At 37.1% G+C, this 141,263-nt stretch overlaps 13 protein-coding genes and 3 long non-coding RNA genes across 42 annotated transcripts; 6 read left to right on the top strand and 10 right to left on the bottom strand.

The window, feature by feature from the left end:
• Nucleotides 1–3,302: 3,302 nt before the first annotated feature.
• PlexB (plexin B) lies at nt 3,303–11,784 on the bottom strand. Its single transcript, XM_002059686.4, has 5 exons — nt 10,901–11,784; nt 5,701–10,437; nt 5,054–5,643; nt 4,806–4,988; nt 3,303–4,730 (listed from the first exon to the last, which is right to left on the bottom strand). Exons 1-5 carry the CDS (start codon nt 11,490–11,492, stop codon nt 4,623–4,625), a joined length of 6,210 nt encoding a protein of 2,069 aa, XP_002059722.1. The 5' UTR covers nt 11,493–11,784; the 3' UTR covers nt 3,303–4,622.
• A 600-nt stretch (nt 11,785–12,384) lies between these two features.
• ci (cubitus interruptus) lies at nt 12,385–23,119 on the bottom strand. Of its 4 annotated transcripts, none has more exons than XM_015168528.3 (7): nt 22,899–23,119; nt 22,286–22,350; nt 17,663–18,048; nt 16,929–17,602; nt 16,165–16,653; nt 15,650–15,814; nt 12,385–15,576 (listed from the first exon to the last, which is right to left on the bottom strand). In XM_015168528.3, the coding sequence occupies exons 1-7, from the start codon at nt 22,914–22,916 to the stop codon at nt 13,030–13,032; spliced, it is 4,344 nt and encodes a 1,447-aa protein (XP_015024014.1). In that variant the 5' UTR covers nt 22,917–23,119; the 3' UTR covers nt 12,385–13,029. The 4 variants fall into 4 exon arrangements, with proteins under 4 accessions (XP_015024014.1, XP_015024013.1, XP_032290089.1 ...); XM_015168527.3 differs by having other exon boundaries at nt 22,909–23,114; XM_032434198.2 differs by having other exon boundaries at nt 22,913–23,114.
• Nucleotides 23,120–26,839: 3,720 nt separating this feature from the next.
• Nucleotides 26,840–28,929, top strand: LOC26531148 (uncharacterized). Of its 4 annotated transcripts, none has more exons than XR_011417073.1 (4): nt 26,840–26,921; nt 27,161–27,715; nt 27,770–27,970; nt 28,146–28,929. It is a non-coding gene; the product is annotated as an uncharacterized lncRNA (long non-coding RNA). The 4 variants fall into 4 exon arrangements; XR_004303468.2 differs by lacking the exon at nt 26,840–26,921 and having other exon boundaries at nt 27,057–27,374; nt 27,519–27,715; XR_004303469.2 differs by lacking the exon at nt 26,840–26,921 and having other exon boundaries at nt 27,060–27,374; nt 27,556–27,715.
• Nucleotides 28,930–34,458: 5,529 nt separating this feature from the next.
• On the bottom strand, nt 34,459–35,913 carry LOC6636219 (uncharacterized). The gene is made up of 3 exons (XM_002059684.4): nt 35,614–35,913; nt 34,845–34,965; nt 34,459–34,773 (listed from the first exon to the last, which is right to left on the bottom strand). The coding sequence occupies exons 1-3, from the start codon at nt 35,786–35,788 to the stop codon at nt 34,587–34,589; spliced, it is 483 nt and encodes a 160-aa protein (XP_002059720.1). The 5' UTR covers nt 35,789–35,913; the 3' UTR covers nt 34,459–34,586.
• A 1,211-nt stretch (nt 35,914–37,124) lies between these two features.
• Arf4 (ADP-ribosylation factor 2) lies at nt 37,125–38,235 on the top strand. Its single transcript, XM_002059683.4, has 4 exons — nt 37,125–37,288; nt 37,515–37,777; nt 37,849–37,974; nt 38,042–38,235. The coding sequence occupies exons 1-4, from the start codon at nt 37,222–37,224 to the stop codon at nt 38,126–38,128; spliced, it is 543 nt and encodes a 180-aa protein (XP_002059719.1). The 5' UTR covers nt 37,125–37,221; the 3' UTR covers nt 38,129–38,235.
• Nucleotides 37,507–48,148, bottom strand: LOC6636217 (transcription factor Mitf). 4 transcript variants are annotated; one of them, XM_002059682.4, is made up of 9 exons: nt 47,571–48,148; nt 46,775–47,108; nt 46,591–46,710; nt 46,114–46,530; nt 41,768–41,788; nt 40,124–40,283; nt 39,819–40,060; nt 39,575–39,751; nt 37,507–39,507 (listed from the first exon to the last, which is right to left on the bottom strand). In XM_002059682.4, exons 1-9 carry the CDS (start codon nt 48,131–48,133, stop codon nt 38,959–38,961), a joined length of 2,583 nt encoding a protein of 860 aa, XP_002059718.2. In that variant the 5' UTR covers nt 48,134–48,148; the 3' UTR covers nt 37,507–38,958. The 4 variants fall into 4 exon arrangements, with proteins under 4 accessions (XP_002059718.2, XP_015024011.1, XP_015024012.1 ...); XM_015168525.3 differs by lacking the exon at nt 41,768–41,788; XM_015168526.3 differs by lacking the exons at nt 46,114–46,530; nt 46,591–46,710; nt 46,775–47,108; nt 47,571–48,148 and adding an exon at nt 44,852–45,544.
• Nucleotides 48,149–50,719: 2,571 nt separating this feature from the next.
• PIP4K (phosphatidylinositol 5-phosphate 4-kinase) lies at nt 50,720–53,853 on the top strand. 3 transcript variants are annotated; one of them, XM_015168621.3, is made up of 10 exons: nt 50,720–50,860; nt 51,741–51,899; nt 51,957–52,054; nt 52,125–52,374; nt 52,437–52,567; nt 52,635–52,803; nt 53,197–53,348; nt 53,406–53,500; nt 53,558–53,622; nt 53,685–53,853. In XM_015168621.3, exons 2-10 carry the CDS (start codon nt 51,762–51,764, stop codon nt 53,799–53,801), a joined length of 1,215 nt encoding a protein of 404 aa, XP_015024107.1. In that variant the 5' UTR covers nt 50,720–50,860; nt 51,741–51,761; the 3' UTR covers nt 53,802–53,853. The 3 variants fall into 3 exon arrangements, with proteins under 3 accessions (XP_015024107.1, XP_015024108.1, XP_002059717.1); XM_015168622.3 differs by lacking the exon at nt 50,720–50,860 and adding an exon at nt 51,131–51,271; XM_002059681.4 differs by lacking the exon at nt 50,720–50,860 and adding an exon at nt 51,152–51,342.
• A 472-nt stretch (nt 53,854–54,325) lies between these two features.
• LOC6636215 (uncharacterized) lies at nt 54,326–60,053 on the bottom strand. Of its 2 annotated transcripts, none has more exons than XM_002059680.4 (13): nt 59,898–60,053; nt 59,174–59,217; nt 58,491–58,820; nt 58,298–58,390; nt 57,972–58,117; nt 57,841–57,897; nt 57,659–57,768; nt 56,474–57,115; nt 55,458–55,594; nt 54,885–55,391; nt 54,675–54,820; nt 54,527–54,608; nt 54,326–54,455 (listed from the first exon to the last, which is right to left on the bottom strand). In XM_002059680.4, the coding sequence occupies exons 2-13, from the start codon at nt 59,186–59,188 to the stop codon at nt 54,453–54,455; spliced, it is 2,268 nt and encodes a 755-aa protein (XP_002059716.2). In that variant the 5' UTR covers nt 59,189–59,217; nt 59,898–60,053; the 3' UTR covers nt 54,326–54,452. The 2 variants fall into 2 exon arrangements, with proteins under 2 accessions (XP_002059716.2, XP_015024008.1); XM_015168522.3 differs by having other exon boundaries at nt 58,340–58,390.
• A 1,223-nt stretch (nt 60,054–61,276) lies between these two features.
• Nucleotides 61,277–65,920, bottom strand: LOC6636214 (putative dual specificity tyrosine-phosphorylation-regulated kinase 3 homolog). The gene is made up of 5 exons (XM_002059679.4): nt 63,886–65,920; nt 62,966–63,825; nt 62,276–62,903; nt 61,854–62,207; nt 61,277–61,795 (listed from the first exon to the last, which is right to left on the bottom strand). Exons 1-5 carry the CDS (start codon nt 65,669–65,671, stop codon nt 61,539–61,541), a joined length of 3,885 nt encoding a protein of 1,294 aa, XP_002059715.2. The 5' UTR covers nt 65,672–65,920; the 3' UTR covers nt 61,277–61,538.
• A 3,725-nt stretch (nt 65,921–69,645) lies between these two features.
• gw (trinucleotide repeat containing adaptor protein gawky) lies at nt 69,646–78,296 on the bottom strand. Of its 3 annotated transcripts, none has more exons than XM_032434274.2 (10): nt 78,211–78,296; nt 75,928–76,655; nt 73,585–75,119; nt 73,163–73,513; nt 72,809–73,093; nt 72,382–72,563; nt 72,183–72,324; nt 71,927–72,123; nt 71,157–71,418; nt 69,646–70,749 (listed from the first exon to the last, which is right to left on the bottom strand). In XM_032434274.2, the coding sequence occupies exons 2-10, from the start codon at nt 76,409–76,411 to the stop codon at nt 70,006–70,008; spliced, it is 4,182 nt and encodes a 1,393-aa protein (XP_032290165.1). In that variant the 5' UTR covers nt 76,412–76,655; nt 78,211–78,296; the 3' UTR covers nt 69,646–70,005. The 3 variants fall into 3 exon arrangements, with proteins under 3 accessions (XP_032290165.1, XP_032290164.1, XP_070066794.1); XM_032434273.2 differs by having other exon boundaries at nt 71,927–72,114; XM_070210693.1 differs by lacking the exon at nt 78,211–78,296 and adding an exon at nt 77,708–77,854.
• Nucleotides 78,297–78,326: 30 nt separating this feature from the next.
• Nucleotides 78,327–80,820, top strand: LOC26531656 (uncharacterized). 4 transcript variants are annotated; one of them, XR_011417068.1, is made up of 4 exons: nt 78,419–78,433; nt 78,491–78,513; nt 78,668–78,919; nt 78,977–80,820. It is a non-coding gene; the product is annotated as an uncharacterized lncRNA (long non-coding RNA). The 4 variants fall into 4 exon arrangements; XR_001449684.3 differs by lacking the exon at nt 78,491–78,513 and having other exon boundaries at nt 78,327–78,437; XR_004303476.2 differs by lacking the exon at nt 78,491–78,513 and having other exon boundaries at nt 78,398–78,433.
• Nucleotides 80,821–81,477: 657 nt separating this feature from the next.
• Nucleotides 81,478–92,240, bottom strand: Eph (Eph receptor tyrosine kinase). Of its 4 annotated transcripts, none has more exons than XM_032434259.2 (14): nt 92,047–92,240; nt 90,625–91,063; nt 90,460–90,539; nt 89,312–89,492; nt 88,770–89,255; nt 87,807–88,697; nt 87,550–87,726; nt 86,164–86,181; nt 85,399–85,527; nt 85,234–85,329; nt 83,674–84,044; nt 83,149–83,295; nt 82,758–83,087; nt 81,478–82,689 (listed from the first exon to the last, which is right to left on the bottom strand). In XM_032434259.2, the coding sequence occupies exons 2-14, from the start codon at nt 90,869–90,871 to the stop codon at nt 82,585–82,587; spliced, it is 3,258 nt and encodes a 1,085-aa protein (XP_032290150.1). In that variant the 5' UTR covers nt 90,872–91,063; nt 92,047–92,240; the 3' UTR covers nt 81,478–82,584. The 4 variants fall into 4 exon arrangements, with proteins under 4 accessions (XP_032290150.1, XP_015024004.1, XP_002059713.2 ...); XM_015168518.3 differs by lacking the exon at nt 86,164–86,181 and adding an exon at nt 85,785–85,832; XM_002059677.4 differs by lacking the exons at nt 86,164–86,181; nt 92,047–92,240 and adding exons at nt 85,785–85,832; nt 91,784–92,020.
• Nucleotides 84,484–85,828, top strand: LOC116650496 (uncharacterized). 2 transcript variants are annotated; one of them, XR_011417069.1, is made up of 3 exons: nt 84,484–84,498; nt 85,211–85,606; nt 85,703–85,828. It is a non-coding gene; the product is annotated as an uncharacterized lncRNA (long non-coding RNA). The 2 variants fall into 2 exon arrangements; XR_004303470.2 differs by lacking the exon at nt 84,484–84,498 and adding an exon at nt 84,565–85,147.
• A 751-nt stretch (nt 92,241–92,991) lies between the features above and the next one.
• On the top strand, nt 92,992–99,017 carry CaMKI (Calcium/calmodulin-dependent protein kinase I). 4 transcript variants are annotated; one of them, XM_015168623.3, is made up of 10 exons: nt 92,996–93,208; nt 95,495–95,704; nt 95,769–95,903; nt 96,756–96,800; nt 97,090–97,164; nt 97,238–97,376; nt 97,435–97,699; nt 97,956–98,082; nt 98,151–98,238; nt 98,298–99,017. In XM_015168623.3, the coding sequence occupies exons 2-10, from the start codon at nt 95,589–95,591 to the stop codon at nt 98,592–98,594; spliced, it is 1,287 nt and encodes a 428-aa protein (XP_015024109.1). In that variant the 5' UTR covers nt 92,996–93,208; nt 95,495–95,588; the 3' UTR covers nt 98,595–99,017. The 4 variants fall into 4 exon arrangements, with proteins under 4 accessions (XP_015024110.1, XP_015024109.1, XP_015024111.1 ...); XM_015168625.3 differs by having other exon boundaries at nt 92,996–93,230; XM_002059676.4 differs by having other exon boundaries at nt 92,996–93,265.
• Nucleotides 99,018–99,451: 434 nt separating this feature from the next.
• On the bottom strand, nt 99,452–105,250 carry Taf3 (TBP-associated factor 3). The gene is made up of 7 exons (XM_002059675.4): nt 105,027–105,250; nt 104,349–104,927; nt 102,275–104,242; nt 101,136–102,211; nt 100,212–100,563; nt 99,681–100,146; nt 99,452–99,617 (listed from the first exon to the last, which is right to left on the bottom strand). The coding sequence occupies exons 1-7, from the start codon at nt 105,193–105,195 to the stop codon at nt 99,497–99,499; spliced, it is 4,731 nt and encodes a 1,576-aa protein (XP_002059711.1). The 5' UTR covers nt 105,196–105,250; the 3' UTR covers nt 99,452–99,496.
• A 1,086-nt stretch (nt 105,251–106,336) lies between these two features.
• Nucleotides 106,337–117,959, bottom strand: Asator (tau-tubulin kinase asator). 3 transcript variants are annotated; one of them, XM_015168517.3, is made up of 14 exons: nt 117,841–117,959; nt 115,444–115,936; nt 114,596–114,961; nt 113,707–114,096; nt 113,428–113,634; nt 113,291–113,359; nt 112,298–112,627; nt 111,493–112,242; nt 110,550–110,668; nt 109,174–109,318; nt 108,239–108,716; nt 107,048–107,680; nt 106,773–106,872; nt 106,337–106,709 (listed from the first exon to the last, which is right to left on the bottom strand). In XM_015168517.3, exons 1-14 carry the CDS (start codon nt 117,861–117,863, stop codon nt 106,421–106,423), a joined length of 4,392 nt encoding a protein of 1,463 aa, XP_015024003.1. In that variant the 5' UTR covers nt 117,864–117,959; the 3' UTR covers nt 106,337–106,420. The 3 variants fall into 3 exon arrangements, with proteins under 3 accessions (XP_015024003.1, XP_002059710.2, XP_015024002.1); XM_002059674.4 differs by having other exon boundaries at nt 107,048–107,602; XM_015168516.3 differs by lacking the exons at nt 109,174–109,318; nt 110,550–110,668.
• Between the last annotated feature and the right edge of the window lie 23,304 nt (nt 117,960–141,263).

Raw genomic sequence — 141,263 nt, 5'->3', positions numbered from 1 at the left:
TGGATGGATATTCAGATAACCTCTACTTCCGTCGTGCTTCTCGGATTCCACTACACGCTGCGCGATTATGAGCTACCTACTCGTGCCACATAAGACTTCAGCGGTGTGGGTCCTGAAGCCAAGGGAGTCCTTTCCTCTGTACCTTCATTTTTATCGTATTTATTTTTCTTTGATTACACACCGACTTCAAAGAAGCCGAGTGCTTCTTCAATTTGGGCGCCATCTTGTTACGTAACTGCTTGTTTCTCAGTGGGCCGCGCCGGCTGGCTCATCGGATTCTCTGGGTGTGGTCCCATCCCTGGCCCGCAGTCCGCACAATCGATAACAACAAAGCTACACGTCTGTAGCAAAACAGACTCACACAACACTACTCAAAATGAACCGCATAATCGATAACAAATATTCGGAACTACTAACTCATGAACAAAATACACAGCTGTAACAACTATGAAAATGTAAACAACAAAGGTAAGACACTCAATATAAATTAACAAAAAAAACACTATTTATCCACCTTACTCTTCCAGATCGGGCCCCGGTTCCGGACCCAGCGTACCCGCCCTACCATGAGACGATCACCTCCACCCGTCTCCCTCATTTTGGCCACCAAATGGCCTATATTAGCCCGTGTCGGCCATAATGCCCACTCTCCCCAGCAATATTATTTTAGCCGGACATGATTTCTTTCAATTGGTGCGTATAATTGGTTGCGTTTTCTTAAAATGTATAACAATCATAATCATTGCTTATGGCATTTATCTTGCAGCTGTTTAGGATCTCATGCAAGCGGATAATTCATTAACTTCACAGGTGCGTATTACTGCTGCATATACTTATACTAATTGACACAGCGCATTAATTCCTAAATTTTTCTCTTATCTTATAGAATTAATTTTTTTTATTTTTTTACAACACTGAATGGAACAGGCGACGAAACACTACAAGGATATTGCTAGTCGCCGCAAAAGAAACGCGCAATGAGGCACTTTAGAGGCAATCGTTGCCCCGATTTAGGAACAATGGCCCGCACAATTACTTAAAACTGGGTATGTCACGTATTGTGTATTGTATGTATTAAATCGCTTAATTCTACCTTACCCTACCTAAAGAGCTCTCTGGGGGTGGTAAGGGGCGATATAAATGCGTAAATTCAAATTAGGTAAATATGTGAGCATAGTTCGCGCAAGAGTTAATTTTAGATTTTTTTTTTTTTTTTATATTTTACAGGCGCAGATGCATCACCGTTGGAGTTTTCCTCACCGTTCGCACTCTAAAGTGAAGCTCGGCGTAAGTGCCTATGTATGTATGAATATATTTTATAAATACAAATTAACCAAATTTAACGATAAAAAAAAAATCTACTCCTTTTCAGGGAGTGCAATTAGGAGTCTTCTTCTGACTCTGCCAGGGGCTCGAACGAGGATGGGCAAAACAATGGAACGGACTCACTCGGTGGATGTGGGCGGGGTCTCGCCTGTGGCCGCTTCTTCGTTGTTGGAGCCCGGTCGTTGGTGGCTCGTCTCGTCGCCTTCACGTTTGCGCCGACGCTTGCTGGCGGCGTCGCGGATATGGCTGGTTTGCGCCGCTGCACTGAATCCTGGCCTTGAATATTTCGTGGGCCTCTCTGGTGCGCGAGCTGGTCTCCTTGGTGCCGGAGCCGTTAATTTTTGGCTTATTTGGTTCGTCTCTCGTCGCACTTAAATTTTTAAGTCTCTTTTAATTTTTTTATTATATTTTCTTTGTGATTCGAGCGGTTTGATTTATGTAAATTTATTACATGGCAAAGAACACAAAAACAAAACTTTTATTCGTCTGTTAAGCCATTGGTATTATGTGCCGGCTTAATTTTTCAGAAGGGAAAAAATTTTACTCTGTCAAGCAGAAATGCAATGTCCAACTTTTTTGCTCACTTCGAGCTGGCACGCCCGCCGTTAACCGCTGAACAAATCGAACTCCACGACATTTTTGGCAGCCGCACCATCGGTGCCGAATTTCGGCACACGCATACATTTGCGAGGCGGGCACCGTTGCTGCTCATCTGCACAGCTGCATTTTTTTTGGGTCAACGGCCCAAATGAAGGCCAAGGGCATATCCAAGGGCATGCGATCCACTCTCCTCGTATTCCCTTTAAGAGCGAAACGGGCGGCCAATAGCAATCGTCGCTTTTGGCGCCGTGGATCGCATGTCTGGCGTTGCCACCCTTCAAAATTTTGGGCTCCGCCGTGGGCCCAGCTTCACCCCGCATACTCCGACCATATGCCAAAAAGATATCGGCGTGGCCGATAATATCGCACGCAACCAACTGAGTAACCCTCGGTGCTGCCGATAACGTCAAATGCAACAAGTTCGCGCAATTTGTGTTTCATACTACACACGCACACACGTATATTTAAAGTGTTTGCATGTGTGCGTGCTGGAATGAAAAAGTAAAGATCAGTGTTGTAAACATTTGTATTAGTGTAGAACAGGAAATTTGGATGATGCTTTGCGCAGTCTCATTGTAGCCATTGCGTATTTAAATTATAGAAATAGTTCAGCTAAGCATTCCAGATAGGAAGCATTAAACTCAAATACAAACAAACGTTTACTCTGAAGGGAATTATTAATTTGAGTTTGACTTTCATGGAACGTATATTATATTGAAAACTTTTCTGATATCAACGTTTTTTTTCCAAAGCGGACAACCAACTGAAGCCATCATTTCCAGGATTTAAAGTAACAATTTAAAGAATATGATATGACAGGAGACATTTCCCATTACATAGTGTGGGAATAAAATAAATTCAAATTAAATAAATTCAACAATTGGGTTATTCGAAAACCTATTTTCATAGTTTAAAAATAATGTTATATTAAACCGAGTATGTTAAAGAACCTAATGAACTTTTATTAAAAATATTACAGAAATACATTCATAATTACATTTACCTATAAATATATTATCATAAAGTACGTATGGTATATACACTAGTATGTACTATTATGACTATATATAACTTATCTTGAATGTTTATTATCTGTTAATATATTTTAATGTATGCGTGCATATATATACAATAGGCAACAAAAGAAAAGGTACGCAAAATAAGTATATACCTCAAGAAAAAAATATTTCTTAAAAAAAACTATATAAGTCAAATAAATTAATCCTTATTTTTCAGTTTATACATACATATAACTGTGTTAATAAAGAATACCAAACTATATCTAGCATATCGCAACTCAAAATAATATTATTTATTTATGATATATTTATTTATTATTATATAATATTTATTATCATTATCAAAATTATCAATAAGCAAATTATATTTATGTTTAGTCAATACATTTCGTAGACAATAAAATTAAACGTACATGTTTAAAGTTAAAAATGGGCAGAGTAAAAATTATTATGTAGCTGCTGCGATTTTGGGAAACATTTTTTAAAATTTTGTTTGTAGGCGTTCAAAAATAAAGCCCTTCCATATGAGTTTTGCTTAGTTAACTTGTACGAATACTTAATACATCATATATCACATGTTCTAAAATACAAAGCTCGTTCTTGAGCCGAATTAAAGCAGCCTATACCAAATATAATACTTAAAACATTCTTGAAAACAAGTTGTAGAAGTGTACAAATTACTTGTTTCGGCTTGCCAAAAATAAAGAACAATTAAAGAACCGACATTTAGTAAAAATCTAGAATTCACTTCGTTCAAAACATTTCGGAAGCTTGAATTGCATATATTAAGTTACTATCTAGTTGTTAATATTGAAATAATCTATCTTTAAACGCATATGATTTTTATCTTAACGTAATATAAATATAAAGTAAATGCAATTAATTGTTTTTCTTTTCTTTTAATTTTTTGTACAATTCAGTCATAGCATATATATCGATGAAATGCATACATTGTACTTAGTAACTAATATGATTTTTTTCGATCTAAAAAAAAAAAAACAGAATAAACCAAATATGTCGGAATATAATTAAGATTAAGGATGTACTTTTATTCGTACATTATTTTACTTTATAATAACTCCTTGAGAATACCGACAATACCTTAAATATCTATATTTAATTTATATCTACACGCGTGCTTTTACTTATATAATATATATGACCACATAAAACAAATAGCAGATTTTCAATCTGCAAGTCTAAAAAACCCAATTTAATCGTGAAGCGATAAAAAATTTAAGTATCGTGGATCAAACGGGGAATGAAAATATCTTTTTTATATTATAAATCACTTCGTCAATTAGAATCAAAGGTTAGGTTTAGTTAGAATAATCTTGTCACAAAACCAAGAAGGTTTCCTTAAAATCTTTTGGTTATGGATTGAGATTTTGCTTTTGGTTATGTGGGGATTCATAACGAAATGATTAGTGCAAAAGGATGCCATCATTTTTCTATATAACGTCTTCTTGTCGGAATATATATACCAGAAACAACGCGATGAAATTAAAATATGCGGCATGTTTTGTTGCTCGAGTTGGCACTTGATAGAGTAGTTGTTTGTAGGTTCTTTGCACAATAGCCCAAAACGAATCGTTTTCGAATTGAAATTGGGATGCTTGAAATGATAAAAATCAGGGCAGCAGCGTTGTTGATCACATAATGGAACGCACATTCTTGTCAGCAGTTTGACGTATCCTCGCCGTCGAGTGTACAAGCCACACTTTCCAGTTTGCTAGACAGATGCATCTTTTTACAATTTGGATCCGAATCCAAAGCGTCCATTATCTGAAGAAAAAAAAAAATGTTTTGTCAATAAAATCGAACCAACTCTAATCAATACCATCAATTCCAATGGCTCACCTGTTCTCTGTACTTTGTTATATAAATGTACAGCTCTTTCAGTGCGGAAATTGTGTCAAATTCTTCATTCTGTTGTACGGACAATTGCTGCATGGCCGTGCTCATTTCCTGGTCACTGATTTGGGGTAGCCTTGCCACGTCCCTGTAAAATTCCTTAACCATTGTTCTATAGTTCGGAATATCCTGTTCAAATAAAGCGAATCAGAATTTGTGTCCAGTTATGCAGCTAGGGGAATAATTGTACTTACTTTTGCAAACAGCAGCTTGTTGGATGGCGAGTCCTTGCCCAGTCGATGCTCTGCTGTCGAACAGGCGTCCATAAAAGTCTGCGCTATGACACTCAGGCAAGAATCCACAGAGTAGGTTTTGTTAACATCGAAAATGAAATCTGGATTCTTAATAAAGTTAACCCAAAATCGTAGCGGCAAACTATTCGACTTCCAGGCATGCAATATATCCGTTTCGGCAATATTATGACGTCTGGCCGCCTCATCGAGCAGATCAAAAAGCCATTTAACTGCTGGCGGCAGCTCCTCATTCACGGTCAGTATTATGGAGAAGAAATCATCGACGAATTTCTGAATTGTGCCCTTTGTGGCCAGCAGGCGAGTTAAATATACCTCAGGTATGGTCTTATTGACCCGCTCGCTGCCGTTGACAATGCAATGGGTGCCGCCTTGCGCCGGTGCTAGCACTCCGGACATTGCAGAGTTTTTGATATTCATATAGTGATCGGGTATTATGGGCTTGACCAAATGATAAAGTCTCGGCTGCTGCAGACCGGATTCAATATCGTTGTTGATTATAATGTGACTCTGTGAGTTGTTGATGTAGTAAACTAAAAGGAAGAAACCGTAATAAGGAAGATTTACGTTTAAGATTTGGGATAACTTACAATTGTGGTAAGGCGCCTGTTGCTTACTGTAAGGCATATTGTAGCTATCGTTCTGTCTGGCTATGAGAGACATCACGGCCGACTCCTTGACACCGTAATGGGACAACGTATTAAGGCGCTTCCAGCCGTTAATGGTTTTTGTAGTCAGATCCTCGTCCTGCAGGGTTAAATGACCGCCGCGACCATGACGCCACTCGAGGTCTACTTCGTGCACGGATGGCCGCATCGAGAACGGCGTATTTTTGAAAATTGCATCGAGAATCTTCAGTTTGACCTGGGATATTGTGTCCCAGTCATTGACGCGACACTGAACCTTTTCGTCCAGGTCATCTTGCAGGATGTGCAATATGACAACGGAATGTGTGACCTGTTCGTGCAGCAGACGTTCCTCCGAGAGCGAATATCGAGCATCGTGCGTTATGGCATCGACGAGACCCTTCTCAACCTGATGCTTAATGGCCTTGAACAACAGAAAGAGACTGGAACCCGCATATTCTTTAAGATAATCGTACATACAAATCGCCAAATAGTTGGTTAACATTTTTTCAACCACGCTCTCGGTGCGGCGCAGCATCAACTGCGGATGTTTGCTGGCCAGCGACTTCTCGATGAGGCGCAACAAAAGGCATTTCAATATCTCCGTTGCATACTCCATTTTGTTCATAAGCACTATCATCAGCAGGGAGGCGACATTAACCCGATCGCGTATCGAAAAGGAGGATCGCTGCGCCTCAAGCGTCTCGATAAAGGTTAAGAGGAAATATTTATTGCTGACCAGCTGCTCGAATTGCATCATGGCGGTATCGTAATTTGTGTGCTGACTATTGCCGCGCATTTTCGGCGAATTCAAGATGGGGTGATCCGATACGCCCGGAAAGAATACCTTCATTATGTAATTGACATGATCGAGCGTCGGTATGCCGCTGCTCTCCAGGTCCGCCGTCAAATCCGTCATATCCGTTTGTAGTTCGGCGAATGCCTGCTTACATTCGGAGCGGACATTGCTCTCCAACGTGATCATTTGTATCTGTATCCGTTTGTATTCGCGCTCCGCCTGCGTCGACTTCCGCCTGAACATGATCAGCACAACTATCAGAACAATGATTAGACTGACGACGGTTAAAATGATGCCCAGCATGGCATGGGAGAGCGCATAGGGTTTGTTTAAATCATATTTCAGATAACCGATAACAAAGCGCAAGTTGCGTCCAACCTTGACAACGACTAACGGCAAATCCGTTGACTGATCGACGCCATTCTCATCGGTCGCGGATGGCTGCTGTTCCGGCGGAATGCACAGCAGCTGGGTAAGAGCCAGGCTCGTTATATTGCACTGGGCAGTGCCAATGGTTACATTCACATCGTACTCATCGGCCGCTAAATTCAGGAGCTCGCCCTCGATAACCAAAGTATCACCCTTATAGAGCTTAATGCCATTGTTAGGAAACGGCAGATACTTGGGATCGGTCAGATAGACAATTGTGCTCCTGATATCATGAAAATACTTGTTCAAGTCGCGCACCAACTGCACATTATCCATGACAAAGCTGAGCTGCAAATTGAGCTGCGTCTCATGGACCTTAACAAAGGCAGCCACATCCATGCTGTTGCTGGCGAAGTAACTGGAGGCCGTCGAGCCCGTTGCGTAAATGTTGAAGCTGTCATTAAACAGGGCATTACGCTTGCGCTTGGATTTATCTTTCCCCTGTTCCGATTTGGAGCTGGTTTCAATCGCCGATTTGAGCAACTCGAACTTCAGATTGACCGGCGGCGACGGGCACTCCATTTGGCTTGAATTGATCACAGTGCAGGAAGTTTTGTTAACGCGTTCGTTATCAAAAAACACCTCCAGCTCCGGGTTTTGTATGGAGTCCAGATACATGCCATGTACGGTCAGAATGCGGCCGCCACTGACAAAGCTGCGGAGCGGCTTGATTTGCATTATGCGCGGATCTTGTGTGTAGTTAAAGATCGAGCACGGCGGCGGCGGCATATTGTAATATGCCCCGTAATAGCTGCGCGATGTGCTTATCAGCTGCTGCTGGCCAAAGTCAGGACTCTTGCATGTGAAGGTACGATTGGCGCCATCCACAACTAGGCGCAGAGACCGTATTGGCTCCGGCTGTGTCGCTTCGGACGTTATGCACGACAGGCGAGAAGACGAGGCCTGCGTCACATTGATATGGCACTCGTATTCGTCGAGGAACGCCCGAATGCTAGAGCCGATGTTCAGGTATTTGCCCAACAAGGACAACTGTGTGCCGCCAGATTTGGGTCCAACTGTAGGATACAGGCCGGTCAACTGTACATCTTTAAAGTGAAATTGTACACTCGACTCTGTGTAGCCGGCATCATTGGCCACCTTGATGGGCGCCGACATCTCGTGCAGCGCTGCACCCGTGCGGCACTCAATCTTGACGGATATCTGATAGTTGACCAGGTCGCATGGCACGGTCCCAATCGAGATCTTGCCGCGCACATCCTCCTCGCGTATGCCCAAATTGCTGCCCTCTATGGTCACCAGAGTGCCGCCCTCGATCGGCCCGGACAGGGGTTTAATGATGTCGATCCGCGGACGGGGACACTCGTTCTGCAGCGGGAGAGCCGAACCCAGCGTGGCCGTATCATAGCCATGCCCAACCGATCCCGCACATGTTTCATTGTAGACACACGAGCTTCCGCACCAGGCGCACTGGTACTTGGGATCCCGTGTGACGCACAAGCTGCAATCGGCGTGCTCGCGATGCGAGCCAAGTACATCGCACTTATATAATATGACGGTAGCGGTGTCCACATAGTGTTGGCGATTCCATGTGATCTCCACCTTGGCCTCGTACTCGTGCGTGTTCGTCTCGTAGAAGTACGGCGTCTTCTCGCACACGACGATCTTGTTGGACTCAATGTGTGCCGGCAAAAGCATTTGGGCTGCCTCGATTTGAATTGTACACAAATAACCGGCGTGAGCGCTCTTTGGCTTTGGCAGATTCTCGATCTCCAAACGAATCTCCTTGGGTACACGAACCGGCAGCAATATTGGCTGGCGATTGCGCTTCAAATGCGGACACTGGCCCTCTGCGCTGATGGCGTTCTCCATGTTGCGGCATTGCTCCAACTTGTGGACGCATTTGTTGTCGAATATGCACCAGTTGCAGCCCCAAGAACTGCGCACGCACGACTGGCAGTTGGCGTGATGCGAACAGTCAAAGAAGGCAAAGGAGCGCGAGACAAAGTCCTTGTTGGTCTCCGAGCTGCGTACCGAGAGCGGTACCAATATGTGATCCATATTGGCCGCAATGCTCGGCCTCTGATCTATTGGCGGCGTGGCGCAGGCCAAGCCATGCTCCAGTATTTCGGCATCGATTGGCGTCGAGTTGCCAAACACACAACGATACTTGGCATTGAACGGCTCCGGTAGGGTGCGTATAACCAGCTGCACCTGGGTCAGCTCCGTGATGGGTATTTTGTCCGGCACAATAGATTCGAAATCGATGCACTGCTGCCCGCTGCCCAGCGATAGCCAGCGCGATGCAGATGTATCCCGCTGGCAGGTGGAGCGAACTGTGCAGCGCTTCTCTAATGAGCACCAGCCACAGAAGGGATCACGCGACTCCAGACAGGCTGAGCAATTCGAATAGACAGAGCAATGCTCGATGCGCAATTTGGTTATTTTACGCGTCGACAAAACGTAAAGAAAGTCCTTTTTGGGCGACATCATTGTGTTGGGCAGAATGCGACTGCCGGCGTCCACGACGATTTCCTCGTATTCGCCGGGATTCTGACCGGATAATAACACCTTCTTGACGGTGCCGGCTTCGGTGCCAAGAAACGCCAGCGAATGCTGTTGATCGGTCGTTGTTGTCGCTGTCACCGAGGTGACGGACACATTATCAAAGTGGAATAGGGCATGTGCTGATATTGGGGCAACTCCGCTTATTTTCAGTCCCACATTACAAAAGTTGTAGATATTGCCCAAGGAGCCGACAATTGGGCATCTGCCATCGTTGATGGTGCCCGATATATAGCCCAGATTTCGATCCTTAATCGTGCCATTGAAACACATGTGTATATTCTCGATGAACACATCCTCAATGTCCTTGAGACTATATATGCACATGGCCGACTTATTCTCAGGCTGGTCGCTTATATCTTTTGATGGCGAAAAAACCGTGACCAGCACATGATCATCTCGCTTAATGCCCATTTGATAAGCCAGCTTTTGACTGGCGTGCGTGATCTTGGCATCGCGCAAAATATTGTAGTCGGTGTGATCGTCTGTGGCCGTGCACTGTATGGTTATCTCCGTATAGCTGTCATAGTTGGGATCCGTAATGCAGATGCGTGCCAGACGCGTCACATAGCCGGCCTCTTCGGCCAGGTGCGACTTCTTCTGCACGAGAACAAAGTATGCGTACTCTGACGAATTGAATCCGTAGACATAATCAACTAAAAAGTGATCACGATATTTAACATCTATGTTAATAATCGACTGCTGTATTGAGAATTCAGCATAGTTTAGATCGTCGAGGCGGCGCGACGAAATCGCGGGCACGTCATGCCGATAGTCACCCACGTTGGTGAACGTTGTGCCCACATAGAGTATATCCTCCTCTTTCCACGAATAACGCGCGGGCCCAACGAACGCATACGTGGAAGCATATTCGTCATTCGCGGCCAATGGCACGGCCACAAATTGCGGCGCCGCCGGGAATCGCAAAAGATTGTAAATCTCACAAGCACCTGCCGAAAGAAAAAGGTTTATAAATACAACTGATATAAAAGTTTACCTGGATAAGAGTACGGTTTATTTTTGTGGGGCTAATGGATATAAAGCTACAAATCAAAAGTTCTAATCGGACGGACCTGATCCCCATATTTTTATGGAAAATGCTTTCGATTACCAGATCTTTATATAATTGCCCAGATATATATAATATACAAATCAATTTTTAAGGAATGGCCGGAGGTATCCGAGGAGAGTACGAAATTTTTGGTACGTTTAATTTTCTTGAGCTGCGAGATATATCCAAAAACAGGATCTTTATATCGGATCGGGGACGGTAACGGATTCTTACTGTCTCTGAGATCGGACGGACTAGGCCTGTAGGGGATCATGGATCGGGGATAGCTCCGCTTGCCCATTACATACTTTCCCCGTTTGAATCGGTTCAAGGCAGAAAAAAGTGGATTCTATTGTTCATACCTTGTCGGATGCTACCACATGAGATGAGAATGCCGTCGTTATGAGCATAGCTAACTACCAATATCTTGTTGAAGTTATTGACCAGCACCGTTTCCACATCCTCCGGACAGCCGCCGGCGTGGCATTGCGGTGCATCGTGCTTGGGACCAGTGACTGCCTCCGAGAGAACGCGCAGATTTTCATTTAGCTTTAGTATCTTGTTTGTCGCGCCCGCATACAGTACGTTGTGCGTATAATCAAAGGTGAGATGCGTAAAATAGTTTTTCGATTGACTATTAGCGCCAATTCCCAATCTGTTGGCAGAGTTCGTCCGATTGCCAAAGTTTGCCTCTGTCGATGTTGAGGTGGAGCTGCCGCCGCCGCCTGTGTCAAATATTCCACCAGCCACGCCGCCGGCAATTGGCGGAAGAGCAAACTGAGCAACTATATCACTTGATGGGAACTGCTTGTTGTACACTTCCAGATGCGAATGTGGATGGGTATTTGCGTGCTCAACTTTGATGCAATCCACTGCGGAATGCAGTTGCAGTAATAGAAAAAAGGCATCCAAAATGTATACGGCGCCATGCTGGCAGAAGATTTGTTGCAACATCCTTTATGTGCGAGTCCTCCGACCACTAATTTATATGTATAGAAAATTCAAAATGGTGTTTTTTTTCATAGGGAGTTGAGGCGGAGCAAATGCGATGTGCTATTTTATCAATGGTACAGCCAGCTTTACCAATGCATCTTGAATCACATTCTATTATACACTGTTAGTTGAAAACGGTTTAGAATTACATTGCGGTAACAAGAAAATATTTGATTAATCAACTAAAAGGAATTCTGCGTACACTACTTCAAACACGCACACACATGTACATATTGTGGAAAAAAGTGTATACTTTCATAATTGAGCTGTCAAATCATCAACTACTATCGATGATTAAAACCGATTAGTTCGATAGCATATTTAACAGCTCTGATGTACTATCGATAAGACTGTATAATCATACATATTTCTTTTTTTGTTAGCGACCGGTAATCGGTCATAAATAGCGTTGGCAGCCCTATTTTCCTGTTTAAAATGTTTGAATTTCACCCATAACTCGTGTTTTATGTTAGCAATGTTAACATGTTAACCTAACACACACTCAGATAAATGGACATAAACACATTCATGTGTAAGACACCATAAACTGATATTCATTAGTGAACATTTCACATAATTTTAAATGATATTCCGTATTGTAAGGCAACTTATCATATGTGGTTTTGCCCTATTTTTTATTAATAAGTTGACTATTTTTCGTTTCGCTGTTAAAATTGGTCGTTTAACTCAGCTGGGACTGTAAAGAATTTAGTAGTGCTAATTTTGAATGATCTACACTGTAAAACTCAATTGTAACTGTTAATATTATCAACTGCTCAGTTAGAAATAGGTTTATAAATTGCTCTCGCCAATCAGGTTATACATATTATAAATTATGAATTATTCATATGAATCTGTATAATAGGCAAATATTTATTATATCTTTATTTTTATACCGATGTTCACTATATTTCAATTGAAATTGGGAAGACACGTATTGGTAGTTTTTGATTATAGCTATCTTAAATAAGAAATTTATCTTCTTGAATTGCTTAAATACAAATGCAATTACAAACGTTTCCTTATAAGCATATAAGCATATACTTAAATATATATGTATGTATGTTTCTTTGCGGTCGATCGAAAATAAAAAAATAAATAATTCTTAATTCTCAATACTCGAAAATATCTGTACCCTGAAGCTGTGTATGTAAGTACATTAGTGTTGCTTGTGTGTATGAATGATTATTAGAAGTATGTCGCGTAGATTTGGTTTTGAAATTAATAAAATCAATGTCCTTGTCCTTTTGTGTAGTCATGTCTGAATATGACCAGTGTGGCCACCTGCCGCTTCAAAAAAGTAGCTTAATCCAGTTGTAAAAATAAAAACTGTAAAAGGGTTGATAAATGTATTAAAATGTCAACTGTCTGTCTAATGACATCTGTTAATGTTCTAATTAAACTGAATTGGCAACTCTGAATATGAATCTTTGAATGATTTATAAAAACTAGTGAGCATAAGTCTTTCCAAACGTAGATATAACCATTATTTAGTATGCTACTGCATCATTTGCAGGTATCGATTCTCTTCCAGTAGAGAGCTCAAGGATGTTGTCATATCGTTGATAATCATATTTGTGCTGGGATGCGGATGCGTCGAGCTGCTCACATCAGCCCAAATCGGATTGTGTTGGTTACTGGACATTTGCGGATTGCCCATCAACGAACTGTTCGTCTCCATCCAGTTCTGGCAGCTTTGGACATATTCCAGGGTACGCTGATAGGTTTCCGAATGCATTGATGACATAATGCTCGGATGCTCCGACAATACCTTAGCCTCCACCCTTAGGGGCTGAGCAATTAACTGATCTTCCCCCTCCATGGGCTTCGGTAAGCAGGGATTCTGTGGCGCCTTTGCCGGACAATTGACATCCATATTGGCAGTCGGCGACAACTGAGACTGGCTGACAACCCCGCATTGTATCTCGTTGCCGTTATTTACGTTGGGAACAACGCCCAACGAATTAGGATTCGACAGTTCAGGTAGACTGGTCATCGAGGAGTCAATAATCTGTTGTGGCTCGTAGCTGGGAGTTGATTGTGGTTGAGTGGGAGTCGGAGCCTGAGCCGGATGCTGGGATGCCTGGGTCATGGCTATGGTCGGAGTCGGGTTGAGGATCGGGGCCGGCGCCTGACCTGACGTCACAAACGGTTCATTATTAGATCTTGGTGTACAGTAAACCGTCTGCTGTTGACGATAGAAATGGGTGGCGCCTTCTGCTTCATAGTTTCTCTGAGAGTATGGACTACCCAACGCCGACATGGTATGTCCGGATTGGGGGGACATCAGCTGCACAAGTGGAGATGGACAGTTGGGAGTGTGGGTTGGTGCTGGCGACACCAAAGATTGATAAACCGCATTAGCTGTAAGTGATCCTCCATCCGGTATATTGTTGGCTGGTGGAGCTGGTGTTCCTCCATCCTTTGATTTCGGGTTCTCGGTTTCCTTAACCAAATTCAGATACTGCAGCATCTCATCGGGCAATATAAGCTCCTCAACCTCATCCAAATTGACCTTCTCATTGGGATGATGTTCCCGCGAATTGTTCATGGTTGTCGGTTCACCTGGGCAATCCTTGGTCTGTACGCAAGTGGAAGTGGAAGTAGAAGCCGTCGATGGACACATTCGATTTCTATTATTGGAATTGACGGAGCTGCGCATGTTCTGGAAGACATTTGGATTGAACCTTCGGTCAATGCTCTGCTGTGCCATGATAGGCTCCGACTGACGTCTATTCTGGGAGATCGGGTTTTCCTCGTACGCATTGGCAAAGTGCGAATTGAGCGGCGATTGCAGCACGTTTGGAATTGAATAACGCCCGCCATTCGCATTCGGATTTTGATTCGGATTCTGATAGTAGGCGCGCGCCTCTCCCGACTGCAAGCGTTGCAAATGCGAGGCAATCAGGTGGGATGACGGCGGGGGAGGTAGGCTGCAGTTGCTGCGCAACCCAGATCCGCCACAGATGCCGCTCGATGTTTGGCACATTGATGGAGCATTCGTTGCGTTGACCACATTCGACATTTGACTGGAGCGACGAGAGCAGCCCGGCGATATTGGATCGTATAAGGATGGAGCGCCCGATCCCATATTATATACGGGACAGGGCCTCATTGTCGATATCGTTGACAGCTGCGAGGATTGACTGCTCCTTCGGCTCTGCATGCTGCAGTAGTATGTGCTGGCATTCGAGTTCTGGCTGTCGCGTCGCATCGCAGCCACCGCCGCCTGCGAATAGCCCCCCTGCTGGAGCTGAGCTGCCGTGGATCGACTCTGCTGGCCTCCCGGCTGTGACGGCGAGTGCAGCTCGGTTAGTCCAGCACAGTTGCCCGGCAAAGGTCGTCCTGGCTGCGGAGTTGCGGCTGTTGTGCCCGGCTCCATTTTTAGCTCGGTAATACGCTGGTTAAGCTCAATGATGCCAATGGATCGATTGCTCTCCGGTATGTTGGACAACATCGAATTGCTCGAGTTGATCACCTTAGTCTGTAGGCGACTGCGGAAACGCTGGCGTGCCATGGTGCTAGCACATGCCGTATTTCCATTGCCAATGTTGACCATGGCACGCAGCACGATGGGCAGATCGGCGGCATCGATATCGTCGTCATAGGGCCAGCCCTCGTCGAGGGTCGGCACGGTGGCATTACTCAGATCATCCTGCCTATAGATGTGCATAAGGCAATCGGAATTCGTGCCAGAACCTCCGTTTCCTGCAGCCAGTTGGCCCGGCGAATTGGCATCCGACTCCGATTTAATGCTCGGACTGGACACACTGGCCGGACACAGTTTGCCTCCATGCAGATCCTCGCTGCACGGACTGGAGTCAATGTGCTGCTCCTGCAGCTGATGCTGCTGCTGCTGCTGCTGCTGCTGCTGGCCACTATCTCGATCCCTATCCAGACCCGAATTGGCATCATGCAGCGGCAAGCCCTTATGCTTTTTATTGGCATAGAACTCGGCGCCGTGTACGGTCTTCACGTGTTTCCGCAGCGAACTGGGATCCGTGTAACGCTTCGTGCAGCCCGGCGCCTTGCAGATATACGGTTTCTGTTTTAAATTGTTCAAATTAGTTAATCGATTTAATGGGAACTTGATTTAATTTAACAAATATACAACTCACCTCGTTGCTGTGGGTTCGGTTCTGGTGCTTGGCACGATCGCTGGCATTGCTAAAGGCCTTGCTGCAGCCTGGATATTCACAGGTGTACGGTTTTTCCCCTGTATGCGAACGCAGATGGGTTTTCAAGTTCTCCAAACGAGAGTACGCCTTATAGCATCCCTCAAACTATACCAGAACACATAAATTGTTGTTTCTTCATTATTCTTTTATTTGCTAATTGTATATTTTTATACCCTTGCAGACCGTCGAACAGTAGATTCTCGTATGGAACTTTTCTTTTGTTTTTTCAAGATATCTTGACCAAACTTGGCATTTATTAGTTTTACAATGCTGCTCATATATGTATATGCAAAATTCTTTCAACATCGGACCACTATGTCATTTAGCTTGCATAGGAACGATCGGACGAAAATTAAGTGTTGTTGTATCGAAAACTTTTTTATCATTCAAGATATTTTGAGCAAACTCGGCAAACCGATATAATATTCAATAAATAAATATTCGAAATAAATTACCGTGCATTTGTGAGGCTTTTCTCCAGTATGGCGACGCATGTGTACAACAAGCATGTACTGCGCCTTGAATGGCTTTTCACCGCGCGAACAAGCTTCCCAGCGGCAGACGAATGTCTTCTTGTTGCTCTGAATATGATCGTTGTTGATGTGTTTGACCAGCTCGTCCTGGGTCATGAACTCGACGCTACAGTTGCGCCAATGGCAATTGGTCTCGATGAAATCACCTGGCTCATCTTTAATGTCCGTTGTGTCCGCCGTGGCACAGTCGTATTCGTTGAACGGATGACCATCCGGATGACCATCGTCGTGGTGGCTGAGCCCCCGATGCCCCCCACCCAAGGCCTTGTTCCGTTGCCGCCGCTCCAAGAGATTCGCCGAAGCGCTGTCAGCTTCAACTTGGGCAACGCTTTCCGATGTCGACGACGGTTGTTCGATGGGCTTGGCTTTGGCCTGTAGTCGATTGCGATCGATGCTTCCATCATCGTAGTTCTTTAATTGATTTGCAATGTTTCGGTAAATTTTCTGCTATTCGATTATAAGAGCCCTGCATCGAATTAACTTTCATTTTTCGAATACTCAAGCATGTTGTGATTAAGCTGTTCGAGCTCGAACCTCGATCGGCTCGATTCGGTTCGAACTAGCAATTAAGTTCGATTTGATCGGATTAAATTCTGAAGAGTCTCAAATAGAGTCAATCGGATTTCGGTTCAATTCGAGAGAATTAACCGACGCAGGGCTTTAGTGTAAGAGTTGCAGATTCTCACCTTGTTCGAGCTAATGATGGGTTTGATCGCGGACTCATCTGCAACTGTGCTTAGCAACGTTGATGCTGGCGCCAATTCTTTGGCATTGGATTTGACAGAGACCTCGGTCAGGCTGAGGGCCGCAGCGCTGGCGGCTGCCGCATGGCTCATGGAATAGCTGGCAGCTGCCGCCGCCTGCATCGGATGCAGCAGTCCGGCGCTGGCGCGCAGCAGATGAGCCTGCAGCTGCTGCAGATGGGGCGACATCGTTGTGTGCGCATGCGCCATCGGACTGATGGCACTGGCAGAGAGATGGCCATAGGAGCCGCTCGCCGCGCTGCCCGCGCGGGAGCCATTCATAATCGTGGCCAGTGAGTTGGGCGAGAAGCGAATCATTGAGTTGATGTCAAACGAGTCGGAGTAGGGCGATGAGGAAAGCGCCCGTTTCCGGCTAACGCTGGCCCGCATGCTACCGGCGCCGCCGCCTGGACGAGGACTGCCCAGCCGTCCATTGCCGTCCAGGCTGAAATGGAAATCGGTGCTGGCCAGAGATCCCGCCGCGGCGGCTGCTGCTGCTGCCACAGCCGCATGATGCAGTTCGGTCAGCGAGCCCATACCCCGGGCACTTAAATACTCTCCAGAGCCCAGACCCAGGCCTGCCAGATGAAACGTTGGCGCACAGTTTCCGTACGGATCTGTGTGCGACAGTCAATTTGAGTGACGACTAGCCATTAAACGCGGACTACTTCTCTTACCGTGATAGGAAGCGGTGGGGCTGGCTCTCTGCAAGGAATAGAACTGTTCCACATAGCTGGGAATTCTGTAGGCCGGATGAAAATCATGCTGTGGCTGCGCCGGTTGCCCAGGCACACCATGATTGACATTGTGCCCATGGACATGATGCTGCTGCTGCTGATGATGATGGTGCAATGTGTGGCCGCCGGCGGCGCTGGAAGCCAAGCTGGAGTCCGCATGCCCTGAAGGGGGCATGGGTGATCCCGGCATTGGAACCGAGCTGCTCACGTCCGTTGTGTGTACCTGGTTGGCGGAAGGCGAACTCGGCAGCACCGAGGCCGAGACTGAAGACGCGGCAGCTGCCGCAGCCGCCCGCCTTGACGCCAAAAACTGCAATTCTGTATAACTGCCAAAAAAAAATATAAAAAAATGAAAAAAAAAATGTAAATATTTAAATAAATAAAATATGAAGAAGCCTAAATAAATTACATATGTGTTAAAATATAATAGAATAAAATAAAATGAGAAGCGAAGAGAACATCTCGATATATATAATAAATATGCATCTTTTATTTGGCCATCTATTTGCCTTATTCCTTTATTATCCCGACAACGCGGGATGAGGATTTGAATAAATGGAGTATAATTATATCTTTAAAAAACTGATTGGTGATCAACGCACAGCGCAAACCGTACGAGCCATTTATAATTTACTTCAAACTTATTTTCAGAGCTCTACAAAAGAATTTAGTAAATACGTGTTTTAGTTATTTGGGATATTTCACTCGCAATAGCGAAAAACGTTTGTATGAATGGTGCTTCCCATTTTTCGAAAATATCCATTCCTCCTTGATAAAAATGAGAGTTAAAGATTTGGGGGTGGCCTTTCGCCTTTAAATTCATTTCCATGAATCTACATAAAAAATCATTCAAGACGAGTTGCACATTTTTTGCAATATCTAAACTTCTTCGATGATACGTGCATTTTAATGATATTTTTGTAAATTTCTAGTTGAGTCCGATTTGCATCAAACAGTGGTAAAATGGAGGTAATTGAGAGTTTGTATGAGAGCAGTTTATTTACCGTCCGATCAGTTTCAAAATCATTTTCAAAGCTTTTTGAGAACATTTATTTTATACGTGCCACGGGCAAGGCCGGGGTATACTCGCTAGTATATAAATACAACATATCTTATAAGTAGCTGGTTTTAGTCGGGAGTTCCCGACTAGGGAATACTCTGAACCCTCTAATTTCAACGCCAAAATGCATAACGCGCAACGCGCTCGTGAAGTAATAAAGCTAAATTTAAAAAAAAAATTCCCTTGGCAGGGTTCCAGCTCGCAACTAACCGTAATACTTGCTGACGACTTTACTCAACAGACAAAATAGCAAAAAAAAAACTGTTTCCCATGTAGGGCTCGAACTTGGGACAGACCGCAACACTTGCTATGCCTCTACATAACAGCCACACCAATAATAACGTTTTATCGAGAGAAAAAAACAAACTAAAATGGCATTACAGAAAAAAGTCGCAATCACAATGCTGTTAGAATGTGATAGAAAGCGAAGCAGACGCGCATGAATGTGTACGTACATGTAAACACAAATTCTTGATATTTCGCTAGCTGTGCCATCCAATTGTGCAGTTACATAAAACTTTTGGTTTTCTCTTAACCGATCTTTTTGAAATTTGCTACAGTATATCTTATTGTACCATAGAAAATTGTAGCTTATATTCGTTGGGTTATTAACTTGATATACAGCTCTGTGTTAGCGAGGGATGGCGATAGGTATTAAATTAAAGATACTTGATATATATAAAATATTCTAATACTCTAATATTTACGGAAACGGAGTAAGTTATCGATTATCGGAAGCAAACTCGATCTACGCGGGCACTAGGAGGACCTACATCTAAAATTTTTCTAGCTCTTATAAGTTCTGAGATCCTTTCGTTCAGACATACGGACAGACCTGGCTATTGATGCTGATTAAGAATATATATACTTTATGGGGTCGGAGAAGCTTCCTTCTGCGGGTACAGGCCGGCCTTGCCCGTGGCCGTGTAAAATTAATTTTCTCAAAAGGCTTTGAAAATGATTTTGCAGGTGGAATTTCCCAAATCGTTGAAATACGTATTCATTAAGTTCTTATGTACAGCTTTCAAAATAATTTTGAAGCAAATCGGAAAAAAATAAAACATTATCATAAAAATCTTTGACTTGCACTTTTTACCGAGAATGGTTTGATTCTGCGTAAAATGTAAAACAGGTCTCAAATGATTTTTCTTATGTATCCTTGGAAATGTCACCCACCGTATCTTTGACCTCCATTTCTACCAAGCAGGAATACATTTTTGGAAAAGTTTAAAATACCCCTCAAATGGATTTACACAAAGAACATGGAAATTTAGTTTAAGGCCGATCGGATTGTAAACAAAAGAGTTTCATACAAACGTTTTTCTAGATTTTTCAATGTTTGCTAGTGGAAAATCAACATTTAATATTTGTGCAACAGATTTGTATTTCATTTTTAAATATCTGGATATGACCTAATTAAAGACTTGTTTTTCCGCTTGCCCAATTTATTAAATGGGCGAAATATTGTTTGCAATTTTTCTTCTGATCGTTTTCCTGACTGATTGACTGACTGATTAATTGACTGACTGACTGACTGTTCAACGCACAATCCAAGTCCTAGGAGCTAACAAGCTAAAATGTAGAAAAGATCACTTAAATTGAGTACACAAAATGTTCCATACAATCGTTTTTCACGTAAAAATTTCAGTAAAAATTTTAGCTTGTTAGCTCCTAGGACTTGGATATATATATATATATATATATATATATATAAACTTGCACTTAGGCAAATCTTTCGAAGAAAACCTCGGATACTTATAATCCATATATATATATGTGTATATATATATCCGAGGTTTCCTTCGAAAGATTTGGCTAAGTGCAAGTTTATTCCAGCGTACAGAGAATATATATGGCATACTTTGCGAATTCGATTAGAAATTCAAACGTGCTGTCTTGTGGCTTATGGCTGGGTACACTATTTACGATTAACAATAAAAATTCGCTTGAGGAGGCATTCGCCTCCGAATACAAATCAATCAAAGACCTGCGTTTTTAACTGCGTTCTCAGTTAAACACTCCGATAAATGTACTCTATTCACGTTATTGGTGTTATTTTCGACAAAAATATATACTCGAAAGGTTCAAAAAAAAATTTATGTAACTGTAAAAAACTTTTAATAACTTTTAGAATATCAGAAACAAAACGAAAAATCAGTTTGATTTTCTATTAAATCTAAAAAATAAATATTCATTTTAATAGTAAATATATTAAACAGCAAGACTGCGCCAATCAACACCGGGCAATTCAAGCGTCTATATAGATATAAGAGTTAGAAGCAAAAGGAACTATCGCTTGAAGACAAATGTTTGCTAAATCTAAGAAATAAATATTCATGTAAATAGTAATTATATTAATCAGCATTACTGCGCCGAACAACGCCGGAAAATTTTAGCGTATATATATATATATATATATATATATAAGTGTAGGATATTACCAGTCTCTTTCTATGTGTCTTTTCGAAGATCTATAAAACAGGTTTTAAAGAGAAGCAGCTCAAGAGAAATAAAATGATGCCGAGATCGTGACGCTAACAAAGACATCGACATCGACTTCGTGTCGAGCTGTACCCGCAGCAACCGACAAAAGGGAGGCTCGAAAGTGGAGCCCTTTATTACGGGCCTGGCTTTATATAAACGTTTGTTTGTGTGTCTGAGACCATGCTGAGGTCTTAATTAACTACATTCAAACAAAATGCCAAATAGAAGCATGCCTTTAGCTTCCATTTTTTAAAGAAACCCCGAAAGAACTTCCTTCTTTTAACTCTCTTAAACCTATTCACGTTAAACAGGAAATGCTTCAAAAAATTAATTTTAAAAACTCTGCCCTCAAAGTAGGAAGGAAAATTGAGGGGTCTAGATCCCTCGCATCGTTTGGTAGTCAAATCCCTCCTAGGGATTAAATATGTATATATTTATTTATTAGAGTAATTTATATTATATATATGTATAATAATACACAAAAATTGATATATAATTATAATAACTATTATTGACTGTCAGCAAAGCGTAAGTTAACATCTGGAATAAAAATAATAAACATGAATCTAGTTATTATAAAAAGGGTTCGAAATTGATAAATCTGGGTATTGAGGGAGAGTTATCAAGATTCTTAGCTGGCCTGTTATAATGGATAAACTACTTAACAAACTTATAAGTGGGTTAAGTGGGTATTAAAAGGTTTCGAATCGGTTCAAACCCCGCATTCTAATTTATTTAGTACTATTAACCAAAAAGTATACCAAAATAATTATACCAAAAGTTTCGGCTTAAAATTAAAAAATTAAGACTCGGGGAGACTCGGCTCCAAAATATAGAAAACTTTGGAAACAACAATTTAATTTATCATACCATATTTGGCAGATGTCGATTTTTTGATAAGCATTAAATTTAGACCAGGTTTACAAATCAAACCTTAAATTTCCTTTGCTCTCTTATCCCAGAAACCGAAACAGAACAATTATATTTTCGAATTAAATAAAAAATTATATAATACTCACGCTAGCGGAAAATACGTTGGTAATGTGTACGCATCCATTTTGGAGTGTGCCGATGTCGATTTGGACTGAAATTGGATTTGGTCACACAGTCTTTTATTTTAAAGTAATTTATTCATTTTGTTGCCGTCGGCGCTGCACCATTGGTTGAATTTTCAAACAGAATTGATCAGTTACGATTTTTTAACATACACATGTGTATATTGTATATATATTCTATACCACGCCAAAAGCGTATGCATAGTTATAGAATTTGTGATTATACAGATTTAAACGCACACACACTCAAACTACGCATACATATGCATGTATGTATATACATATATGTATACATGTGAACTGTAAACGGAACTGGCAGCAACTTCATTAGAATTTCATTATTTTTAGCATTTTTACTTCTTGTCTAGGTGTTCGCTTCTGCACGAGGATGCGTCTGCACATTTTAGACAGTTGTATGTACATACATATGTACATACACATAGATTTTCTTCTATGTTTCCTCGTTGATTCACACTGGCGATAGTGTTTAATTGTTCATAGATATCCATATGCAGATGCATACATACATAGAGATGAATTTATGCATTTAAATTATGCATTGACATAGGACACTCACACACACGTACCTACACATATGTGTACACGACAGTACAGCACAACATTGAACCGCTCGAGGGCATCAATGAACCACTTAATTTGTAACTTTCAGGCAGCAAAAACAAATTATGTGTGACAAAGTCAATAACGGGCGTGTACGGCACGGCGTCTTTCTGCCGTGTTTATTCCGAGCGGACTGAGGCAGCAGCAGCTCTTGCAATGCCTCGCTTGCTTTAGCTGGAGCAGCGAACGGTGCTCACGCACACCCATGCCTGGAAACAAAAAACAAACAGATACTGGTACAGATTGAGACACAGACATATATAAATACACACACACACACACACACACACACACGTAGATACGACGCCATAGACACAAGTGTATACAGTCACAGGTCACGATCTGCTCTGCCTTTGCCTCTGTTTGCTCTCAGACCTAAGTTGAGAGAAGGCGGGCACATTGAAGATGACCATACCAAAACGTCGGCTCTCTTGCTAGATCGACTCTCGCCACATCAGTGTTGCCCCATCTAGCTGTGGAAAAACTGTTGACGGCTACAAAATAAATAGGATGCAACTGGTAACACAATTCATACAAACTGAGCATCCCATAAAAAAAAAAAAATTATCTTTTTATTTAGTTTTTTTTTGCAGCAACCAATGCTTTGTTACTTTTAAGCGATAAATGCACTGCGTAAATGTGTACTCAAATACATCTGATCAATTTGAAGAAAATCTCTAAATTTCAGTTAAGAAACGTTGGATGCACATTAAATTATGAATAACTAAATGATTAATATATAAATATTACCTTGTAAAATGAGTGTCCTCTACGAAATTGCTATATATATATTTTCTTTTTATTTTAAAACATATATATTCGAATTGCCGCTTTATTCAATTTGCCAGCACTATCAATGATAAAACTGTTGTCCCTCTCTCTGCAAGCCGTAGCTCAGCAGATACAATACATGCACATGCATACATGTTGTCTCGGCGTCGGCGAACCCAACTTTAACAACTTGCTACTTGTTATGCAGCAGACGTGCACAGACCATCTTTTAGGCGCACCCACATTGTGTCTGCACAGAGCTCTCTTCAATGTTTACCTCTCTCTCTCTATCTCCCTCTCTCTCTCTCTCCCGCTTTTTCATTGCTTGCCTCCCGTTTTCGCGTGCACACACTCGGATCTCATTCTGTACATCTCACTCACTCTTTCTCACTCATTACAGCGTAGACAGTGTGTGTGTGTGTACGCATCAGAGCTCAATTAATGCAACAAAATGCTCTTTTTATAAAGAAATTACGCGGATGTATCCGGGTTTTGAAAAGTCAGACTGCATAATTTGACCAAATGACCAGCTATATCCTTCTAGAATTGAGTAAACAATTCGCACTTCATCAAAGCAGATCCAATATATCCCTTATTTTATAGATGGATGCTTTTGTAGATATACTCTGTACATATTTGTGCTTCCCAATAAAGATGAGATTTACTTGACTTTGTCAACATTTACGCACCAAGTGCCACCGAATAAGCGTATGTCCATACAAATATATGTTATGGGAGAGTCTACGAATCATACAAATTTGTTTACTTTCCGGTCTTAAGAATCAATACAAGTCTTACGAACACCTGATTTCTAGTCTTGCACTTGCACATATTCTTTTCGTTTTACTTTTAAAATTTAATTTCAAAAAGGATTTACCTAGGATGTACCAGGGTTGTAATATCAATTTTCATTCTACTAAGCAGATGAACCATTTCTTTTTTATACCCTGAACCCATTAAAAACGGGTATAAGCGTATATTGTATTTGTGCATATATATGTATATATATGTATATATATTCTTGATCAGCAATAGTCAAGTCGATCTAGCCATGTCCGCCAGTCTGTCTGTCTGTCTGTCCGTCCGTCTATTCGTCCGTCCGTACGTATGTGTGAACGCAAGGATCTCAGATCCTATAAGAGCTAGAAACTTGAAATTTATGTTTATTTATGAAAATAGATGTAGGTGCTCCTAGTGACTGCGCAGATCGAGTTTGTTTCCGATAATCGATAACTTACTCCGTTTCCAAGAAATCGATAAAAATCGATTTCGATATTGTTTTTTGGGCAAATTCTTGAACTTGAAATATAGCTTCTAAAATAGAATAAATATATGCATTTGATGTTGTAAGAATGGAGTTCAGGGTATCCCCTAGTCGGGAGCTCCCGACTAGAACCTCAGAATATAAAAGCTTTTTAACGGAGGCACAGTCCCAAAGCATAAATATCTTGGCTCCTTCCAATGGATTTATTTTACCTTATTTTTTAGAGATCAATTATAGCAAAATTCAAACAAGTTTAATTATTAATAAATAAATAGATATATTACAAGCCATATTTTGAACCGAACATGGGTTCATAGATGTGGAAAACTAGATTGGGAAACCGAATCTCACAAGGAAGTATTTTTAACACAAACGTAATAAGATAAATGTAATAAAGATAATACCAACTTGTATAACTCCACTTAATCAATATTGAGATCAAGTCAAGTGATATAATAACTTTTATATATTATAAATATAAAATAATTCAATTAAATTGAATCACTTGGATAAATAATGCTAGTGCATATACGTATATAATATACTAGCGGGTATAGCCTGGCCTGGCCTGGCCTGTGGCACTTATGTTATAAAATTAATGTTCTCGAATAGCTTTGAAAATGATTTTGAAATTGAGCAGACAGTAAACAAACTACTCTCATACAAACGTTTTCCGTCATTTTACCTCTGTTTCGAGTGGAATTCCCCAAATCCCTGAAACACGTATTCATTATATTCTTATATAGAGCTTTCGAAATAAGTTTGATGCAAATCGGACAGAGCTTAAAATCTAAAAAAAATTACTTAAAAATCCACTTACCACCGTAAGAGCTTAGATTTTGCAAAAAATCCATGCAAATGAATTTGAAGGCAAAAGACCACCCACCAAATCTTTGACTCCCATTTCCACCAAGGAGGAATGTATTTTTCGAAAAGTGTGAAACTCCCCTCTAATGAATTTTAGCAATGATCTTTGAAAATAAGTTTCAGACCGATCCGATGGTTAACAAAACCAACATTTTTCGCTAATTAACCACCGTTGTGGGTGGAATCTTTAAGTTCTTATGTAGAGCTTTAAAAATAAGTGTGCAGCAAATCGGACACACACTTTAAACTGCGATCGAAAAATCTTTGAATCGCATTTCTACCGAAGGAGTTTAGAATTTGCGAAAAATGTGAATCACGTCTCAAATGCTTTTTCATATAGAGCTTTGAAAATGAATTTGAGCACGAAACGTCACCCACCAAATCTTTGACCCCCATTTCCACCAAGGAGGAATACAGTTTTGGAAAAGTGTAGACACCCCTGAATTAAATTTGAACAAATAACTTTGAAATTGAGTTTGAGGCCAATCGGATGGTAAACAGAAAAGTTTCATACAAACGTTTTTCGCGATTTTTCCATACTTGTGGGTGGAATATCCTGAATGTATGGAATATCTTAACGTGCATCTTCATCACATAAGGTAACCACAGTGAAAATTTCGGCTTCCTACCTCTTACGGTTTGGGCTGTGCGTTGATCACCAATCAGCCATTCAGTCAGTCAAGACAAAGAGTTTTATGTATAGAGATATAAGATATAATAAGATATATATAATATATACAAAATAGAAAATAATAAGATATAAGATATAGATAATATGTATATAATAGAAAATATATAAGATATAGGACACTGAAAAAAATATATGATATAAAACATATATAAGATAATGTTTTGTTTTGGATATTACTCTATTTTTCTGTCCGTACTCTAATTTTATTTAAGTATTTTGTCAAACAAAAAGAGTGGGCTTTGCGAAAAACGTATTAAATAAATGTTCAAAAAATATTGGAGAATTACCTCGCAACTGATCGAAAAAAATAACATTAGAAAAATAACATAGGAAAAAAATTATAAGCAAAAAACATGCTAAAAATTAGGAAGCACAAAACTGGCTAGGTATTTTTTTTACGCATGTTTAATAATTCCTCAACATTTCATATTATACTTATATATTATATAATTTTAAATGCAATAATTTGATATGTAGGCATAAATCTATAAATTGTATCTTTTATATACTCTTGCCCCACTCTTCAAAAAGCTCATATTAGGAAGTAAAAACTTGCGACTGCGCATATTAACTTATTTGAATGATATCCGAAAGAGCATGAAACAGAGAAGTTCTTCAATTTCAGGACATTTATTTTGAAAATCTAGAAACGTGTCTGCTTCGCCAAAAAGGACAGTCGAACTAGTCTTTCAGACTCTGCAAATCGTTGGCATTGTGGCAAATGTACCTGGAAGGTGCGGACATTTGTCAAAGGCAGAGTCGACATCGAACCAACCTCCGGCAACCTGCGGCGTGGCAAGAGAATCTTCGGACTCGAACTCGGACCCAAATTCTGCTAGGTATGTACATACATATATGTATGTACGTGTGTATGCAGGGCAACACAGCGGGAACTGAAACGAACCTCGAAAATGCGCTTGCTGTGCGCTCCTCTACGATCTCATTATGTGTTTTCCCTTTTGTAATTTAACGTCTTATTCAAGTCATTCCAAGATCTTTTTACTCTATGAAAAACACCAGACCCAGCTCCGTGCTGCCTGCCTGTTGCCTGCCTGTTGCCTGCCTGCCTGCCTGTGATTATGAATACAAAGCATTCACATTCACACTCACACTTGTGCGCATTCGTCTTATTTAACGAGGGAACTTCGTCGTTTCTCGGAAACAACATAAAACCAGATATGTATGTATTAATATATGTACATATATATGTATATGAACATATGGCTTTATGTAGGTGTATACGTAAGTTTTTTGGTTTTGCATCTGCATTTGAGTCCCCGCACAGCATCATCCGGCGACAGTCCAAGACGATGTAACATGCAGGAACACGTCGCGATCTAGAGAGCTTCGACAACTCCTTTGACGGCTCCTGCGCTTAAATACATACATACATATGTACATCAAAAATAATTTAGCAGCCTTTCCTTGAAAATATGTAAGTATACATACGTACAGAATACATGAATGTACATATTATACATATACATATACATATACATATACATACACATATACATATATGCATATATAGAAGTGTGTACATATGTACGTATGTACATCAGGAGTGCATTTATGCTTTCATTTTATATCTTTTACGCTTTCATATTAAGACTGACAATCGAAGGAGTCCGAATGACTTTATTTTCAATACGACTTCTCGAGCATGGGTCTGGGCCGATGTTAAGGGCTTAATTAGTCAGCAAATCGAAGCCCCAAACGAAGTAGTCAACGGAGTCTGATGCGTCGTACTCTCGCTCTCAAATCCAGTTTTAGTTGTTTTTTTTATTACATACCTAAATACTTCATTTCCACATGTGCCTACATATGTACATACATACATACATACAGTTCTTACAAAAGTATAAGCATGCATGTGTATGCATGTATGTGTATAGGCATACATATGTATATGTTGTATATGTGCATGTAGTGATCAGTGTGCGGATACATACAAACACACAAGCATACACACACATGCAAACACACACATGCTATGTATCGAATTCAGCATCAGCAGCGGCAGAAAGACTTCGTACTCGGAGGAGATCAACAATTATGCTGTATGTAGCTCGTATATATGTATGTATGTATGTAGGCGCAGACACTCGTACGTTAGTATGTATGGCTGGATGCCAGAAAAGCCAAAAGAGTTTTAAAAGAGTTGACAAGAACAGCTACAACAACAAAATCAAGTAAATTGTTGCTTTCGTCGACTTTTTTCTAGGGCTGCTCAACAAGTATTTAATATGTATGGAAATATATATTATGTATTATGATATATTATATTAAAATATTGTTTGTTCTGCTGAAAAAAAATAAAAGCCGTAAATATATGAAACCCTGGCTAAATTTGTTAAATAAATCCAAGTCCAACGATGGATCTCAAAAATTCAATGGTATTTTTTTTTTAACCCTTTGTTCGGTTTGAATGTTTTTGTGCCTTTATTTTATATTAAATTTATTTGTATATTTTAATATTAAATAATAAAAAATAATATAATATATATACATATATCTAAATACATTTCAATAGTATTCAATTAACCCATGCCGGTGAACTTGAAGAGTAAGGCCGTGAGCTTCAGTTAAGCCCCATTCGATGCAATCGCTTGTATCGCGACCTTTTCCCCCCTCTTCATCTCTTTTCCTCGACGGCCTTCTATGTAGGCCCCATCCAACGGCTCCATCTCGCATCGTGCTGCTGTCGCTTCTCTTGCTGATGAAGACATTATTATTTATAAGGCCAACCACAGCGAATGTTGCGTGTCCGTGTTTGTGCCTGCGTCAGTGTCGGTGACTGTGTCTGTGTGCGTGTGTGTGTGTGTGACTGTGCATGTATTGTGTCTGTGTTAAGTGTGTGTGTGTGTGTGTGTATAAATTTAAACACATAGCTTTGCGATCGTATCAATTCCCCATTATTATACTCAACATATCTATGCACATACAAAATATACAAATATACATTTTTATAATTATACAAATATATATGTAGTTCTTTCTATACTATATAAATATATGTATTTCTATGGTCAACCCGAATGCATTGCGACTCGCGTAACGTTACATGTTACATTTACATATATGTATGTTAGATACTTGCCACATACATAACCACACTTATTTTAGCTACATATATGCTTTAGTTTAGTCTCACAACTCGATTCTCATTTCGAATGATTTAATTTGGTTTTACAGTATTAACAGGGCGACTACCGAACTAGCAGTTGGGTACATCCGACTTGTTAAAAAAAAAACGTTTATGCTGCGTACTGTATCTGCACCTGTGGTCGGTATTTGGATAGTAACGCCTTATACACAAAAGACTGCAAAATAATGAATAATAAAAAAATTATTCAAAATCTCCATTTTGCTAAGTTAGCTGTAAATTAGGCAGTATCCATGAGGACCTTGCTTTTCTCTATGTTTTCACCCATTTCGCATCAGATCTTTAAGAATATGAACTAATCAAATAATTAAGCATGCTAATTCTCATTTTCCTTAGAGACAGAAGTCGACCATCGACCGATAACTATCTACTCGTCTGTTGATGTTGAAAATTAAGAACATATATATATATATATACATATAGTATACATAGTAAATAAACATAATAATAATAATTATATATGTATTAATATTATTATTTTGCTACTATTGACCACAATTATCTGATTTTCTAGTCCCCCGAGAACATTCTTAAGATCGGCACTCAGTTTATTATTTAAGTAAGTACTTTTACCAGCAAAGTATCGATACCATAACCGCTACCACAAATGCGCGCTCTTGATTTATTCTTACATGAATGCCCTCGATAATTCTTAATTGAACGGTCTCAACCGCAAGACTGTTTAGCACCAGGTAATTGTGACAAATATGAGATGCAATTGGCTCTGTATGTGTGCGCGTACTTAAATTGAGCTTAAGTTAATATTTTGTCTTAGCGGGTATTCGGTGAATACCGACCTTGCCAAGTACCATGCAAAGTACATTGAGTATTTTAGTGTCCTAGCTCTAATTAATTGGGCGTTAATCAAATTCATATAAATAATTAATTATTAATAAATTGAGTGGGAACGAAAGCAAATTGATAGCATATTCGCGTAGAGCAGGTTTTTTTTATACCCTTGCAGAGGGTATTTTAATTTTGTCGTAAGATGGGTAACGCATAGAAGGAGACATCTCCGACCCCATAAAATATATATATTCTTGATCAGCATCAACAGCCGAGTGGAAAAAGCCATGTCCGGCTGGCCGTCCGTCCGTCTGTCTGTTTCTATGCGAACTAGTCCCTCAGTTTTAAAGCTATCTTAATGAAACTTTGCAGAGCTCCCTCTTTCTGTTGCACGCAGCACATATGTGAAAACCAGCTGGATCGGACCACTATATCATATAGCTGCCATAGGAATGATCGATCGAAAATTAAGTTTTTGTATGAAAAAACATTTTGTTTTTCAAGATATCTTGACCAAACTCGGCATTTATTAGTTTTACTTTACTCCTCATATATGTGCAAAATCCTATTAAGATCGGACCACTATATCATATAGCTGCGATAGGAACGATCGGTCGAAAATTAAGCTTTTGTATGAAAAACATATTTTTTTTCAAGATATCTTGACCAAACTCGTCATTAACTATTTTCCATGTGCTTTGTGAAAAGGTTGGGTCTGCAAGGGTATAAGATCTTCAGCGTGCTGAAGATAGCCTTACTTTCTCGTTATTTTTTAAGTAGGCGCTAATTTTACAAAATTAAGATCCTATTTGCATTTTTTAAATTTACTGGCCCAATTATATCAAGGGATGGATACTGAGAAAATTGTGAAACACCCCTCTAAGATCAATTTTAACAAGGCCGATCGGATGGTTAACAAACAAATTTCGTATAAACGCTATTCGCAATTTTCCACACTTAAGGGTGAAATTGCCCGAAACGGGGAAACGCTTGGTCTGTGCATTGAGCAGCAATATAAATAGTTGTGTCTATTTTTGTGCAATTCTAACTATAATTGTAATTTAGAATTAAATTTTTCTTTAATTAACTAGACTTGGTTTTTATAAGTGATATATGTACTTGATCCTACTTGCCTACCAACTTTGCTTTCTGTTTTCGATAATTAAGTGTTATCAGACGAAAGTGTCTTTTAAAATTTTAAAATTCATAAATTGTCATCTAAGGAAGATCCAAATGAGTAATCAAAAATATTGCTACTAGTACAATTTTTACTACAAAGTCCCCCTTTACTTCTTAGACAACATATTATTTTGGTTTATAAGTTCTTCAAGTCATAAAATATCCTCGAAAATGAATTGCAAACTGGTTCTCCGTGTTATAAACAAATATATATAGATTAAAAACATGTAAGTCTCTAGGTCTTGTAATTTTATAATTTAATGGTCGTTCTGATCAAGAATATATACTTATACTTACATTCTTCTATTTGTTTCAGAGAGAATGAGAGGGAATCTTTAGATATATATGTATATGTAATTACAGTAACTGTCTCATTGTATCCCTTTAATTGGGGAAATTCCCAAAAATTTCTTTACTTGGGGAAGTTTGTGGGCAGCGCATTTTCTGTCATAATTTCGTACGGCATATGAGAGGCATTTCTTTACAATTCATATGTCAAATTGTACGACTAGGAGGGATATCCGTTAGAAGAGTTTTCGCTGTAGTTTGCCATAAAAAACATAAGTAAAAGTACAAACGTTAATATTCCCCTATAAACATATTTATTTTGGTGTGCATTTTTGTATCCAAAATATTCGGTTAGGGTATTTAAGGTTGAGCCCGAACTGACATCTGAGCAACTTTGTACCCGACTAATGAAGACATTCCATACTGATGGCTTATGCTCGATGAAGTATTCAACTATAAAACGAAAAAAAGAAAAAAGCCTAAACCGGTCCTTTAAAACTTTATTTTAGAGTCGCCGTCGTATGTATGTATGTATGTATGTAAGCAAAACTTAAGCTTTTGTGCTTGTGTCTGTGCACAGTCATCAGCTTGTGTGTTGTGTATATGTGTGTGCTTATGTGTGTGTGTGTGTGCGTATACATATAATATCACCCAATAAACATAAACTGACAACTGTGTAACTCGTGCTGGCCGATAGCTAACAGAGCAAACAGTACGGCTTAAATTAAAGATAATAAATAAAAAAATAATAAAAAATTATATGAATACCAACACTACAATATAATATAAATACTATACAATATAAAGAAAAAAATAGATATATAGACTATTTATATAAAAATATGACTGTGACTCAATTCAATCAAGCTCTTCTTTACGTGAAATGAGATTAACAAGAAACGTATGTATTCAAATTTTCATTAAGGGGCACACGTTATAAACTTAATATACACGCCGAAAGTATTTTAAGAACAATTTTTATTGGGCAAGAAGGGGTTAAGGTTGCTCTTTTGAAGAGAAGAGGACAGAAAGAGATGTGCGTGTGTGTGTGCGGCGTGCTCTCTTTTGAGTTTGTATGTTTGTGAATGGCTTCAATACATCTGAAGTCGATCTAGTTATTTATGTGGCGGGCAAAAGGTAAAACAGGTTGCATAGGAGGAGTTTCAACGGAAAAAATAAACAAAATGGCGAAAATGCGAAATCACTCACAAATCCAGCATTTAAGCCCAAGAAATCAGTTTGCAATTTCATATAATTATCTACATATGTATATGTTTACCATTTTTTTTTTGTTTTTCATCCGATTGGTTTCAAATTGACTTTTAAAATTTGTTGGCACAGGTTGAATAATTATCATAACCATGTCATAATGAGATATAAATTCTAACAAAAGGTGTCGATAAGACTTTTTTTCCTTGTGAGCAAAACTAACTTTTTAAGTACAAAACTTGGAAAAATTGTTTATGCACACCTAATTATTGTTGTTTTCATCCACCAGTTGGCAACTGACAAAAACACAAATTAAAATGGATTTTAAAAATATATTTTACACAGTTCTATTAATTCCATATCAGTTATGAAAATCCTTCATAATTTGGTCAGTTATGATCTTTATTTAAATCTTGCACTGTTAATTCCTTCGTTAACTACTAAGAATTTGAATAACAACTACTCCCTTTATTTATCTACTTAAATAAAAGTAAGAACAACGACAGGGGAAATACCCTGTCTTCTGCTCCCAATTGTAATATAAAAGTTCAAAACATATACATATACAGAAATGATGGATCAAGATGGATCCATTTCGATTCTTATCTTATGCTGGGAAACGGCGATGGGATGGACTTGTTCATAAATACTGCTGCATTGACTCTGATTTTGATACTGATCAAAAATCGGTGCACGAAGAGTTATGCTGCCTGTTATATACATTTGTTTCATACCATTATACTACGTATACAATAAACTGATTATTTACTTCGAACGACTTTGAACGCATTTTACTTACAAAAGTGCGTCAGGTGTTATGTTATGACTGCACTACGCCAATTAACAGCTGTTGTTAACTGCGTTACGCCATTGAGCCGCATTCGAGACTAATCGATAGTTCAAATAATCGATCACTCGCAGTAGTGAAAGCCAAGCTTCGTTTTCTCCATGTGGCAATGCAATTTCGATAAGCTGGCAGGGCTTGACAGTGTGTTGACAGTGTTGACAGCGCGCGTTGGTAAAGAGTGACCTGTCTGTTTAAATTTACGCGGCAAATTCAAATTTGGCATCTCGAGCAGTAGAAAACCATTTGGTTTTAACTTGCATTGATTTGACCGCAAGTCGAAATTTATTCTAAGGCAACTAATATTAAAATTGTACTAATTTAAAAGCTGAGCATAGTTGTCTTAAAAACAATGTATATGTCAGTTATTCATCTAACCTAGGATCGGTAATGGAAATAACTAAAATAAAACAAAAATAATTAACAGTAGAAATTTGAAAAAAGCTTACAATTATTCAAATGATTGGACAAAGTTTATTATTTTTTTTCCGTCAGTTAACAAAAAACGTGCCTAGGTAGAAACAAAGCGGTAGCCGACAGTACAGATAAATAATTACAAAAAAGGTCAACATTTACGGATTAGTTTTTCTTCTCCTCTTCCTTTTCAACCTCAGGATATTCCAGTTTCACACCAGGCTCGCAGGTGAAGATGGGACAGCAGAAGGGAAATGGTGCCGTCTTATTGGTCTTCTCGGTATCCAACTTACACTTATCGTTGGCTAGCGACAACGGCAAAGGACCGCAGTCTTCTACAAGTTCCAAGAGCCTGTATATATGTATATATAGAACGTTGAATGTATATTGAATTTTAACAAAGTTATTTATTTATGATCTTACTTTGAAGGATTTTCTTCGTTTTGAACGCAAGTCGAACGGCCACAGAATGGCGTTAATTCCCACGTCTTGCCGGGCTCTACTGTAGCACAGCGAGTCGATGCGAAACACATTCCAGGAAAATCTTTAGAAATACCAATTATTTTAGAAAAGATTTTAAAAATTATAGATTGAAAAAATTTGAAAATTAATTTACATTTTTTAATATAAATATAAATGCAAGAAAGTTTGGTATTACAAGAATTCAAAAGAACGCAACCTGCTTTTTATCTATATAATATATATAAATGAGGCATTATACATATAATCATATAATCCATTTTATAAAAAGTTTAGCAAACAAATACATATATACAACTTACAATGCCGTTGACTCGATGCACAGAAATACAAAAAAAACGTATCTCAACTAAGAATCTACGTCCCGCGTGCCCATTCTCTTGGTTGGCATTGATTTGAAGAGGTAAATCGCATTGTAATTTGTATGTAGGTTTTACTCGAATGCTTTCGAAACAGCTCAAGCGAATACAAATTTGTTGAATGTGACTGGGGCAGTGCCATAAACTGGCTTTCGGTTTCGCACATATAAATTAATATATACATATACATATACATATATGTATTTATATATATAAGTTGCCACGACTACATTATGTTTAACTATCAACCGTTACTCAATCAAAAGTCGAACTGTCTTAAACTCTAAATCATATCGACAGCTTTTGACTCGAAAAAAGGAAAGGATTTAATAACTCCGAAACCTGTGACTCACCTCGGAGCACATCGGCCGGAATGAGCCGTTTGTAGATTTTGATTTCACCATCTTTCTGCGCATCATCTGCGGCTGCTGCTGCTGCTGCGGCTGACTTTTCGGCAGCCATAGCAATGGCAGGGACCAGCAGAAAGGCCAGCGCGAAGCCAGCTAAGATTGAAGTAAACTTAATCATTTTTCTCGTTCTTTTTTTTTTAACGACCGACAACAACAACTAGAAAATGAAGTTCAGATCGACGATTCCGAACGCCGACCAGAAACAAGTCCGCTTCAAGCGAAAGTGAACACCGAATTGAGACTACCGGACGAAGTATTACCACTATTTATAGGCGAAATCATGCTTGTGGATTTTCGAGTTTTTGTTTTGTTTTTTTTTTTTTTTTTTTTATAATGCGTTTTTTTTTTGTTTTGTAGATATGACTTGCCGCTCGGTCTGTGGCTGACAAAACGGAGCTTTGTCGACTTGGATGTTGACGTCGATATTAGCGTATGTATGCCAGTTACACATACACATACACATACACATACATTTGTATGCATGTATCTGCATAGTTTATAAGACTATGTATATGTATTTATCTAGATGTGTATGTGCTCGCATATTGCATTCAAAATGTACTGTTGCTTATGAAAGGTATTTCTCAAAGTTGACATATATGCATGTGTGTGTGTGTGTGTGTGTGTGTGTGTGCGTATGTGATGCATAACATGGACATGTACGCACTTATGCATGCAAAAAGAGCATTAGCTGAGCCGGTCCTGAAGTCACGTCACCAAATTTGGTACATCTACTGTAAAACACAGCCTGAATCAGTTGAAATCCAAATTACATATAGAAAAAATCGAATCGTATATCCTGCCTATCCTCTTCTTGGAAAGTATCGTTATTCTGATGTAATAAAAGTATTTTATTTGTGAAGTAATTAAAAAGTTAAAGTTAAAGGACAATTAATTACAATTAAAAATATACTCATTGGTAATTTCCTATTTTAGTACATCCCTAGATTACTCTAAACAACGGTAACCGCTCAAAGGCTGAATGAAACTGATTTGAATTTATTTACCCTGCACTATTAAATAAAACGCACGAAAACTTTACAAATATGTTAAAATTCGAATTTATAAAGAGATTTATTTTTTATTTTATTTAGGTTTAAATAATGAATTAAAAACTGCAACGGCTAGTCCATGCGATTGAAAATATATTTTTCAGCTATAAGCATTTCGTCAATTTTAGTGCCAAAATAAGGAGAACAGCAGAAACAATGGGTTGGACAAACAGCCAGCGTGGCCAAACTAGAAAAAATACTGTTTTCCAGAGACAACAAAATCGTAAGTATAGCCAAATTTTCTAGATGTACTGTGACTAAAATAATATTCATATTATTGACAAAAAGGAAAATGTATTACATTTAATTGTTAACTTAATTCATATTTTTGTTTTAAGCATTTAAATTGTCCGACCGATAGTCAAATTAACGATATATTGGTGACAAATGGAAACTATCGATAACAATATAGCTCCAATCGTTACACGTCAATTTTTAGTCGCAAAATTTGTGTGAAAATCTAGAATCTATTTATTTCAGCAGAACACGAAAGAGAGAAATGGGATTGACAATATCTAGTTTACTAACGCGACTATTTGGCAAAAAACAAATGCGCATTCTAATGGGTAGGTCTCTCGAATGCAGTTTGATTATACGTAATGAGAATACACCTCCTTTAATTTGACGGTAAAGTTCCAGCCACGCAGCCATATATGTATGTGCAGCCATATATGTATGTATGTACATAGGGAAACACTCATGTATACTCATAGCATATTATTTACACGTACATATATACATACGTTCACGTTGAGCATCAAGTAAAATGTTTTTGTGTTGTCTCGTGCGCAGTTGGCCTGGACGCTGCCGGAAAGACAACCATTCTGTACAAATTGAAGCTGGGCGAAATCGTAACGACCATTCCAACAATCGGATTTAATGTGGAAACCGTGGAGTACAAAAATATATGTTTCACCGTTTGGGATGTCGGCGGCCAGGACAAAATTCGGCCGCTCTGGCGTCACTATTTCCAAAATACACAAGGCCTTATTTTTGTCGTCGACTCGAACGATCGCGATCGGATAACCGAGGCCGAAAAAGAACTCCAAAACATGGTAAACAGTATATATTCTTCCTATGCACGTGCAATGTTTAAATTTTGTTGTATCGTTATCTTCGTTTATAGCTTCAAGAAGATGAGCTAAGGGATGCCGTGCTCTTAGTTTTTGCCAACAAACAGGATCTACCGAACGCTATGAGTGCTGCCGAACTAACTGACAAGTTGCACCTGAATCAATTGAGAAACCGCCACGTAAGCTATTCCTTCTATCCTCTCACACGACTCTTGGGTAATTTGATCCTTTTATATATTATTTCAGTGGTTTATTCAGTCGACTTGCGCAACCCAGGGACACGGTTTATATGAGGGACTAGATTGGCTGTCAGCTGAATTGGCCAAAAAATGATCTGTAATAATTTCCAATCAAGCGCTAAGATTTTGTTTTGTCTTCACCATGAAAACAATTAACATTGAATAGATTCTTAATAAATATGTATGTGTATGATAAGTCAAGATCTTCAAACATGTTTGCAATTGAAAAACACGACAACATAAACAATTATAATTAAGAATGGATTTAAATACAGGTTCGTTTTATATATGTATATAACATTTTGTAATCAACAACTTTAAATTACGCATACAAACAAAAAACTATACCAAAACGCGCAGCCATGAAAAGATAAATGTATGTACAATGTGTGCGTAGTTTGTGATTAACAAATCATTTCAGCACTAAAATACATAAAGATAACTATCAATTATTTGCTAATACAACTTTGCTAACTGGCTGCTTTAAACTCAACAAAAAGAGGTGTTTAAATGGAGGTAACTTAGGCGACACACAAAATTTGCTAAGTAATACAATATAAATAAAATATAAAATGTCTGCATAGTAAGTACAGGAAAAATGATAACTGGCTGCTTTTCGAAGTAACGAACATTGGAATGCATATGTATGGAAGGTCATATACAAATGTGTCTAAATATAAGGCGGTCGCTTCAATTATCTATATATATATACACATTGTACATACAGCGATCGATTTGTGACGCAAGGATTATAACAACTGCATTATTGTAGCATTTCTCCATTAATACTTATCATATACGTAGGCACGCATTTTGCAATGCAAGCAATAATACTAAGCTATTCCATGAAAGTTTCAAGTTTGCGTCAGCCCCTGACATGGCCAAATGGGTGCAGTTGCTCAACATGGCAATAATTATTGCTGCTCAGAGGTCAATATCCAGCGCATCCGGTGCCAACAGCATGGGCTCGCTATGGCTTTCGTCTACCAACGAGGACAGCGAGTCATTTATTATGACCGATGATAGGTCCACAGACTGGTGCTGATCATCGTCGACTGCATGCGATTGCTGCGATGCAGACAGAAGCGGATCGTGTCCAGAGCTATCGCAATCGTTTAGCATGTCAAATGCTGCATTTTGCTCGTTTCTTCTATGCTGATGCAGCTGTCGTCTCGTGTGCTGACAATTATCCGACGAGGCACAGCGGATGCTGCTATCAGCACGGAGACAGTCGCGCTGCAAATCAACGCCCAGGTGAACACCACCACCTGCTGTCGTCGCGCAGTATATGGCCGCGTCTGAGCCACTCTTATGTCCGTAACTATTGGCTATCGGCGAGTGGGGCGCGGACAGCAAATGGCTGCTGTGCGAGGAGAGCATCGGATCGCCGCCCTGCACCGGATGCTTGCAGTCCTCCATCAGCTCGTCAATTTGATTCAGGCCCATGCCAGGTTCACTGTTCATCACCGGCAGCTGTAAAAAAACAATTGGGTTTCATTTAGTTTTCGACACTCGTGGATTTCGGATGCTCCAAACTTGCCTTGTTCTCGCCGACATCCTCCAGGAGCGACGCACTGTGCCGGCTTTGTGCCACGGATGCCGAAAGTGTTGGGCTCGGGCACTTCAGATACGAATTGGCTGGCGTAGGCGCAGATACTGAGGTCATATTATAATCGGAGAGGTGTATGCCATGCGATTTGGCCTGCATTTCCAATTCCTGTGGGCAAAAAGGACCACATTTAATCAAAAATTGTAATCAGATGCAAAGGATCAACTGCCTCTACCCGAATGCGAGTTATCAGCTTTCTGTTCTGCAGCTCCATTTGGCGTTGTCGGCTTTCGTTTTGCCTCAAGCGTGACACTTCGTGCTTTAAGCATTTTATATAATCCACGGAAGATTTCAGAATTGTGCCCTTATTGGGTCGGATGTCGCGGACAACCTCATAGAAGGCCTCGCTGCCCTTGGGCAGCAAAGTGCCCAGCTCCTTGATTCTATCATTAATATTAAAGCGTCGCCGTCGCTCAACTGAAAAGGAAAAGTTCAAATCGATTAAGCGCGTTTTAGTATTAGATTAATCACTTTACTCACTCATATTGTGATTGTCCTTCTTCTGACGATCCTTGGCCAAAGCATTGATTTCGGCGTCAGTCAAATTTTGTGGCTCCTGCTTAATTGAAAGCTCGGAGCCAAAGGTTTTATCAAAATTAAATGAATCGTTCTGAAGTATGTCATCAAAGAGATCGTCTGCCTGCAAGCAAAGGCACGGGATGTGTTATCTTATTTATTATAGATCCTGTATTTTGAAAAGGGCTTAATCAGAAATCAGAAAAGCCTCACTAGTAAAATAATGAAACTTTCTAATTTAATGAACTTGATGAAAAATTAATTTTTACTCCCCTCAGCAAAACGCCCTTTAATATATTGTAACAAGAACAAGAGTTTGAAAATTTCTTCTGCATTTAATTGCATTTTAATATAATTCACTTTTAGTTTGTCGCATTTATATTCAAATATATCAAGCAAATGGTAAAAATTAGAGTTCAATTTCTTAATTTTCAATTAACAAGTTAATGATCTATGAAACTTGTTTAAACCAGCCCAAAGTTGGAAAAATTAGCTATAAACTATTTAATTGCCTTTTCATATATATGTATATATACATATATGTATATGTATATTTTTCTAGAGACTACAGCTCAAAATTTGTGATGCTAGCTTTTAAGGCCCAAAAGACAGGATATTGATACCGATTTTTATATGCATCTATATAGTTCGGAAACTGAGCAAGTAATCGACTATCGGCACTGGAAGGATCAAGGCTCAAGTCACTAGCAATTTACGAGAATATCTTTTACATGTTTCCCATCCCGATGAAACCCTATTTATAATCCTTTGCCCTTTGATAATGATGCAAGCAAATTGTATCGGACTAGACTCTCAAAAAGCTTTCCATCAATACAAAAGGCTTCACATAATCATAAAATAAAATTTCTGCTTCCCAGCACTAAAGGTTAGAACCGTCCGAATGTTTGGCATCCAATTTGATTTGTTAGTTGTTTAATTTGTTTGTGTTTTTTAGAGTACACACAGAATATAAGCTACACGATACTGTTGTTCAAGGTAGAATTTAATATGATTTTCGTTTAGCACAAATTCAGGTAATCGTGATTATTAAGCAGTCGTGCTCTACTGATTACGAACCCCCCAAACATTGATATCCCAAGTTGATTGCGTAAGTAATTGACACAACATGTAGATGAGGCCTCTGGAAATATGGTATATATCTTGCTTTTGGGCTGTTACTCAATTTTTTTGAACAGAAGTAGCATATTTTGGGCGCCGAATCGCAAAGAGAAGTTGCCAAGGCATGAGTGTTCGGTCGTCCGACCCGCCGTGAATTTTAAATGCAGTCAAATAAAAAAAATAATAATAATCCAAAATAATCATAGTACTTATTGTCGAATGTGGCCGACTAGGAGATACCCTCAGTTGCCTAAGTTACATTCATCTTTGAGTTATGCTCAAAAATATTTTAAAATCGATTTTTATAAATCTGAATAATGGCTAATGTAAAATGAGTGATGACTAATGACTAATTACATTGAGAGCGTTGTGGCTGTGACGTATGGGATATATGATTTTATTTGTTTTGTTTTCTTTGACCAGGATAAACGATAAAAGCTGGTAATGAATAAAATAATAATAAACGTTAATTAAAATGTCTTCACTTACATCGCTGTCAAATGAGGGTAGCTGCAAGCAAAGAGAGAAAACAGGTTATGTGGGTTAATAAAATTGTTTTTTGTTTTTTTTCGGGTATTCTCTATATTGATATTTAGAAGAGAATAGTATACATTTTATGCCATAAGCTTGTAATGGATCTGACCAAGCGAGGCAGTCTCTTTGTTGTACCCTCACTTCTTTCCTATTTTAGATAAGAGGGGTATAATAATTATAAGAGCTAGAGGTTATTTCAGATTATGTAATTGGATTTGCATTGGCATTATAAACTTTTTATTGTGTATATAAAAAATTGTCATCCACAAAAACCATGATTTGAAGAAAATTCTGTGCTTAGAGCTGGGTAAGAGGTATCTCCTCATCGTTCACTCCCGACTCGAGCGCACACACACACACACACACACACACACACACACACACTAAGGTTAATGGACATACGTGACAATTAGAGAGAGCAATGAAAGAGGCAAGTATTATTGAATGTATGTCGCGACGGGCGGGTCGGTTGCCAGCTCAATTTGATATGTACGTTACGAAACATTACGAATAAAGGCTTAAAAATCGATTAGAGTACTTTAGAGAAACAAATAAATAAATCGAATGCAATCGGTATCGTTGAAAACTGCCTCATTTAAGTCAACATTAACCAGTCAGTAAAATTGACATTATCATAAAATGAATTGAACGCCCAGCAATATGTACAAAGTGGGTGCTAAAAGAATGATTGAGCTTACAATAATGAACTGCCCCTATATGTTATGCTTCTACTTGGTTCAATTTGTATATTCCTTATATTTTTTATTATTATTTGGTCTTTTTTCCTCAGCTGTTCCTGCGAAGCGTGCCGTGTGGCCAGAAAGTGAAAGGAAATTAAGGTCGCCCTAAAAGATTTAACGAAAAAAAGTCCCAAGGCGGATTTTGATTTGATTTCAATTCAATATGGAGAACGTTTTACGTTTGCCTAATTTCATACAGGACGCTAGAAAACAACTGAAAATGTTAAACATAGGAAGTAAATATTCTCCAAGCAATCAATTGTTATTCTGGCTTAGAAAAATAGATTTCAAACTTTCTGTCAGCATTTTACGCTTTCGCCGCGCCTTAGTTGGGTTCCAAACCAAGAATTCCACTTTTTTAATTACAAGCGGTAGATTCATAAATGGTTTTTATTTATAGATCAAAATCAAATTATCTTCATAGTTCATAATTAATAATCTTATATTTAATACATATGTGTGTATGTGTGTGCATTGTACAACTACCACAAAACCTATTTCGCCCATTTTCTATGAGAAGGTGCATAATGAATATTTTAAGTAAATCTGATACCAAATCAGAAGTCAGTTACACTATAAGTCATACCGTCTTTAATTACGATTTTAATTATATTTTGAGCCCATGTACGCACATACATACATGTATACATACAAGCACACAGAGATTAGTAGTTAGTTTGTAATGACATAAATTCTGGCTCTCACACAAATATGCATCTAAACATGTGTACATACATACATGCGTGCGCATACATATGTACATACGCGCTAGTGTGGAGAGATAATAAAAAAGAGAACCTAAATTGTGCACGTTATCTAAGCAACAGAAATCTTATTGTCATTACGTCTACACCCAGGCAAACAAAATAAATAACTTGTCAGTACGTAAATATGTATGTTTGCACAAGTGTGTGTGTTCGAGAACGTGGAAGCATAAGACAGAAGCGAAATTTACAGGTTTGAACCGAATTCAAAAGAGGGGAATGGAGAAATAATTAAACAATATTCATTCCTAGACACATACACATTTATTATTATGTCTGTGTTAGGGAGCCCGCATTGAGCTTACAATTGTTTCATTTTTAATTCATTTCTACACATATTAATGCATTCATTTGTTAAGCATACACACACATATATATTATAATAAAGTATAATAATATGCATATGTAAGCAGTTCAGTTAACAGTTTGCCGGTTGAATTAAAACCGATTCGAAAAATCAACTTACCAAAATGTGAAATGCCCTTCGAATGATTTTTCCTTGAACCGCTAATATCAATAACTATACCGTATGTACTTTATCGTTTGCGAGCTGAGAAATTTCCCTTTAAGCATTTAGAGCCAAACAGATTTGGAGCCCGTCTTCAAATTTATAAAGCAAATAACCCTGGACCCAAACCATTAGAATAGCGTTTACCGTATTCGGTAAATGCCAATTTTGAATGGAGATCAAATTTAGGTGGCAACTTCTAATGAAAAAAAAAATTTGCATCCCTGATAAAATGCCATTTCGATAATTTATACAAAATCCACAGATGAATGTAACTTGCATTTAGCAATATGTATATAAATCAAGCATTGAATAAGAACCCCACATGAAATATAGTCATCAGATTAAAAACAACACATAAAATGATGTTATGTAGTAATGTCCTGGTAATTTGGCATAGTACTGTACCCAATGTATTGAATAGAAATGAAAAAAATATGTGTATTATCAACAGCAATTGCACAAATATTTGTTAATTATAATTAATTGTAAATATTGCCAGCAGCGAGTGCCGTCCGGTCTGTCGCATATTCGTTTACACTCGTTCATTCAGTTACCAACCATATAAAAAAAAAAACATTCACACAAAAAAGTCAAATTAAAACAAGTTTCACGATCGGTTGCCAAGTTACCCACAAGTGTGCACATACATATGTACATACGTATGTATGCATGTATGTACATATGTATGCATGTGCATATACAAGTGTATTCAAATATAATTAGTATGCCCAAAGTAAGTTGTTTCGTATGTAATTACATACATACATATTCTACATGTGTGTATGAATATACATACATTCGATGAATACCCTGCCCAATAACAAAGTTACCCACACAAGAACGAATTTTAAAGATCGAATTAACATTAATGTCAAGCGAGGGCAAAGACGTCTGTCAGTGTGCAAGTGTGAGCTGTGCTCCTCCCACCAAATAATTAAGTACTCTCTCTCTCTCCAGTGCTTGCACTGCAATTGAGGTTTTTGTTACTCAGCTCTTGCGGAGAGTGAGTAGGACAGGAACATACCTTGGTATGCCTGCGTGATATAACGCTGAGTACCGGCATATTTATTCGTCGGCTTGTTCGCTGAATTCCTCTTTCGCTCCCTTTTGGTTTGTTCGGTGTCCTGGGCGTAGGAGAATCCGGCCTAAGACCAATCCGATAGGCAACTGGTGTCGCCAGGCGACAACGCTTGCTGCGCCTCTCCGACAGACTGGCGGCCGACAACCAAGGTAGAACGTGCATTAGACCTCGATATTTTTTTTTAAATTGTTATTACGTGCGGTTCTCGGTGTGAAGTCGTCACGGTCATTAAATTTCGGTGCTTGTGCAAATGTGTTAAGATCTGTTATCTGTATTAATCAGGATTTGCTTTGCATGTTAATGCAATTTCGATCTGTTTATTTATCTGGTCTTAAATCACAACTCACTAATCCTTAAATATTCTTAAATTGTAGCCGTACAAACGAACCCACATCATTTTTGATATATGTTTTTTACACTGCCGCCGGTTTTAATTTGATTATGTAGATTAAATAGATAGGGGCATGCTTTGTTTAGCGCCTCCTCTTTGTTTATCTTGACCTATACAAACTGATAGTACATTTGTAAGATAAACAACCGCTTGAATGGATTATCATTGAATAATATACTATCAGAAAGATATTCCGCACACAAATTTTTCATAAGTACAAGCCATGACAACCTGTTTGATTGACTGTTTCAAGTCGTCAGGCCAATGGAAAAATACCGTTCATTATTTACATTCACCGCAGCTTACGATCAATCGCCGCATTTCAAAAGCGCAAAAAAATCCCAACAAAAATACCAGACGACAACTGTCTGACAAAAGCTGTTTTGCGTAGTGTGCAGCGTTGCCATTTTAGCTACTTTATAGTAGTCAGACAAAAACGTAATGTGATTTACGAAATTTCACATACAACTGTGAAAATTTGACGGAAAAGTGGCAACTATTTCTTTTTTAAATTATATTCTTTAAAACAGCGAATTTAGCTTTGAAAAACGTAAAACAAAGCGCAACTTTTCTTTTAAAGGGAATATCAGCCTCATAGCATAAATCACGTTGGTTAGAATTAGATTTGATGATGTCAATTTTCGATGGAGATAAAACGCAGCCTGCAAGCCCTTTACATGAAAAACTATCTACAGCTTGTAATAAAGAAGTGGGCAATAACAATAATAAAATATTTCGAAAGTAAACGAAATAAAGTATAGAATATGGAAAAGTTAGGCTCAAGAATCGGATTTTTATTCGAAATGCCACTTACCTCTGACGCACTTGTTGCCACAGAGCTTAGACTTGGCGACATTGGAGCAGACGTCGATTGGAGAGGGCTCGCTGTACTGCTGGCCCCGGAAAAGTTGGAGCTGCGCATGGTATTTGGTATGACAGAAGTTCGAACCGAGTTTGAACTTAAAGCAGTCTTGCCGCCGTACAAGCTCTTGGTTAGACCTGTACTGCCATCGCCTGCACTCTGGATCCCTTCCAAGCCGTTGACAAAAAAACTTGAATTGCAATTTCCGCCGCTGCCGGCTCCAAATGAGGACAGGAGCGCCAAATCGTCGGAATGCATTGTCTTTTTCCCAACACCCGGAGCATCGCCTCCGAAGCTGTTCGGTCTTCGGTTCACCTCGCTGCTGCATTGCAGATTCCCAGTCGAGGTAGAGTTGTTGCCGGCTTTGTTCTGCAAAAATGCGTGGAATATAAGTGGAAACACTTTCACCTAATGCTGCTTTATTATCACCTCAAAATTTTGGCAGCCCCAGACGGATGGCTTGAGCGATTCACTGAGATACTGTCGCACCTGATTCTTCTGCTTTTGGATGACGTGATACCGCGTCGGATTCTCAAGAACTGTGCTCACCTAAAAGTCCGTTCAATAATAGATCACTAGATGGCCCAATAAATTTGAATAGTTAACGTTTTACCTGAAGCACCTGAGGCGGAACATCCACACCGATGCTCTGTAGAGGTACTTTCAGCGCCACAGGACTGGAGGCGGGCAACCGTTCCTTTTGGCCCAGCTGCGTGGACTGATTCAAGCTGGATGAACTGCCGCTGCGATTACTATCCGCAACCTCAAAGTCAAAGCAGCTCGGCGGTAGGCCAAACGCATTTAGCATCGTCTGATCCTGGGCCTGCAGCATCTGCTGCTGCTGTTGCTGCATCATCAGCTGCTGCTGTTCCTGCTGCTGCTGCTCGCGCTGCAGCTGGAGTTTCAGCTGTGTCCGAGACGTGGGCATCGCCGTTTTGAATGTAGGTCTAAATGGAAACAAAGAAGGAACAATATGTAGTATATAGTATATAGTATATAGTACGTAGTATGTAGTGTAGTAAGTAGTATGTAGTATGTAGTATGTAGTATGTAGTATGTAGCATGTAGTATGTAGTATGTAGTATGTAGTATGTAGTATGTAGTATGTAGTATGTAGTATGTAGTATGTAGTATGTAGTATGTAGTATGTAGTATGTAGCATGTAGTATGTAGTATGTAGTATGTAGTATGTAGCATGTAGTATGTAGTATGTAGTATGTAGTATGTAGTATGTAGTATGTAGTATGTAGTATGTAGCATGTAGTATGTAGTATGTAGTATGTAGCATGTAGTATGTAGTATGTAGTATGTAGTATGTAACATAGTATGTATCAATCAATGCAAACGCATGTCATTCAAATTGGTTTAAATTAAAACTTGTCTTGAGGTAATGAGGAAGGATTACCTACCCACCCGTCACTGGAGGCAGACCCATGACGCGGTTTTCTCTGGTTTCACTAACAGTAATATCACCCAAATCTACAATGCTCGGATCCATTTCGAGGATCATTTCCAAATCTTTATCTATCCCAACGGTAACTCGAATGTTGGTGGTACTCATTGGCTTCTGGTTAGAGGACGGCCTTTTATCGTCAGGCTCATCGAGTTCCATTAAAGTAGACGGTTCCACGCCGACTTCAACGTCTGTTGGCGATTGGTTATATTGTTGGCCTCGCGGTGCCAGCTGCTGTTCTTGCTCTGGGTAGCCATTTGGGTCCATTTGAATCGGAGACATTTGCAATGTTTGAACACGCCTCAAAAACTCTTGGAACTCCTTTATTCGCTCCTCCGATAGAGGCGAAATGGGCGCCGTTTGCTTAATAGCTTCTATGTTCCGTCTCTCCGGACTCTCCAACATGTGACTCTCCAACTCGAAATTATTAATTGATTGATCAACACTGAATCCATCTTGCGGTTCATTATTTTTAACTGGAATTTTATTGGCCGCCTTCTTACCCCAATAGGAAAACATGTTTGTGAAATTATATATCGGATTTAAGTTCCGTTGCTTCAATTCAATAAATATTCAATCCAACATTAAGAGGCCTTGATCTTGTGTATGCAAGGCGAAATATGAATGCGGAAAAACTGATCTTTCAGCGAGAGAGTATTGTTGAATGCGAGCCTGTATGTAATGTGCATATATATATGTATATATATATATATATATAATATATATGACTGCATAGATACAGATATAACCGTGTATATACATATATTGTATCTACACACATACTTATATTAAAATGGGTGACTATTTCAATCGTTGTTCAAATGATTTTAAATGGTTCCTTTTCCTATTTTACAAAATCATTTCTCAAACAAAGACGGTATCCAAGGTGGAAAGGATTTTATGTATTCACAATTAACACTAATGAATGTCTAAGTAAAAGCACTTGCCAAAATTACTTGCTTTTTATAGACCCTGTATTTTTGCTGTATGTTTGTAAACATATATAAACATTATGTATTTTTATGCCCATAGTATGCGCCTGTATTTGTGATCTGCCATATTGGCCGTAGTACAGACTTGCGCCTTGTGCAAAATTCTCTTCGACTCAGCTGACTATAAGAGAAAATATAAGAGTCCAGTATTAAACACATTAAAAGTGAGAAGACTGTGAAAGCATATTAAACTTATACTCCTTCATTATCGCGTCATGAAGTTTCGAAAAATTAGTAAACGACCAATTTGAGACTGGCAAACCACGAAAATTGACATCTTCAGCAGTTTGAAGCTTATTACTCAAAATTATACAATTAGACTGCTCATGACATCCTCCAATATACAAAATACGATATTTACAAAATGTTTCCTTCCTTTTCTTTTACCCATGTAGAGCACCACAAAATGTGTGATAGCTCTGACCCCTTAAAGTCGACATATCCTTTATCAGCAACATCAGCCGAGTAGATATATATATATATATACTAGCGAGTATAGCCCAGCCTTGCCCGTGGCACTTATTGTATAAAATCAATGTTCTAGCTTTGAAAATGATTTTGAAACAAACTACTCTCATACAAACGTTTTCCGTCATTTTACCGCTGTTTCGAGTGGAATTCCCCAAATCCCTGAAACACGTATTCATTATATTCTTATATAGAGCTTTGGAAATAAGTTTGATGCAAATCGAACACAGCTCAAAAAATTACTTTAAAATCCACTTACCACCGAAAGAGCTTAGATTTTGCAGAAAATGTGAAACACGTCTCAAATGATTTATTAGATCCATGCAAATGAATTTGAAGGCAAAAGGCCACCCACCAAATCTTTGACTCCCATTTTCACCAAGGAGGAATGGATTTTTTGAAACACCCCTCTTATGAATTTTAGCAATGATCTTTGAAAATAAGTTTGAGTCCGATCCGATGGTTAACAAAACCAACATTTTTCGCTAATTAACCACCGTTGTGGGTGGAATTTTTCAAATAGCTGAAACACGTATTCATTAAGTTCTTCTGTAGAGCGTTAAAAATAAGTTTGAAGCAAATCGGACACACACTTTAAGCTTTGCCCAAAAAATCTTGGAATCGCATTTCTACCGAAGGAGTTTAGATTTTCCGAAAATTGTGAAACACGTCTCAAATGATTTTTCATATAGAGCGTTGAAAATGAATTTGAGCGGGGGTCACCCATCAAATCATTGACCCCCATTTCCACCAAGGTGGAATAGGTATTATATATATATGTACATATATTCAATGTACAATACCTATGTGTTTATTTATTTGGTACATTAAACGAATTTAGAGTAAAGTTCTATTATCAATGGCCCATCGCTCCTTTTAAATTGGCAACGCTAAATTTCACACATTCGTCATTACTATAAAATCTTTGTATATACGTACATATTTATGTAGATCATTTGTATATGTACATATGAACATATATAATATACGCACATACATGTAAAAAGATAGGTATTGATTTCGGTATTAGGGCCATTTATATGATACGACTTTTTTTTAAAGAAAAATAAAAGACGTTAACCTGTCATTACATACAAACCGATACATACATATGAATGTGAATATATACATGTATATATGAACGCAAGCATACGAATAAAAATCCCGATAAGATAATAAAAGAGTGCTAATCATGCGGAAAATATAACCGTCGTCGAATACCTACGCTTGCATGTGCAGGTATGTACATAGATACGTACATATGTATGTATTTTTGAATGCTAAAGCGTGCCTGCATATGTATGTATGTGCATATTTATTAATGTGGACAATGGCATACATACATACATGCTTGTTCAACTCCACGAAGACATGTTACTAGTACTTACATTTCGTCGGTTCGTAGAGAGCGCGTGGACTTCAACTCGTAGAACTCGACATTCTCCGCATTGCCTCCTAACGTCACATTGGGCAAATAATCCATATTTGAGTCGCTATCGTTGAGCAAATTTAAGTTTAAATCAAACTCCAAGTCAAAGCCCAGGTCAATGCCGGATTCCGCCATGTCTGGGACCGAACGATAGAAGACAATGGATTGCTTATATCAAAACAAAACACACAGTCAAAACTGTTACTCGTTTAATTAAAATCAGTTATCAAATGTGATTGAATCTAATTGGATACGTTTCCACATTTTTGCACAAGTTTACACGCGTCTTAGAGACTTCAGGCAGATCCACGAGAGTAACCAGTAACCGATCGACATATAACTCTCAATTTATTGCTGGTAGGCACCGAGAGAGAGCGTGTTGAATGCTGTTTAATTGAGAGCAATACTATAAATACATATTTACCTCAGTGATGATTTTTGGTTAATCGATAACGATTAAAAAAAAAAAACAACTATTTAAATAAATATGCTGATCGGCTTCCAATTTTTGTAGATAAAACATACACCATCTTTATTTGCGTTTTAAAAATAATCGACTAACGGAAAACCGCACAAATTCTAAACAAAGTGCAAAAACTATCGAAATGCCGTGTTGAAATTGAAATGCATACTGTCGATAGCATGTATATCGAGAAGCAGCAGCGGTTAATATTGTTGGCTCTGTCGATAAACATCTTAAGGATAGAACAAATAAAATAATTAAAACTTTTCATTCGAAGTACAATTTGTAATAATATTAATGTCATTGTGAGTTGGATTTTTCGGTTGCGCATATACTCACGTCGATAAGGAGTTGCGGTTGCAGCTTGCTTCGTTTTGTACGTCTTGCATACAGACAAACGTGTACATACTAGCATACATACATATATATTTGTTTTTGCGTTTGTGTAACTTTTGTTTGTCGCTGAATACATACATACATACATAAATATTTCCCTTGTCTAAAATTTGTCACTGAAATTCCAATTAATATACTTAATATAGATAGATTTGCAGTTGCACTTGCAATTATATTAAATTTTCTAGTTTTTAGCTGCTTTGCGACTTGTACATATGTACATATGCGAGTTTTCCTTTTTTTTTGTATGTACCATACAATAAATACGTATATATTTATATGCGCATACATATCTATCACTTGATTTTAAGCATTTGTTTAGTAATACTATACTACAGACTATACATATACATAAATTATAAATTCTTTTGAACGCAGCTCAAGTGACCAGACAGCAAAATGGACAAAAAGATCTCCTCTACATCGCAACCACGCATTTTGAAGAAGAAGCATTTTAGAGTAAAACATCAAAAAGTAAAGCTCTTCCGTGCGAATGAGCCGATTCTTAGCGTATTTATGTGGGGCATTAATCATACCGTAAGTGTGTCGCACAATTATAAATAACTTTTATTAATAACGCCAACCAATTTCCAGATAAACGAATTAAGTCATGTCAACATACCTGTAATGTTGCTGCCAGACGATTTTCGGGCATACTCAAAAATCAAAGTCGATAACCATTTGTTTAACAAGTATGAGAATTGGCTTGAATTTATGTATAACTATTCTTTGAGTTTCGAATTCGAATTTTCTATTACTTAGAGAGAATATGCCGTCGCATTTTAAGGTTAAAGAATACTGTCCCTTGGTGTTTCGCAATTTACGTGAGCGATTCGGCGTCGATGATGTCGACTACCGCGAGTCCTTGACCAGGTCGCAGCCATTGGGCATCGACTCATCGGGCAAGTCGGGTGCACAATTTTATCAGAGCTACGATAAATTCTTTATAATTAAGAGTCTGACATCCGAGGAAATTGAACGCATGCATGCCTTTCTTAAGCATTATCATCCAGTGAGTCAAATACGATTAAATATTTATTTAAATAACGTAAATGTCATATCATATGTTCTCAGTACGTTGTCGAGCGTCATGGAAAAACCCTGTTGCCGCAATACTTAGGCATGTACCGGATTACTGTAGAGAGCGTGCAGTATTATTTTGTTGTAATGCGAAATGTTTTCAGCTCCCAGTTGACGATACATAAGTATAATTAAATTTGGATATATGCGTAAGAACTATTAATATATATATTTTATTAATTTGTTCTGTAGGAAATTTGATTTGAAAGGCAGCACTGTGGATCGCGAAGCTTCAGAGAAAGAGCTTGAAAAACTTTTGCCCACATACAAGGACAACGACTTTATAAAACAAAAGGTAAAATTGGAGATTGGAGAAGAACCAAAGAAAAAATTGCTGGATACTCTAAACAATGATGTTGATGTAAGTATCAAACAACAGTTATTCTTTGTAATGAATGTAGGACTCTAAGCTGTTAAAAAAAAAAAGAAAAGAAAACTGCTAAAACGCGTGCCTAGAATATAGAATATTAGAAAGTTGTTGGAAAACAGTTAGGTCCAACTATTTTACCATCAGATCCATCAGCGCGGACTCAAACATATTTTCAAAAATCGTGAAAATTCATTTGAGACGTGCGCAATATTCTAAACTAATTCTGAACGACCCTTAACAAAATTTTAAAACTTCGAATTGTAAAAGAAAGAATACGTGTTAAGAGTTCTCCAACCAAATATATGTATGAAATATAAGCATGAGTAAGAAAAAGAAACGCTAGTAATAGATGCATTTAACATTAACTTTACCATACTCGAACAGCTCCTGACCAAGTTGCATATAATGGACTACTCTTTGCTGGTTGGTATACACGACTGTGTGCGGGCTGAAGAGGAGGCTCTTCAAGGAGATAGTGCCCAGGCTACAGGACGCAGCGAGAACAGTGAGAGCGAAGAATGCGATAGTGGTGAACGGTAACCTAATCTAAATTAAATTAGAAACAATATATTAATATGAAAACTATTTAAAAGCTGGACGTATAACACACCACCTGATTCCCCCAGAGGTGCACAATATAAGGAAGTTGTCTATGAAGTCGACATTTATGCCATTCCAAGTATTGAAGGTAAATGCAAATCATATACGAAATCTAAATAAATAATAAGAAAACACAACTTTTCAGAGAGACGAGAAATCTACTTCATAGCTATTATCGATGTTTTGACTCAATACGGGGTCAAAAAACAGGTATGCGAGCAAATAATTCGGATCTAAAAATTATAAGATACATTTGGTTTTTCGAATTTTAGGCAGCGAAAGCGGCAAAGACAGTTAAGTATGGTAGTAATGTTGATGGAATATCAACTTGTGATCCTGAACAATATGCCAAAAGATTCCTGGAATTTATGGATAAAGCTATAGAATAAGATATTTAATTGTATTTGTCATATTAAAAAAAAATCAAGTATACACATAAAATGTCGTGAACATTGTTTCAATCAGCTTAAAGTTATGTTTTTCGCAAATGATAAATTATATTTCTACCATAGAACAATCGTACAATTTGTCTAAAATGTTCACAATAGTTACCTTATATGACGCAGGTGCACGCTAAGACCAGGTTTTAGGAACTTCAATTCGCAATTGTTACTTGATATTTAATGGGTCTTTCACTCTTAGGAGAACCCATTTCCTTGGTATAAATGGGTAGGTGAAGTTTCGGGCTTATATTTATCTTTATAAACTTTAAGAAAAATTCATGGGAGTCATGTTCCACACCGAAGAATTCAAACTTCCTTGGTGGAAAATGCGGATTAAAGCCAGCCGTTCATTAGAACTTAATGAATACATTTTAAAGAATACAAACAGTTTTATATATAGAGATAATCTTGCTGACGATGATATTGGTAATGTAGAAATGAATTTGCCTAGACTAAAAGAGTTTGGTACATTGATTTATACTTGTATTACTTCTATAACAAAATATAATAAATAAGTAAATACAGTAATTTGTTTTTGTTAAAATCATTGTTCTTAGCGTTCCAAAATAGTCCAGCACCAGCCATTACCAAAAGAAATTACTGAAATTGGATGAGCAACTCATTAAAATATATCTATATAGATATGTATGGACTTAGAAAGTGATACTAACTACAAAACGATTAACCTGATAACGGGGGCCATTCGAAGAATTGCGCTCGAGGTTTCGCATATTTTCAAATCGCTCGCGAATTCTAAAATGATTAAAAATTTGGCATTATCAAAAAGGGATTCAAGGGCTTAGAGATTGTTAAGCTTACGTCTTTGCGCTTTCTATTGTTGAATCGTCAGATACTTGTTGCGAATAGATATCAACATAGCCATCAATAAGCTCCCGCTTGATTTCATTGGCCTGCCATTTTTCGAATTTGGCGCGCAATTGCTTGGCTCGGGCCGCGCTCTGTGCCTATAACTCAAAGGTGGATTAATCAGAATGAGTTCTAGAAATTGTTGAAAACTACTCCGCTTACCTCTTTGAGAGCTTCGTCCCCATTGCTTGAGCTTAATGCTAAAATTTCTTTATCAATTTCAGCTTCATCATCGCTCTCGTACTCGTCCTCGTCCTCGTCCTCGTCCCCCTCCTCTTCACTATTGGATTTATCATAATGCACCCGCCTATCTTCCGGCGGAGGAGTGAAACACTTTAGTGGCTTGGGACTGTAACATTCTGCTTTCTTGAATGTGTTTTGCTCCATTTCACGAAATTTGTTTAGCATCGTTGACGTGGTCTGCGTTTTTTGCAGCACATTTTCGTCGAACGACAAGTTCAACTTTCGATCATCCGCTTGCCCCGAATCGGAATCGGGTGACGGCATCTTGACAACACCTTCCCGAGGCGGCGTTATGCGGAACTGGCGTTTCTCACTGCCTTTTGGACGATAGGTTTCAAAGAATTTGAACTTCTGGCTCAACTCATCGGTGGCTATTTTTACATCCTCTGGCTTATCATCACATTTTACGACATCAAGGTCAGCATTCTGTAAATTATAATATTATTATTATATTACTTTGTTTATTTTTACAAATGTACTCTGAGAACTTACCTCGCACACTTGACTTTGGCTCGTGCATTTGCTGAGTGCAACAGGTCGTTGTTTTTGAAATTTTATCTGGTTATTCGAATTTGATACCGAGTTTGCTTCCAACTCCTTAAAGATACTTCGTGACTTTTTACTTATAGCTAAATACACATAAATATATATATATATCTCAGTCAAAATGGAAGAAAAATGGAACACTTGATTATCGCAGCCTAACATAAATTAAAATATTAATGATGTGTGCACTATACCATAATAGTCCTATCTTTGCTACAAAATGAAGCTCAACAGAAAACAACTAAATCTTATACCCATTGTATCTATATACGTACACATACATACATATGTACAAACATATATATACATATATGTATACATGCATACATATGTATACACATACAAACATATGTATATACATACATACATACATACATATGTACATACATACATATGTACATACATACATATGTACATACATACATATGTATATACATACATACATACATATATATGTACGTACATTCATATGTATATAAATACATACATATGTATATACATACATACATATGTACATACATATGTAATTAAAAAAAAAAAAATAAAATAACACTACGCTCCTAGTGTAGGCAAGCAAACGTGCAGAGCCTACTTAAATTCTTGAGAATCGAGGAGAAGAGCACTTGGCAGAAACTTGTTTTATTTTAATTTGCAGCACAGCGAAAAAAAGCTTGTTCTGTGATTGGTATAAAAATTAAGCATGCATGCATACATATGTATATATGTATGTACATAAATGCATACACAAACACACACAGAAACACACGCACACATTCATACACACACATGCACTTCATGCAAAATACTTGTTTTATAATAGAATTGGAATTGTTTCGTTAAAATGTTTACAAATCTTTGACGAACCAGAGTTTAAATCAAAATCTGGGTTTAAAGATCTGGTTCAGGCAGCAAAGCTTAAGTAGCGAGTCGCTTCGAAGCGTGAACCTTTAAAAAATACTTACCAGACTCAAATACATCGGCATCCTCCGATAGACCCGAGCTGTGATTGTTGCAATCGGTTGGTTCGACATTGTTGCCCTTAACATTGAATATTGCACCATTTTCGAATCGTTCCTTAATGGAACGAGCCGCTGCTCCTTCAATTTGGATGTCCGGCTGTTTGCCAACGGACGTAATTCCGTGCTCGGATTCGGCAACAGCCTGCTGATACATTTCCTTGATTTTCGCCTGCTTGCCCATGAACAGGCGAGAGCGTATATTTTGGATTTCCTGTTTTCGCTCCTCGCGTCGTTCCTCCTTCGACTGCATGGTGCCCTTCTCAAATCTCGTCTTGATGTCGTTCATGGCATCGCCAAGGCCCACGGGCCGCTCCTTTTGGGTGCTTCTCTTGGAACGTATCAAGTCGGCGTCCTCATTCTCTTCGCCAGACTCGTCGCCGCTGTCGGAACAATTATTTTCGATCTCGGCGCTATTTAGGCGATACTTGGTTAGAACGGAAGTGCTGCGCTTTATCACGGGACGCTGCTGAGCCTGCAATTGCTCCTCCTTAAGTTTATTCTGTTCCACATTCTCGAATAGCTCAAATCTGGAGCGAACGTTCAGTTGATGCAGCTCATCGAGTCCCAGATCCGGTTTATCAGATGCTTATTTATGAAAAAAATCGTAATATTGACAAATTTAAATAGTTTAAATAGTTAGATACATTTTGGCCAGAAGTTATCCCAAACGAAACTGACCACAACATAAATTAATGTTTATATTGTCTTTGAAGATACCCTTAGCAACAATAACGAGCTAAAATGCAAGAATTTCTCAACGACGTGGCAAACCCTTTCAGTATTTCATGAACTCATTCCTTCAAACGGGAAAAATTGCATCGGAAACTTTGACTTTGTGCGAATTTTTGCTTTTACACATTCACAGACAAATTCATACATATAAACGGTACCTAGGCATAATGAGAGAGCACTAAGAGGGAACACTGAGAGTATGCGATCCCGTTCTGCCACACAAATTATGTGGAAGAGAGTAAGCAATTGCATTGGGAGAGATATACTGTATCATATGTATTACTTACTCTCTTGCTTTTTGATCTGGTTTGCTCTGCTATGCTCCCTCTCTCTCTTTCTCTGGTTTTGATTCTAATTTTTTTAGTTACAATTTTTTGGTTGCAGAGCTTAACTTACCGCGTACGACGTCCGGCGGGAGCTCGGTCGGCTGACTTTCGCGTATGATGAGCTCCGTTTTACGGGGCTTGGGCTCTTCGTCCTGCTCCACGACCTTGGGCGCAAAGAGCCTGTCGGATTGAAGGAGAATGAGGAATAGTGAAAGGTGACGAAAATATGTTCTAATTATCTGGTGTACTTACAACTTGAAATGTACATTGCAGTACAGATTACCTTCGTGACTCTGGTAGTTGTCGAACCTGAAATGAATAGTTAATTGGGATTTGCAGACGATACGTAGTCGATAAATATGTAGTCGGTATCTTATACATACTTCAATTGTTTTGCGCAATCTTGGCAGCGCAAGCAGGATTTGTGGTAGATACCTTTATCAGTCTTGAACTGAACTATGACCTCTTCCATTTTATAAACCGGCTTGGTGCAATATCGACAATGGGTCTGCTGCTCATCTTGCAGATTCTGTTAAAATAATATTCATACTTTACACTCATGCGCTCCAGATAGTTTTATTGTATAGTATATTCTTGACATTGGAAAATGATTTCTGATATTTTAATATTTTTTTTTTGTCATGCTCTGGGGTTAATCGAATATGGATTGGCTCATAGAAATGTTTGGATTAATTAATGATTTGCTTACACTGAAGATTTCTTGGGCTTTACTTGAATCACTTGAACGTACATGAATTAAATTACGCTTCTGAAGGGCCTCGAACTTGTTAAAACTGCTTTTCTGCGAATAATATAATATAATAAATATAAGATGTTATGTACAATGTACATTGTATGGTTGGTGGCCCAACCAACTATTTTATTATGGGAATATAACTTACGACAGATATGTTTTGATTATCGTATTCGCATTTCTTTGGCTTTTTTGCTTTGCTCTTCTTTTTAAGAGCAACATTCCCATTCCCATCCCCACCATCCTCTGGATTATTTCCTGACAGTTCCTGAGGTTCCACAGGTGCTCCAACGACGGAATCAAACATTTTTTTATCATTCTCCCGGATTGAGTTTGTCGATCCGGTGTCCTCGAGTTTGGTTTCCACAAGTGTCTCTGTTTTGGAATTAGTTTTTGTTACCTTTTTTAGAGTTTTTCTAGTTGTTTTTATTGACTTAGAAGCCAAGTGCTCTTCCTCGGCGTTTATAACAGTCTTTATCTGGCATTTAATAATTAAATAATATTAATGTTAATATTATAGTATATGTGTGTTAAGGAAGTTCGGAAGAATGCAATCGTAGATCGGATCTGAAACAGGGTATATCCCAACCGTAGGCTCTTGACTGAAGCATAGGTATGATTTAATTAGAGAGGTAAGGGAACACTCCCACCAATTATCATTAAATATTAACCCAATTCGTTGCTCGCAATCTATTTTGCATAGTATTTTTTTGAAAGATCGGACAATAAGCACCGATGTTATTTTAGAATGTGCGAGGAGAGGGGAGGGGATAAGCATATATATATATATATACATGTATACTACCTGCTAAAAATGTTGTATTTGCTCACCTTTTTAGTTTCCATTGGGCAGACTGGGGGCTAGCACAGTGAGCCTTTAAATATATGTATAAAGATATATGTACATATGTACATATGTAAGCAAATAATTAATTAGTTTTGATATACATACATATGTACACAAACAAACGGGTTAAATTTTACTTATATGTGCTACTTATGTGCATGATTTACTTATAAATACGTATTCGTATTATTCGTTTTGTATATTAAGTTATTTGCGCGTACCTGAGACCTAAATGCACATCTAAATATGTATGTTTTACCTACATACACACTTGCATACACATACATGTATGTATAAAAATACGCATACGTCGGAATTCGGACACACATCTGAATGCACACACACACATGCATACGCAGACACACATACGCATATACGCATGTGTATACCTACATAATTATACACGCTTGTAAATGATCGTGGGGGGGGGGAGGAGGAGGAGGAGGAGTGATGGCAGGAAGAAAGATACGTCAGCCTCTGCCCAATAAAATCATATGCATGCAATCTTAAAATGGTATTCTATTTTCGTAATAAATATTTTTCAAATTTTTTTAAATTCCTTTTTTGTGAAATTACACGTAAGTGGTATGCAACAGTATTGACTTTCACTTAAAAATCATACATATGTACATTAAATTAAAATTTGTTAAATATTATTATATGCATAACATTCCTATCTTGTGAATTAATTATATATTCGAAAATTACCTTAATATGAGCTGTCTTAAATCCTTCAAGAAGATGTATTCCCTGCACCGCAAACTTCCGGTACTTCTTACTAAGGCACACTGATCGATAGTTCTTGGTGCAAATCCAATCGTCGACTGTTCGGATCTAGATATGAGCACAGTATTCGATGCTGGCAATGAGAGCATTTTGAAGCTTTGGCACGTATATATACTATATATATATATGTATGTGTGTGGAAGCTTTTAATATACCTAGTCTGTTTTTACCGGTAAAAGTTTTGAAATACTTCTCTGACATATTTTTGTATTTAGGTGATTCAGTTTAATAACTCAAAAGGATTGCAAGGAAAACCAAAAAGGAAAATTTACGCTCGGTTCGCCGAGGATTGGATACCCTTGCAGCAGACACATGTATGTATAATCGATTTGTGATTTGGTACAAAAATCTGTTGATATTGGTTAGCAATATGTATTCTGATATTCGAGGCATTTACGATAATTCCACCCTGGTTGAGAGTTTGGGTTGATGGGTTAAATTAAGGAAAAACAGCAGGCTAGTTTTTATCTGGAAAATGGAAAGCGGATTAAATTTTTAAACATGCTGCTATATTATTGTGCTTACCATTTTTTGTAAAATTCTATTCTATATAATATTCTGTTAAAGTTGAACAATTTTTTTAATATTAACACTTTATTTAAACGTTGAAATATTCTAATTATTGAATATTTAATATTTATGCACGTATATTTCCTTAAATTAAACCTAAGAGCAAAATTAAAAATAACTGAGATGAAGGAACCAAATAAACAAAACAAAGATAAAAGCATATAAATTTATACATAGAATTAAGCACGTTTACAAGAATGACGGTCACAATTCGATTGCTTAATATGCAAGCAATTTTATCGGGCATTTCCCCATTAATAATGCAATTATATTTATTTATTACTTATAATAAATTGAGACCCTCGACTGTTATTTGGTTGTCGATCTTTTTATGTCCTTATACAAAAGTTATCAATTAGAAAACTTTCCAAGAACTGAACACATTAATTAAATTTACACTATTTTGTTGTCGATTCGCTCTTCGTTTTTTTTTATAGAATTGTGTCGATACCCCGTGAATTAAACAATAGATACACATAATTAAGTAGATTGGGAAGTCCGCTGTCGATATAAATCGAGTATTACTTTACGCTCAAATACTGAATATTTTTGTTTCTGCCGTAAATTAAAAAAAGATACATGAAAGAGAAAATATTGCAATGAATTTAATGCTACAGGTTGGTACCATGTATATATATGTAGTTGTGTATATTTTATGTAGGGATATATATGCTTATATACCAACCATAAAGTCTCGCAATGCCTAATAAGTTAATAATTAAATGCAAGCGTTCGATTAGTAGTAGTTTAATTTGAAATGCCACTATTTTTGCTTTTCATTTAGCCTTCTTGAGATCTTTGCCTCCATGTGAGTGTATGTGAGTGTGTGCTGGAATATAGCTATTTAGGTTCTTTAATTGAAAACCAAGTAGAAGTTGTGTTAGGTCTATCACTTGTATGGCAGTTTGTTGTTAATATAGACATATTGACTAACAACAAACAAACACCGCCCTAAGCCCTTAGATGCATGGCAATAAATTGATCCATATTCTGCTAAATATCCTTTGATGGTGCTTTTATCTTTTGTGCGTGCGGGAGTAAGTTGGTATTTGAAGCCCTATTGATAGGCCTGTCAACTGAATAGGCTTTATAGCAATCCATCTCCAACAAGGCCTGCGAGCCACCCAAATGAATTGTAGTAAGTCCCGAGTCGGCCGAGTTGCTAGTTATGATTGATTCGGATAGATGCGTTTGCGATTTTGTGGCTTGTAGCCCCTTTAAGGAGTTGATTGTGGACATAGCGGGTAAGCCTGAAAAAAATATTTACATTATTTATTATTAACTTAAAACTGAGTCGTTTTATATTACACTCAGATCCGCTGACAGTCGTATGGGGCAAATTCGATAATGCCGATGGATATCTAGAAAGGCCGAGAGTATTGCTATTAACGCCAGCAGGAGCTCTGCTCTCCAAAGCCGCTGTCGGTACACTTTCTAGTGTTGAACATTTAACGCTCGTTTTGCTGATGATGTCCGCTAAAAGATCAACGGGCAACGCTGAGTTGCTAGCTGGCGATGCCGTTGCCCCAGATAGATTAGCGCCATGCTTGTAATCGGCACCGCCAAATCCAACATAATTAACGCGGCCACTGCAGTGGCTGTTATCTCTTTCCGAGGCTGCCGAGCCTGTGGCAGCTTCATTACCACAACTCGGTTTCATCCCTGAAAGTAATATTACGCAAGTAAATAAAAATTGAAAGCATTTTGCGAAAGGTTTGTCTGAAATTCACCTGTCACTGGCGATTGGTCACCGCTAATGCTTCCCCCGCCTCCAATACTGCCTCCACCAGCGCCGCTTGAACCATCACCGCCGCTTGTGCTGCTTGGAGGTCTAGGCAGGCGACGACGCAGCCATGGGTGCTTCAGGGCTTCCGAGGGCGTTAGTCGTTTTTCGGTATCCCATTCCAGACATCCGCGAATAAAGTTAAGAAAGAGCGGATCCTTACAGCCATCTAATGCCTTTGAAAGGCTCTTGGAGCATGGTGGTCCACGAGGCTTGCCTCGCCGTGACTGACCACCGATTAATACCACCATCCCATCAGGCATGGTGCGGACAGTACAATAGCGTGGATAACCCTTAGGACTGAAGAAAGTTTTCGCTCGCTTTGAGCTCGCCAATAAAGTTTTGCTTGGCATTCCAAGAACTTCGATAATGCAGGCTAACTGGTCGCTTTCGTTTTCTCCAGGGAATAGAGCATGCCCCGACAGCAGCTCAGCAAGAATGCATCCGAGCGACCACATGTCAATAGCTCTTCCATATTTTGCGCCCAGAATAACTTCGGGTGCGCGGTAAAACCTTGATTGTATATATGTGTAAACACGTTGACTTTCAAAGCATGACGATCCAAAGTCAATGACCTATTGACATTAAATAGTGTTTATTTCAAATGGATGGAGGATATTTAAAGATTTGATTTTACCTTGATACCAGAGCGACCTTGTTGTTTGAGTAACACATTCTCCGGCTTCATATCACAATGAATTATCTCATTCTTGTAAAGTGCATCCAAGCATTGGAGCAAGGAATGAGCAAATTTACGTACCAGCTGTAGGCTGAAACCCTTGAAGCCGTTTTTCTTTATCAACTCATATAGATTGATGCTGAGGAGTTCGAAAGTGATGCAGGTGTGATTCCGAAAGGCAAAATAGTCATACATATGAATGATGTTCATGGTGTTGTACTTGTCGTGGCGTCGCAAGTGATGCAGTATACGAATTTCCTCTTGTGCCTGCCGATGGAAGCGTTTCTCGTTTCGCACAATTTTCAGTGCAACATGTTCGTGCGTCTTGTGATCATAGGCCTTGATAACCTGTCCAAAGCTCCCTTTGCCGATTATTTTAAGCATTTCATAACGGTAGGCAACGTGATCATGCGGTATATGGATATAAGCGCCCTGCTCATTGTCGTAATCGGAATTGTTCGGTCCATAAATTCCCGGCCGTTTCTTAGCATTGGCGCCAATGAAGTAAATCTGCGGATAGGCCAATATTTCTGTGCGCTCGTATGGCGTCAATTTATGCATGTAAAGTATCATAACTTGCTGCGGCGAAACCACAAGCGCCTTTGGCTTATCTTGCAGTGCACTCTTCTGTTGGCCAGACATAATGATTTGTTCATGAAACGAGAAATGCTCGCCAACAGCTATTACGGATTTCTGATTCTGAGATACCAAAGCGAGTGAGTCAACTGCCGCAGCATTTAAAGACAAATCTTTTTTCGGTGAAGTTGGCGATGCTTCCGATTTTGGAGTGACAATTGTAACGTTCGGTAGAGAGCTTGCTATCAAATTGAATATATAATAAGTATGTATAGAAAATAAATATTGCATATATAGTGTACCTTGAATTGATGTTGAGACTCCACATCCATGTATGGCTGAAACGTGTACCCTGGGATGATCTGAGGGTAATTTACGATCCTGAAAAATAGCCGTCGATCCGTAACTGCTGCTATAAAATGGGACCTCTGTACAGGAGCGATGCGATGATAAACTATTGGGATTCATTTGATTTGCACTACCACTTGGATTTTGGGGCATAGTCAGAGTCAGCATCGCGGGTGAAGTTGTTGTTTTGCCCAACTTCATCTCGATGGAGGCCGACGGCAGCATATCCCCGGTGAACGTGCTGGCATCTAGAATGGCGTTCGCCGTGGACAACTGAACATTATTTGTGTTCTGTGTGCCGACCATTTCGTTGAAAATATAGGTATTTAGCTGGCTATTGTTGTTGTCCAAATGGTTAAACGTCCTGTTGTTGGTGTTGTTATTGTAGCTGGACAGGCTGTGATTATTGTTGCCGGGCTCTAAAATTGCGCCCGTAAATGTTACTTGCTCTTTAGTTCTGGCAGAGCCTATTTCATCATTGCGCACATATTGTCCGGTTTGATTTTCTTGAGGGGTTTCTCGTGGAACTGTAGTTGATTGCAGGCCGGGGTTCTTTTGCGATTTGGTAAAATTGTTCAACGGTCGTGATCGATATGATAATGACATTACTAATCGAACTGCGCTCGCCGGCAACGAATTTAAACTAGTTATGCTTTGCGTGAGATTTTCTTCTTGGACTTTCTCCGACTCGCTGGCTATGCTGGAGGTGCTGGCAGCTAGATCCTCTAATGCAGTGCCATATCGGTCGCTATTCGAATCATGGGATGATTGTCTACTCTGAATCTCGGCTTGACGCTTTAGCTGGTTACGATCTTTTTTCGGTATGAACTCTGAACGAATGCAGCTGTTGTTTATATCTAGATCTACACAGGATTCGCCAGATTCATGATCTGCTGATGCACTCTTCTCATCATCCGCAATGTTTATTAAATTGGTTGCTTTAGTCGAAAATAGGCTACGATTCGAACTTCCATTGCCTGGCAGCTTGTCGGCACCGATTTCTAAAGACTTATGCCTGGCCACATCATCGATTAGAGAAAATAAATTATTTGCCGACGGCGGAGCACAGTTTTTTCGGGACTCTGCCCCCCAAATGCACTGCTTTATGCAACCTGCTCGAATTTGATTGTCTAGCGATATCGCGCCTCTCTTCACAGGTGCACGCTGGCTGAAAGTAAATTCTCGATCATCGCTTTGGTGCCGCTTGCTCAATTTTTGGTATCTGGCATTTTGCAAATGCCCCAATTCAGTGTTTTGCCCGGCCTTCACGTTGCCAAGGTATATGCTTAAATTTCTATAATCGTGATCGACAACAAATTCGGTAAGTGTTGGTGTGCCTCGCCGAACTGTGGCAAATTCGGATTCTGGATTGTGCTGGTGGACTAGTGGATAATAGTTGGATGCTATATTCGGCCGTCTGCCAAATGGCCCGTCCAATAGAAGCGTGCCCTGTTGCCCTTTTGGCACGTATTTTAATTGTCCACTGGCGCCCAGTTGCGTATGGTTTGGGTCTATGCTGGCAACGTCATCGAAGTCCCGTTTATGTCTCGTTCCAGGGACTTCCAGATAACCCTTGTCCGTTTTCCTGTTGACTTGCCGCCCGCAAAGACCGCTCAGAATGTTAAAACTTAGCACATTTTTTATTGAATTCTGCTCTTTGCTTTCAAATGTGCACTTTTCTAGACTTTTACTTCGCTTTGTAGCATTTAATTTATTTGGGCACTCACTTTGCTTCCACATCCAACAATACGGTACCTTTGCGCGTGTTGTGTGATAATCTACCGATACTATTCATTGTGGTTGGCAGTACGAATTATTTGATACATATGCACTCGTCCGAAAACATTAATTATTACTACAGAACCAATTTTACTCATATGTACAAATGCTCTTTTGTATAAATGTCCACAGCAGTATTTCGACACAATTGACACGCAGTGTGTACATATGTATGCATAGTTTTTTCTCGTTATAGTAGCAGTAGGGTTGGTTGTTTGAGCAACGACCAGATACGATATATCGATGGGCTGCTCGACTCCATCGATTAGTTTGAAAATGGTATATCGTACCACTAACCAAACAACATATGTTGTACGTTATTTAATTTTGTTTATGAAATCAATGCGATTTAGCAGTTGATTCAAACACGTGTTAATTTAATGTTATTTGCTTTACATAAGAAACTCTTTAGTAATTACATTAGCTTCACGTGCAATAAACATATTTTTTAATTAGAGAGGACTCTTAGTATATGTATCGATATGTCAATAAATCAATATCGATTATATCTATATTAATTTCTAAATAACGTTATTTTATAAGTAAATGTAGTTACATTTAATAAAATATTAAGTGGGAAACCATGAATACATACAAACAACCAGAATGAGTGTAAGCGTGCGCATATCAATTACATATGTATACAAACAGGCCCCGAGTCGAATCCGATTCCTTTTCCGATACCGAGTACCAATATTCGACGTTAACTCACCGCCGCTAATTTGACGCACATCCTGAATGCGAGCGTCAAACTATCGCTGATAAGAAATTGTAAATATCGAATATATGATTTGGCGCAAGCTGATATATATTGAAAATTATACAACAAATAATAGTTTTAAAACAATGTAAGCCGTAATATTTATATGCCATTAATACTAATATAATAATTATTACCCAGCGCTTTACCTAAACGTTGCGTATACTATTTTTCTTTTATATAAAATAGGTTCGCACAAATAAGTTTGCAATTAGCAAAAATAAATTAAATTTTCTAATTGAAATTAATATGTATTTATTTTCAAAGACTTATTTTAAATAAGATTTTTATTATTTGTTAGGTATGTGTTAAACTGTCTCTCGTGTAGCTTAAATAAATAACTAATTTTCATAAAGTGCTTTTGATCCATTTTAAATATGCGTATATATATTTATATTTATGTATATGTATATCTTTTTGTTTTGCATGCGTACATATTCGTTATATTCAATTCATATATATATATAGCCTGTTACTACTAAAACCATTTTTTTTTTCAATCTGTTCTAATGTTTGTAAATAGTTATACGCGCTTGATGAAATGACACCGATAACACATTTATACTATAAATCACTTAATTATTCTGTGTTGAATATCCTTAGTAATGTAAGTTATCTCATTTTTTAATCAGCTATTGATATATATTACTACATAAATAAACCCGCTTCACATACAGTAACTGTTATGTATTATATATATATATATATATATATATATATATATATATATATATATATATATATATATATATATATATATATATATATATATATATATATATATATATATATATATATATATATATATATATATATATATACATATGTATGTATGTACGCAATATATATTTTTATATATGCACACTCATGAGGTTATAAAGAGGAGCACACATAATTTCACGCAATTCATGTCGACATATGTAACTTCGTAGTTTGACATAAACCACAAGATTCTATATGTGGGCCATTTTAATTATCTATCACTTTGTTTTAGAAAATTTTGTTGGCTTTTGTTTGTTTTTAATTTTGATTGAAATCACAGTTTTAAAAATGTATTCATTCGCACATATGTATGTAGCTGCCCGTAACGTATTATTAAATTTTAAAAAGCTAACACATTTTACACTAAAAAATATAGAAGATAATTATGCATCTCCAAAAGCAACATAGTATATGCGAAAAGATATTAGGCGAACCAATTTTTGTTGTACAAATACAATTTCATTTACGTCCACATCTTTACAAATATTTTTATAATGGCAAAATATCTTAGATACATATATGTACATATGTATGGAAATGCACACAAACATGCTTTACAGTTATTTGAAAACTTTGGTTCGACCTAAGTAGTATGATATTAAATGAAGAAAATCTAACTAATCAACGACAACCTTAATGCTTCGTAGATTCATTACGTTCGCATTAATATTCGCCATTTCTAAAAAATGATTTACCACCATTAAAACGGCTCGCGAAATAAAACACCAATACCATTATACCCTATTGACAATTGGTCACTCTGAATTGACGCACTGGAAATTGAGCCGAATCTGGAATTTATAAGTTTATACATATGTACATAGTGTGTAAGTGTGTAATCAGCGCTTGCAATTTTATGTAAATATAAATTTCTATTATTTTTCCTTTGTTCTATTATTGTTAACTAGCAGGTATTACCGGGCTTTGCCTGGGACAATTGATTTTCTTCAAATTTTAGCTATTACATTTGAATTTTCCAACTGTGGAATAATTAGAATATGCTCACCCAACTCCAGGCAGTAGAGTCAACGTTTCCCCAATTAGTGCAGCACTTCTAAAATAGCCGTTTAAAGTCAATCGGATGAGTAACAGAAGGTACCTCCTAACATATTTCCCTCCATATTGATTACCAATTTAAATGGAGCTTTGCTGTTACGTTACAAGTCGGTCGGACGGAAAATATAAGAGTGTAGAGTGTAAATTATAAGAGTGTAGTTTACACACATCAAGATACATTATTGGATACCTTCTCTGGCCCCGCGTTCCCAAAAAGAAAAATGAAAAATATATCAATTTTATGAACTATAGTCATGCTTTAGTATTTATAAATATATATTTGAAAGATCGGACCGTAAGCACAGAAGTTATTCAAGAATGGATTTGTTTTAAAGGTTGGAGCAAAGTAAAGCACGCACAGTCGCTACACAGCTTGTGGAGTAGTGTGTATGTGTATGTGTATGTTTGTGCATATATGTTTATAACACATACTTGGTAAGAAGGTATTAAACGGCAGTTGTGAGCTGGACACGTGGGATGAGCTACGGGGTTGGGGGTATATCCTTGTTAAGTATGCGTGTTCGTACACAGTGTGTGCTCAATATATATATCATGTAAATGACCAATTTCCACATATTATAAAAACAATTTAAAGAACAACATTTAAATTTTTGGTGATTAATTAACCATTGATTAAATCATACAGAAGTATATATACATCAATGTTTAGTTATATATTTTTAACTATTTAATATTTGTTCGGTTGTTCTACGTTCTATTGAGAGTCATTTTGCTACCATTTAAGTTCAATATTTTAAGTTCAATATTCAATTGAATGTAGATTTACTCATGCAACATATATGCCGATATAATTAGGTTTCCCAATTTCTGGTGTCCAAAAACATATTCAAAGGCAATTGATTTTCTAATTTACTTCATTAGTATTTTATTGTGAGCTAATTATGTATGTTTAACCGAATTTTTTTTCGGTGGGAATGCTTTAGTGAAAGCAAAACCGTAATTGATTATAACTTCCTATTATGTATATAACACAGGTAATTTTTTTTGTAGTTTTTGTTGTTCCATATATTTTTTTTGGATTTACAAAAAATAATCAAATTTTCAACTCATGAGTTGTTTTGTTTTTTCATACTTGTGTGTGGGACGACGACACATACTTAATCAAGCAAGAGATGCACATTTGTCTTTATATATTGTATTCACACATAAATCACGTGCATATATATATATATATATATATATATATATATCGGACTCTTGTGCTGCCATTCAAATTGAAAGTCAAACTGTACGTTAACTTTGGGAATCCGGATACTGAACACTTGACTTGTATATAATGGAAAGGTAATTGTGTAGGCATGTGTGTGTGTTTGTGTTAAGTATAGGAAGTAAATAATTCAAGTATCAAGTATTTCCAAAGTATTTTTTGTATATAGATTTTGTCTTACATATACAGGCCCTAAAATCTATGAACGATAAAGAAAAATAAATCTACAGGCATACAAAATTCTAAGTCCATTCGTTTATCAGTCGATCCACTTTATGTACCTTTTCTCACATAACATAGTTGCGCTTTCCATGCTGAATCTAGTCCGTGTGTGTGTACACACTATGTTGTGTGTGCGTGAGTGTGTGTGTGTGTGTGTGTGTGCGTGTGTGAGTGAGTGAGTGAGTGTGTGTGTGTGTGTGTGTGTGTGTGTGTGTGTGTGCGTGTGTGTGTTGATTCACAGAATGCTATGCCATGGTCATCATCAAATTAATCATCAACTATGGAACAAACGAATTGAGATATATAATCATAATCTGCTTCCCTACCGGCTGGTCGATTTGGCCCCTGCTGTAGACCCTGATTTTGAGTACTCTGACGCCACGTTGAGTTGCCGCCAGCTGCAGGTGTCACATTGGCAACATTTGGCTGTCCACCACCAGCAGATGAATTTTTGGTATTGTTGCCACCGTTACCACTTGGCGGGGCACCATTTACAGCCGTGTTCATATTGCTTCCGCTGCCATTGTTGTTGCTACCTGTACTGCTGCTGCCAACTGATCCGGATCCGACGGAATTGCCGCTGCCTCCACCGCCGCTTGCATTGGTGGCTGCTCCGCTCGTTCCGGCTGCAGTCGATCCACCGTTGCCGCCGGTTCCATTGCCGTTGCTGCTGCTGTTTCCGCCAGATATGGTCGCAGCACCAGAGCAGCTATTGGAAACGCTGGCGCTTATGTTGCCGACGCCGCTTCCATTGCCAACACTTCCCGCCGAGTTAGTCGAGGAGGGCGCTTGTGGCAAATGTTGCAGTATATTCTGGACTTCATTCTCGCTGGGCGATTCAGCGAATATTGTTGTGTTACCGAGCACACAATTGTTAAGGGCCATTTGTGCTTTGTTAGCTTCCTCCCGCGTTGTATATTTACATAAGGCAATTCCTTGGTTTAGATATGGGTGGAAACTAACAAGGGGACCATGTTGCATACACAAAGTACGTAAGGTAGAGCCGTCAATCTGAAAGCATTGGGTATTATATTATAGGTTATTATATTATTTTATAAGCAAATAAATAGTCGTATCTCAATTAAATTGACCTTCGGCATAGATTAATTACAGATCGATCTACAAAAAATATACGTCTATTGTATAAAAATATTTGGTAAAATCGAAGCCTAACGCTCATATAAATATTTTTCTGGTTTACATTTTTAACCATTTGAGTGGCACAAATAAAAGAAACCACGAAAACCCATAAAATAAAACCATGAAAAGCCATAAAATAAATACATAGCCAAAAATTAGAAATATTTCAAAACTATCAATAATGTAATATTATTAATTATTAATATTAATATTTTTGATAATTATTAATATTATTATAATGATTATTATTATTAATTATTTATGAGATCTTAACATACCTGAGCATTTAGATTTTTCAGTAGCAACCAACTAGAGTTCCAGGCAGCATTAGCTCCAGTCCAAGTTGTATTAGTGTTGGGAACACTACGATTAGGAAGCCAACCATTGGAGTTCCCGGCCACAGTAGGAGATGGTGTCGTGGCTGTAACGCCGCCCGATTTGTTTGTGCTCAACCCAGGCGGAGGTCCTCGAGATGAGCTTTTGTTTAGAGGACTTGTCCAGAGTTCTGAGGTGGCACATTGTTGACTGTTGTCTGACCAACTATATATATATATACAGAAATTTGTGGGTTTAAAGCCGTTTTTTTCATCGATTTTCATACTCATTCTTGTTTATATACACTTATTTAAAAACTAGTTCAAATTTCAAATTTTATAACCAAATTATTGCTCGAAATTCGCGAAATTATGTTTTATAAACTTTCCATGCACCAATTTTATTTAACTTTAACATAATTTTGGAATAAAAAGACAGACCTTTTTGACTAAGAGTCTACTTTGGATGGAAAATAGTTCAAAATATATATATATACCTATGATGTCTCATACGTCTACGTCTATTACATTATAAATTGCTTAAATAAGTTATAATACCCTCTATAGGGACCTTGAGGAAGAATTTTATACAATACAAAAATAAAATAAAATAAACTTAAAGCTGATGAGATTTGAAATACCCGACAAATATGCCAAAAGTGTTTTCAGTGGAATTAAACAGGAATCTTTTCTGAGTAAAATGTGATTAGCTAGGGAGGTAAATATGTAATTACCTAGGAAAATTTTGGTTTGGATTGAAACTCCACGTTGACGACGATAAACTTAGTGGCGGCAGATCAGTCGGAGAGTTCTTGCCGGTGTTGGCAAAAATATCAGCATCTTTTGGCGTCGGATTAATGGACAATGGAGATCTAGCTACGCTGCCAGGAGTTATGCTTGGATCATCTTCAATGCTTTTGATCTGAGAACCCTTAAAAATCAACTTCTGCTTGGGTAGTTATTGGAAAGAGTACGCCAGTCTACAGTTACCTTCCACGGCTTGCCTGGCTCAAACTCCTGCACCAAGTCGGTATACGCAGCTGCTGTCGGTGCAACTGACCAGTCTTTGTTCTCGTTATCAATTGAAGGATCTGGCCAACCGTCTCCAATATTGCGCCCAGTTGACCAAGTACTACAAAAAAAAACAATTAATTTATTTATTTATAAATAATAGCATTTGTTTACTGACCCATCGTTTTGTAGGCCGAGCGGGCCCATGTTGCTTGAGTTGCTAGTTAAATTTTGTTTTGTTGTGCCCGGAGCTCGTGAAAAATCAGTGCTGTCCGTAGCGATGGTATCCTTTTCTAATACTGGAAGCTTCCACTGATTCAAGCGGGACTGCTGATTGGGAGCACCCTGATATCCACTAGGCTATAATTAAACGAATATACAACACATTATTTTATATAGTTTAATATACGATATGTGTGCCCACACATATATTTATTATATGGTCTTAAATAATTTCAAAAGAAATCATATATAAATTATAAATGCGTTCTGTATACGGACCAAAAAAAAAGTATCATACTTTCGCTAGGATTCAAAATTAAATTAAGATTTAGTTCGAAGGCTACAAACTAATCGACCGACTTTCTAACTAATTGGGTACGCACCTTATTAAGATTCAGCTCTGAGAAATTTCCTTGAAGGGTAGTTATTGCATCATGATTTCTTAGATAGTCATTTCCAGAGTTATTTATGTGTCCGGATGGATGTTGCTGCTGCTGCTGCTGTGAATTTTGTTGCAAGTTCTGTTGCTTTATATAAACAGCCTGTTGTGCATTTATTTGGTTTTGTAAATTTTGTATCTGTTGTTTGTATTTTGCAATGGTTACATTGACAACCATGGGGTTGGCGTTGCTGCCCCGAGAAAGAGATTGTTGCGCTGCTTGAAGATGCTGCAACATAGACAAACAAACAATGAATCAATTGCAATCAAATCATAATTGAAGAGAGTAAATATATACCTTTATACTGCTGAGTAGTTGGTTTAATAAATTTAAAGTATTTTGTGTCAGAGGCTGCGTCAAAATTTGACTGGATATAAAGCCGCTGTGGATGGCCAATTGAATTTGCTGACCAAGTTGGCGAATGTGCTGACCAGATGGTTGATTATTGGCATTTGATGCAATATTCACCGCCGGGGCAGGACTCGATGCGTTCTGGCAAAATGCAACCGATGCATTCGCATTTAACGACTGTGGTCCACCGATTGCAACGTTGTGCGGCCCACCTTGATTCAAATATTTTTGAACCTGAAGAACAGCCATATTCGGGTTATTGCCAGGTGTACCGCTCATATTGGTCATTAGGTTGTTCTGCAATAAAAAACGCGATTTTAAATAAAAAACTGGCAAATGCTGATAAATATTAAAAGAGAGCTGTTTACCGGAGGGAATGACATCGATGGCTGTGCGCTGCCAACGGGATAACGTTGTGGGAATCCGCCCGTATTTGTCGTATTCGAGTGATCAGCGTAGGAACCAAGTACCTCTTCGTGACGGCGCCAACCTTCCATTGCCAGAGACGAATTGGGATTTGCCCGGAGCATTTCGGCTGCCTCCTCAATATTCATGTTGGTACTCAGTAATGCTCTTTCGACGTCCTCCTTTTTGAAGCCGTTCTCAACCAATAGTCTATATTGCTTGCTTTGCTTAACCATATCTGTGTTAAGGATGCCAACACCAACATTAATGCCAGCGATTTTTTGCTGCTGCTGCTGTTGCTGGGATTTTCCAACAATGCCACCATGTGGCCAATCCGATGACAAATCGCCGCTTTCCACATTGCTTCCAACTGTGTTCGCGTTGCTCCAACCAGAGGATGCGCCGCCTGCTGCCGGCAATTTACTCTGTTTATTGCCCCCCCAGCCGCCGCCACCGCCGCCACCCGAAGGTGAATCACTCCACGAGTTGGCATTTGCTCCAATTTGTGCAAGTGAAGTGCTCTGTTTATCATCGACCCAGTTGTTGCCTGACAAGGCGGTTCCGCCAACAACGCCAACATTGTGACTATCATCGCCCCAAGAGCTTACTTGAGCATTTCGACCGCCACCGACGCCGCCGCCGCTATTATTAGAATGTACCCACATGGCACCGGCATCAGGTTTGCCGTGCTGGCCGCCAACAACTCCGCCGGGTCCAGGAGTGTTTGCCAGGCGAGACTGAGGCCCAACAACACCACCACCGCCCATTGAATTATTGGGATTTCCGCCGACTGGAACATTGCTATTGCCAACGATACCGCTGCCGACGATGTTACCCGTTGGATTTTGGGCTCTCATTAAGTGACTCCGGCTCATTGAGTCTGTCATGTCCTTCCAGTGGGCACCGCTTCCAGGTAAGCGCGATTGTTGTCCCCACAGAGAGGTACCGTCATCATAATTGGGAATATTGCGACGTTGTGGTGGGGGTGAGGGTTCCTCCCATCCAGTGATTTGCTTGGAAATATCCTTGGGGCCACCAACGACGGCCTGTGTGGCTCCCCATTGTGCCCCGACATTACCGGATACGGAACCAACACCGCTTGGGCCAATATTTGAGCTTGCGATATTTGACCCTGTTGCACTAACAACGGGGCCGACCATTTTGTTAATATTCTGAATCTGATTGTGAGCAATCTGAGGATGATGTCCCCACATTTCGGACGTGCCATTTAGTCGACCAGATATGCCACGCGGATCACCACGTATCGGATCCCGAGGATCAATCATGCGCAAGTCACGCGGATCTCCTGTTGGTGCGCCAACACCACGCATTGTAATTGGTTCACGCGGATCGACGTTTCGGATGTCCATGGGACCGGCTCCAGCCAGCGGGCGCATATCTCGAGGATCACCCCAACCATTGCCAGTACTGCCGCCAACACTGCCGCCAGCTCCACCAACCGTTCCACTTACAGCCAAATTGTTGCCACTATTTCCACCTATATATGAGACAAGGTTTCAAAATGCATCCAATCACAACAGATAGCCAACAATGAAAAATATAAACGAGAAAGAAGGGCTATCTTTGGCACGCCAAAGATCTAATACCCTTGCAGACCCAACCTTTTCATAATGCTCATAGTGCTTTGCCCCTATCTAAGAAGTACCGGGAAAATAGTAAATGCCGATTTTTCATACAACTTAATTTTCGACCGATCGTTCCTATGGCAGCTATATGATATAGTGGTCCGATCCAGCTGGTTTTCACATATGTGCTGCGTGCAACAGAAAGAGGGAGCTCTGCAAAGTTTCATTAAGATAGCTTTAAAACTGAGGGACTAGTTCGCATAAAAACAGACAGACGGACGGACGGACAGACGGACATGGCTATATCGGCTCGGCTGTTAATGCTGATTAAGAATATATATACTTAATGGGGTCGGAGATGTCTCCTTCTATGCGTTACACATTTCACGACAAAATTATAATACCCTCTGCAAGGGTATAAAAAGATATAAAAGATCTTTGGAATTTGTATAAACTACACTAGAACCTTGTGAAATTTCTAGATCTTATTAATACCGAGATATCTATGTAGTATATATTAAGAGGGCTAGATCGTTTCCGATTTGGATGTTGATTATGGAGTCCGACATGTTTCTTCCGCACCAAAACAAATATACCCTTTATAGCCCAGTTACAGGGCATACAAATCGAGTGAAGAAAACATTTTTTTTTTCGATAAATTTTAAAATAGAGATATGAGAATTTGCCTGAGAATAAGTGAAAATAATTGATATTACTTACATACGGGAGCCACGGCAGGCAGGGCTCCTGTTGCCGGCGCATTGTTATTTCCAGTCGAGTTTAAGGCAACTCCGACTCCAACACCAACAGCAACAGCCTGTCCCCATTGGGGACCAGCAGCGGCGCCAACGCCAGGCGCATTGGCACCGACTGCAACACCAGACGTTGTGCTATTGGATGACTGACCCGTCCAAACGCTGGTGCTATCGGCGCCATCATCGTCCTCGCCCCAAGTTCCGCCCAAATTTGATGAAGGCGTATGCCCCCAAGATGGCTTTGGCACTTGTTGAGCGGGTGGCTGACCGCCGTTTCTTAAATTCGATTCCCACAAATCGGTGCCATTGTTAATGTTTGGCTTCCACATTAGCGGCCCCCCCGATGGGTCCTTATTGGCCGGCTCTGGTGAGCTGGGCACCTCCCAATTGGTATCCTGATTAACGTGCTGGCATCCCCAGCCATCCTGAGAGAAAAGCGCCTCGCGCATCGTGTACAACTGTTTCAATTGATGTTTAGCTGCACTAGCTTTTGGCGCATTCCTATTTCCAGTTCCGACTAGTCCTTCATCGACTTTGCCGCCATCGTCATTGTCATTAAATGAACTCTTACGGCTATTGGTAATAATCTTGTTTTCAATGGTTAAACTGTTCTTGCTCTTTTTTAAGAACGATATTTCACTTATCGTATATTCCGAAAACTTCCTCTATTTATGATTGTTGTTTATATATTGCCTACGAAAAACGGTATCAATATTAATGTAGACTAATAATTAAATTCGAAAGTATTACAAAGATTCATAGACGATGCGATTTAGGTATATTTTATGAAAATCGAATTGCTCAAAAGGTAATTATTACCTGTCTGTATAAGTGTGTGTGTCGAAAGGGTAAGCAAATTTCTCGTGAAAGGTACACATATTTATTTAAATATCTTAATAAAATTGATTAACAACATAGTCTCCGTACGAAGACACAAATTTTTTATCCACTTAATTTGCTTCAATGTTGATTATATTATTATTTAGATTTGAGATACATTTTACAGTTAATGAAAAATGTATACATATACGGATAAAGATGTGTGTGTGTGTGCCCGTGTATATAAACATACTTGACAACTCTGGTCAGTAGTCATTGACGCAATCACCCTATTTAACTCTGTACTTTTGTTCACTCACACATTTGCAGATACATAAAAACACACTCATACGCACGACGAATCAACAAATATTCTATACTATATACACATGAACTTATACAGATTTTCATACACATACACAACTTATATGCGGAGCATCTAGAAGGCATTTCAAGTTTGCATGTATTTTATTTATTAATAATGTACATTGATGTTTCGATAGGTCAACATGTGCATAGTTAAATTTTACATCGTTGTATTAATAAATGTACATTCACCTAAAAATATTAACATGCAACATACAAGATTTGACAAAAATAAAGCCTTAAATTGCTTTTATCCTGTTTTCTGAACATAAATAAATCGATTAAAATTAAATTTTCTGCACAGATATGTCTAAAGGCAGATACATACAAACACATGAATGTATGTATGTTTCTAAAAGCCAAGCCACTTCGACGATTTCACAAAGTATGTGTGTATGTATTTAGGTTTTCATGAACATCTGTATGCCAAATTAAATTCTTGCTTTACACAATGTCCGAAAATCCCGGAAAAAAAATAGTTACACTGCATATTGATCTTTAGTGTTTTCACATTCGTTATAAAAAATTAATATACCAAGCGGGTTTAAGCAAATAATTACTTTCTGGTGAAACAATTTATCACTCCACACGTTCAATGGGACGGGAAAATTTATCTGTATAAATGGCTGCTCCCGCAATGTTGCCACCTAGCCAGGTTTTATTCAAACCAAATTTTATAAACACTGTTCATATATAGCACACTAAAAGTTTGCGAATTCTTTACAAATATCTGGACAACTACTTGATAATTTCAATGTAAATGCAGACATTTTGAATTATTTACACTTTTTTCATTATTGTCTTATATAAAATACCTAAAACGTGGCAACTCTTTGTAGGAGCTATAGCTATTTCTTTCTAACTTACAGACATAAAAAAGACAAACAGATGCATACATTTTTATGTATATATGTACATGTGTAAGACTTTAGTTATCCATGTCGTGTCTACGCGCTTTATAGCGTTCTTACTTTAGTACCATAACACACCCACAATATACTAATAAAATTATATGTAGAAACTCAAAATATATTACACATTTTCATTTAATTTGAATTTTTACCTATTTTAAAACGCACTTGTGCCGATACGTTGCTCTCGCTCACTCTTTTTCTGCGAATCTGTGTGACCATAAGCGGCCAATGCAAAATTACTCAAGGAAGTATAAGAATAAAACAAGGAAAGCAAAATAAAAAATACTAATCGATTTTATTTCTGTAGTTGAGTATTTTTCAAATAACTATAACTTCAGCAGAGTTGTCACGTTTTAATTATTATCATTTTATGTATGTAAGTCAATAATATAATATATAATAATAATAATCGTATAAAAACCCTATTAGAAATATCAAGTGTTCCTTCAGAGGTATTTAATTTATTTATACCGTATATACATGAAAATTTGGATTTGATTAAAACTTGACGGAAGTGACAACATTGCAAGAGTTTTGTTTGCTTCTTAAATAAGTTCTGTGTGTATAACAAACTGTATTTCAACATACTTCTTGCAATTATTGCAGCCGGGAGTAATTTTTTCCATTATGACCAACAACAAATCAGTAGCTGCCAAATCGAGCTGACCTACCAGAGTTGCCATATCATCTGCTGCCGAATTGGAGATCACAAAGAAAGCACCTCATATAACTAATCGGTAAAGCCGGTGGAGTAATAGCAGAGCTGACGAATAGATCATCAAACAAAGATGATAGCAACGGACCATTTAAAGGGCTCCTTGGATTTTCTCTGGATATGTGAGCTAGCCAAAAAGAAATGTACGTTTTGTTACTTTTGGCTTTATTAATGACTGAAATCGTCTGCTTCCTTACCAGAGATTGCTTAAGGCACTTGGAGCTGCATCAAAGCACAACGCCTCGCCAAAAAAGGACGAGGGATTGCAGCCGTTGGTTTCGGATTTGACGCTTTTAAATGTAATCTAACTAAACCTTACTACAATAATATTTACCATGTGCTCAATTATCATCAATTGCCGTTGTTTTATCCGATTTGAAATGCGACTTATTTGAAAACAAATTTGTAAAGTATGTGAAGCACAGCTAATTAAACAAAAATTGGATTGTCAAATCCCATCTCTAAAAATAATTTTGAATCATATTTAAATTGTTCCATGCCATAACTAACAAAATACATTCATCTCCATATACATAAGTATAAAACTGACCTGACTGACTGATTGGTAAATATTGCCAAATATCACGTTCTTCGCAGAATGTAAGCTTCCTCTGGAGAAATTCCGTTTAAAGATTTTTTGAGCTAAGTTTGAAGTTGGAATATACTTATATGTAAGCGTGTTTATACATAAATACGTACATACATACGTACATGCATGATTACGTACATATATATGTGCGGATACCTATATTCATATACGCTGCATACATAGATATTCATATATACATGTTTTGTTGCATACATAAATATTTGCATGCATACATACATACATGTGTACATACATACACACCCCCTCCACCTCCTGCGCCAATGACTTCTCCACACGCCTTTGGAGCCAAAGTTTCCTGCCTTGTTAAATTTCAACAAAGCCTACTTGAATTCTTGAGGAGAATGAATCAACGAGGAGAGCACTGTGTAGAAATCCGTTTTATTTAAATTTGTAGCACAGCGACAAATAAGCTTGTTCTGCGTTTGGTATTAGAAAACAATCATGTTTGGTGACAACGCACAGCCCAAACCGAAAGAGCTAGGAAGTTGAAATTTTCACTGTAGTTCCCTTATGTGATGAAGGTGTACGTTAAGACGGGGTTTCGAGAAATTTAACTTGCAAGTATGGAAAAATCGCGTAAAAGTTTGAATGAAACATTTTTGTTTACCATCCGATCCGCCTCAAACTCAATTTCAAGGTTCTTCTTTGTTCAAATCCATTTGAGGAGTGCTTTACACTTTTCCAAAAATGACTTCCTCCTTGGTGGAAATGGGGTGATGACGTTTCGCTTACACATTTTTTGCTGATTCAAAGATTTTTTCAGTGCAAATTTAAGTTTTTTTACATAAAAATTTAATGAATACGTGTTATAATTTGGGAAATCCACTTGCAACAGTAGTAAATTCGCGGAAAATGTTTGTTTTAAAGTTGTTTATTTATCGTCCGATCAGTTTCAAAATAATGATCGAAGCTTTTTGAGAACATTTACTTTATGCGTGCACGGGCAAGGCCGGTATGCATAACTGCATACACTAACACACACACACACACACATATACACACGCCATATATATATATATATATATATATATATAACAGAGGCCAACGACACCAGCTCCAGATGCTGATATAGCACTGGGCCGGATGTTCTTACGAGTTAACAGTGGTCAGCAAAATGCAATATAACACCAGCCACATATGTTGACATAGCTCTGGGCCGGATATTCTTGCACGACGGCAGCGCACGAGGCGCAAGCTAAGCATTCTAGCGGCCGTTGTGAAAAGCACACAATAGCTTAGGTAATTTTGAACAATCTTTTGTAAAGTTAGTTTTTAATTCAGCTTTCACTGAGCCATATCGGCCCAGGGACTTCGCGCTTAAATTAACTCACTCACTACGGCGTATCGGCCTAGTGTTTTGTAAACCATAATTAATTAATTGATTTTGTGTTTCTTAAATAATCAAATAACCAAAATAAAGTCCTATAACGAAAATCCGCGAGGACCTTTTATTTAAATATTAATTTATACATACATACACACATATATAATATCCCTTGTATAAAATATTTGTATTTTTTTCCTGACTGAATGACTCTGGCTCTTAAACATTCTGAGATCCTTGCGTTCATGCATACGGATACCTCGACAGACAGACTGCATTCGAGAAGCTCTGAAAGAAGGGAATTTTTTTCTAGTTGTATTCTCATCGCCCAGCGCAAGAGTTGATTAGCATCTGAAAAAAATGCATATTAATTATGTTACAAATTGTATCATAAAAATGAATACCTATTTACTGCTGATGTAGTGTTTATTTGCCAACGATCCGCGCCACGCTGGAACTGGCGGGGCGACCTAGTCGAGTAGCTCTACGCTGGACTAGATGAGTGCCTCGACGTCACGGGGACGGTGATGTTGCGGGACGAATTATGCTACCGATAATTTAGTGTTAGGTATATTCTAAATAGTGAGAGGCCAGATATTTTATTTCATTCGTTTTATTTAATATCAAATCTCGACAAAATAAAAAAATAAAAAAAAGGAGAATAATGATTCGATGTACCATTAAATGCTTCCAGATTTGCTGGAAAGGGGCTTCACACGGCCCTGCTATAAAATTACATTTAAGCAAAGATATTAATCAAATTCGAATTGATCTTTAGTGTTCGTTTTATTGGATTTTCGGTTCAAGTTTTGTGAACTATATAAAATGAATGGTGCTACAAATAAATTACATGGGTATGCAATGTATAAATAATACTTGTTAAAGTCCAAATTTCAAGATATAATCAACCTACGATAAATGCAATGCTTTCGCTATTTAATATAAGTACCTAGGTATATAATGTTATATATAGGGCAGTTTTCCACTCTGGGACCAAGAGATATTATTTAAAATTAATTATGTACTCGTACGTGATGTATATAATAAAACATTTGTCGGTTATAAAATATGTGTGCAAAATTATTCGATAAGTTGTATATATATGTATATACATGTGTGTATATGCTCAATGTATACAATTGTTAATGCTTAAACGAATCAAATTGATTTCAGCCTCAAGTTTTAAAAGGCATATGCATCTGTCTGTTTGTTTGTATATTTCTATTTGTATGTATATTTCTTCAGTTTATATATATTTAACACATTTTGTAAATTACTAGATTATTTATACTTCGATTTTTGTAATTTTGTCAGAACCTTGCATATACATATACCCATACACATATACAAAATAATAATAATAAAGTAAATGTTTGCAAAAGCGCAAGTAAACCACGAATTCTTGAGAATATTAATTACAAGTGAAAACGGAAGCTAACCTGATATTCTCACTTACATATATAAAATATAAATAAGTATAAAATTGCTTTAGCAGGCCTGCATGTCTATCCTTGTGTTTATATTTATATATATATATGTACTTACATTTTAGTAAACTACAAAATGTACCTTATATTATGTAAATTGTATTTTCTTGTGTCTCGTTCACGTTTGTGTGTAAAACAACTTTATGGGTTGTTGGTATGAAATTGCTGCGCTCATGCTATGCTCTGTTTTTTTTGAAAATTGCGTTTTCTCAAACCGAGTGTTAAATGCGAGCATAAACATTACTATTTTACTTCTTTGTAATAAGCTACTTTATATCGTTTTCAGCCAAGTCGATTCGTTTATTTCGACTTGGTCGTTGATTTCGCAACATAGCATAAACGCAATTTATACATTAACTTATGGACATATCTTAAAAAATAAACTGCTTAAATTATTGTATCCAGCTGCCGCGCTTGGTGTAAAATCTTCTTTTGATGTCCTACCAAAGTTATACCCATATCCGATAGCAGTTGAGCTGTTAATCTTGAGATCTATAAACATAAAACCAAACTTACCTTAAAGTTTCAGTTTAATAAGGGTGTTGAGAGTAAACACATACCTGTTGAGCACTCACTAAATTAGCCTCTCTAAAGTGTTGACTGTATCTTGACATTTTAATATTTTCTAGCCATAGATCAGTACTAATGAAAATGTTATGACCTCGTTGGGTATCCAAAATATGTGAACTATCATTTTCTGGTGAATTTCGGGTCGTTAACAGAGATTGCGGCTGCCTGGCCAAATTATCCAGTGTCGAGACAATACTGGCAAATGATGGCCGATGTGTCCTCTGCTTCTGCCAGCAATCCAACATCAGCTGATACAGAGCCTCGGGGCAATCCATCGGGGCTGGCAACCGATAGCCCTTCTCAATACTCTTTATAACATCCTATGAAAAGAATCACATTTGTATATATTTTTCATTTTCACTCGCGATATAGAGTACATACCTGATTTGACCAGTTCCAATAAGGACGCTCTCCATATGACATAACCTCCCATAAGACAACACCATAAGACCAAACGTCCGATGCTGAGGTAAATTTTCGAAAAGCTATTGCTTCCGGCGCTGTCCAGCGTACTGGAATTTTGCCACCCTGCAAGAGACAGTGTCGCAATTGAAATTGAAACCATAAAAATAAACAATGCAAATAAACTGAAAATATATTGTGCTCTTCACATTATAGTTAACGGAAAGCCGAAAGTCTGCTCTTTGACCAAATTTCAATATATTGTATTGTAGTCGGATGTTCAAAGTAAATGGCTTATATATTAGACTAGTTTGCTAACGGATAAACGAACTGACAGACATGGGTTAATCGTTTAGGGTTTTGATAGTGATCAAAGTTATATATACTTTATGGGGAAGATGTCTCCCATATACATTTCAACACAAAACTAGAAATTGGGCTTCATATTAGTTTGATCGAATTGCATCTATTGAAGAAACACATTTAATATTTATTAAAGCTTACCCGAGTCGTATAGGCGTCACTGGCATTTTCGATTTCGCGCGACAGACCAAAATCGGCAATTTTGCAAATCAATTGGGCATTGACTAGCACGTTTCGAGCCGCCAAATCGCGGTGAACATAATTCATATCGCTCAGATATGACATTCCGCTGGCAATGCCACGCAGCATCACAATAAGCTGTAGCGTTTGAAATTTTCCATCGTTGACGCGCAAAAATGTATCCAGGCTGCCGTTTTCCATATATTCGGTTATAATCATGACTGGGTTGGAGCGCGTAACCACACCTTGAAGGTAAATAACGTTGGGATGATCGAACTGTCCCATTATCGAGGCCTCCGTTAGGAAATCACATCGAGCTTTCTCCGAAGACCCTGCGAAAGGTGGAAATGCTATAGATAATACATAATAGTCACAATGAACTCTTATAGCCACTGTCCACTGGTTTAAGAAATGTCACATTTTCAAATTTCACATATTGGTGTTCCACCGGTGGTGTTCTTTAAAAACAGCTAATCGAGTTTCTTTGTTTTATAGCCTCTGTCCACTGAATACATTTCTGGCACATTTCCTGAAATGTCACATTTTTGACAAATGTGTGAAATGCGCCCTGTGCATTTCCCCATAAGAAAAGACATTTCACATATCTTTAAAAAAAGGCAAATTTTTCAGAAATGTGTAAATTCGCCCCGAACATATCGTGTTTTTTGCGATGATTAATCGAGAATTCTTTCGATGTTGTGAAAAATGATAAAGTATCGTAAACATAAAAAGCTGATATATCAACGAAGGCAAGCGGCAACATTAAATAAGAAATTTAGAATTAGAGTAAGCCCACAGATTTTAGAATTTAAACATAGCGAAATCTGGAAAAGAGTACCTAAAATGGAGCCCTTGCTTCGAGAGCACAATTTTTGAGATTTGGAAGAAGAACTTTACGGCGCTTATGTAAATTAAAGAAACTCGATCAGCTGTTTATTCTAAGAAGCGGTTCTTTTGCCACTCACATGTTACCGACAACCGGTGGAACACTAATATGTGAAATTTGAAAATGTGACATTTCTTTAACCATTGGACCAGTTACAAAGGCGCCGTTAAGGTTTTCTTCCAAAACTCAACAATTGCGGTCTCGAAGTAAGGGCTCTATTTTAGGTACTCTTTTCTAGATTTTGCCATGTTGAAATATCAGCTGTTTATGATTACGTTACTTTACCATTTTTTTATAACGTCGATAGAAATCTCGATTAATCATCGCAAAAAACAAGAAATGTTCGGGGCGAATTTGCACATTTCTGAAAAAAATGTGCGTGAAGTGTGTTTTCTTATGGGGACACGCACAGAGCGCATTTCACACATTAGTCGAAAATATGACATTTTCTGAAATGTGTTCAGTGGACAGAGGCTATTGGCGAACTCTAGCTTATTTCGACTCAGCACGTCGCCCTGATAAAGAATATATATGTATTTACATTATGAGGTCAACCGTTGGGCTTTTAGCGCCGTAAAACTGATTAAACATATTTTTGAATTTTGTTTTCAGAGCTATGAAAATTGGAATCGTACCCGGTTTCAATGTCTTGATTGCCACGTCAATGTCCTGGACGAAGTTTGGTGGAATTTTGAGCCGACCGCGACACACATCACCGAATTCTCCGCCACCTTAAAAGTCATAGTTTCAAAGATTTGTATTGAAGAATGTATCTAAAAATAGTGCAAGGTAGTATTTACCAATTATTGCTTCAATTGTAATATAATTTGCATCAATTTCACGAGCAAATTCCCTTATTGCCTGGTTGGGATCCTCATAGGTGTGAGGATCCACGTAGCTCCGGCTGCTCCCAAATAAGGGGGTCGTCACTGGAAAAGCAAGAACAGGAAATTGAAAGAATTAAGCGACAATGATTTGCAAAAAGTATGCATACGTATGACAAGCAACGTAAGTATATAACGTATAAATAAAAACATTTCTTATAAATATAATAACAATATCAATATATGGATGTAAATATAAAAAAGTCGATTTTGGTTTCAGTTAAATTGGTTACTTTAGAAACCTTTAAGGTTAACCCACACCATAAAATCAAAATGTGAACGAAAATAAACAAATTATATACCATTTGAATGTAGAGTCTTGACAATTGGAGTTGTATCCATGGCATTTACTAAAAGTAAAGATAAAAACATATTGATCACAGGTTGAACAAAATTATATTTAAATAACAATAAGCAAAAACTGATATGTCCAGAAATTTGATAACCTCTGTCTGACCAGCGGAAACAATAATCTGTATTCAATTAAAGAGTTCTACTTTGTGGCAAAGAGTAAATAAATTATTTCCATTAATTTAAACGCATTCGGGTATAAATTAAGTAAACTTATTTATGGATGTTCGTATTTTCTCATGTATGTACAAAATTGGATATGTTTGTATTATTTACAAATTTTATAAATTGTATATACTTTGTGGAATAAAGAGTTAAACAAAAACTTACTATATGTCACAACGAGTCCTTAAAATGAGATCGGGGTTGGTAATAATGGATAGGGATATAAACAATTAGCATGTGATTATTGTATTCATTTTATTTCTTCAAAGAGGAGAGAATCTTAAGCTTACACACAACTTACAGGAAATAATCAAATGGAATCTGAAACACCGCATCAATATTTTTTTGCCCCCAATATTTAAATTAATTTTTATACTCAACAAATTGATAATCTCTATATATAAAACGGTTTGTCCGGACTGACTGATTGGTGAACAAAGCAACATCCCAAATCGTAAGGTAGACGTTAAGACGGGGTTTCGGGAAATTCCACCCGTAAGTATAGAAAAATCGCGAAAACGTTTGTATGAAACCTTTTTGTTTACCATCCTACTGGCCACAAACTAAATTTCAAAGATCTTTGCTCAAATTCATTTGAGGGGTGTTTCGCACTTTTCCAATAATGTACTCCTCCTTGGTAGAAATGGGGGTCAAATATTTGGTGGATGACGTTTCGCGCTCATATTAATTTTCAAAGCTCTACATGAAAAATGAATTTTAAAGTAATTTTTTGAGAGTTTTAAGTTGTGTCCGATTTGCATCAAACTTATTTTCAAAGCTCTATATAAGAATACTAGCGGGTATAGCCCGACCTGTCCCGTGGCACTTATGTTATAAAATCAATGTTCTCGAATAGCTCAGTCAGTCAGTCAGTCAGTCAGTCAGGACAAACAGTTTTATATATGGAGATAATGAATACGTGTTTTAACGATTTGGGAAATTCCACTCGAAATAGTGGTAAAATGACGGAAAATGTTTGTATGAGAGTAGTTTGTTTACTGCCCGCTCAGTTTCAAAATCATTTTCAAAGCTATTCGAGAACATTGATTTGATAACATAAGTGCCACGGGCAAGGCCGGGCTATACCCGCTAGTGAAATATAAATTACTATATTCGATGTTTTATTTATGGAAGCTTGAATACAGCGTAAAGTGTGAAACACTTAATTCGAATTCGAAACTTTACGCACCACATCTTTGAACTTCTTTCCAAAAAAGGAAAAATGGATTTCACACCTCCAAAGAATTTAAGCAAATATCTATATCTTGAGTTAATTAGTTTTATATCAAGCGTCTGTCCATCATCAAATTAAGGACTTGTATTAAGATTAAGCAAGTTTAAGCAATTAATTACTGGAGATTTTTCACTTAATGGAAGCCATTTTCCATAATCGGAAAGGATTCTATAAAATGCAATGAAGCCTTTTTTCCAATTCCAATAGATGGAGTGTATAACAAGTTAAATCTCTTGCTTTAGACTATACTTTTCCGATGATTTATAGATTTCAGACACGTTGTCCTATTAAAATATTTAGATAATGTTCAAACTTACCTTCATTACTAGCGTAATCCATTGGTAATGGCAGATGATTCGTGGACTTTTTATCGAGCTCGTCTTGATGTTTCGATCTCATGAAGTATACAGTTGCAACGATAAAAATCACCAGGAAGAAAACGCCCGTCACAATGGCTCCAGCAATAAATCGTATTTGCATTGAATCCTCATAAACTAAATATAAATGAATTGTCAAGTCAGAGATTTATGTGTGCAAAATATTAAATTAATATAAGCATCAGTCATTAAATTACCTGAACCGACAGATTGATGGGTCTGGGCATAGACCATATTGCTGTAAGACCCAAATCCATTGATTGTTTTGCAACGCACTTGAAATCCGTATTCAGTATTTTCCATCAGATTATCGATTCGAGCTTTTGTTTCCTTTGTGCTTAATGTTGTTTTATTAATAGCTTCCAATTCGGACTTGGGAAACCAGCGCACTTCATATAGTTCCACGGGAGCATCACTTTGACCGGGCTTATCCCAAATTAGGTCGGCGTCTTTGTTAGTAATAGCTACTACTCTTAAATTGAACACAGTTGATAGCATAACTGACTCCGTAGTAAATACAATTTCGGCATAATTTGTTTTGATTTCGCTAAGATCTAGTTGATAGGTGTTGCTGTTAGAAAAACTAGAATTAATACCAAACGGCGTTTCGCTGTTCAAATACGTTTCGTTGGCAAAAGCTCCGTTCTCTACGAGATGCGAGACGCCATTTGTCGCATGAATTTGTACTGTATAAGTGGTAACCGGATCAAGATTAGTGAGTGTTATTTTTGTCTCATTAAACGTGTCCGTTGATGGATTGAACATAACATTCGCGTTGCACATACTGCAACGTATTTTATATACGACATCAGTGCGATATTTTTCTACTCCATTTATTAAAAGCGCATCTTCTTTTGCGGGAGCTGTCCATGATATTATTGCGCTTGTTTGGTCAACAAATAAAAGGGTGAGATTCATGGGTGCTCCAGGCGGCCTATAACAAGGCATATGTCTTCCGTCTGCAGGATGCCTATAGAAACCTGGCATGCACTTGCACATCGGTGATCCTGTTTTGGAGCTATTTGAATTGGGGGGGCATGACACACATTTACGTACTTCTGCGGATCTAAATGTCCCAGCCGAACACTCTGAAGTATATATATATGTATAAGGTGTAAGTGTATTTTTATTTCATGCATAGATTGAACAGTTCTACTAACCTGTACAAGTGTTATTAACATCATTTGGCTCATAGCCGGCCTTGCAACGGCAACCGCCCGTAAGAATAGTCCATTTTCCATCCCCTTTACATAGGTAGGTTGGTGCCTCATAAGGCTCTGCGTTCTCAACACATGTTCCATTTTGTTTCTCAATTATGGTTATCTCTCGGCCGGTGGGTGTCTCGTTAAAATGGGCGAAGTTCTCGGTAACAGCTGGACACGTTATATAGTAAACTTTTACTGCCAAGACGCTTATGCAAGCGCCTTGGTCGCGGAACGCAAAATAAACACCCTTTTTGCTAACAGCTATACTCTTTACTTCGGTATTTATATCGACATCTGAATTTTGATTAAAGCGTCCTTCACCAGCCGCGATTCTAGCGATAAGTTTATAACTGTCAGTTTGCCATGGTGGAGGCTCTCGAGTTGCTGCATCAAATTCGTAGAATAACAAACTGAACGTTTCCTTGCAGGACAAGGCATTTCCTACAAATTAAATATTGTCAAATTGTTGAAAATAGAAAATATTACAAATTACTTACCTGGAAATAGCGAACAGTCTCGAATCGTAAACTGTATTTCTATATATAGCCGGTTAGCAGGACCACGGTCAATAAATGGCGACCAAAGCCAATTGTTAACATTATGATAGGCAACATCACAAACCACATAACTCCGCCAGTTAATGCCTTTTACAAAATCTGTAAATGATTCCTCTACCCACTAAATCAAGAGAACAACATAGAAATGCAATACGATTAATATATGGTTTGTTTTTCCTTCTCAATTTTAAATAACAAATTTAAATCATGTTTTCCGAATTGCAAATATAATTTATATAATGTGTTTTACACCAACTCAGAAATGCATTTTCTACCATAAATATATTGCTCTAATATTTATTCATTTTAATTAGTTTAAGCCCTAGATTAAATTTAAATAGCCCGAAAGATGGTGCAGTTCATAATGAAGATATAGATGTTATTGAAGCAAATCAAAGACAATAAAAATACGAACTTGGAAACAATAACGAAATCGGAACCCTTGCGCTCTCACAACTTAAAGAGCCCGAAATTATAGCTTAGCTCAAATTTATGTTAAAATGTTTTGTGTACTGAAATTTTAGTCTGTAGAAATCCGTATCAAAAGGGCTGTACTTAATAAATTATTTTGCACAACATACAAAATATATTGGTATTATTTCACTAGGTAATTAAACCTTTGTTCCGATTCAAATTATTCCCCAATTTTGGAATTAAAACACATAAATAAACTTTAAAATATTTTTCGAGTTGAACATAAAAATTTGTGTTATTAAAAATAGTGTTACTTAACAAATAATCTCTAATCTATTAAGTAAATATTATGTAAAGCTACATAAATGATGTTAATATTTCACTCTGGCATAAACGATACCGATTTTCTACCAAAAACCTCAGTACGGAAGATATTTAAAGAGCGAAAAGCCACACTGAATATCTTGTGCCATAATTAAATGTATGCGCCTCACTCAAAGTAATGTTAATATTGTTGTTGTTGTTGTTGTTGTTCTTTAGCACCAACATTGAACTGGAAATTGCTGTGTTCAAATTAGCATTTATATAAACTTTATTTAATCGAAAATTTCTCATTTACGGCCCTTTAACAGGTAAATAATTTATTAAGGGGATACAAAAATTTGTATACATACGCCTGGGGTTTGGGCCTGCGGACCGTATGGGTATCTTGTCCATTCTAGAGTAGCCTCCCTTGTTGTGTCCAACAAAACAACTACAAATAAAAAAACAATATGGATGTTAGCTAATTCATAAAAACAGATTTGAACTAGACGTTCGATAATTCTTAAATAACTTACCTTGATCAGCGTTGGCAATATTTAATTGATATGCAATGCATATTATCCATATCAACTGAAAAATTGACAATTTACTGAGCTGTCGAGACTCACTAATATTGCACTGCAGCGGCATCGGGTTCGGCATTTGAGACTGTTTTATCTGCACTGAAAATTGTGTGCAAGCGGCTTTATTTTTGGATAAATCCGTATCATGACAATTTTTTGTTATATCGTGTAGTCGGAAGCTGTAGTGCTTTGATTGCATTTCTTATTTATGAAACTCTATGACACTCTGTATCCTACAAATATATGTTCACCTCGTTACGATTATGCAAAACGTATCCAAGTTATGAAATTTTTTTAGTCTGCTTTCGATGCAACGAATCCAATGAATGCATCTCGATCTTCGTTCAAAAATATTTGCATATCTTGCAACTTACACAGCGTGCAGTGCGTGCTGTTGGTAACAAAATTATATGAATATTAATATATTTAGAAATTTATTTGATATTGGGATATATCCCAACCGTGTTGTGTGATATAGAGCCTAACACTCAACGCGTGCGGAAGTCACACTTATTTTCGACCCTTCGTTCCTCTGGAAGCTATATAATATAGTAGTCAGATGTAAATTAGATGTTGCATAGATTAAGGCAACACAGTAAAACTAATAAATGGCGAATCTGCTCAAGATACATTGAAAAGCAAAAAAGTTATTCATACAAGAACCTACTTAGCTATGGTAGCTGCATGATATAGTGGACCGATCCAACCGGTTCCGACATACATATGTACTGCGTGAAACAGAAAAAGGGATTTATGCAGTTTCCTAACGATAGCTTTAAAACTGAGAGACTAGTTCGCATAAGTACAGACAGATGGAAATGGTTATATCGACTCGGCTGCTGATACCGATCAAGAATACATATATTTTATGCTGTCGGAGATATCTCCTTCCATGCGTTACATATTTCGAGACAAAATATAAAACCTTTTGCAAGGGTTCTATGATTTATGATCAATCCTGGATTGTTTACAATTATAAGTTAGCCAAAAATTTAGTGATTTAGACCAAACACTTTAATTTGCTATCTTTGCTGGGAAGATATAATAAAACTCACTATGAGCCTAAAAGTTCTTTTTTAAAATTAGTTTTCATTTATTATTGGCTACATACCATTGAAATCTTACACACATATCTATAAAAACGAATATGCACAGATGAACATTAATGTGTATGTATGAACGTATAATACGACTTATTCCCACTAAGTTGCTAGTTATACTTTCAATTATTGAGTTCCAAATTGACTTCGGATTACTATATATGTTAACCTTATCACGGACAAAATAGTTCTTGAGTTTTTATTGGAATTTTGTATACTAAAAATTCACACGCGACACACACATTTTTATATGTATATGTAAATAAATACATACGTATGGGGTGTATGTGTTAATGGACTCATTCGCAATTTCAGCCCAATTGCTAGTTTATTTTAATATAAAGTTTACTTTTTTAGATTTATCACTTATAACCGCCTAATTTTAAGTTCTTGAGTTATATTTGTTTTTACTTTTGCTGATGCATATATGCATATGTACATATAAATCTCTAAAAAAAAAAGCGACAGTGTTGCCACACTGGATACTTTTCAACATTGCTGAGTAGACCGCTTTCTTGTGTTTTCCAACATTACAAAATTCCGCATGCAAACGATAGCTCGTTGCTATAAACACCATTTTATCGATCAGTACTCGACAATTGTTTCTGCTTTGAGCCATCAATTTAATTAAGATATAATTTGAAACAGGTCCATCTGACAATCGGAAAGATTTTGAGAAAATTATTTGATTGAAAGCCAACCTCAAGTAGTTTGTTAAAACGTCTATGGAATTGTGAGTTCCTTCCGGAACTAAAATACTTACATTTAGTGTTGAACAATTTATTAGAGCAAAGGGCGGGAACCATGCAATTGGGATTAAATGAGGATACTCATAGGTAATCGACTTATTTAGACAAAATCAGGCCAGCGTCAAATGTGTAGCTTTTAAGAATCCAAGCAGGAAATCATTTCTTGTTGTTACAACTCTGTATTTAAATCTATATTGGTGTGTTATTCAAAAACGTAAATAAATGTATTTATATGTGAGTTACTCCGGCTCCGGACCCAAGTTCCAAAAATCGATACTATATCACCGTCGCTAATTTGACACACGTCAATTCGTTGCATTAACTATAACGCGCGTCTCTTGTTTTTTGGACGTGGCCATAGACGCGAGCATAGTATAAATGAAAAAATAGGTGGTCAAAAATAATATAAAATATATTTAAAATATTATTGAATTTTTCAACAGTTTTAGTATGTTGAATGCAGATATAGGTACAAACTAGCCCTTTCAATTTAAAAACGTTTAATTACCAATTCCAAAGTTCGTCCGCTTTCCAATTACAGTGTGACCAAGCATTGCTTTGTCGAATATGCAGAAAAGCATCTACGCGGACTTGAAAAATCAATATAATTCACATTACATTATTTTTGCAAATTGTTTGCTCGTTTATAAACTAAATTCGAACTCGGAGTAAAATTTCACTCAAAAGGTGCGAAACGTAAATTAAAATTGTGAGTTTAATACAACAGTCTAATCCGTGATTTGTGTAAGTTGTTACGCATGTTCACAAATAAATCATATATAATAATTTTTATAAAAAAACATATTTACATATTTTGTATACATACATATAAATATATATAATGTATATATATAACATACATTTATAAACCTAACAGATTGCGGTCTCAGAAGTGCTGAGCGCGACATGCATGACGAGTGTACATACATATGTATATATTACATACATATATGTTTGTATGTATCTGTTCACATTCATATATTAGTTCAAGTTTAGCAAAATAAATCGATCGTACTTTACGCAAGACTTCGCGTACCTCTTAACAGTAATGCACACAGATTTGTAAACTTTTATAATCACGCTGTTTACTTAAAACATACAAATGTAAACAAAAATTAGACTACATTAAAATATCTGTATGTGCACGCATATGTACGCATAAACATTTGTGTATTATGTTTAGAAACAAAGACTACAAATTTTAAAAAAATATAATAACTGTAAATTTCAAAAGAACTAAATTAAACATACAAAAATTTCCATTTTGCAGTTGATACATACAAAAACAGTACGTACATACAACGATTTTTGAACACCAGTCTGCTCACATTTCACTCATAACGGAACTTTTAATATACATATGTATGTACTAAGTCTGTGATTAGGTGTGTATATGTGTGCATGCTATGAACAATGCGAACAAATTAAAGCCTAATCAGCTCCTTTGTCACCTTTGACTCTTAAAAAAATAACTGCATATTTATTCATTTACTATATATGTATACACGCAATCCATTTACGTGAGCGAATGTGTGAAGCAGATTAAGAATAACAAATAAAAATATTTAATTTTTGATAAGACGCTCTAATTATCCCTGCATCTGAAGGAGCTATGGATGTTTAAGGACAATCATTTTGGAGGGTATCATATATATACAATATATGTATGTATCAAATCTTGACCAAATTCGGCATTTATTAGTTTCACTAATCTTTCTACATATTAGAGAGATCATATTAAAATCGGGCATTATAATATATCTTCTCGATATTATGTAGGGTATTTGGTTTTCGAAGTGTCAGTCGAATTTTGCCTAAAAATCAAATCTGCGGCATTTCCAAGATGATTGTTCTACCTCGCTTATGCGGTTATATAAATTTTATATACATTTTTCCAATATTCATGATAATTTGTCGAACGAGTGTGTATACAAACATCTGGCATACGTGTGCAAATCTGTTTTAGTTTCCAAACCACCGGATCTTTCGTAGTTTAACCCACACAGGAAGGGCTATCTTTGGCACGACGAATATTTAATACCCTTGCAGACCCAACCTTTTCATAATGCTCATAATGGTTTGTCCGTATCTAGGAAGCGCAAGGAAAATAGTTAATGTCGAGTATAGTTAAGATATCTTGAAAAACATAGTTTTTCATGCAAGAACCTACCTTTGGACCGATCGGTCCTATGGCAGCATTATGATAAATGTGGGCTTAGTGAATAAACAAAAAAGTTTTCCATGCAACAAATGAATTTTCGACCGATTGTTCCAATGACAGCTATATGATATAGTGGTCCAATGTTGATAGGATTTTGTATATATATTTCAGAGTAAAACTAATAAGTGCCCCGTTTGGTCAAGATATCTTGAAAAACAAAAAAGTTTTCTATACTAGAACCTACTTTTTGATCGACAAAAGTGTTATACTCTCTGCAAGCAAGTTTTAAAAATTTAAATAAGCGAATTGAAAACGGATCGAATCGAGTATGCGATATTCCCGGTAAAGCGAAACAGACTTTCCCATTGAAATGGAACAGACTTAATTTGACTATGGGATTTGTGGCTCCAACCTTCAAAACTAATTGATTTTCCATTTGCGATTTGGACAAGAACACATTATAAGGAAATTAATTTATTAAACACGTAATCGCTCTGAAAATTTCCTAATAGATCCTATATGTTCTATGTATTTTGATTCTTAGAAATATAAAATGAACATTTTTTCAAAGTAGGTGAAATTTGTAGCTTGTCTACTTTACTCCGGCTTAAGGGACCCGGAAAGGGACCCAAAATCAAGGCATTTTTAATGGATGCCAATCAGAAATTAGGTACATATCAAATAGAAACCTAGGCCCATGTACCCATATAAATATATCACAATATGATATTTTGAAATTATTTGCACAAATGGTTTAAACAAATAATTTTACGTTGTGTTAATTGTTAACTTTCTGATTGTTTCACACTTAGCGGGAGACGTCTGCTTCCAACGAATTTTCGCATTATAAATGTACTAATTGTTCAAAACTTTCGATGGTATTTTGATTGAATCAAATTGAAAGCTATGCCACTGTTTGGCAAAAAAGATTCTGGCAAAAAGCCCAAAACCAAGGATACGAAGGAGCTGAACAAACAGATGTCAATTGATGAAAAGTACAATCTCCATGGGCTCTTGGGAACGTGAGTAGTACTTATTTATAAGCGATGTGTACTTTATTTCTATTAATATTATTCCGAATAATAGGGGCGCATTCTCGGAGGTGCGCTTAGCCGAAAGTAAAGATACGCCGGGCGATCATTTTGCGGTAAAAATCATTGATAAGAAAGCTCTAAAGGGCAAAGAGGAATCGCTAGAAAATGAAATACGCGTACTGAGAAGGTGAGTTTAATTATATCAAAACATATTAAATATATTTAAGCAAAACAACTGGTTTGTCCGTATAATGCTTTTTTTTTTGGGCATAATGTACTCAGTTCAGAGTGTTGGGATTTTTTGTAAGTACATTATAAGATAAAGGTGCACGTTAAGAAGGGGTCCCGGCAAATTCCACTACATGAAGCTTTTTCCTTTATCATCCGATTCGCTTCGAATTTATTTTCAATCATATTGTTTTAGAATTTTTCGGAAAATTCACCCCACTTGGTGGAAAAATGCGAGTCAAAGCTACTATGAACGGAAAGTTTATATTCGAATCCAGAGCGAAAGGCGCTGATTCCAACATTTCAGGTTCTAAATTCAATGAAACTTACTTGCAAATATCTATGTAATAGTTAATTTGAGATTTAAAAGGCGCAAAAAATATTTTCAATGTATATTCAAAGCCCGAGAAATATTTTGCTCAAGAATAAAAAATGTTAAGGTCTTTATCATTGCCAAACAATTTAATACTGAGACTTACATCCAGCTAGCGTAGTCATGTAATTTCTATCTATTGATATTGTTTTTAATTTTTGTTTATTATATAATAAATATTATATTTCTGCTTATGTTTGCATGCTCAGTAGCGGAGCCCTCAAAAATTATGGATCCAGAGTATACAATGTACTTATGAGTTATGAAAACGCGTAACTTATCAAGGGCATAGCACGAGAATGTGGACTTTAAGGCGCACAATCTTATTGTTTGCATATAAATTGTAAAACTAGAAATATCTTTATTTTACTTTGTGTTGTTTTTTTTATTTCATTTTTTAAACATTTTCTTCGTTTAATCTACTTTCTTTCTATGTAGGTTTAGTGCAAATCATTTCGATGGCAACAGTCCGAATGGAACGCGGTGAGTTGTGACCCCGAAAACTTTCCCGTCTTGGAATCAAATGAGATTTAAGTGTATATCTTGAATTAGTCGGCGATTTATATTTCGGCCAACTCCATTCGCTGCGAAATTTATTATTTGCATACACAACGCAAGTAGGGTCCAATCAAGAGAATTATGAGAAATTAGCAGTACAATGTGTAAACCCTTGTCAAATCTTAAGATATATATATTTCGTATTTTTAAGCGCCAATGGATTTCTGTTTTTTTTTTTTTTAATGAATTAATTCTCGGCATATTCTATTTACAGGCTGACTCATCCGAATATAGTGCAACTTCTTGAAACATACGAAGACAAGGCTAAGGTGTATCTGGTCATGGAATTGTATGCTTTGCACTTAGCTTGTATTATTAACTGATATAGTATAATTAACTGTATTGTTTCCATATATATATAGAGTGACAGGTGGAGAATTGTTCGACCGCATAGTTGAGAAGGGATCCTACACAGAGAAGGATGCATCTCACTTAATTAGACAAATCTTAGAGGCTGTAGACTATATGCATGAGCAGGGAGTAGTACATAGGGATCTCAAAGTAAATAACATGTCTTACTTCTTGATACAAATAAATTCAAATTTTGAATTCAATGCAGCCGGAAAACCTACTATACTATAGTCCAGATGATGACAGTAAAATAATGATAAGCGATTTTGGCTTATCGAAAATGGAAGATTCTGGTATCATGGCAACTGCATGCGGAACTCCAGGGTATGTTGCGCCAGAGGTGCTGGCCCAGAAGCCATATGGCAAGGCTGTTGACGTTTGGAGCATAGGCGTTATATCCTATATACTCCTTTGTGGATATCCTCCATTTTACGATGAAAACGACGCCAATTTATTTGCACAAATTCTTAAAGGTTTGTTTGTTTCAATCGATCTATTCCATTTGACCTTTTGACCCGACCCGTCAGTCCGCTTGCGACCGAATGCGTCGCTTCAATCTCAGAAACTGCAATAGCAAGAAACTTCAAAATTTAAATTTTATATTCTCGTATAACATGCGAAGAACGAGTGTATCATTTTTTGTACATGCTTTTCACATTATCTCAAGAAAAGGTAGAACACCGAACTTGGTATATTTCATATTTCATATCATATTTTTGTCATTTATAGGTGAATTTGAATTCGATTCGCCATATTGGGACGAAATAAGCGAGTCGGCCAAGCATTTTATCAAAAATTTAATGTGTGTCACTGTCGAAAAACGCTATACATGCAAACAAGCACTGGCACATCCTTGGTGAGTCAAATAAAATCGATAAGTCTAATTAAGTTAGTAACATTATATAATTTAAATATTTCCTTTAGGATATCTGGAAATGAGGCCAGCAGCAAGAACATTCATGGCACTGTTTCGGAGCAGTTGAAGAAAAACTTTGCCAAGAGTCGATGGAAGGTGAGTTTCTTTTAAATTTTACGCCTGACTAGCTTTGTTAATATTTCTCACTATTTTAGCAAGCATATTACGCTGCGACTGTAATCCGACAAATGCAGCGAATGGCGCTTAGCAGCAACAGCAGTGCTTCAGCTCCCACTCTGAATATATCTACTGACAATGGTAATGGCAAAATCTGTGTTAAATCTGAGGCAGAAGCTACCGCGCCCATTCAACCAGCCGCGGCGGCAGCGCCACTCTCAGCCTCAAGCACATCGTCTGTGAATGAATCAGCACAACCCTTGAGCCCACATAACGACATCAATAATCACCAAAGAATTTCGCCAAATTGTAGTTTCAGCGGCCAAGCGAACTAAGTTTACGCACACATAACTAACACAAAATTTTATGATGAACTACATATGTACTCTGGCATAAAACACCTAGTCCATTAATGCAAAATATGTGCACTCGGACGGCGTTATATAGCTATTGCTACTTTATACTATTTGGTTACTGCAAAACGACGACGTAATTCACGACGACAAAAATTCAATTTAATTCGCCACGTCCATCGTACTTAGATAGTTTTAAGCCAATCAAGCTTAAACATTACGCACATGTTTGTTTATTTGTTTTTAAAAATTATTTTTATACACAACCTATTGTTAGTATATCTCAATATTGTTATTTTAAAAATGTTTCCGAAATAACTCTTGTAAATTGGTTTTCTGTAGTTATATGAATTTAAAATTTTTTCAACGTATTCATTAAAATTAAATATTTTGCTTAAACAACTATTTTGCGATGCTTTTTGTACTTATGATCTAACACTATTTTTGCTTTTAGTTTAACCCGCCGATGTTTATTTTCTGTGGTGTTTGTATTTTAATGATGCATTGAAACAAGTGTTTTGTAAATAATAATTAAAAATTTGGCAAAGTTTCGGGTCTTTTACGTGGAAAAGGAAAAGAAGACCGCCGCGAGAAATTTTGGTATGGAATGGTTACTAAGATCTTTTTTTGTGAAAATTAATTTGAGCCGTTTTTCGCATAATCAAAACCTATTTGCACATTAATGAAACTTTTGCATTCAGTGTTTTTTATTTATACACATTTTAGTAACATTTTTATTATATCAATATTTATTTATATTTTTCCATATTTGAAAGGGAAAAAAATGAAAAAATAAAGTTTGAATATATGCTTTAAGGGATTCATAAATAATGCATGAATTCAAACAAGCTGGTGATAATTTATTGACTTTATGAAGTAAAAACTCATTTCTTTTTGGTTCGCTTTTTTTTCTTATCTGATCCATTTACCTTTTTTTTGGTTATGCAAACTCGACAAAACCAATCCTCATTGTCATTTGGAGCAACAAGTATACCCACACAAGTCCTAAATCATAAAACGATTATTATCAATAAACGCAAAACATATATATTTGGGTATAGAACTTACCAATGGTACCATGCATCGCAGCCATCGCATCCGATCATTGCAGAGCCGTCATCAACTTTTCCACATGCGGGGCAAATCCAAATACGATAGCCGTCGGCATCAACATACGATGAGGGTCGATTTAATTCCAAATTTGGAGGCAATGTCTGAGATCCTTCAGGTTGTTTTGGTGAACTACTTGATGCCGCCACACTGGGAATAGTTGTGGACAAAGAGGCAGACAACGATGGCATTTTTGGGATCTGTTTGGATGGATGCAGTAACTGTTGTGGCAACAAAACAGAACTAGCTGATATTGTGGATGTAGAAGAAGGATTCGACATCCAACTGGGTGAAGTTGCACTTAAGATTGGGGCCTGTGTATTCGGCAGCGACATCATGGCTGGCATTGTCTGTGTTTTACTAGTATTGGGCACAGAAACCAAAGCAGATGTAGCCATAGGTAAGTTCAAGGTTTGTGATTCGCCTAAAACAAGATCACTATTAATTAAACATCATTTGTATTTATGTGATGAAAATTTGATTGCCTACATTGCTTGGGCTTTGGGGGTCTAGTGACAAGTGGTGAGAAGCGAGCTAATTCTGGAGAATGTTCCCTTTTAGTCCGATTGGGAGTCTGAGGCGTCAAATCAGATATTGTTGATATCTCACGATCGCCCTCATATAACGATTGAGTGGGCGTGCCACTAAGCTTAAGTGTCAGCTTCGGCACCTGGTTAGGTGACAGATCTAACTTGGGTGACACCAAATGATGTGTCACAGGTGTTTGGGACACAGTTGCTGGCAAAGAGTCTCCAGGTGGGACGCCTAAAGCCATGGTTTTTGTATGATGAATACCGCTTTCCAGATTTTCTTTGGGAATCTGCAATTCGTCTGGCGGCACCTGCAATTGAATGTTGAAATCAGTTTAAATCATCCAAACATGACCTTAAAACTTATTTTATTTTCTGCTGGATGTTTTAATATTCTATCTCGATGAATATATATATCTAGATGATTCATTGTTTTGACAAATATTTTTATCAAATTTTTAAATTCAAAATATTCTCTTTAATTACCATCCAAGGATATTTATGAAAAATCATTTGAGAAATTTTTCAAATTTTTTTTCGCAGAATCCAAACTTCTCAGATGGAAAATGCGATTAAAGGATTTTTTGGGCTAATAGTGAAACATTTGCAACTGCAGTTGGATGGAAAATGCGGGTCAATTGTTTAATGAACGAAAGTTTATTTTTCTTACCACAAGACTAAAATGAAATAAGCCATTGATTCCAAATTTTCTTTAGTCGAAGGACTTAAAACATATTTTTAAATATAAGTGGATCTCAAGATAGAATATGGACCGATTTAAATTTGTCACATTTGGGAAATGGGTGAAAACAAAATTATAAGCGCAAAACTTGGCACAGGCAAGGCCGTGAATTTTCGGTTAGCAAGAATTTTAAATAATTACCTGTTTTTCCTTTTTTTTATCCCTTTTCTGCTTCTTGTCTTGACTTTTGGGTTTATCGACATTCAGCATATTCCTCTCGTCGCATTTTACTTTATTTCTGACTTTGTCTTTTTTATCTTTCTTCCTTTTCATTTTGCCCTCTTTCGGTTTTTTAAGTTTCTTGTGCAGTTTACGTACTTTCAGTTGTTCACTTATCGACAAACTATTCGTTGGGGTTATTGTGACATCGTCATAATTCAGAGAGCCAACAAAGTGGTGCTCGGGGGCATCAGAAGCCGCATGAATCGGCATTGATCCAGATGTTGCACCGGCCGCCAAACTTGTAGCTGGCACGGTTAAAGATGAGTACGCCATGCCACTATCGACGCGTGACAAAGGTATCAGATCGGCGCCGCCAGCTAGGCTAAATTTATCATTGCCCATAAAATTTATGTTGAATGGTGTCGGATTGGCGGCCGATAAATTATTCTCGGGTTGTGTAACTTTCAAGGCTGCCGGCTTAGCTTGTTTATTGAACAGTATACCGTCAGGTATTGGGGAATGCAAGGCAGATGCGTTCATAGCATATAGATGAGAGCTTTCAAGGTGCTGCATTGGTCCAGAATTTAATAGATTCGATGGCTGAATTAAGCCTGATTTGAGAGCATGTGCTTGTGGGTAGTCGGGAATTTGTTGATTCTTTTTTATTGCCTTGGATTCGTCATCGTTCGAGTCATCTGATACTTCGATTGGGTCTCCAACGTTACCCGTAGCGGCTGCTGCAGACTTGATGGCTTTAATAGATCTATCAATTTTGTTAGTCTGTGCTTCATCCGCTATGCCCAATAGTCCGACTCCTTTGGCGACAGGCATTACATTCGAAATGGGCGAAGTGTGACTTATGTCCTTTTCACTGTATTCATGGCTTTGCTTCGCATCGGACGCAAAACCATGTGGTGATCGTAGTTTATTGGGTGCAAATTGCTGCTGATTTGACAATTTCATCGAATCTGGCACCAAAGGAGCTACATTGCAATAGCTGCGCTCCAAGTGGATATCCGAAAGCGGCAAAAGACCCAAAAGTGCCGCTTTATTATCTACAAAAAAAAAAAATGTATCTTATGACACTCGAAAATATTGCAAAGAGATTTGATTCTTACCAGTCGCCGTCGTCGTTTCAATGAGCGATGGTTTGGACCGACTAGGAAATGGCATAAATGGGTTTGGCATCATCATGTTGGAGCCTGTATTACAAGCAACCGTTTTATTGAAACCGGTTAAGTTTGGTGCAAAGAGACCAGGTCCAGATGGTATAAGGCCAGGACGTGGCGGAAAATGCAGCAGCGGCAGGATTGGCATCATACTTGCTTGGCTATTTGGATGCAATGCTGCTGAATTTGGGGGGAAACTTGATGGTCCCGCGTTGGCCACAAGCCTATTACTATAACCCATTAACGGCGGGGATACGTCGAGAACTCTGTTTTTAGTACCTCCAGGCAACTTATCTAATGGAATTTGTATGTTGTTACTGTCACCGATTTCCAGCTTCGCTGGAAATGTGGCATTTTTCGATATCTGCTTCTCTGTATCCATTAAACCGAGCTTTTTGCTGTCCACAATATTGGTGTCCAAATTAATATATTTTGCTTTACTCTTTTTTCTATCCTTTTTCTCTTTGACCTTCTGAAATTTCAGGCTCGTCTCACTGAGTGCGCCAGTATTAGGCTCAACGGCTGCATTTCCAGCGCTGACATCGAGAAATCCTGAAAAATTTCCGCCCTTCAATTGATCGACGTTGCTCAAATTTAGCGGTTCCATTGGTAAGGCTAAAGTTGCTGAATTGTCAATTATAGACACTGGGTCCGCTGTGATATATGCATTTAATTTTGTGTCCTTCGTTTTCTTTGGCGATTGCATAGGTATTGGTGCGAGGCCAGTTGGTGGTACGAGTGATCTGGCTTGATTTTTGCCACCTGGCTTACGACCGCGTTTTTTCGGCTTATTCATATCGATGCCCACAAGATTGGCAGTCGTTGGAGACACAGTTGATAAGTGTCCAAAAGGCTGCATATAATCGTATGTGGCCATACTATTACCCACTGACATGCCCAGACTGTGCAGAGGCATATTTACATTTTCGGTGGCGCCAGCCGGTGGAGCTGGCGTTATGGTTGTTCCGGATGGTAGCGTTATCAATGGCGATACGTTGCTACTGGGACTCCCGAAGAGATTTGTGCCAATATTTAGTTGGTTTGGCGATACTGGTTTGGGCGCCTTTTGTTTGGATATTTTTTTAAAAATATTCAATTTATTTCGGTCCGGTTCGCTTGCCAGTTTAATTTCCTCGGACAGCGAAGCATCCACAATGCTGCTCGCAGGGGTTAGTGACAAATTGGTTTGAAATATTTCTTTATTTTCGACCAAACCAACAACATTTTCGGCTATTGCCGTACCGGCTGCCAATGGGTGTGCGAAGGGTACCAAAGTTGGCTCAAGATCTGCATTGGATTCGGCAGCCAACGCTATGGGATTGATTGCACCTTTGGCTAACTTGGACATCGGTGGAAATTGCTGCTGTTGCTTTTGGCTCTTTAGGTGCTTTTGACGTTGCTTTGTTTGCTTTCTTATTAATTTTTCTAGCTGCAGCCTCTCGGTTGAGCCGTCCGGCAAGGCCGACAACATGCCACGATTTAAATTTTTCATCGATTTTTTTAGTTCTATTATGTTGCCGCCGCCGTCAGCCTGATTCTTGGACAACTTGTGATAGATTTTTAAAGCTTTTCGTTGAGCCTTCTCCTGTGCCTTTATTGAACTTAGATCTGCTGTTTGATCATTTGGCCGACCGCCCACCAAATTTTTCTTTTTGTTCTTTTTCGCTTTGATGTTTGATGTTGCAGGAACCGATGTAGCATCAGCTTTCAAAACAGTGTTGACTTCCTGCAAGCTATTTGGTGTCATTCGATCAATAAAAATGGGCGCATTCTCTACAGAATGTGGCGTTGCCTCGAGAGAGGCCATTCTTTTTATAACTGGCACGTCAACGATATCGTTGGAGGAATATTTTTGGTTTTCCGGTGTTTTAGGTGCTGGAGGCGAAATTGATGGCGCATCCAGTCCTTTGAATTTATCTAATAATTCGATTAAAAAGATTCAAATATTATCAATTCTGAATAGCCCGTAATTCGCAGTCTTTCACGCCAGACTGGAGCACTCCCAGTTGCGAAAGTTGCTTACCAATAATATCAGGCACGTAGGCTTCCGGCAATTTTCCCTCTATTGCTGGCGAAATAAACCCTCCGGTTGTCATAACTACGCTGCTTATTTCTCGTAACGCGTGACCATCGTGATCCAAGTTGTCCCTAGATGTTGATGCGATCACTGCTGGATCGTTTTGGCTGCTCCATTTTTGTATGCCAGCAGCGACAAAGTCTGGTTTAACATCTTGCAATAACTTGACCGCAGTTTTATGGCTAAATGTGAGTACAACCTCTCGGCTTGACTCCAGTTTGCATAGTTGAAGATGTTGCTGGTCAGACGCTTTGTCAGGCCATCTTGTGGAGGTGCCTGCAGTTGGTTCTGTGGGCAACATCGGAGGCAGGTACTCGAATATGTGGACTGGTCGCGTCAGAGTCTCCGCACTGCCCGGCTTTAGGAAATTCATATTGGAGCTTCTTTTGACGGGGTATGCTGGCACTTCCCGTACAAATGGGATTGGCTCAACATTTCCAATATAGTCAAGCAATTCGTGAACGTTTATGTTAAGGTTCCTTAAGCTGAGAAATGCATCCTTTAGATTGGGCTCGACGCGGTTAGCTATGACCAATAAATTATTTAGTTAAATATCAAATAGATATAATGATATAAAGATGAAAATGAATATTTATCAGCATATGTATGTATTTCGCTTATTACCGTGCTCGGCTTGGCTATGTAAATCGCGGGCGAGTTCTTGGATAAATCTTTGTAAAATGTCCTCTAGCAATTCCAGAGGGGCACTCTGAGTCCTGCTATATCCAATTGTTTGAGCTATTTGAGCTATAACAATACCTAATAGCTCCGATGTATATTTTTCGGTCATCATTGATTTAATTGACGTTTAATTGTATATTTATTTTGTCAGTATGCATGTGTTGGTGATTTTCAAGTGCTGGGTAACACAACTTACAAGATATCGTTTTGCCGCCACAGCCTATCGGTTGTCAATTGATTTTTACTGGTAATATTTATCATTTTTTTTTTCTTAGGATATCATTTCCGACGGCTGAACTTAACTATACTTTGTATTTTATTAAATATGAGCAATTAAATCATAAATGAAGGATACTGCTTGACGATGAATTTCCGATAACTTTGAGCTGTGGTCAGCTTGGAGATGAGCGAATAAGAGCTACCAACTATCGATTATGAACCATTATTTAAATCGAATTTTCGATTTGGCGGAGGCTGTTTTTAAAATGTATGAAACTAAAATAGAAAATGGCTTGCATTTGCAATGTTTTGTTTTCAAATATTAAATATAAATGTAATTGTAAGCTAAACTTGAATTTCAATTTAAAATTATAATTAATGCAAGCAATTAAATGTAGTTTATATAGTAAATTTATAAAAGATCAAAATAAAAAAGGGCATCTTCGTCAACATAAATATTCTATCATAAATATTCTATGAAGGCTTCAGATTTATGAAGAATAATAAAAACAACACCCCGATTTTCCAAAACCATCTAATATCCATCCAAAGCTGCTGGCTTGATTTAACACATAGAAATTTCTTTAATAAGAAATACGACCACCGAATAAACATAATATCTATTTGATTGTTGTATCTTTAGCTTGTGATCTATAATATGCAAATGATGATACAATTTATTATTTCATGCATAACAAAATTCAAGATAAAACTTTCATTTGGCATTGTAAATGTACAATAAATTATAATAATAATTTACCCAACAAATTGATAAATTGCGGAGTTTTGTTTTTGTTTTTTAATGGTTTAGAATAGAACACCAGAACAGAAGGAGAATAAATGTATTTGCCTCCGAGATCGAAAGGACCAAAAAATGGACAGATGAACATAGTTAGATCTTCTCAGTTCGTCATCTTAATTACATCGTCTATTACATACATTTGGGCTATACCTAATATGGCAATGACACAGTAAAGAATCATTCAAACTTTTGAATGAATTCATCAGAACCCAATCATACATATGTAAGCGAGTAAGTTTAATTATATATATATATTTCGGTACATTCCCATGCATCGACACTATTGCTTCTTGTTTGTTTTTAAAAAGCTTTTGAATTATTCTATGTTATGCCGGTAGCGACGAAGGCGTGCACTATTTTCTATTTTGGGATCGCCCGGTGGAGGCGAAATATCATTCCGTATTGAAGGCTCGACTGAATTTTGATTCCGTGCCGTATTGTGTGAGACTACGGTTGAGTTAGTTGCTGCTGCTGCTAGCTTACACGATAAGGTTCCAAAGCTAGTATTGTCTTCACAGATTTCCCTGCCAGCCTGATCATTACTGATATCCGTAGATAGATCATCAAAATTGCTCAACATTGTTGTAGTAGGAACCCCGCGAGTTCTGTAATTAAGCCGGATGATTAACAAGCACGCAGTAATGCTGCTTTACAGAATAATTGCTTACCTACTAGAGATCCGAGCTTGTGGTCGTTGAAATCTTAGATTTAATTGTGTGGGATCTGTCACGTACTTTCCTTCTGTAGATTCACGACGGCGACGCAAACCTTAATTAAATGATAACGGAATTTGTGTGAGTTTTGATAAAGCACAAAAGCTTAAGATATAGATCACACATAAAGATCTGGACTATACAATAAATTAAATCAAGTTTATTCGATATACATAAGTATTTATATAGTAGACCTCAAGGTAATCGGCTGAAACATAAGCAGGACCAACCTGGTGTTAGATCCATAATATTTGGAGAATTTTGTAATGCATTAGAATAATGAGTTCGGGAAGGGTCCACAGCGGGTGTTTGAATCTCGTGATGAATTTGTGTTCCCTGAGACTCATCCATTGCTGCTGCAGCCGTTGTGTCGACTCCACTCCAAGAGGCACATTTCGCTTGACGTAAATTGGAAGTAAGCACAGGAATCTTGCTAGGGGTACACAATGGCACTTCACATCCACCGTCAGCTATATCCAAGGCTCCGCCTTCGATTCGGCTACTGACAAGAGGATTCGAGTCATCGGGCTTCGTCTGGGCAACTAGGGGAGCAATCTGGCTTTCAGCAGTGCACTTGATTCCTTCATCGGCAAACTGATTTTTGCAGGAACTAAAATCGTTGGCCGTCTCAAGCACCTCTTGGGTAACAAGTGCATGACAGTTAGCAGTTCGATTTGTGAAGGCAGAAATTGTTGCAGCTGCCATTTCTTTATCATCACAGTTTACTGACATCTTATCATTTAGGTCAAAAACTTGCATATCACCAGATACGTCCTGTTTAGAAACTTTGTAAGCGTTTATAGATGTTTTAGTAGTGGCTGCTAAGGCATCGTAGTAGACAGAGTCGTCTATGTGCGAATTTTCTACAAATTAACAGATTTCGTTATTATAGTACAAATTAAGAGAGTCCCCAGTCCCGACTGGGATATACCCTCAACCCAGCGCCAAGTTGTCGTTACAAAAATACACCCGAACATAGGCATATATATATAATATACAATTCGTATAAGTATATAGAATATAAAAAAGATATACTTGATATATATGTATATGTATTGAGGAGAATATACATTTAATCTTTCAAGTCTAGCTTTTATAATTTCTGAAATTGACGCGTTCATACAGGCTGGCATGACGAGCTCGAATCGCCTCGTCGTTCTCATCATGAATATATATATATATATATATATATATATATACATTATATATATATATACACACATTTCGATCATCACATTGTCGATAAAAATCAATATCTAAATTCTCTTTTATAGAGCATAGAGCTTATAGCTTATAAGAGCTAGACTCTACAAATTTTATAAATATCGGACTATATATAACGAAGAGAATCTTCCAAAAATATTAGAGTATTATATTTAATTAAAAATATTGCTTAAAACGTATGAAATATCGTTATTTACCTTTCGGAATGACACGAATTTCAAGTCGTCCGCTAACACAACCGTTGTTACCCTGAATAGCTGCATCACTGGTCACTCGGTTAACCTGCTGATGACAGTGCATATCCAGTGTATCTGGAGGCGGTAGGTGGCTCCTCTGGCAAAATGTTGTTTTAACACACCAAGGCACTGCTGCAACTGCATTGTTCGTCCTGTTGGGGGAATCCTGGAGTTCAATATGCGTATTTGCGGTTTGGTTTGTATTTGGGTCAGCCGACTTTTCATCAAAAATATCTATCAGGCATACGTTGGGAAGGCTGTTGCGATGCTCGCATGTGGCTTGATTTTTATTTGAGTTCCGCGAATGGACATCAGCAGCGGCATCCTTGAATGATGTAATTGTGGAGAAATTAGTCGAGGCCTTTTGGTTCGACAATGGCGCGTTTTCCGATAGAGATTCCCGAACACAAACGTTTCTCGCTATATCCATGCGATACACCTTGATCGAATACAGAAAGTATAAAAATATTATTGTAGTATTATTTTATGTATAGATTTTTTATAACAAGGTCCCTATTACGAGGTTTATATGCCAACTTTTTTTAGCTGGTTTGCAAAATCGACTTAAATCATTTTACAAATAGTTTTTAGATCCTTTGTATTCATGTTGATTTGCAATTAATTCGGCTCGATAGACCAAGTATTTATCTATTATGCTTGGTTGATAGCAGAATAGAGATGGACTCCTTAAAAAAATGCTTAAAAAGTCCTACATGCATATAATATACTATATAAAAAGGATCGCAGTTAAAATTGAATGAAAATCAGAAAGGAAACATGCATGAGATACTTGACAATGGGACCAACAGGTTATATTTCTAAGACATAAAAATTAAATAAGAAATAGAACTAAAAACGTGACTTAATTTAATTAAATTAATTTTGAATATGCTTACAGTGTCATCAAAGGCTGCTTGCTGGACAGCAGGTGGCTCTAACTCTTTGCGTAATACATTACCCATTGCAGGCTCGGACCAGCAGTGCGGTATGGACATTTGCAAGGTCTCATAGTTCTCAATTCCAGCTATGTTAAGCGTGTATCTATTGTCATTTGGAAGATTATTATACACGGATTTATATTTATATATATATTATATATAAGACAGCTCACATTCGTATGTTATGTATGTAGAATTTTAAATCAATATTGTTTCTTAATTACAAAAAATTTGTTTTTTAAGCAAATTTCCTCTTAGAGAAAAAAAATATTTATTAAATATAATATATAATAATGATATATTATAATTATATATTTTTTTAGATTTTGAGATTTTTGAGCTTTGGCATACAATTTCATTTTAGTTTATAATTTCCTTAAATGTAAGAAACAATTTGTTTTGTTGTTTGGCCTAATTCTTTAGAGCGTAAGCTAACGAATGTTCAAATTTGTCCTCTTTTGGAAATAACTAAAACATTTTGATTCAAATTAATCTTAAAAGCAGGCCTGCCATAGGGACTTTGACTTATTAAACATTCGGGTATCCTCAGGAAAGTCTCACAATGTTTTTAAAAATAGAGAGAGAGAAAGAGAGAGCTAGACAGATTTTATAATAAATATACTCCATTTTTTTCGTATTACAACAACATTCGTGACTACTTTTATTAAAAAAAAACATGTATAATTGGGGAAAGGTGGGGATCGGAATCGCCCAAAAATTATTCGGCTTTCAATATGTTAGAAAATGTTGACCTAATTTTTATACCCTGAACCCCTTAAAAATGGGTATAAGGGTATATTGTATTTGTGCAAAATCCAAATGTATGTAACAGGCAGAAGGAAGCATCTCCGACCCCATAAAGAATATATATTCTTGATCAGCATCAATAGCCGAGTCGATCTAGCCATGTCCGTCTGTCTGTCCGTCCGTCCGTCCGTATGTATGATCGCAAGGATCTCAGAACCTATAAGAGCTAGAGACTTGAAATTTAGATGTAGGTGCTCCTAGTTCCCGCGCAGATCGAGTTTATTTCCGATAATCGATAACTTACTCCGAGCAATCGACAAAACTCGATATTGATATCCTGTTTTTTGGGCAATTTTGGTAAATAATAAGAGCTAGAGTCGACAAACTTAATATATAGCTTCTAAAATAAAATATATATATGCATTTGAAGTTGGTAGATGAGGGTTCAGGGTATCCCCTAGTCGGGAGCTCCCGACTAGAACCTCTTACTTGTTTTTATTTAGTTGGGCAAATACTGCATTAAATTTTCAAGGGTACATACACATAAAAGGGAGTAAACATTTAAACATGTAGGTTGTTTCACTTACCTCTTAACGTTTTGATTCTCGGATTGTTTTGCTTTACGAGTTACGGGTAAATTAGAGGTTCGGCGTATTAACGGCAATGACACATCTGCTTTGGTAAATTGATCCAAATTTGGCTGTGACTGTGAGACAAGAGGTTGGGAACGCTTAACATGTGATCTCTACATTTATCTCGCGGATATACACACAAATATATCACGCACATGTGCTCGACTACACAATACCCTATACCCCTGAATCAATATATATTATTTCAGCTTTGAAAGCTTGAAATGCTTAAATACAGAGCAATATGAATTCTTTTGTGCCTATTAATAGATACATAATCGATTTGATGGATATGCTGGAAGTGCGACAAGATATAACCAAAATTATTTAAAACTGGTTCTATGAAGATATTAAAAATTGTAAGTCCTAGATCTCAGCTCCTAGGCCTCAGCTCGTCGTCACGATGTGCCTGTTACAAATCATTCTATGAATAAAAATATTCCCCATTAAATCTATTTCCATTGGGCAAAGGGTATAACAAGCAGGTATAAATACCCTATTTGACATATGGCGAAAGGCTCAAGACTCGTAAGTGCTCAGTTTTGTGAAGATATCATCAAAACCAAGCAATTTTATATGGGGAAATAATTTGTCAACCGATTTTTCCTTTAAAGCTATACAATATTAAATACTAACTTTCTTGTCTACAAAGATATCTTAAACATATCTTAACAGTGATTCTTGATCATTATATACATATATAATATTATGTAATTCTATATATTATTTTATATTATATAAGCCCTTAAAAACCCGGTCTAATCGAGAGACACAGTTTTATATACATATATACATATGTACAAAAAGGGATAAAAAGATAAAGATATTAGGAATTGGACATTTTTAAGCATTGAATTATGGAAGTCGTCCCCACGGCAATTGACTACATTCGATTTACCTGTGGCTCCTGCTTCCATTCGTTGTCCGTGGTGTCTTCGGAATCGTCGAACTGACTCTTCCATTGGGAGGCCAGCGTTAGGGCCCCACCGCCCTTTGTTACCTGCTGAAGCGCCGACACATTCTCATCGTCGATTAAAGCGAACTGGGTGACCGAATGGTCGCCAGCCGTGCTGCTCTTGGCATGGGTGGTAATGGGTCCGGAGCCAGTGCCACCAGCACCGCCACTGCTGCTGAGCAGGGACGACAGACGCAGGTTGGTTGAGGTTGCCGAGCGGCGATTGGTTGGCGATATAGTAGTGCCAGCTAATCCAATTAACATCTGGTCACGTGGACAGATAACCGTCTTGGGCGTTAGACTGCCATTGTTGCAAATTGCATTAATCTCTCGATTCTCCTGATCACTTAATTTGGCCATCTCGAGGCTGCCAATTGGCGGCGCGGCCAGAACCCGCAGGCGACCATAGGTCGATTTTTGATCGCCAATGGAGGATCGCTTGCTGTCGGAGCTCTTCTCTCCGACAATTTGCTGGTGTTTTACCACAGATAATTCTAGGGATTCCATTTTTGTTGGCTTGCTCGTTAGCGACTGCTGTTCCCCGCCCAGAGATCGGCTGGTTGCACCCTCGACACAAATCTGTTTGTTATTTTTTTGCTTCAGATCGTTGTCGGTTGCAAAATTATTGTCCTTGTGACTGTCAACTGTTGCCGTTTTTGTTAAAGCACTTGGCACAATTTTGCTCTCCGGATACTGTTAAATATTATTTGCTTAGTAGATTTTTTAATATGTAAATGATATGACCTACATAAACTGGCGCCGAGTTGTTTTGATTTGATGCCGTATAAGAGCCGGACACGGTCTGAGGCTGACAGCGCTTGCCATGAGTTGACTTCAACTGCGCATTGTGCGTGCTGCCGGACACTTCATGGTTGACAATGCCCACTGTCGACGATTTGATAAGTGCACTGGGCAGATTCGGAATAGCTATCGACGTATTTGCGACCAGGACAAGTTGTTGCTGCTGCTGATGCTGTTGTTTTGGTAATGTTGTATTTTGAATGCCTGAATTCACATTCTGCACGGCACAGTCTGCAGTCGCTTGGGGAGTCATTGTTGCGTTGCAGTTTTTATCAACCTACAAATAGTAGGAGCAGTCAATTAAATCACTTCCACAATAGACAATTTTTGTGATATTGCTTATCACCTATCAGGCACTATTGAATTTGGAAGCCTATTCTTCATACAAAAATTAAGTAAAATTAAGCTTGAACAATTAACCAACGAATATATATACTCAAGAATTTATATATTTTATGGGGTCGGAGATGCTTCCTTCTGCCTGTTAAATAGATTTGGATTTTGCACAAATACTATATACCCTTATACCCATTTTTAATCTGTTCAGGGCTATATAAAAAAAAAAAAAACTAATCTAAAAATCGATACTAATCAGATTCTCAAAAATGGGATGAGCCAGTTATCATTTTAGAAGGATTTTGTAGGAGGGAGGCTGCAAATTTGAAGCATCCAATTTTTATAGTTTCTGAAATCGATGGATAAGCCAAGAAAAGAGGTAGAAAAAAGATGGAACAAAAAAAGAAAAAAGGAGGTACAGAAAAATGTTTGGATTTGTTAACCCTCCCATTAATTTCATTACTATTTGCTATTCCCATTTGTAAGGGGACATATTTAAAGAGAGCGTCTCCCTCCTACTTAGCACATCAATCAGCAATGCCTATACAATTTAATTACTTTACAAGGGAAGACATTTAGGAAGTTTGTCGTTTTTGCTGTTCACCTTTTCCTTGATATGAAGAGGTTCCGTTGAGGCCATCTGAGCAGTATCGATATCGTTTCGCTTCCGTACCTAAAGCAATGTAAAATGAAAACAATTATTTGTTTGTAGGTAATATGATAATACAATAAGATACTAACATATTCTGTGCCGCTGGCATTGGAAGCGGCTACCGTCATTTGGGTAACATTACCGTGCATATATTCATTTTTAGCCGGAGTTGGGATTGCGTTTGTCGATGCATTTATATTGCCAACTGTGGCCGTGTCCACCTTCTCCCAGTCGTACGGATCGGCCTCTTTTACGCCGCGCCGTTTCATACAGCGCTCGAATAGGCCAATTAACATCTTTTGATAGATTGATAAGGGGAAATATGGTTATATAAACAGTTAAAATAGTTGAGATTCAAGAAAATTTACCGCATAATCTGGCCTGTCTGCGTACGTGAGTGATTGTATGTGCTCTAAGAATTGTTTCAGGTCCGACGGAAGATGTTTTAATAATATTCTATGGTCATATTTTTCCTTTGTTAATCCAACTTGTTCCTTGTCTTTTATCTTTCGCCACGGCAACTGGCCATTCACGAATTCAACTAGCATATAAAATAGAGACCACAGATCGTCATGTCGCCCCATTTCACGATTGCGATGTGCATTTATTGAGGCGTAGCGCACAGTGCCTCGAAATCCAGCCGCTGCTCGGGGACACCGGACCTCTCCTGTCCCAGTCGTATATTGGCGCGCCAATCCAAAGTCGAGCATGTAAACGCGCCGGCAATTATATGGCAAGCGCCCCACAGAAAAGTTGCTCTGTAACCAAAAATACATAATATAACAAATATTTAACGAGCATTTTTGTCTGTCTCTCTTAGGTTTGATGCCATCTAACTTTATATTATTGGTCAAGAGTTCTTTGACTCGCTAAAAAGCTTCTATACATCGATTTGTGGATGTATTCACCAACACTGCTTTTACCGATTACAACTCGATGATTTTGCTGTCGATTAATCATCGATGAGCCATAAAAATAATCGTAACGAAATAGCCAGTGCTATAAAAACGTAACTGTTAAGTAGGGACGCTTAAATAAATTGCGACTTTTATATTCATAGTGTAATAATTTGTATGTTTTGTATTTAATTGTGTGCATTATATATGCTTGTGCACTCTCTTGGCTGCTGCGAAGAAGGAAACTAAAATTAAAAGTAATTTGGCGCGCATTTCGGGGAGTCTCCGAGTCGGCCACTGCCGACTATTGAGTACCAAAAAAAAAAAAACAAAATAATCAAGATTTTAAGTGAAGGCTTACCGGCTTAATGTCGCGGTGAAGGAAGCCAACCGAGTGTATAGATTCAATTGCTTTTAGAATTTGCAAGCCCAGCCTGAGTGTTGTGCTGAGGGAAAATGCGCCCCGCGGCTGGGCGCGTCTCAACTCGGCCAAGTTTTTTCCCTGCAGCTGCATGACCACGTAATTAAAGCGATCATTACGGCCGCATCCAATAAACCGGCAAACGTGTTCCTTTCCTTGCAGTTTCTTTAGCACGGCCACTTCCATTTTGAGTACTTGTTTCGGTTGGCGGGCGGACTCGACCTTGAGTGCCACCTGCTCACGTGTGATTAAGTCTTGGCCCTCGTAAATTTCACCAAAGCCGCCACCTCCAATTTTTCTCACAACCTGAAAATAATCACAAAATAACATTTGTATAGAAAACATTTTCATTCGAGCAAATGACTGACCGACTGTTTCACGGTCTCCCAATCTTTCAAAAATTGATCGACTGCTTGTTGAAATTATCGATACATTCCTTCGGCTTGTATCGATATTACATTAAACATAGTCACATTTATGATAACTTAGTTAAACAGTGGATTTGTTTAAAGATTTGTGTTAAACTTATTGCATATTTTTTTCCGGTTTCGGAAATTCCAAACATGCAACTAGAGAAAAATTGGTCAAAGCAGTTGCTTGACCGCCTTTTAACTAATTTTCAAAGATCTGAAAAGATCTGACATACATTGATTGATACTGAGCATCCATTTTTTTATGGAGATTAAAGTCATAATTAATAAATGGACCCAAGGGAAGTACCATGTTGTAGATTCATTTAATTATTATTTTAAGAATGTTAAATAAAAAATAAGTGCCCTTCTCTGTACCTTCCAGCGCTCCTTGACGACATGTCCCGGCTGCAATAGGTCCTCGGACGTCATTTTGCTGGTTTCCTTTTGCGCTGCTTGGTGACCACCACTTGGTACGTTGCTGCTCCTTTCTATTGCAGCCGATGGGGTTTGGGCTGCCGTTGATGGAACCTTAAAGGTAACACGACTGCGCACTCCTAGACGATTATGTTTCGCTGGTAATGTTGCAGATCGCTGCAATGCATTTGGATAATGAATTCGTCGATCTTCTGAGTTATCAGCAACAGGAACTAGGCCTGTCCTCGCACCAGTGCGAATATTTTGGAGAAAGTATGCGTGCAGTGAGCCAGGCTCTATAGTTGGTGGCGGCTTTGATGGCGGGGGCGGGGGCTGCAATCGCACTATGTTCGGATCTATATATTTGGGGCTAGTATCAATGTGCGGTCTCTGCCGATTGTCTTTGGTGTGAGCTTTGAGGTTTTTTTGTGGCTGGGCGACATTTTCGTCATTTCTGAAATGAGACCAAAATATTAACTAATTTTTGTCCACAAATCGGTCTGATCATTTCTATCTTAAGTTCGAATTTGCATTGCTTTGAGAGAAAGATTCATTAGTATTTTATTTGATGCATTACAACAATAACATTGGTTAAATTCAGTCCTTAATTGAGACTGTTAATTTCTATGTTAAGTTCGAATTATCATTGCTTTGCAGGAAAGATTCCTTAGTAATTTATACAAAAGCATTAGAACAATAACATTGGTCTATCTTAAGCTCGAATTTGCATTGCTCCAGATTCATTAGTAATTTATACTGATGTATTACAACAATGGCATTTATTGGTCAGTATTAAAATGAGACCCGTTAATTTTTATATTATATTCGAATTAGCTTTGCTTTGTATTTTGGGTTTCATTGTTGGGTTTTTACCAGCTTATTGCGAATAAATATATTATGTATTACCTAGGAGTCAACGCACTTTTTTAGGCATAAATAAAAGTGTGCCTTACTTCTGATTAATAATAATAACTTGTATCAATGTGTGTTTCTAATGAAAAAGGGGTTATTGTACTGAAGAGCATCAGCTTGAAATATGCCATTTCATTTTCTTATGCATATATGTAAATACATACATACATTTGCATAACTTCTCTCTTGGAAAATATTCTTATGTATGCCTCGAAATAAAAAAAAGAGCTTGACAAAATTAACACATTTTTTGAGGCTTGGAAATTTACCTTAGTTAATTAATAAAAAGCCATTCTCATCGGACAACCACATGATTGGTTTTTGGAAACTTGGAACCACTTTGAAGTACACGTAATGCAAATTTTATGCACTATGTTATGTTATATATATATCGACACTTGGAAAAACTCAAAGGTACCGAAAACTTGTGAGTCCTTTGACACGTAATGAGAATAACTCTGAAAACTCATTTAACATCACGTGAAAACTTTTTTTTTTTTAATTTTAATTATTAAACTCGGAGGTTTGCTTGGCATATATTCAAAACCGAACTAAAAAAATCTCGTATTGATTGTTAAGCTCTCCGTTCCAAATAAAGCTTTTTCTGAACAAAACAACAGCAAGAACAAGCCCAAGGAAAACCAGAGAAACGAAAGAGAGAGAAACGTTGCAAATGACAGTTGCCAATGGTTACTTCAATTTTCACTAACGGCACCCTTCCAGCAGCGCGTGCGCCAGGACATCGAGCACATCTGAGTGTAACATCAATGAGCTTTGGTTTGACACTATGCCAATCAGCTTTTCTTAAGTGAGTCTGGCACTGTTAAGGAAATGTTAAAGCTATCATTGCAGGGGGTGGGGGGGGGGGGGGGGGGGGGGGGTCAGCTTAGTCTCTGAGACCTCTTTAAATATGTATATATGTATATATATATGCTATATGCTATGTTATATGTACTTGTTATGGCATATATATAAATGTAGATTTCCTATTGAATCGTATTCACCTTTCAAGCCTACATCGTTGAATATTTTATGGATTTTCGATAAGAATCGAAATGCGGCTTTTTGGGAGAATCTCTTATGTTTTAAGTACCAGTCACCAAACTTGACATGTAGCTCCTACTACTATAGTAGTCATATATTAAGTATCCTACAATTTATAGCTAATTTATAATATCGAGTGAAGAAAGTTGCTGAAGAGAAGAGGGTTCAGGGTAGCCTATATTCGGTAACTTTCGACGAAAGCCTCTTACTTATTTTCCAGTGGTTTCCCATGCCAAACTTTACCCTGAATCGGGCACTCCCGATTGATTACCTGATTTGTTGAGTTTTCGATATTATTGTGAAAAACGCGGATAAATTTGAATGTATTGTAGACAAGAAAGAGTTTGAAGTTATATTTTTATGAAATTGATTTAAATTGAAAAAAAAGCTTTTTTTGCTTACTTGTGCGTCTCCTGTAAATGCATTTGTTTTCGTTTGGTTCTTCCTCTCAGTTATATTCCAAAAGGTCAACTCCTCTTATTCATCTGATTTATCAGGTACACTACATGAAGGTCACGGATATATTAAAAATTAAAACATGTGTTAAGCGGTACATTGTTGATTCAATTGTTTTGTCGATTGACTAAGCATGGGTAACTTTTAATCATTTGAATATTGAATGTAAAATGTGCACATTGGTTGAATTCACATTAGGTATGTTATGTATGTTTTGATAGGCATTCCTTATCAAGAAATGATAAATTTGGTATTATTATTATTATTATAATTATTATTATTATTATTATAACTATTATTATTATTATTATTATTATTACGGGCAGTTTATCATATAAGCTTTTTGTTGTTTTTCTCCGTATATTTGTTTATTTAATGTGGGAAGCATCACTTTTATTTGCATTAACTAGGAAGCTTGTGTGTGTATGAAATATTCTATTTTTATAAATATATATTTTGGTCGTTTTAATTATAGAGAAACTTGACGAAAACTTTGACCGAAAATGACTAAACGGTATGAAACACGTTTCACAAATTAATTTCGAACACAAACTATCAAAATAAGCAATTCTAATTGCCCAATGTAGCATTAGTTTTAGTGTATTGTATATATATACATTAAAAACGTATGCAAGTCTTTTTGTTATAAAGGTATCTATTAATACCAAACGTCTGTTCTCTTTGAAAAGTATATGCAAGTCCATTTGATTTGAACAATAAAAACAGACAAACACAAAAAACGGGAGAGGTCGACTCAATTCTTAGCACTTTTCACAGAGCTTTTCCACGTACATACGAGATTGTTCACTGAAAACTTTATACTGACACGTTTTCGATCGTCTCTGAAAGAACCGAAAGAATCTTTTATGTCCATACTTATACACACGTACTTGACGTATTCGGCTATGTACATAACGATATGTATATTTAAAAAACTGATACATACGATTTCGTATAAGAATCTAACTCATAGAAAATAATAAATATGAATGATCAACGATTATTAAATAATATTTGGTAAATTGTTTAATCAGTATGAAGAAGACGTAAGACAGCTTTCGAAAGCTATTTAATGTCGAGAAGCTTTCGAATACTATAAGATTGAAGTTTAAGGAGTGCCAATATTAATGGACGATCGTATAAAGAAAAGATCTGTAAACGCACAACGAGAAATATACTATATATATTCAGAAATATATATATATAGTGACATATCCATAGTCGCACCCACCCTTTAACATATCTTAGCACATAAGCATAAGCACAATTATAAACATTTCTAATATTGTAAACAAAGAGCCTGGTGATAACATCGACATTGGTCAAGATCAAACTGTCCCCCTTTGGTAGACATAAACAATTCACCCTAAATATCACGCCACTGTCAATGTTCCCATCAGAGTACTATCCCACGCATAATTGCTGACGCAGCTCAAACTTCACTCAATTTTGACTCAAACTCTCTCAAAGCGAAGTTTGCTAAGCGACCGCAACAGTTAGATAAATCAGTTCATATTCGGGAAGCAAATCTGAATGTACTCAACAAAAGTAGCCGTTAAGTGAAAATAATAAATTGAAATATATTTTTTTATAGTAACCTAACGTGTAAAACTTAATTGGCGCAGCCGGTAGGATACGTCGGGAAAAATTAAAGATCGCTAAAGGATAATTAATTCCCAGATCTAACGCACAATCGCGACCGAAAGTGTTGTCGGAGTGTAATAAAAATTTTCTCGAATACGTATCCGCACAAGAACCTTCGGGTCATTAGTAGCTTAATAATATTGACCCTTTGGGCAATAAAGCTACTACAGTTAATAACGACTGGCTTTGCATATCGTTTGATCCCTGCAATACGTTATTACTGAGTCTTTTTAAGACACACACACAAAAAAAAAAAAAAACATTTACACAATAATCCATCACAAACTTTAACTTAAAATAAAAGTGCAAAATCAAAGAACAATAAAGTTCAAACCTACAAACTCAAAACTATTCAAAAAAAAGTGTATTACACCAAGATGACAATGGAATTATCAGAACAACACCTCAACCAGGCCCTTTCACAACTTAGACAGGTGCCAAGCTTTGACGGATCAACGGATCAACTAAACGCCTTCATTAAAAGGATAGATTACATCCTACACCTGTATCCAACCCGAGATGTTAGACAACATAGCATCTTATACGGAGCCATCGAATTGCAAGTCACAGGAGATGCTCAGAGAATATCACAAAGGACAGCAGCCAACACTTGGCAGGAGCTGAGAAACGCATTGATTGAAGAATACAAAGTGCAGACACCATTTGAAGAACTCCTTCGACGCTTATACAACACGAATTACCAAGGAAACGTCCGTAAGTTCATCGAGGAGCTCGAGAATAAATCTTTTGTTATTTTAAATAAGTTAGCACTAGAAAATATACCTAGCAATACAACCCTTTATACAAATGCTATGAATAACACAATCAAAGATGTTATTACAAAAAAATTACCAGATAGGCTTTTCATGATGTTAGCCAGACACGACATTACGTCGACACAAAAACTAAAGCAAGTAGCTCAAAGAGAGGGATTATATGAAAATAGCGTTACTGAAAAACCTAAAAATAATAATGTTCAGGGAAATCCAAATAACAATCGTAGGAACATGGGAAATTATCAGCAAAATGCTAACCCAACCACCATTTCAAGTGGCTATTCCAACACGAATCAGAGTTATCACGCACAAAATAAACAGCATAATAAGTCCGAAGACAATCAGAAAGCTCACCACGAGTTCCAACAGAAATTAAGTCAAGGTAGATACCAAAATCCCTTAAACTACCAAAATCAGTCCCATTCACGCTTGAATGCACCAAACCCTCCGACTAAACGTCAAAGAGATAGTAACAGTGGGCAGATGAAAATGGATACATCCGAAAATTTTCATCAGCAAGCCTCGGAACAAACAGAAGAAATCCATTCATAAAATTGATTATGAATGACGAAGTTCTAAAATGTGTCATCGACACAGGTTCAACCATAAATCTAATGAAAACAAACCGCTTAAATTTTCCAGTTTACAACGAAACATTAAAGGTTCACACCATAAATGGTGTTATTGAATTAAAACAAAGTATACGATTAGGAGCAAGCAAAATTTGTCCGAGCAAACAAAAATTCTATATTCACGACTTCTCAGAGCATTATGATGTTCTGATTGGGAGAGAATACCTTGAGGCATGTCAAGCAAAAATAGACTATGCACAAGGATCCGTAACCTTAGGAGAATTTAACTTTTGTTTTAGATATAATGACGAAGAGGTCGAAGAGGACATGACCGCACAAGAGTGCCTTGATCCACCCTCAACAGAGGACAGACCATTTAACTTCGCTATTAATAATGAATTAATAGAAAACAATGAGTTTAGGCTAGAGCACCTAAACTCAGAAGAAAAAGAAAAAATAAAAAAAGTTTTACATGAATTTCGTGATATCCAGTACCATGAAGGTGACAATTTGACTTTCACTAGTACAATTAAACACAAAATTCTAACAAAACATGAGGACCCAATTTACAAGCGTCCATACAAATATCCTCAAATATACGATGAGGAAGTAAATAAACAAATAAGCGATATGATAAAACAAAATATCATACGTAAATCCAAATCCCCTTACTGCTCACCAGTAATAATCGTTCCAAAGAAAAACGATGCATCTGGAAAGCAAAAGTTCCGGTTAGTCATAGATTACCGCAATCTCAATGAACTAACTATTAATGATAAATACCCTATCCCGATCATGGATGAAATATTAGACAAACTTGGAAAATGTCAATATTTCACAACCATTGATCTAGCCAAAGGCTTCCACCAAATCCAAATGGATCCTGGTTCAATACCCAAGACCGCATTTTCGACTAAACATGGCCATTACGAGTACACTCGCATGCCATTCGGTCTTAAGAATGCACCTGCAACGTTCCAACGTTGTATGAACAATCTCTTAGAAGATTTAATTTTTAAGGATTGTCTGGTCTACTTAGACGACATTATTATTTTTTCCACTTCATTGGAGGAACACATTTTGTCGCTACAAAAGGTATTTAAGAAGCTTAGAGAAGCTAACTTAAAACTACAGTTGGATAAATGCGAGTTTATGAGAAAAGAAACTGAATTTCTCGGTCACATCATCACAACTGAGGGTATAAAACCAAATCCCAACAAGATACAAGCAATTGTCAAATTCCCAATTCCAAAAACCCCAAAAGAAATAAAATCATTTCTAGGATTATGTGGTTTCTATAGGAAATTTATACCAAATTTCGCTAATATAGTAAAACCATTAACACTTAAATTAAAAAAAGGAGCAAAAATCAATATAAAAGACAGAGACTACGAACTAGCGTTTGAAAAGCTAAAAGTACTCATAACATCCGACCCAATTTTAATATACCCTAACTTCGAAAAACCATTTTCATTAACTACAGACGCGAGTAATATGGCAATAGGGGCCGTCCTTTCGCAAGAGCATAAGCCTATATGCTATGCAAGTAGAACTCTCAACGAGCATGAGTTAAATTATTCAACGATTGAAAAAGAATTATTAGCAATCGTTTGGGCCACTAAATACTTTAGGTCCTATCTCTTTGGTCGACAATTTCAAATCCTTAGTGATCACAGACCACTCGTCTGGTTAAATAATATGAAAGAACCTAACATGAAATTACAAAGGTGGAAGATCAAGCTAAATGAGTTTGATTTCCAAATTAAATACGTCCCAGGAAAAGAAAATTATGTGGCAGATGCTCTGTCCAGAATTCAATTAAACGAAAACTTCTTAGGCGAAGATACAATTAGCACAAGAGCAACAATACATAGTGCTCAAGAAGACAACAGTAACCATTTACAAATCACAGAAAGACCACTTAATTATTATAATCGACAAATAGAATTTGAAAAAGGAACCGAGAACGAAACAAAAGTTACGAATTACTTTCACAAAACCAACATAAAAATTACGTACAAAGACATGACTAATACGCATGCCAAAGAATTAATAAAAGAATACTTATGCACAAAGAAAAGTGTGCTATACTTCCACAACGAAGCAGATTTTCCAATTTTTCAAGAAGCCTACTTAGAAATAATAAGTCCGAATAATTCAACAAAGGCAATGAAAACTAGTACAAAATTAATAGACCTTCAAACATACGCAGAATTCAAAGAATTAATATTAAAAAAGCACAAAGAATTATTACATCCAGGAATTGAAAAAACTATCAATTGGTTCAAAGAAACCCACTATTTCCCAGATTATCAAAATCTAATTCAAAATCTAATAAATGAATGTGAGATTTGCAACATCGCAAAAACAGAACACAGAGATACAAAATTAACTTTCGAAATAACTCCGGAAATCGCTAATATCCGAGAAAAATATGTAATGGATTTTTACATAGTAGGAGATAAACAATTTTTATCTTGCATTGATATCTATTCAAAATTTGCATCATTAATAGAAATAAAAAGTAGAGACTGGCTAGAAACCAAACGAGCTATATTACAAGTGTTCAACCAAATGGGTAAACCCATCGAAATAAAGGCAGACAAAGACTCAGCTTTTATGTGCACAGCTTTACAATTATGGCTAAAATCAGAAGCAGTAAATATTAATATAACCACTAGTAAAAACGGTATATCCGACGTAGAACGATTTCATAAGACAGTTAACGAAAAACTAAGAATCATTAACAGCGACTCAGACGTCGAAAATAAACTTACAAAATTTGAAACTATACTCTACACGTACAATCATAAAACAAAGCACAAAACGACTAACAGAACACCAGCGGACATATTCATATATGCAGGTACACCAGAGTATGACACTCAAGCTAATAAAGAAAAACTAATAAATAACCTCAACAAAAACCGAAGAAACTTTTAACAATTTAATTGAACAAAGTAAAGAATTCAATAACCTTATACAAATCGAATACCTAGTAGAAAAATTAAACAGAGAAATAAACGGCTTAAAAATAGCCAAACGTAGCAAAAGAGGTTTAGTTAACATAGTAGGAACAGCATATAAATACTTATTTGGAACATTAAATCAAGAAGACAAAGCAGAAATTGAACAAAAAATAAGCAACTTAGCAGAAAACAGCGTTCAGGTTAACGAATTAAATTACATAATAGAAGCTATAAACAAAGGAATAGAAATCATGAACGAACTAGATCAAGAGAAACAAAAAGGAAAGAAATTAGATATCCTTATATTTAACTTACAACACTTTACAGAATATATAGAAGACATTGAGATGGGAATGCAGCTCACAAGATTAGGAATTTTTAACCCAAAATTACTAAAACATGACTATTTGTTGCATGTTAATTCTGAGAAATTGTTGAATACAAAAACTTCCACTTGGTTTAAATCAGATACAAACGAAATACTGATAATATCCCATATTCCTCGAGAAATAATAAAAAGCCCGGTATTCGAAATAATTCCATACCCGGATGAAAATAATAATATTTTGACAGAAATAGCTCATGAAAAATATTTTACCCAAGATAAAAAAGTTTATAGCAGAGAAACAAAAAAATTAATTAATAATGAATGTTTAACAGGAATTTTAAACCAAATAACATCAGAATGTAGTTATACTAAAATTTTGCAAAATTTTCAAATCAACTACATAGAACCAAATATAATTTTAACTTGGAATTTACCAAAAACTATATTAAACCATAATTGTATAAATAACGAAATAACAATAGAAGGAAACAATATAATAAAAATCTTTAATTGTTCATTGCAAATTAATGAAATTTCAATTTCAAACAATATGTTAGATTATACTCAAAGCATTTACGTAAGCAATGATGTTATAAAATTAGAACCACTTTCGTTTGTACAAACGAAACAAATTATAAATGCACATACAAAATTTAACAATGTATTCCAGATAATTACAATAACCATATTTGTAATCATATTAATAAGTTTAACACTGTATTTGACATATAAGTTCAAAAGCATACCTAAGAAATTAATTATAAAATATAAAAAACCCAAAGTAGAAGAAACACCTACAATAATAGGAGATATACCAATTGTAAAAGAAGAAAATGTTACACTATATCCAAACTTAAACACCTGAGGACAGGCACTTTTCTAATGGTTGGGGGAGTGACATATCCATAGTCGCACCCACCCTTTAACATATCTTAGCACATAAGCATAAGCACAATTATAAACATTTCTAATATTGTAAACAAAGAGCCTGGTGATAACATCGACATTGGTCAAGATCAAACTGTCCCCCTTTGGTAGACATAAACAATTCACCCTAAATATCACGCCACTGTCAATGTTCCCATCAGAGTACTATCCCACGCATAATTGCTGACGCAGCTCAAACTTCACTCAATTTTGACTCAAACTCTCTCAAAGCGAAGTTTGCTAAGCGACCGCAACAGTTAGATAAATCAGTTCATATTCGGGAAGCAAATCTGAATGTACTCAACAAAAGTAGCCGTTAAGTGAAAATAATAAATTGAAATATATTTTTTTATAGTAACCTAACGTGTAAAACTTAATTATATATATATTATAGATGTGTAAATTCTTAAATCTTTACTTAAAGTATTTCTTTATATAGAAAAAGAACGTGTTAATCCAAAACTGACTAAAATTTCACAATATAAACAACATCTTTTTTTACCGATCCGACAGGCTTCGAGCTCATTTCCATTTAGTGCAAATGCACTTGATTCGTGGGAATTGGGGTCGAAGATTTTCATCGAAGAAAATTCATTTGAGGCAAGTTCCCATTTTATATGGTATAATCCAAATCTCCTTAAGCTTCTTTGTTATCCAAAAGCAAATTTAAGCAAAAAAAGTTTGCTTTATTCAGGAATACCCGACTAGCTAGAGGATGCCCTAAACTTCTTCTATGAAATCCAAATGAAAGCTGTAGCCTTTTCTTCTAAAAAAATCTAAAATATATTTGCAATTTGACAACAGCTTAAAAACTGTTGCTTAAAATAAAATATGTAATCCAAATGTAATTTTTATTTATTTTAATTTGCGGTATCCAGAAATGGCATGTACTTGATTTGCATACAAAGTAAAACTTGCTCTTAAAATTATGAATGCTATTGGATTGCTATTGGATTCGGAATTGTGTTCTTCTGCCTGTTACATACATTGCCAAAAAATTATTATACCCTTTGTACCCTTTTTATACGTATATTCAACGAATTTTTAGTGGACATGGTCCACCATTAAAGACTTGCTGATATGAGTGCGAACCAAAGCTAGTTGATACGAAATACTTAGAGCTGTCTAAGAAAATAAATATTCCAGACTATCGATATACAATATATTGGCGCTAATTTAAATTCAAATTGTGCCACAAACTGACAATTTATTGGCATTAATTGTTTTCGATAATATTCCACGGAATGGACAAGAATAAAAGTAACTATATAATGAAAATATGTAATTGCTTTCCAATCTGGTAGTTGTTAAGTCATATAAGTTATTAAGTCAGACTAGAAGATACTCTTTGGAAAGCTGCGTTGGAAAACGGATATCTTTCAATTTTCCTCAACTCTATTTAAAATTAATCTAACAATCATATGTTTGAATAGGGATTTTTTTCAGTAGAATAGAAAATATATTTATTCAGGCTCTGATTTTAGAGATTAAACAGCATACAAATTTTATTTTGTGGTTCTGTTCTTTTATAGGGGCACAGCTGGTCGGACTGGCAAACAAAACACCTCCATCGGTCGTTGATGCTATTTAGAAAATTGTATCCTTTAACTAGACTTTTAGCATATAATTATATTGTACAATATTTTGAATAATGAGGAAGACACTCGTTTTGTCGACCATTAATAAATAAATAAAATAAAATAAAAATAAAATAAAAAAAATAAATGGCAAAATATTCTGTTTTCTAGATATTTTCATCAAGCTCGGTGCAGCAGTTTTTTTACTCTCTCGTTTTTTGTCTAAATCTGTTTTTACAGTTTTAACGTTACAAAGTATACAAGGAATTTAGCGCTGGAGAATTAAGGAAACGTGACTTCTGCATGAAATATCAAATAGAAAAAAAAGGGTTAAAAGCTCGAATTCCAGTCGAAAAAAGGTTCGTCGATAATATTGATTGCGAATCGACTTGAAGGGGTTAGAAAAGACACGCGGCCATTGCCAACTCTAGCGAAACTACAGATAATGTGCAACAAAATCAATTTGAAAATAAAAAATGTATCCAGCAGCAGTTGTCACCCTTGATAGTATACAAAACGGAATAGAACAGAAAAAACAGAGTGTGGCCCAGCTCGACTAGAGAATAACTTCTATCCAGCCCGGATTACCCTAACGTACATTCACACTGACTTTCGAGAATACAAATGTACATACACAATTACACATTGGCTTACCATCGAAAATTCGCGATATGACAGAAGTGTCTTCTTCTTTAATCTGCTCCACATTTTTTTTCTCGAATATCGTGTGTTTTACCGCTTGGTTAAAGTTTTAGTATTAATGTGTTATAAACATACTCAAGAAAGTTGACGAGGCGCTTACGCCCTACAATGTGGGCTGGCTCGGCATCTCCCCACAGCTTGCACGCCTAAGTCGATCGTGATGGGACAGTGCACATTTTACGGCTGTTCGTCAATAAATACGAGAAGGCCAAGTAGGTAGCTGCAACTGACTTGTTTATCATATGTGAATATTGCAAAGAAACTCTAACTGTAGAGATTTAAAGCTCTAATTTGCATGGTCATTTTTGTAAATTAACGCAAAATAAGTAGCAAAGAATCAACATAAAAAGGTGCGTTATAGTGTTCAGTGAATTAATAGTCGCGTCTTACATGCGAATAAAGACTTTTTATATTAATCAAGTGTATACACATTAATGCACAAAGAAAATTACATTTTCATTCCATTTATATGCAAGCATTGCGAAAGTAGCCGCTATTTACTTTGATCATTTGTACATACATACATACATATTTTATAGATATATTTATGTATGTATATTGCATTTCAGAGCGCTAATGCAATATTAGTTTTATTTTTTAAATCAATATAACGGATTTCGTTTCGTACGTTGTACGACTGCGCCACCCGCTCGTTTGGGAGGTGAAATTAAATGGTGGTGAAATTCAATAGTGGTGAAATGCAATGCGAAAACAACAACAACAAACATCATTATGAATATAACTTTATTATAGTTTTCATTCTGCAGGGGGTATTCGAATTTTGTCTCCAAATCTGTAGAGGATAAAATCCGACATCTCCGATTGCACAAAATATATAAATATTCTTGATCAGTATCGAAAACCGAGTCGATATAGAACGATCGGTCGATTTATCAAGATATCTTGACCAAACTCGGCATTTATCAAGAATATTTATAATTTATTGGGTCGGACATGCCTCCTTCTGTCTGTTACATGAATACGCACATAAGAAATATACCCTATTTTTTAACCAATTTTCACTGAGTACAGGGTATAAACACTTTTCTTTTACATAAATCGACATATTTGCTGAATTTTTCGAGATCGACATAACAAATTTAATTAGTCTAACACATAAGTGCAATATTACTTAATGGTATACATCAAGTTTATAACTTCGCGGATGTTAAATTTAAACAAAAGCAGGTTAACCGAATAACAGAGTGTACAATATTCGAGTGGATCCAGCTTTGCCTGTCTGTTTGTTCGAACGCATCGAAAGCATTTATGTGCTCTTTAATTTCAATAAATTGAATTCTTGTTGCAATCGTATTGTACGTTTCAGTTATATTTTTCAAAACTATCAAATTCTCGGTAGGAAATGAATCGATGGCAAGTAGTTCGCGGTTCAGGGTAGTTGCCTTTTCGACACCGGCACAGGGAAAAAATTGTACACTTTTTTAAAATTTATTTGAAATAATGCTAGTGCATCCCTTTTTCCATTATATAGGTAAAAAGTGTAAAGCTTCAGCAAGTGAGCAACACTTCCAATTAGATCACTCTCACCCTAAATATGTCGAAATTTTAGAATAATTTTATTGCGTTCTGGAAATATGGACTATATGCCCTAATTACATATCTCCTGATATTATGAAATACAGTATTTGATTTTACACAAAAGACATTATCACAATATCCGAACCATTAATGCCATGAAAAGGGTAGCAAATAAGTCGTAGCACTTAATAGGTCGGGTCAAAGAACTTGTGAGGCAAATAAATATCTTGAAAAATATCTAAAATATTCTCGCAACTCATCCAGCAGCTTGCGCCTTCCAATCGATGATACATTCCATTGATTTCCTTTACCCCATCTAGCTTCTATAGGAACAATCGGTTGAAAATAATGTTTGTATATGAACATATATAAAATACAGAAATCAAATTTTATCATTACCCGCTCGAAGGGAAAGTTTAAAGCTTGAAATCGGTCAGCTATCAAGCAAGGTGCAAAGCAAAGTGGCAATGAACAGACCCGCCCATTTATCGCCCGTGAGTTTACTATCATACCTAGTACTTATTTGAAAACTTTCAAGATTAGTTTTTTATAGGTTCATTATTAGGCCAATAAGTCCAGGTCCGTTAGATACTCCCTATGCCTAATCTTATATAGAGATGTACATACTTATCCAAACAAGTTGACATTTCTTATATAGAGAGAGCAACACTCACTTCCCTAATAAGTATCTGGGGTTTATTAAGCATAACTTGGATCTTATAAGTTACCCTGCTTACCCCCTAAAATGCATAAACGTATTTTAAGGGGTAAATTTCTGAGCTTAGAAATATTTGGCAATAATTTATAAGTTCTGAAAAGTTCTAAATTTCGAATTGATTTTATTTTGCCCAATATTTTTTATTTCTCAAGAAAGGAGTTCAATTTGTATAAGGAAAAGTATAAAATGAGCTGTGCTCCTATTCAAAAGCGAAGGTTTCAATTTGAGCATTTCTTCAGCTATTGGATTTCTAATTATTCCTTCACATGCTGTATGTCGGGGAAAAAAAACTGCCCAAAAGTGAACCCCTGCACACGCACACACGCATACGCGTTTACATACATGTATATAGCTCAGCGGCAGGGGTATTTTTCCTTTTTTCATCACCGTGGATGATCTCGGTTTTTTATGTATACACGTTTTTCTTTATTTTTTTTTTTTTTTTTTTAATTTTTATGGTGTAGGGTGGCGACGCGGACGCTGACGGTGCCGGTGGTGTTCCAAGTGCAGAAGGTGGCAAAAATTGCCCGCTCCCCGTTTTTGAAGCTGACATTCTGCCTGCCTTGCCACTCTGCCGCTTGCCACCACCAACTTCATTATAATTTTGTCGGGGTTGTTTTTTCATTCGGTTTTTTTTCCATTCGCTTTTTTGTATGTTCTTCATTCTTTATGCGCTATGTAAGTCGGGCGATACCCTCCGCAGCGTTTTTTTGAGTATTGCAGTTGTTTGCTTGTAGGTCATCCGAATGTTTGTTATGTCTAACTCCACATAAAACGACACCCCCAAGTTTTTTTTTGTCAGTCCGTGAAAAATTGGATAAAAAAATGCTTGGCAGTTTTAGCATCTGAAATTCTTACATTGAATTATGGAATATCGATTTTTTGGCTTTTGCAAAAATGAAATGCGTTTCTTCCAATGGCAAACATTACAACAAACATATTTCTCCCTCCCATTATACATACAAGAAAACACGTGCAAGTGTAAAACGAGATGGAAATATGCATCTAGACCAGGCTACAGAGATTCTCTGATATGTAAGCGTACTTCATATGGCCCATTCTTACTTTAAATAATTTGTTAGCAATTAAAATGTTATAGTTCGCAATCTATCAGGAAAGACTCATAAGCTTAAGATTGTTATCATAATATGAAAAACTGTTTAACATAATATTTTATATATATATTATTTTATATTTGTGTAGTATAGACTGATTCAATTGCAGGCTAATCTTTTTGAACATATGACAAAAAGTGGGCAGTAAAACACAGTATTAATTCAGTTCCGATTACGAACTTAATATATATGCCAATTTCTTGATGAATTCTTGATCAATTTCGGTGTTTATAGTTTGGTATGGCATTTATGGCGAGGCAATTATTTTTCACATGAGTAATATATGTTTTACATATGTTTTTCTTTCAATCGGAAGAAGTAGAATAAGAGTGAATATACATGCATAACATGCATTTTGATGAATTCATCTCAATTACTGAGACTGACTTAAAAAACTTGTTTTAAAATTGATATTTTTGAAATAGAAACAGCATTTAAAAAAGGCTACACTCTTCCTGATTTACATATACGATTATTTTTACTACTGTTTATAAGATCGTCGTGCTCAAATTCAATTGTCCTGATCATATATACATGCATATATTTACATACATACATATATATACATACATATGCATATATATACATACTTACATATGTACATACATGCATAAAAAACGGCAACAAAAAAAAGCCAAAAACGGATCAAAGAAGCACTACTCGTTAAGCATGAAAAACTGCAGAGCCGACTTAAACTCTTGAGAATCGAGAAGAAAAGCCCGTGGCAGAAATTCTTTTTATTTAAATTACCAACACAGCGATAAATAAGCTTGGTTTGCGTTTGATATTAGAAAACAAACATGCATGCATACATATATACACAAATGCATACATACATGCATGCATGCATAAATGCACACATACATGCATACACATACAAATACATAAAAAACAAGTAAGAGGTTCTAGTCGGGAGCTCCCGACTAGGGGATACCTTGAGCCCTCTTCCTTCAACATCAAATGCATATATATATTTTATTTTAGAAGCTATGTCAATATCGATATTGATTTGTATCGATTTGTATCGATTGCTTGGATTCTTATCGGAAACAAACTCGATCTGCGCGGGAACTAGAAGCATCTACATCTAAAATTTCAAGTCTCTAGCTCTTATAGGTGGTGGGATCCTTGCGTTCATACATATAGACGGACGGACGGACGGACAGACAGACAGACAGCCGGACATGGCTAGATCGGCTCGGCTATTGGTGCTGATCAAGAATATATATACTTTATGGGGTCGGAGATGCTTCCTTCTGCCTGTTACATACATTTGGATTTTGCACAAATACAATATACCCTTATACCCATTTTTAAGGGGTTCAGGGTATAAATAAATAATGCCTTTTGCTATTTTCGATACAATTTGTTAGTAACACATGGAAATGTGTCTATTTAATAAATGATGTTTTTTAACCTTATTTGAATATATATAAAAGATTATAACATTTTCAGAATATTTTCCAAAATCTGTAATCTAGAAGCTAAAGAATCTAATCTAAGCTAAATCCATAAGCAGAAAGCGAATTAAAAGAAGCATGAATAAAAAATTTCAATACCGTATATTAATATAATATTAATAGCATTGATTAATATTTATGAAATAAAAAATAGTTGCTGCTCCTTTTACGAGAGCAGCATCATTACAACAGTTCCAAAATTAAGACACCCCAACGGAGCTGGGTTCAAAAATTATATCATTGTTAACGTCATGGTCAGTTTCTCTTTAGGCTAGATTAGGTTAAACAAATACAATAGTCGTTTATTAATGTAATAAATAAAAACAATATTTCGCAACAGAAATGAGACTCCGCTCGAAAGTGTTAAAGCATTTTGGGAGTGAAGGTCGATGTGCTGCTGGCCCAACCTCGCAATGCACTGTATCAATGTCCTAAGCATATCCTTGTTCCTGCCCCAACCCCGGCCCGGGCCAAGCCACACGTCTCCAAACCCTCGACGGGGGTGGCCGAGGTCGTTTGTGTCCTGGCGCTAGTCCGGGCCGGGCTTGCTGGAGGAAGGGTGCGATGTCCGTGTCGTTGACGATGCTATCACAATCACGACTCGCAAAAACATTAACGCTTTAATTGCCATTGTTTAATTTACCTTGGTGTGTACCGGAAATTTAGCAGGAACTTCATTTGTACCTCGACGGCAGATAGACCCCATTCGCATTCCTTGGTGCGTTTTGTTCGTGCGTGCCAGATATTCGATTAGCTGCATCCACCAAAAAGGAGTTCCCAGCACATGCTCTGCCCCGTTTGTCCAGCTGTTGCATAGTCACGGGAGCAGGGAGAATCTTGAGCTCCTCTCCCACGTAGAGTACCCCGATATGTGTGAACATCTTTACCGACAAACGTGCCGTTAGCATTTAACCTTATATTCTGTTTACTTTTGCCCCTGCTCCAAATAATGGGAGTTAGTGATAATGTCTAGACTCGAGCTAATATACCTTTAAGCTCGTCCTGCATAAATACTTTATCGTATCTCAGTCTGTCTATTGGATTGAAAAATGAGTATGTATGAATATATATACCACTCACTTATTTGAGTATAAAATTTAATCAATCTCTATATATATATATGAAATTTTCATTGTAGTTACCTTATGTGATGAAGGTGCACGCTAAACCGGGGATTCGGGAAATTCCACCTGCATGTGTGGAAAAATCGCGTTCAACTTTTGTACGCAAGTTTTTTGTTTACAATCCGATCCGACTTAAGCTTTTTTCAATGCTCTTTGTCCATACTTTTTGAAAAGGAATTCCTCCTTTAAGGTTTTATAAAATAACTTAATGAATACGTGTTTCAGCGAATTGGTAAATTTCACCCGCAACAGTGGTAAATTGGCGGAAAACGGTTGTATGAACGTTTTTTGTTTACCGTCCGATCGACTCTTAGCTCAATTTCAAAGAATTTTGAGGGTATATATATTAGACATGCCGCGAGCAAGGCTGTGGAATACCCGCTGATATATTATATATTTATACCCTGAACCCATTAATAGTGGGTATAAGGGTATATTGTATTTGTATTGTACATTTGCAAAATCCAAATGTGTGTAACAGGCAGAAGGAAGCGTCTCCGACCCCATAAAGTATATATATTCTTGATCAGCATCAATAGCCGAGTCGATCAAGCCATGTCTGTCTGTCCGTCCGTCCGTCCGTCCATATGTATGAACGCAAGGATCTCACCACCTATAAGAGCTAGAGACTTGAAATTTTAGATGTAGGTGCTCCTAGTCCCCGCGCAGATCGAGTTTATTTCCGATAATCGATAACTTACTCCGTTTCCAAGCAATCGATATCGATATCCAGTTTTCTGGGCAATTTTGGTAATAATAAGAGCTAGAGTCACTAAACTTGACATATAGCTTCTAAAATAAAATATATATATGCATTTGATATTGGAAGAAGAGGGTTCAGGGTATCCCCTAGTCGGGAACCTTTTACTTCTTTATATTATATTTATTTCTCTTCAATTGATTAATTTTTCTAATTTTTTATGTATATTTTTTTTCACATAATGCAATATTGTGCTTTTATATTTTTTCCCAATTTTTTCTCGCGTGTTTGATTGTGATTTTTTTTTTTTGGATAAAAAGTTTGATATATTTTTTAAACAAGCTGGATATATATTTCGGCGTTTTTTTTTTTTTTTTTGATAATTGTGCTGCCTTTTTTTGGCATAAAATGATTAATTTTTTTTAGCAAAAAAAAAAGTATGAAGGAAAAAGTGTTTAAATTCATAAATTAATATTATTATTATTTGTTTTTGTTTTCCTGTGAGGTGTAAATATGTTTAAGTGTGTTTCCTGTCCTTGTTATATAGGTATTTTAAGTTTTTTGACACAAAAAAGCTATTGAAATTAAAATATAAGAAGGAAGGTAACTTCTTCTATAACTTTATTAATTAATTTAAATTGAAAACGATTATAAAAATCAGATATAAAATAAAAAAGTGCTGCTAAATTAGAACTGCCGACCAGCCGTTTGTTATTCCAGCGCATTTGTGAATATTCCTCTTGGATGAGCAATTCAGGTCAAAGGTCAAATAAACGAGCTTTTATTTTTCGGCATCGCAGCACTGAAAAATGTTGATTCCAGCTTTTGGCTTTTAAATTCAAATTACAATAAATTGTCCATGGGTGGGAATAAGAGTGACATTCCAAATTTGTTCTAAGTTAAAACATTTAGACCGAACAAAAAGAATCGTACAAAGTTTAGCGGATTTGGATTTCAAAATACAACAAAATGTTGCGAGATTAAAAACTGAACTGAGTATAAATTGTTTTAATGATCCAAAATATAATTACACTGCTCAAAATCTTTGATCTAATGGAAATGGAATACGGAAAACAAATCCGGGGGGTTTCTCGACTCTTCTAAGGGCAACAGCATTTAAATTTCTTATGTGTAATGAAGGGAAAGAGCGCACAAATTGAAAAAGGGTTGACCTTTGAGGTTTATAGTGAGATGAAGTTTAATTTTGATTTTAATTCCACGCCAAAATTCTTTAAATACGTATATAGTGCAATTAAATATATTATCGCTTTCATTTTATTTATTAATTTTTTTTTTATTATACCCTGAACCCATTAAAAATGGGTATAAGGGTATATTGTATTTGTGCGAAATCCAAATGTATGTAACAGGCAGAACGAAGCATCGCCGACCCCATAAAGTATATATATTCTTGATCAGCATCAATAGCCGAGCCGAGCCTAGCCATGTCCGTCTGGATCTCAGAACCTATAAGAGCTAGAGACTTGAAATTTAGATGTAGATGCTCCTAGTTCCCGCGCAGATCGAGTTTATTTCCGATTATCGATAGCTTACTCAGTTTCCAAGCAATCGATAAAATCGATATCGATATCCTGTTTTTTGGGGCAATTTTGGTAAATAATAAGAGCTAGAGTCGCCAAACTTGACATAGCTTCTAAAATAAAATATATATATGCATTTGATGTTGAAGGAAGGGGGTTCAGGGTATCCCCTAGTCGGGAGCTCCCGACTAGAAACTCTTACTTGTTTGTAATATAGTTTAGATAAATGAAGTCCATTCATCTTTCCTATTACTATTCCTATTAAATTCCTATTATATTCTTACCCAAAACTGTTCTGCTTGTTCTCTAGAATAACTTCTATTTTAATATACATAACTTCTAGTGAATATAGAAATATGATTCGAAAACGGAATATATTTTGGAATGCATTTAAGATGCATCCACCCGTTCCCATTAGACTTAAAAAAGTGTCTTCAATGCCTTAAATATATATTGATTTGAATTAAATCCTTGAAATTGAGTTTAAAGCACAACTCTTGCACGACAACACGATGTTATAGGCGGGCTGGCCCCATCAAAGTGATTAAACGAATGAGAACATTATTTGCAGAACTTGTGTCGTTTCTTATTATTGATCTGCATAAATGTACATAATTCTTAATTTCTATTCATCATATTCCAAAGATAACAATTACACCCCCAAGGACTTTGTCAATGACTTCGTCTGTGACTTTGTGTCTACATTAGGCAATGTCATTGAAATATAATTAATATCGTTACGGTGGCAGTTTAATTTTGGTTAAAAGCAGAAGTCACATCTTCCCATTTTGGGGGGTTATACCTAGCCGAGCCGCTCGTAAAGGGCATAAAGCGCATATTTATATGCTCGAATTGCATAATTATTTTGCGAAAGCTTGAGTGAGCCGGTCCAAAATTGATGGAAATTACGGCCTGTTCCGGACACACGCGTGCCCGAGAAGACCTCGCCCGAGCTTCATCCCCCAAAATGTCGCTAATTCATTTTTTTTTATGAATTACGTATGAATTCGCATTCATGGGATGATTCTCATTTGTTCTGCGCCTCTGATATCATCAATTATTAACAAGCAAAAACTAGTTTATTACCAAAGTCAGATTCGGAATTAGAATCAGAATCAGTCAACGGTTACACTCGAATCCTGGTGGACATCCTTCCATCCAGTTCATGGACCCTTTCCATGCAGTAAATGGACCCTTCCATCTAGTTGAAGTTAATTATTTGAATACTTCTTCACCAACTAATGTGTAGAGAACATTGTTGCTATAATTTATTATAAATAATGATGTGAATTAAAAAGAAGTAAATTTGTATTTTAGTTCAGATTATTCGTTTATAAGATATAGAAAATACTCATTTTTATACCCTGAACCCATTCAAAATGGATATAAGGTATTTGTATTTGTGTAAAATCCAGATGTATGTAACTGGCAGAAGGAAGCATCTCCGACCCCATAAAGTATATATATTCTTGATCAGCATCAATAGCCGAGTCGACCTAGCCATGTCCGTCTGTCCGTCCGTCCGTCCGTTTGTATGAACGCAAGGATCTCAGAACTTATAAGAGCTAGAGAAATTTTAGATGTTGGTGCTCCTAGTTCCTGCGCAGATCGAGTTTATTTCCGATAATCGATAACTTACTCCGTTTCCAAGCAATCGATACAAATAGATATCGATATCCTGTTTTTTGGGAAATTTTGGTAAATAATAAGAGCTAGAGTCACCAAACTTGACATTTGATGTTGGAAGAAGAGGGTTCAGGGTATCCCCTAGTCGGGAGCTCCCGACTAGAACATCTTACTTGTTGCTTTTGTGGCTGTTGAGTAGAGTCGACAGCAAGTATTGCGGTCATTTGCGAGTTCGAACCCTGCCAAGGAAACCTTTTTTTTTAAAATTTATTTGGTGTTGGAATAAGAGGGTTCAGAGTATTCCCTAGTCGGGAGCTCCCGACTAAAACCTCTTACTTGTTTTCATTTATATATGTTTATATACAAATATTATAACTCCTCCGAAAAAAAGAAAAGATTTCTGAATAGCTTCTGGTTATTGTCCGATCCAACTGTGTTCATAATGTACAAGAATATAGACACTCTATAGAGTCAGGAATGTCATCCTTTTGCCTGCATGAATGAAGTAGGGCGTGAGTCCTTCAAAGGTTTTGCTGCTCGCAAATTGAGGTCGGATTTTTCCTGGATTGATAAAACTCGTTTCTTCTTTAGGAAGAAAAGCACGTAGGATTCTCTTCGGTATACTTTTTCTATACAAAACACAAACCAAATTTCACTGGGTTCAGAATATAGAAATAGAAAATTACTGGATTTTAACCGTCGACCTCTCGTTTGTTAGTCCGACGTGAAGTTAGCAAAGCACACTTAAAATGCTGCTTTGAAGTTGCTCCTACAAAATTACTCACAATTCATTCACAATTCGGCACAATCTAATAAAATGCACAACTGTATTGTCCCATCTCACAGAACAAGAAGAGTCAGAGTCCGAGATTTTGTGTCCGTTTTCCCCTCGCAAAGCCTAACGAAGCCAAAAAGAGATTAAACTGAAACGTAATTAATTATGTTGTCGCGTTAAATAGTGCCGCAAAACGTTAAATGCATAATTATGCTGGTAATTCCGGTCAGTGGTAGCCGGGCAAACGCTAAGCCAGGGGGATGCTCTCTACAAGATTCGGAGCGCTGCATCATCATCGTGTATATTTTCGTAGCTCACCCGAGCCCGAGCCGGAGCCCGAGCCAGGCGGTCTGTTCAGCCGCGCCCGCTATTTCAATTATAATTGTTTTAACAGAGTTTCAAATTAACCGAATAGGGGAGACAGAATTGGACAAAGGCACTTGACTTCCGGGCACAGGCGGGGGTCAAATAAAAACAAATAAACTGGGCATTTCATCTTACCCGCACAGATTTGTTTTGGCATTAATTTGAGATTAAAAACCGTAAACTGACACGTCGGTCAACGCTTGTTAAGTGGACATATTTTGTGGAGGCGCTTAATGAATTTAATTACAATTTTTTCAACGCCCGCAGAAAATCCTTCGACACAGTCAAAGAATTGCAGTGCTTCAGAGATGGGCGCATACATGAAGTATGCAAAACATTTGTGAATATTATGTTATCTGCCAGTACAACGAGTGCCCATACTATCGAAAGACTAAATAAATAAACAGTCTGAAATTTGGCAAAACGTACTTTAAGCACTTGTTGATAGAAGTCCTACACTTTACTCCCGGGCCGGTGCATTTTCCCATAATATAGAATACATGTTTTCCAATAAAATTCTTCTCAGATCTTTGATAACAAGCTCAAACTCGATTATCCTCTTGCAAAAATCTATATAAAATCGCAACATTAATTGTTTATAAATTAAATATAATACAAATAAGAGAGCTCTAGCTGGGAGTGCCTAGCTAGGACATACCGTGGCCAAGCTTTTACCAAACCACAACAGGATTTCGACATCGATTTGTATCGATTACTTAGAAGCGGGGCTAGTTATCGGCTATCGGCAAAAAACTCGTACTGCCCGGGCACTCGGAAAACCTATGTTTAATATTTCAAGTCTCTAGCTCTTATAGGTTCGGAGATCCTTGCGCTTGTACATACAGAGGACGGACGGAGGGACGGATCGACTCGGTTAAAGATGCTCATCAAGAATATATACACTGTATAGGGTCGCAGATGCTTCCTTCTGCCTGTTACATACATTTGCACAAAACCCTTATACCCTTATTACCCATTTTCAATGGGTTCAGGCTATATTAGGTCGTGACCTTGCCCTGTCATGCTTAAAGCGACATGGACAGATACATGCAAAACCGTAATTCAAACTGACATCGAAACAAAAAGCTTGACCACAACATGCGTCTCGCAAGCCTCAGACGCGTTGACGGAAACTAAATTGCGATGAGAGTGTGAAACTACAACACGACCAAAAGGCAGATTCACAAGAATACAGTCTCAGTCCGTGTCCCGTTGTCCGTCAAAGTTATGAAGGGCTGGGGACGACATACGCCTCGATACATACGGCCAGTTAAAGTTAGGTTGAAACAAGTAACACAAATATACAAACATATACATATACATATACATATACAAATACATATACATATACATATACATATACATATACATATACATATACATATACATATACATATACATATACATATACATATACATATACATATACATATACATATACATATACATATACATATACATATACATATACATATACATATCATATACATATACATATACATATACATATACATATACATATACATATACATATACATATACATATACATATACATATACATATACATATACATATACATATACATATACATATACATATACATATACATATACATATACATATACATATACATACATATACATATACATATACATATACATATACATATACATATACATATACATATACATATACATATACATATACATATACATATACATATACATATACATATACATATACATATACATATACATATACATATACATATACATATACATATACATATACATATACATATACATATACATATACATATACATATACATATACATATACATATACATATACATATACATATACATATACATATACATATACATACATATACATATACATATACATATACATATACATACATATACATATACATATACATATACATATACATATACATATACATATACATATACATATAATCTACATATAAATCTGGCCGAATAGCTTGCTAGGGTCTGTTTTTACATCTATAGATCAATTATCCGGCTATTTACATCAGTTTGAACCTAGTTTGCATATTTATGAGTTAATTCGGGCGGGTCCGTTCATTACCTATTAAAAACTTGATCAGATTAACTTTACAGTTCGCATTAATTAGAACAGTTGGCACCGTAGCATTCGATTAGTTTATTTGAAGTAGTTTATGCTGTACAGACTCTCACATCTAGACAACCAATTTTCGGATAACCTATAGCTAGGAATAGGCGCATTTTTGTTTCTATTGCTTGATCATCATGAAATTGTTTAGGTCTTAAGTTCTGTTAAGTCTCCTTAAATCACAAAAAAATGTTGTATGGCCCGGGCTGCTTATGAGTATTGATAAAAAAGTGAGACTAAAATCGAAATTTCAAATTTGTCTCCAGTGCAAACAGAATATTGACAAAAATGTGGATCGCCTCAACTATTTGAAAATTATCCGCGCCTAAATAAATAAATATAAACATTCATAAGATATTTTTTAAAATAATCTTGATCTTCACACACTATACAAAGCTTTAAAAGTAGAATAGAATAAAGACGAATAGTCAAACAAGAGTTCTCTTGTCGGAAGTGCCTGATTAAGAGATACCCTGCACTCCGCACTATGGGAAATGCTTTCGGAATATTTATTTGTTTTTCGTAGGATTTTTAGAGAATTTCGGGATAAATACCTAAGAATAAGGACTATAGGTCAGTGGGGTCAGAGATGCTTCCTTTTGGGTGTTACATACAATAGCACCAAGTCAAGATGCCCGTTAATGCCCAATTAATGAGGCATATAATGCAAATAAGGGGCGAGCTGGTGCCAAGAAATCTCTGAATGAAATCGTAAATTTTTGAGTTAGTAGGAAGTGTAAGAGTATTTATAA

The sequence above is a fragment of the Drosophila virilis genome, chromosome 6 (genome assembly GCF_030788295.1).
Source record: "Drosophila virilis strain 15010-1051.87 chromosome 6, Dvir_AGI_RSII-ME, whole genome shotgun sequence".
Lineage (NCBI taxonomy): Eukaryota > Metazoa > Arthropoda > Insecta > Diptera > Drosophilidae > Drosophila > Drosophila virilis.
This window is presented reverse-complemented; position numbering and strand designations above follow the sequence as displayed.

What these genes read in the sequence shown, in the direction of transcription:
- PlexB (XM_002059686.4), bottom strand. Translation starts at nt 11,492, where the DNA reads ATGTTGCAACAAATCTTCTGCCAGCATGGCGCCGTATACATTTTGGAT. An exon ending in ACAGGCGCCTTACCACAATT is followed by an intron (nt 5,644 to 5,700) that starts GTAAGTTATCCC and finishes TCTTCCTTTTAG; the next exon opens with TTTACTACATCAACAACTCA. An exon ending in TAACAAAGTACAGAGAACAG is followed by an intron (nt 4,731 to 4,805) that starts GTGAGCCATTGG and finishes TTTTTTCTTCAG; the next exon opens with ATAATGGACGCTTTGGATTC.
- ci (XM_015168528.3), bottom strand. An exon ending in CCAACGTATTTTCCGCTAGC is followed by an intron (nt 18,049 to 22,285) that starts GTGAGTATTATA and finishes TTTTTTTGGCAG; the next exon opens with TTATACAGAATTGCAGTTTT. An exon ending in ACCGAACCCACAGCAACGAG is followed by an intron (nt 15,577 to 15,649) that starts GTGAGTTGTATA and finishes AATTTAAAACAG; the next exon opens with AAACCGTATATCTGCAAGGC.
- LOC6636219 (XM_002059684.4), bottom strand. Translation starts at nt 35,788, where the DNA reads ATGATTAAGTTTACTTCAATCTTAGCTGGCTTCGCGCTGGCCTTTCTG. An exon ending in TCCGGCCGATGTGCTCCGAG is followed by an intron (nt 34,966 to 35,613) that starts GTGAGTCACAGG and finishes GTATTTCTAAAG; the next exon opens with ATTTTCCTGGAATGTGTTTC. An exon ending in AACGAAGAAAATCCTTCAAA is followed by an intron (nt 34,774 to 34,844) that starts GTAAGATCATAA and finishes ACATATATACAG; the next exon opens with GCTCTTGGAACTTGTAGAAG.
- Arf4 (XM_002059683.4), top strand. Translation starts at nt 37,222, where the DNA reads ATGGGATTGACAATATCTAGTTTACTAACGCGACTATTTGGCAAAAAA. An exon ending in ACAAATGCGCATTCTAATGG is followed by an intron (nt 37,289 to 37,514) that starts GTAGGTCTCTCG and finishes TCTCGTGCGCAG; the next exon opens with TTGGCCTGGACGCTGCCGGA. An exon ending in ATCAATTGAGAAACCGCCAC is followed by an intron (nt 37,975 to 38,041) that starts GTAAGCTATTCC and finishes ATATTATTTCAG; the next exon opens with TGGTTTATTCAGTCGACTTG.
- LOC6636217 (XM_002059682.4), bottom strand. Translation starts at nt 48,133, where the DNA reads ATGTTTTCCTATTGGGGTAAGAAGGCGGCCAATAAAATTCCAGTTAAA. An exon ending in TGGCAACAAGTGCGTCAGAG is followed by an intron (nt 41,789 to 46,113) that starts GTAAGTGGCATT and finishes CTTTGCTTGCAG; the next exon opens with CTACCCTCATTTGACAGCGA. An exon ending in GAAGGACAATCACAATATGA is followed by an intron (nt 40,061 to 40,123) that starts GTGAGTAAAGTG and finishes TTTCCTTTTCAG; the next exon opens with TTGAGCGACGGCGACGCTTT.
- PIP4K (XM_015168621.3), top strand. Translation starts at nt 51,762, where the DNA reads ATGGACAAAAAGATCTCCTCTACATCGCAACCACGCATTTTGAAGAAG. An exon ending in GATAACCATTTGTTTAACAA is followed by an intron (nt 52,055 to 52,124) that starts GTATGAGAATTG and finishes TCTATTACTTAG; the next exon opens with AGAGAATATGCCGTCGCATT. An exon ending in CTCTAAACAATGATGTTGAT is followed by an intron (nt 52,804 to 53,196) that starts GTAAGTATCAAA and finishes ATACTCGAACAG; the next exon opens with CTCCTGACCAAGTTGCATAT.
- LOC6636215 (XM_002059680.4), bottom strand. An exon ending in GATTGCGCAAAACAATTGAA is followed by an intron (nt 57,898 to 57,971) that starts GTATGTATAAGA and finishes TATTCATTTCAG; the next exon opens with GTTCGACAACTACCAGAGTC. An exon ending in ACAATAGAAAGCGCAAAGAC is followed by an intron (nt 54,609 to 54,674) that starts GTAAGCTTAACA and finishes TAATCATTTTAG; the next exon opens with AATTCGCGAGCGATTTGAAA.
- LOC6636214 (XM_002059679.4), bottom strand. Translation starts at nt 65,671, where the DNA reads ATGTGGAAGCAAAGTGAGTGCCCAAATAAATTAAATGCTACAAAGCGA. An exon ending in TGACCAATCGCCAGTGACAG is followed by an intron (nt 62,208 to 62,275) that starts GTGAATTTCAGA and finishes TATTACTTTCAG; the next exon opens with GGATGAAACCGAGTTGTGGT. An exon ending in GACTGTCAGCGGATCTGAGT is followed by an intron (nt 61,796 to 61,853) that starts GTAATATAAAAC and finishes TATTTTTTTCAG; the next exon opens with GCTTACCCGCTATGTCCACA.
- gw (XM_032434274.2), bottom strand. Translation starts at nt 76,411, where the DNA reads ATGCGCGAGGCGCTTTTCTCTCAGGATGGCTGGGGATGCCAGCACGTT. An exon ending in AACTACTCAGCAGTATAAAG is followed by an intron (nt 73,094 to 73,162) that starts GTATATATTTAC and finishes TCTATGTTGCAG; the next exon opens with CATCTTCAAGCAGCGCAACA. An exon ending in CCAAACCAAAATTTTCCTAG is followed by an intron (nt 71,419 to 71,926) that starts GTAATTACATAT and finishes ATATATATATAG; the next exon opens with TTGGTCAGACAACAGTCAAC.
- Eph (XM_015168518.3), bottom strand. Translation starts at nt 90,871, where the DNA reads ATGCAATCAAAGCACTACAGCTTCCGACTACACGATATAACAAAAAAT. An exon ending in TGTTAATAACACTTGTACAG is followed by an intron (nt 88,698 to 88,769) that starts GTTAGTAGAACT and finishes TATATACTTCAG; the next exon opens with AGTGTTCGGCTGGGACATTT. An exon ending in CAAGACTCTACATTCAAATG is followed by an intron (nt 85,528 to 85,784) that starts GTATATAATTTG and finishes TTGCTTTTCCAG; the next exon opens with TGACGACCCCCTTATTTGGG.
- CaMKI (XM_015168623.3), top strand. Translation starts at nt 95,589, where the DNA reads ATGCCACTGTTTGGCAAAAAAGATTCTGGCAAAAAGCCCAAAACCAAG. An exon ending in GAAATACGCGTACTGAGAAG is followed by an intron (nt 95,904 to 96,755) that starts GTGAGTTTAATT and finishes CTTTCTATGTAG; the next exon opens with GTTTAGTGCAAATCATTTCG. An exon ending in AACAGTCCGAATGGAACGCG is followed by an intron (nt 96,801 to 97,089) that starts GTGAGTTGTGAC and finishes TTCTATTTACAG; the next exon opens with GCTGACTCATCCGAATATAG.
- Taf3 (XM_002059675.4), bottom strand. Translation starts at nt 105,195, where the DNA reads ATGATGACCGAAAAATATACATCGGAGCTATTAGGTATTGTTATAGCT. An exon ending in CTACGTGCCTGATATTATTG is followed by an intron (nt 104,243 to 104,348) that starts GTAAGCAACTTT and finishes TCGAATTATTAG; the next exon opens with ATAAATTCAAAGGACTGGAT. An exon ending in ATAAAAAAAAGGAAAAACAG is followed by an intron (nt 100,564 to 101,135) that starts GTAATTATTTAA and finishes ATTCAATTGCAG; the next exon opens with GTGCCGCCAGACGAATTGCA.
- Asator (XM_015168517.3), bottom strand. Translation starts at nt 117,863, where the DNA reads ATGCATTTACAGGAGACGCACAA. An exon ending in ATGCCAGCGGCACAGAATAT is followed by an intron (nt 113,360 to 113,427) that starts GTTAGTATCTTA and finishes ACATTGCTTTAG; the next exon opens with GTACGGAAGCGAAACGATAT. An exon ending in CAAGCTCGGATCTCTAGTAG is followed by an intron (nt 106,710 to 106,772) that starts GTAAGCAATTAT and finishes GCTTAATTACAG; the next exon opens with AACTCGCGGGGTTCCTACTA.